Source organism: Zootoca vivipara, chromosome 7 (genome assembly GCF_965207765.1).
Source record: "Zootoca vivipara chromosome 7, rZooViv2.hap1.1, whole genome shotgun sequence".
Lineage (NCBI taxonomy): Eukaryota > Metazoa > Chordata > Lepidosauria > Squamata > Lacertidae > Zootoca > Zootoca vivipara.
In genome coordinates this window covers 19,677,391-19,821,569 of record NC_142590.1, presented here as the reverse complement: position 1 = coordinate 19,821,569, position 144,179 = coordinate 19,677,391, and the positions used below count along the sequence as shown (strand labels likewise).

At 43.3% G+C, this 144,179-nt stretch overlaps 4 protein-coding genes across 7 annotated transcripts; all 4 read right to left on the bottom strand.

The window, feature by feature from the left end:
- Positions 1-6,549: 6,549 nt before the first annotated feature.
- Positions 6,550-16,710, bottom strand: VCAM1 (vascular cell adhesion molecule 1). Its single transcript, XM_035123012.3, has 7 exons — positions 16,353-16,710; positions 14,493-14,768; positions 12,791-13,111; positions 11,874-12,140; positions 10,397-10,663; positions 9,737-10,102; positions 6,550-8,564 (listed from the first exon to the last, which is right to left on the bottom strand). The coding sequence occupies exons 1-7, from the start codon at positions 16,648-16,650 to the stop codon at positions 8,413-8,415; spliced, it is 1,947 nt and encodes a 648-aa protein (XP_034978903.3). The 5' UTR covers positions 16,651-16,710; the 3' UTR covers positions 6,550-8,412.
- A 35,267-nt stretch (positions 16,711-51,977) lies between these two features.
- On the bottom strand, positions 51,978-55,943 carry GPR88 (G protein-coupled receptor 88). The gene has a single exon (XM_088673552.1). It carries the CDS (start codon positions 55,197-55,199, stop codon positions 54,081-54,083), a length of 1,119 nt encoding a protein of 372 aa, XP_088529678.1. The 5' UTR covers positions 55,200-55,943; the 3' UTR covers positions 51,978-54,080.
- Positions 55,944-63,622: 7,679 nt separating this feature from the next.
- On the bottom strand, positions 63,623-119,794 carry CDC14A (cell division cycle 14A). 4 transcript variants are annotated; one of them, XM_035121739.3, is made up of 16 exons: positions 119,229-119,794; positions 118,578-118,668; positions 108,322-108,397; positions 104,206-104,298; positions 99,138-99,217; positions 88,359-88,425; positions 86,676-86,738; positions 84,695-84,782; positions 82,296-82,526; positions 80,549-80,687; positions 75,783-75,945; positions 74,219-74,334; positions 73,346-73,393; positions 71,554-71,685; positions 70,618-70,942; positions 63,623-65,857 (listed from the first exon to the last, which is right to left on the bottom strand). In XM_035121739.3, the coding sequence occupies exons 1-16, from the start codon at positions 119,341-119,343 to the stop codon at positions 65,828-65,830; spliced, it is 1,857 nt and encodes a 618-aa protein (XP_034977630.3). In that variant the 5' UTR covers positions 119,344-119,794; the 3' UTR covers positions 63,623-65,827. The 4 variants fall into 4 exon arrangements, with proteins under 4 accessions (XP_034977630.3, XP_034977631.3, XP_034977632.3 ...); XM_035121740.3 differs by having other exon boundaries at positions 118,859-119,494; XM_035121741.3 differs by lacking the exon at positions 70,618-70,942.
- A 10,317-nt stretch (positions 119,795-130,111) lies between these two features.
- On the bottom strand, positions 130,112-143,815 carry EXTL2 (exostosin like glycosyltransferase 2). Its single transcript, XM_035123621.3, has 5 exons — positions 143,516-143,815; positions 140,574-140,647; positions 138,112-138,539; positions 135,685-135,755; positions 130,112-134,196 (listed from the first exon to the last, which is right to left on the bottom strand). The coding sequence occupies exons 2-5, from the start codon at positions 140,576-140,578 to the stop codon at positions 133,705-133,707; spliced, it is 996 nt and encodes a 331-aa protein (XP_034979512.1). The 5' UTR covers positions 140,579-140,647; positions 143,516-143,815; the 3' UTR covers positions 130,112-133,704.
- Between the last annotated feature and the right edge of the window lie 364 nt (positions 143,816-144,179).

Here is a 144,179-nt window from a genome sequence, read left to right as displayed (position 1 = left end):
ATTTTATATTTAAAAAGACCACCCCACCTTGAAAGAATGACTGGATCAAGAGCTTAGTAGGTTGAAGAGAAAAAGCATAGGGCTGTATCCAAAGCAGCCCTAAGCCACGGTCCCCTCAGTGCAAGGATTTCCACTTGCTCAATGAAACTCGCCCCTTCCTCTGCACCCCCTAAATCTATTCTAGGGGTTCCCCCAACTCTCCAGAGCAGATCTGAGGAGGCACACAAAGAGGAAGGAGGAAGGGGAAATCCTTGTGCCAACAGGATGTATTAGTTAGATATCACTCACTGTTTATAGGTAGCATCTTGTTTCTAATTAAAATGGTGGCCCAAATCTCTTGTACTTCAAATGACCTCGGATTGCAGCCAAGCTCCTTCTCTATCCCCATAATTTCTTTGCAGTGATGCAACTGCATCGTATTTGTGCATTATGATCAATAGACATCACCCCTACACACCGACAGCTCTGCTCTCTGTCACTTGGAAACAAAACCTATCAGCTCCAAACCACATGGTCATCATTCCGGCATGTTGTGATATGATACTGAGAGAGGCTTGTCCTTCTTTTCTGTCAGCCTTCTCACCGACACTCTCTTGAGCATAGACGTCTTGGAAAGACAGCCTTTAAGTGGCTCTCCAAAGTAAGCATCCACGCACCCTCGATTTGTGTAGGAGAAAACGAAGGAGGGCATAGAGTAACCATATGGTAAGTCAAATTACTAATATCACATTCCGTTGCTTCCAGACATGTTGTAGGGGCCCAATAAAAACACCAGGAAGAAGATCAGAAAAGAAGTAAAAGTTAGTCTGATGGAAATCAAAATTTTAAGATGCAAATTATGGCCAAACAAATGAACACACACAAAAAACAGATTACAATCTATGTAATCTTAAGAATGTACTTATTTTTCTCCTATAGAAATCCATAGTGATTCTCTTTGGCTGGACTCTGGCTCATAGTTTTAACAAGCTGCAGTCTATGTTCATTTAATTTTTGACTTCGTGCCACTATAAATTATTATCTGGATTCCAGTGACATCATGCTTGCCCTGAAAGTATGGTGCTATCCTGTTCCTGAGCATTAACAGAATGAACAGATAGGTTGATGCTGGAAGGCCCTGTGAAACAGACCATCTATGCAAAGAATAAACTAATTCTTGCCTTTATTAAAAAACGCATGTCTTGTTGGTTTTAATGGGAAATTTCAGCATCTCTGCAACCATTTCCCGTTTAAACTGGTGGAACTTAAAAGTAAACAATAGGAATGTGATTGGCCAATTTGATATTCCTCTCTCAACAACACAATTTCATTTTCAGGTAAGATGACCTTTTGACATGGACAAAAGCAATTCATATTTATAGTCTATGATTCTGTGTCCCCATAGAAGCATTGTCGCATGAATGACTCAGCTGCCAGTTGGATGAGGCGCCCGGAAAAAGTGTAAATTAAAGTCAGTATCATCCAGTTTTGTCACACTGCAAATTTCCTATAGGAAAACTGGGAACAATCAACATCTTTCAAACGATCTTTGATTCAGGATGAAGATTTATACTGACCTAGATTCTTCCTGTAATTTGGTCCCCTCGAGTGCTGTCAATAAGTTAAAATGTACTGTGATTAGTATCTTTTTGTTGAGGACTTCCTCATCTTTGAACGGTTTGCTACACAATCCAACTTCCAAAACATGTTGAAATAAAATTAAAATGTTTGTCTGACTACTGACGATAAAAGATTTTCCATTCCTTTTATCACCTGCAAGCAAATCCATTTCATTTAGATAACATGCACATACAGTAGGTGCCATTTTGAGATGCTGAAGGAAATTTACTGCTGTCTAAACAAGAGTGAACAATTGTTTTGTGAAGAAGAAAAAGCCAGTTTTTGTATGTTCCTCTTCGGTTTCCTTCACATGTACACCGGAACCAAAATACCATAAAACAAACAAAAGTGTGCCCTTAATTTTATTTCACCGATTTAAACTGGCCATTGCCCAGTACTAGTTAATCAACTGAGGACTAGTCAATCAACCCATTCATACCTTACAAGAGGGGTTTCCCATTGCAGGTAATGTAGCAGTGTTCCTTAGAACTCCTTGTATCCAGGAAGGGGAAGAGGAGAAAGAGTTCAACCTATGGGAATCTTCTGGCATGAATGGAACTCACACATACAAGAAGATATGATGATCAACCAATTACAGTAATTGGCCTTATAAGAATGGGAAAAAGGATACCTAAAGAAAGCTTCGTAGGTTGAATATGAAGTGATCATAACTAATCTTGCCCTGTATTTCCAAGTGTGCTGGCGTCCATCTATTTCAGGAGACAATGGAGGAGTGTGCCTTTGGGTGTGAAGTCACACCATGGGAAGGTTGCAGCGCCTTCTGTGGCTGTAGAGACTGATAAGGGAGAGACATGTTTTGTTGCAGCTGAGGCAGGTGAAGGCTTCCGGGCTGTAATTTCAGGTTAAAAGGTAATGGTAAAGGTACCCCTGACCATTAGGTCCAGTCGCGGATGACTCTGGGGTTGAGGCGCTCATTTCGCTCTATAGGCCGAGGGAGCTGGCGTTTGTCCGCAGACAGCTTCCAGGTTATGTGGCCAGCATAACTAAGCTGCTTCTGGCGAACCAGAACAGTGCACGGAAATGCCGTTTACTTTCCCGCCAAAGCGGTACCTATTTATCTACTTGCACTTTGACGTGCTTTCAAACTGCTAGGATGGCAGGAGCAGGGACCAAGCAACAGCAGCCTTCACCTGGGGATAAAAATACTGTGGAGGGGGTTATTGTTTTTGTTTGTTGCTACGGTATGTATTTTTGTGTTTTCGTATTGTAAACCACCCTTCATCTCTTGGGGGACCTTAAATCCTGGTGGGTCACTGCCAGTTGTTGTAGAGATGTCAACGCTGCTCTAGATCATGGGTAGGCAAACTAAGGTCCGGGGGCCGGATCCGGCCCAATCGCCTTCTAAATCCAGCCCACAGATGGTCTGTGAATCAGCATGCTTTTACATGAGTAGAATGTGTCCTTTTATTTAAAATGCACCTCTGGGTTATTTGTGGGGCATAGGAATTCATTCACTCCCCCGCTGACCCCCTGCTGAAAAAGTTTGCTGACCCCTGCTCTAGATGGACCAATGGATTGACTTCTTATTGATGGACCAATTAGGCAGCTTCTTATGTCTCATGGAACTGGGATTTGCTCAGAGCCAAGACTTTGCGGTGGACCCTATCCTTTCATGGGAAAACACAGAAGTAGAGCCTTCCTAGATCTCTGACAGTTATAATGTAAAGAAAACATTGCTGTTGTGTTTCCTGACAATTCATGGTGCTGCAGTTGTTCGGAACGGCTGGTGTTTTCCATGCAAATATTATAAAATGCCAGACCCTCCAAGTGTCCTTATTTTCCAGGGACAGTCCTGGATTTACAGAAGCTGTCCCGGTTTCTGATTTGATCCCGGAATCTCCCGCTTTTCCTTATTTTGATCAGAGAAATGTTGGAGGGTATGGAGTTATGTAACCCCAAACCAAGGAGATAAGTAACTATACAACCTTTAGAAGACATCTGAAGGCAGTCTTCTATAGGGAAGTTTGTTAACATAATTATTTTTTATATGTTGGAAACCGCTCAGAGTAGCTGGGGTAACCCAGTCAGATGGGCAGGGTATAAATAATAAAATTATGAGTAGTAGTATGGAATAGAACATCCCTATTTTCATCAGAGAAATGTTGGAGGGTATTAATGGTTGGCAATGGCTTAAATAGCATTCTAAATTACAATTATGAAAACCATCATGAATTTCCAGTGCACGGTACCCCTGGGCAATTTCTCTTCATATATTTTAAACATTCAGTGGAGACCTTCACTTGATAGAGAACTGCCAGTTTTTGCCCCCTTGGCTTCTCTTCCTACTGACAGCGTGCAGAGATGCAGAATAGATTTCCTTCTGAAGAAGTGTGCATGCACACGAAAGCTCATACCAAAATATAAACTTAGTTGGTCTTTAAGGTGCTACTGAAGGAATTTTTTTATTTTGCTTCGACTCAGACCAACACGGCTACCTACCTGCATTCTCTCTGTTCGACATGCTATCTAGAAAATCTAGCCCTTCATCCCTGTGTTGAAATGTTGCGCAAATTTCCGTCTTCTGGTTTCCTTCACTTAAGGGAACTTCAGGAAGGCAAAGCAACTTTGCAGGAGGGCAAAGGCAGATCATAAAATAGTGGTAAGATGTCCAACTTTTCAGAGGACCATCATATTTTTGAAGGGCTGTCCAGGTTAAAACAAAGAGTGATGTATGCATGGTCCGTATGGTTGGTTCGCTATAAATCCATCGCTAGTGACACATTGCAGAATACACACAGCCACCGCACACACCATAAGTCTGAAACAAAAGGTAGGTAAAGAGGTAAAGGACCCTTGGACAGTTAAGTCCAGTCAAAGGCAACTATGGGGTTGAGGCACTCATCTTGCTTTCAGGCCAAGGGAGCTGGCGTTTGTCCACAGACAAACGGGTCATGTGGGCAGCATGACTTAGCCGCTTCTGGCACAACGGAACACCCTTACAGAAGCCAGAGAACACAGAAACGCCGTTTACCTTCCCGCTGCAGCGGTACCTATTTATCTACTGTACTTGTACTGGCATGCTTTCCAAACTGCTAGGCTGGCAGGAGCTGGGACAGAACAACGGGAGCTCACCCCGCCGCGGAGATTCAAACCACCAACCTTCTGATTGGCAAGCCCAAGAGGCTCTGTGGTTTAGACCACAGCGCCACCCGCACCCTTAGTCTGAAACAGTGTGTAATGGAAAGGTCAGTCTTATTCGTCCTACCATGTGGTTTTAGGGTAGCCTTTGGACAAAAGCTGTGATACGGTAAACTCCATGTTCCTTTCTTCCCTGCCAAATTCCTTAAGACATTTGTGAGGACCGTTGCATTGATTGAAATAATAAGGGCAATTGAACAACAATCTAACTTCAAATTGAATGTACAAAATTAGACCCACCTGGAGGAGCCCTTGCCGGCTCTTCCTGTGTACGTGACATGGCATCAGTAGAGAAGAAACAGCAAAACGTTTTCAAAAAGTGGTTGCATTCCTCTCTTTCTAAACAAACTATCAAATGTTTGCATGAAGGGATATGTCAAAAGCTGCTGAGAATGAACGCTGGAATCTTGGCAGAAGAGAAGCTTTCCTAGAAGAGGTTATGTGCTTCCTGGGGAAGAGGGAAGTTGGATCAAGGATTCCTCATCTGCAGAATGGTTGCTGTTGACCTGGCTAATGTACTTAGACTAGCAGTCATAAGCCCAAGAATCACACAATTGCTGTAAGACATTACAACCCTGTAGTCACCGGCCAAAAAATGATAAGAGCTAAAGGCATATATGGAAATGCTGTTCTTTTTCCAAAGCAGAAAGTGGTCTTCTTATTTGGGTCTGATTTAATATTTATTAAATATTGTAAACATTATTATTTAATTTGTTAATGTTAAAAAACAATGTCCTGCCAATGCCGTTATTTCATAGGAGAATATTCAGAAGCACTCCCCAATGGCATAATATCATCCCAGGCCGAGAGCGAGTGAGCGAGAGCTCTCATCATTGTAAAAATCAAGGTTAGTTATTCCCTTGGGAAGAAAAAGTGGGATATAAGGAGGAATGGGGGCTGTATCGAGAGAGTGTGGGTTATGACCGCTTTGCAAAGTAGCCCAATATTGTTACACCCATTTTTACTGGGGGTGTGATGGGATGCAGAGTTTATGACCACTTAGCAGCGTAGCAATCCCATCTCCTGTTGCTCTTGCTATTTGGGGAAATGCAAGTTGAAGTTGATTGCATCAGCGGTGCAATTAATTGAGGGCCAGAGCAGGTTGATGGGAGCCAGAAGTGAGATTAAGAGTTTCATTGGCAAGATACAATCACACAAATCAGGTCTACTCATTGTGAAACAACAGAGGAGTAGAGAGGGTAGAGAAGTTTCTCAGAGGCCAGGTCTACCTAGCTTGGTATTTACCAGAAATGGTAGTCTTGTTAGTTTTGTAGTTTTGTATGTACGGTATGTATTTTGCCCTCAACCTGGAAAAAGTCCTGCAGGCGCCCTGGTGACTATTGGTTACATGTTGGGCATCTGAAAGGCCTGCTGTGAAATTTCTCATCCACCACCCTCCGATGTTCTTTTCAGACAGTCCATCCTTCACACCCTGGGCTCATACTAGCAATGGCATTAGTACAACTGCCACTGCTAAAGTAGACAGACATCGACATCCATTGGTTCCTAGTCCTACTAGCTAATTTCCACTGATTGAGAGAGCTGCAGTGCTGAAGACAGGTGTAGTTAAGCAAACCAAGGTTTACAGCAGAGCTAGGGGAACCTTTGGCTCCACAGATGTTACTGAACTACAACTTCCATCCTCCCTGGGCATTGGCCATGCTTGCTGGGGCTGATGGGAACTGGAGTCCAACAACACCTGGTAGGCTACAGGTTCCCTGTCCCCGGTTTACAGGAAACAACTAAACAATTCTACGAAATCTGGCAAGGGCCAAAAGAAAACAGCAACCCTTACAAAGCAAGGAAAAGGACATTTATTTACAAAGGTAATATAACACATCAACTACCTACAGCACTTCGGCTACTCTGCTGTTTAGCGGAAAACATTTTACAAATGGGAGCAGAGGTAATGTAAACACGAATACTCTATTCACGGGATAAAAAAAAACTTTACTACAAACAGATTTAAATAATACTGTGCAAGACGTAAAAGTACCAAGAACATGAAATTGCAGGTAAGGGTGTCAAAAAACTTTTCAGAAGGACATATCCACTCCATTGGAAATGAATTTCATGTGCGCTATTGTACAAGCTAATTTTTGTAAAATTACAGTTGAGAGCATCCTTCAAAGTAGACATTAAAAGTCAGTTCAGTTGTTTTGTAGTTAAAATTTAGGGAGACAACACATGTTTTAAACTCACTCTTATTAGCTCCACTTAATATGAGTGGAGAATGTTCTGCCATGATGAGCATATTTATTCAGATAAATATGCCCTCCTAAGCATGCATAGGATCGCAGCCTTAGTTTTATTCAGTCATAGAGAATGACATCACAGAACATTGTCTACACACTACCATGTTGTGACAGTTTTAAACAAGCAGCTCTCTCTCCCCCCCCCCCCAAGATTCCTGGGAACTGTAGTCTGGCATGGGTACTGATGAACATGTTAAGAGTTCCACCTAGTCTTTCTCCTAGAACTTCACTTTACACTGGTGTGTAGGTTCGTGAAACTACCAGATTGTATTGCTGAAAATGAGGGAAAGGTTCGGGTATTTATACAGACACAATGTCAGGTTAGTTCAAATGTGTGATGTGGATCTGTCCAGCTGTAAGAAGTACAGTTGATTTCAATGGAAAGATTAAGTGTGTCTTTTAAAATACCCTCCCCTGAAATCAGTGGGTCTTTAAAATCCCTAACTTCAGTTGGATTAGAGGGGGGCGGGATCCCCACACTCTGTAATAATACAAACTCACCAATGATGCTTTCTGAACCATCCGGCAATTATTCCGCTATATGTGGAAGGAAATGCTCAGGCACAGAACTAATAGGGCCATTGCAAGTTTTGGCATTTCCCCCTCAGATCTGTGACCTTATGGCCCATGGCCAGTTAAAATATACGCTATTTATAAGGATGGTCTAACGCTTCCAGGATTTCCTTCTATGGAGGCAGTTCAAAAGCAAGTGATTGACCTTTTATTAATAGGTAACGTCTGCCCCGCAGACAGAGGTGGATTTAGGGGAGCGCGAGTGGATCAGTTTCACTGGGTGCAGGGCCATACATACAACTATGATGTAGAATGAAAGGTCCTGAATTATGGTGTCGCTGCTGAAATTTGAAACCCCAAGGTCTGCCATTGCCCACGGATCCCTTAACTTAGCTACCAAAAGGTGTGAAGCTGTTTCTATCACATTTAAAAACCTCTAGTTAGGTAGCCGTGTTGGTCTGATGCAGTCAAAATATATTTAAAAAATATTTAAAAATTGTCCAGTGGCACCAACTAAGTTTGTTCTTGGTATAAACTTCCGTGTGCATGCACACTTCTCCAGATACCTTGTCCTTCCACTAAGAATCTCAGGACAGCACCCATAGCCCCATTGCCATTTTCTCACTACAACAACCCTGCGAGGTAGGTTAGCTTGAGAGAGTGACTGACCCCAGGGAGCCCAGCGAGATTTACGGCTGCGTAGGGACAAACCTGGGTCTCCCCAGTCCGAGCCCAACACATTTAACAACTACACCACAGTGATTCTCACAAAAGTGCGTATTTTTGGTTTGTCACATTAAGTTATGATGAGGAAGTTCATCAAAGCAATGCACAACATTATCCGCCTGTTAATCTTGCAGAAAACGTGTGGTTACTCTTGCTCCGTTTATACTTTTGGTTTCAGGGAGTTCACCAGGCTGTAGGATCCGTTTATCTTTGCCTTTCGAAAAATGTAGATCAATAGGGCTGCCATGGGCCCAGCCGCCGTTGCCAACGAAGAAACAGCAATGATCACAGGAGTCATGTAATCTAGTCTGTCTGCAAAAATCAGGGAGAAGAAAAAGAAGTTGAGTGAAGTTGAGCTACTATACCAACAGTGCTACCTTAAAGACAATACTCCTTCACACAGAGTAGCTAATGTACTGCCCTACAGATGATGTTGGACTACAACTCCCATCATCTCTGATCATTATTCAAGCTTGCTTTGGCTGATGGGAGTTGTAGTCCAACATCATGCGAAGTGTTCCATGTTGGTTAGCTCTGTCCTAGCAAAATAATTTCCTTCCCTTCTGAATTTAACATCACTCTTACTCCTTCCCCCAACTCAATTGCTTGCGTTCTTGTTAGGGATGGAGGAAAAATTCAATTTGGTACACCTTTATAAGTCAAATCCACCAAATTCGCACTTTCTGAAACAATATGTTCGATATGAATCCTTCAAAATACACACCTATCCGAATATTGTGATGTAAATAATATTTACAGAAATGGTTAGGCTAGGACAAAAGTGTGCATAGAAATGAAGGTATTATTAAAAATAACATACAAAAATGCAAATTGCTTGCAAAAATGTGCACGTTAAAAGTGCAAGCAAAAACGTGTTTGTTAGGAGAAATTAACGCTAAAATGGTGATGAATTTTCATGTGGATTTCTTTTAAAACACACACACAAACACTAATTGCTGCAAAATGTGGAAAACTGAATGTAAGGTTGAAAACTGGAGAAACGGAGAGAACCAAAGTCGACAGTTTCTTCCATTGCTACCGTAGATCCTCTTGAGTAAAAAGACATACAGTAATAAAACACCCAAACTGTTGCTGAAGACATGGTATTTCTGTTTTTCCTCCCTTTAATTATTTTCCATGGTTTAACTTCTTTGTCAATTTTGCTGTACTCTTTTTGGCTTGTCTTCAAAACATTTTTTGTTTAGACAAGCATATCCCGACACTTGGATGTTGTTCGGGTATCATGCTTCATTTTTATTTTTACCATTAGTTTTAATTACCAGTACAGTAACTTTAAATGTTTTAAATTGTTTTTTAATCTATTTTCATTGAGGATCCTAATATTTGTTGTAAACCACCTAGACCTTATACTGCAACTAAGTAGTTAGCTCTCTAGCTAACTCAGGTATTGATTGACTACAACTTCCATGATTGCCACATCTCTGGTGTATTCAATAGTTGGGGAGGGGCAGTGAATTACTTACCTATGACTATTTTGTCCTCTTCTGTACTGTTTCCCACATCATCAACTTTCACTGTGTATGTGATTGTATTGTTTCTGGATGCTGTATGCGTTGTAAAGATTCTTCCGTTTGTGGCGAGGGAAGTTTCATTTTCCGGATCGTCCCCTTTGCTGTCAGTCACTTGATGTTGAGTATTATAGGCTGTACCCTTAATGGTGAGATCTTCCACCTCAGTAACAGCTTCAGTTCGATCTGTTAATGCTGGAGTGGAGGGTGACAATTCTGGAGTGGAGGGTGACGATTCTGGAGCAGTTGGTGACAATTCTGGAGTAGAATGTGATGTTTCTGGAGTAGAGGGTGACAATTCTGGAGTAGAGGGTGACGAGACTGAAGAAAAAGGGGGATATATTTAGTGGCATTTAATCTGGATAAAAAGGTTGAGTTACACTGTGCAAATACTGTCAAATGTTGAAATCAAGAATCCCATACAAATATCAGGTTTTCAAATATTTGGCAAACATTTGAGCATTCAGAGCTGGAGAGTATTCCAGCATTAAAAACTGAAGAGAAGGATTTAGCAGGCAAGTTAATTTCATCTCTGCCTTTAACCAAAAGTGAAGAGCACACAGTCTGGCCCTAGAAATCAAAGCTGAACTTGTTTCGCTGTAAATCCTTATTTACCTTCAACAATTATTTCCACGCTCCTGCTTTCGTTTCCAGCCATGTTAACTGCTTCACACTCATAAAGCCCCATAGCTTCTGCCTGTACGGCTTTTATGGTTAAAGTAGCACCTTCCAAAATGTGCCGAGAACCTCCGCCCAAAAGCTGCTTTTTCCAGAAAACCTTTGGGGTGGGACTCCCATAGGTGGAACAACTCAGCGTTATGGTGTCTCCTTCCTTCACTGTGCTAGAAGGCATGGCGACAATCCTTGTATTCCTTGGTCCATCTAGAAAACAAAATGCAAAAGCGATGCACTTTATCCAACTCTTGACTAAAGATGCGAGATGTGTTCTGCAGATACACTGGGTGGTCTTCAGACAAACCTTAGCCCCACAGCTGGACTATGGAGGTTTGGTTTTTCCATTTATCTATTTCAGTTATTTATACCACACTTCAGAGCAAAAGCTTTCACGAAGCAGCTTATGCTAACATCAGCCCCTTCCAAAACATGAAAGTCTTCTGCTAAATCTGGTCCTCCCTCAAAGAGGTGAGACCTGGAAACCGACACACAGTGTTGTGGGTGGGTAAGATTGGTCAGCCACAACACCCGATTGGTAGGTCCCTCGATGTTGGGTTCAATCTGGCCAATGGGGCGCAGTCCAAATGGATCGAGGGACTTATATATGCCCATGCACGTGACCCAGAGCTGCCTCTTTCGGTGCGTGCATTCGGAACACCCACCCACCTCTCCCTACTTTTAGGGCTTGTTGTGCTTGACCTTGCTATGCCGTCGTGTGTCATCTGTTGTTGGGACAGGAGCATGGCAGGAATTTCCCCCACATGGCTGATTGGCTGGGGGCATTTGGGTTTCACCTGCCGCATAGCAAATCGTCACAACTTGTAAGGTTGCGGATCGGCACTGGTTCGGGTGATAGGGATGGGAGAACGCTCTTGGCATCCTTATGTGAAGGGTATTCCGTTAAAGGAATCCAGGGACTCAAATGGTTTGGTCAACCCCTGGGAGGGGGTTGTGCCCGTGCCTGAATCCAGGGGGACACTTGGGTGGCGGACATAGCCTGTTCCTGGCTGTTCACCCTTGGCTGACATATGCTGGTGCCCTGGGTCAGCGCTACCTGCAAGGGTGCAGGGAGCTAGTCGAACCAGAGCCTAAGCAACCACTCACTTTCTGTAAACAATAAAGTTGTGGCCTAAATTCTGCCAAAAACCAAACCAAAATTTGAGTCATGTGTGAATTTATTCGGGGGGGGGGGTTCTGGGTCTGACCACGCAAACACATCTGAAGGCAAGAAGAGGGGTGCTTGGTCAGTCTTGACCTGTGTCTTACATCTGCCAGAGAGTCGACTGGCGAATTGCAAAACTGGAGAGCTCTAAAACTCAGTTTGGGTGCCTCAGCAGAAAGGCAGCATATAAATCCATCGAGTCAATAACAAATAAATAAAATAGATGCTGAGTAGTGCTTATTTATTCAAACTTACATTCCACACTTAGTGTTTCTGCCCTTTTGACTTTCCCAAACTCATTCTCTGCTTCACACTCGTAACCTCCTGCATCATCAGGAGTCACTCTAGGGATGCAGACGACTCCATCCTTGCTATCAAGGACCACTTCTTCATTGGCTGATTTCCTCTTTAGGGTGACCTTGGCAGCAGGGCTGCTCTTTGCAAAGCACTGCAAAGTCACACTTTCTCCTTCCTTAACTAATGTGGCAGGAAGGATGGAGAAGTCTGGAAGTCTGGGGGCATCTACGAGAGGAGAAACAACGCGTGTTGCAAACCTGCCGTTAGTGTATGTTGCTAAATGTTTTCATTCAGTTCAGTAAGTTTATTGTGCTAGCCAAAAGCTCTGACTGTTACATTATAGTGTACAAAATACAAACATAGCAACGATACAAACAACACCAATAATATAAAGGAAATAAAAATCAGTTTAAACCTCTGCATCTCCAAAACAGTTCATAGCAATATCATCTAACTCTCCCTTTCCAGTTTTTCTTTTCTTTTTGCAGCCAGTGCCAAAAGATCTACTTCGTCTGTCACAAAGCATTAGTGCCTCTCAAAAGAAATCAATCCATATGTATTGCTGATTGCATATGGTTTATTTATCTTCTTTACTTATCAAAACCACTTACTTAATTGTAGTAAAAACCAGCAAGTGGTTTACATTAAACAACGGCCAAATCAAGAGCCAAAATGGGATGGATTTGTTATTATTATTAACCCAACAGTTCCCATGTGTCACTAAATTTGTCATACATTACAGAGTGTAAAAATGAAAACTAGGTCACATCTACACTGATGATAATGGGATAATTAATCAGTGCTGCACCCTATGTCTTGATTTTCTCCTGTACATATAATGTAGCCCTGAAGACCAGTTGTCTTAATTTACTTACAGTTAACATGCAATACTTGTGTTGTTTTCCTCTCCTTGGGCTCAAACTCCATCTCATCAATTGGCAGTTCAGCTCTGCATGTGATTTTTCTCCCATTATCTTCTTCACTGGGAGTAAACGTCATACTCGCACTTTTCGTCTCGACAGATTTGATAATGGGTTCTCGGGAAAACTCTGTCATCCGACGAACCTCCCCTTCTATCTCCAAGTAGATCTCCAGCCGGTCAGCGGGATACACTTTAGGAACACGGCAGGTGATAGTGGCTGGTTCCCCAAGAACAAGCGGGTGGCTGATCTCTATAACAGGATCACTGGGAAATGCTAGAAATAGGACGCAGAAGGAGAAAAAAGGTTACTTGAGAGAGGCTCAAAGACTCATGTCTGCATGTGTGCTCACACCCTAGATTCAGATTTCTGGTGTTTTGAATGTGAGCTGCTTCTCAAGTTAAGACGTATCATGGCTGAAGGAAAACCGAAGCAGCAGTGAGGGGGTTTTCACATGGCAATTCTTCCCTGACAGAAAGAACTTTCCAAATTCTGCATGATTGTTGAACAAGTACTCATTCAGCTGCATCAAAATATGAAGGACCCACTTGCTTCTGTATTTAGAAAGCAACATGGAAAATTTCTACTGTGTGTTTTAAATTATAATGGCTCCATCTGTACAGTGGGACTTTGGTTCTTGAACTTAATCCATTCCAGGAGTCTGTTCGACTCCTGAAACCATCTGAAAATCAAGGCATGGCTTCCGATTGGCTGCAGGACGTTCGGCTTCCGAAAAAAGTTCACAAACCAGAACACTTACTTCTTGGGCGTCCGGGAGCCGATATGTTCGGGAGCCAAGCCATTCGAGTACCAAGGTACCACTGTACTGGGAAGTCATCCCCCTCGCTGACAACATTCAATCGGAAACTCTTCAAGAGCTTGACTGTGCTCTGTTCACTTCAATGAGGCTTAAGCAGGTGGATTTCCATGGAGATTTTGTTCAGCACAACCCATTCAGTATGTTAATGCACGGTGCAGAGAAAGCGGGTAATGGGAAGTTTTGTCTTCCTCTTGCACAATACTAGAACTCAAGGACATCTAATGGGCAACCTCACATATAAATCATTGCAGTGTTGGAAGTGGGGGTTATTAGAGCAAGGATCATAGAACTGTAGAATTGGAAGGGATCCTGAGCACCATCTAGTCCAACCCCCTGCAATGCAGGAACAAGCAGCTGTCCCATATGGGATTTGAACCTGCAACCTTGCTGTTATCAGCACCACACTCTAACCAGCTGAGCTATAATGGTAGCAAGGCTCTTTGTGTCCAGATAGGGCTGCAGGTCGTAGATCAGCCCAAGCCAATAAAAGACACAACATGCCTCTAAGGGCGACTTCATATACAGTGGTGGGTCCAAAATTGCTTAACTGAACTTTTTTGAGGAGGGGGTGCAGGCCCCTCCCCCCTGGAGAATGCTACTCAATTTATTCACACTGTATAAACTGGTGTGCAACCTCTCTCTGTAATCTGGATTGTCTTGAGCAAAACAAACAAATCCATAAACCAGCCCAGATCAGATGAGGTACATGTGGAGCAATGAACATGTAAAATCCTGGATCTAGACCGTGGGAAAAGTAAAGTGCAACTAAAACAAAGAAAACAAACTAGTAGGTTGAAATGTGATTGTTTCAGAGGGTTGTGCAGGAATATTACTTACAGTAAATGTCAATTTGCACCTTCTTTTGTTTTCTGACCTCCCCGCATCTAGTGTTGCAGAGATATTCGTGCTCGTTTTCAAAGCCAACCTTCATCTTTAAGACTGAGCTGCTTCCCTGTTGGCTCACATTTGCACCTAACGGGAAGTCAAGCTGGGTCCTCCAGGAGAAAATGGGGCGATCACAGCCAGTTGTGCGGCACCGTAGCTCCAGGTCTTCACCGATCTGTGCGGCAACTTGGTGGCCTGGCACAATGTCCTCCACCTCAAATGCTTTGGCTGAAAGAAGAGGGAAAGAAACAGGCTCAATCTCTTCAATTCAGATAGGCTTTATATTTTCCTGTAATGGCATTTCCACCATATAGGCAACGTCTAAATCCATCAGATTGTCTATTCTCAACAAGTCGCCTCCAGTCCAGATCCCATTGAATTCAATGGCACAGTCTACCAAGCAAGCACACACAAGATCAAGCTACAGCTGTCTAAGCAAATGCTGACTTTCTCAAATCAGAACTGAGTTTCAGATGTTAAATCTACAGTTGTGACAGTTTATAAACCTATACAAGTTTATGCTTGCTGGCAGCCCAAGATCCATCTGTCACCAACTGCTTTGAACAGCCGACAACAGGTGAATTGTTGCCCCAAAGGCCTTGTTTAATCCATTTCACGTGACTTGTTTAATACACAAATTGATTTTGCATCCACCTGTAACAGCATTTCTAAAATTGCATGATCCTTGGGCAGGAATTCCAATGTAAAATTACCTGGCTGGGAATATGCCCCACTGAACTCTGCAAGATTTACGCTGCATTGCTAACCTCACTTTCCCAAATTAATTCAACAGGACTTACTTCTGGATAAACATTCTTAACAGACATGGCTACCTACTTCAAGTAAAAAAAAATTCCTTCCAGTAGCACCTTAGAGACCAACTAAGGTATCTGAAGAAGTGTGCATGCACACGAAAGCTCACACCAATGACAAACTTAGTTAGCCTCTAAGATGCTACTGGAAGGAATTTTTTATTTTGTTTCAGCTGTGGCAGACCAACACGGCCACCTACCGGTACCTGTTACTTCAAGTAAGTCTTACTGAATTTGGGGGAAAGAATTTATGCTATTTATGGATAAACACAGAGAGGGACTGTCAGTGCAATATTATGCATGAAGTCACTAATTCTCAGGGGTAGGGATGGAGGAGGAATTTGGTTCCATTCACATTTAAAGTTGAATCAAATTCATGCTTCCCAAAACAAAAATGTGTGAGGCTCTCCTTCAAAATAAACACTTACTTGAATTTTGCAATACAGTTCGCCAACCCCCCACCCCCAAAATGCACATTTTGTGGGAAAGTGTGCATAATAATTAATATATTGGTGAAAAGAACTTAATTGCTTGCAACAATGCATTTGTTAGTTAAAACAGAAATAATTCACACTAAAATGCAAAATGTGGATAACTGGAAAAATGATAAAAAGAGATAACCGAAATGGACGGATCCATCCGTACTCAGAAGTAAGTTCCACTGCAGGTTTAACTCTTAGATAAAGATTATGACTACCCCCTTATTAAGGGGCCTCTTCTGCACCTAAATAATTTAGATTTATCATTGAAATGTCTTCCTTGCACAAGTGATGCTATTTTCCTGAAACCGTTCATTTATAAGGTAACAGTTCAAGTGTCTCATGCTACTGGACTGAGCATGCAATTTATAAGAACACGCCTCACATTAAACAAACTACAACTGCATGTTTATTTTCTGAAGTGACAAAGCCAAAACTCAACAGATAGCCATGTTAGAATATATCTAAAAGCACAGAATTCCCGCCTCCTGAAAAATACCAAAGCAAAGCACACAACTCACAAGTTAGGACAGCCATAAGTAAAAGCACCGTCAACGCTGACCAAGTTCCTCTTGACATTTGGCTGCCTTTCGTCTTAAACTGATGTCGAGAGGGAAAAGGGAAACAGGTTTCAAAACCTGGATGCTGCTCCTTCAGAAGTGAAAGCCGAGGCTTTTGAAAGTATTTGCTCCGAGAGGGAAAGCAGTGTGAGGAAACCCCATCTCTTTCTTTTTTATATACAGTGAGGGAGGAGGTGGGCTGTGGGGAAGGGGTGAAGTAGGGAAGACAAGTTGGAATTTCCATGCCGGGAAACCCCATAAAGCAAGAGTGAAAAGTGAAACCCCCCTCAGTGAGGAGTGGACTTGGAGTCGCTCTCTGGACTTGGCTCCCTCTACTGCTTCCTGAGCTATATTTCGTTTCTCTCACACACACACACACACAAAAACCACCTGACAACAGCATGGAAGAAAAGCAAGAGGCTCTTCGTCAAGAAGGGAGTGGGGGGGGGGAGAGAGAGAGAGAGAAAGGAAGAGAAAATAAATTTAAGTGCAGGAGAAAAATGAAAATCTAACAGGAAGGAATTTTAGGGCTCGTTCTACCGGGGAGAAATAGTGAAGAAAAAGGGTTAAATGACCCGTCAACTTGAAAGTCTTCAAGTGACAACATATACAGGATTTTAAGTGAACTTCTTTCTTTCTCACTCTGCTCGGAATGAGAACACTGGCCAACTTTACAGGGCCGTTGTAACAATTCCTATATTAAGGTTCCCGTTTTTATTTGCTTTACTGGCTCACGGACCTTTGATCTGTCAGGCTGAGGGCCTGGTCTGTACTCATTAGCAAAGGGGCGGGCAATCTTTGTCAGGCTGAGGGCCACAGTCTTTTCTGAGCAACCTCCCAGGGGCCACATTTCAGAGCTGGGCAGGGCCAGAGGCAGAGCACCAAATTTTACTTTTCTTACATTTGCCTAGCTTCTGGGCAGACTTCTCTCATCCATCTGGTCATGCAAGACTTCAAGGGCACATTGGAGCCAGGCAAAAACACCAAAGGACAGTGCAAATTAAGAGCAGTGAGGTGTGTGGCCCGAGGAATCGAGGTGGGGCTTGAGAAATTTCCAGGGGCCACATAGAGGGGTCTGGAGGGTCACATTTGGCCCCTGGGCTGGAGGTTGCCCACCCTTGTGTTCCTCCCCTTGTCACTCCTTTATTTATTTACTTTTAGGACTTAGCCCTGTTAAGCACCGTACATGACAAAATATAAAAGACCATTTTTTAAAAACCAATTTTAAAACTGAAGCTTAAAAACAAAGGCCAGAAACATTTCATGAATGTGGCCATGAATAATTTCAATAAATATCCCCTTAAAAATATCCCACAATGTACAGGAGTCTTGCTGAGTCCTTGCTTGCACTTGCTTGTCCTCTTCTTTCCCCCCCAATTATATTTTATAAAGTTTCAACATTTTCAACATATACAATCCAATACACAATTATGTTTTTTCTCTTATTTTCATTGACTTCCCATCCCGTTTTCCATGGAGTTGTTGTTTCTCCCTTCTATCTATTAAATCATAACCCACAATGCTATAATCTAATTACTTCTGTTGCTCATAGCTCAAATCCTGCTCGCGAGTTCATCATACTATTATATTTCTTTAAGCAGTAAGAAAAAGGCACCTGTTCTTTCATAAAACGCTCATCATCAGATTATCTTAATTTTGCTGTTAATTTTGCCAGTTCTGCATAGTCCATTATCTTGCTTAGTTCCCCACCCTCATATGAGCAGGTGATAGCAGGGCCGGCCCCTCCATGAGGCAGACTGAGGCAATTGGCTCAGGTGGCAGAATCCAAGAGGCGCCTCTACAGGCAAACCACCCATCCTGTTGTCACTGGAGAAGTGAGGAGAAGTGGTTGTGGTGGCTTCCAGGTTCGAGCGAGATTTTGCAGGAGCCCTTGTGAGATCGTGCTGGAACCCAGAAGCTGCAGGCTCACCACCCTGGTAAGTGAGGGTTTGGCAGTGGCGAAGAGCACCTTCCTATTTTGCCTCAGGCGGTGAAACAGGATAGGCCACCCTGGGTGACAGTTTTCCTTATGTGGGAAAAAAAAGCTTTTTCTTTTTCTTTTTTGCAAACTCAGGCAGCATGAAAACAAGGCAGATCCTTTAGTTTTCTGGTTTGTTACAACTAGAGATGGCCACTGGTCCCATCACCTCCTGGCAAATAGAAGGGGAAGAAATGGAGGCAGTGAGAGATTTTACTTTCTTGGGCTCCTTGATCACTGCAGATGGTGACAGCAGTCACGAAATTAAAAGACGCCTGCTTCTTGGGAGAAAAGCAATGACAAACCTTGACAGCATCTTAAAAAGCAGAGACATCACCTTGCCGACAAAGGTCCGTATAGTTAAGGCTATGGTTTTCCCAGTGGTGATGTATGGAAGTGAGAGTTGGACCATAATCGCCGAAGAATTGATGCTTTTGAATTATGGTGCTGGAGGAGACTCTTGAGAGTCCCATGGACTGCAAGAAGATCAAACCTATCCATTCTGAAGGAAATCGACCCTGAGTGCTCACAGGAAGGACAGATCGTGAAGCTGAGGCTCCAATACTTTGGCCACCTCATGAGAAGAGAAGAATCCTTGGAAAAGACCTTGATGTTGGGAAAGATGGAGGGCACTAGGAGAAGGGGACGACAGAGAATGAGATGGTTGGACAGTGTTCTCGAAGCTATGAACATGAGTTTGACCAAACTGTGGGAGGCAGCGGAAGACAGGAGTGCCTGGCGTGCTATGGTCCATGGGGTCACGAAGAGTTGGACACGACTAAACGACTAAACAACAACAACAACTAGAGATGTGTGCGATGCACTTTGACCGTAACAGAAGCTCTGTATAATTGCTAAGCACTATCAACATGTCATGCATTTGGAAGGGAATTTGACAAGCTGTTTTGCTCCGAATTTTTGTTCACTATTGAAGCATTTGAGAAAGCCGTTTCACTCCGAAACTTCATTTACCATTGAAGCATTTGGGAAAGGAGCCAATGCGTTGCAAAGGCTAGCGGGCTGGATTAGACCAGGGTTCGAATCCCTATTTAGCCATGAAGCACACTGGCCTTGGGGGTGTTTTCTCTCTGCATCCTCTGAGCCTCTTAAGCAAGGACAGCAGTTTGAATCCACGTGACAGGGTGAGCTCCTGTCTCTTTGTCCCACCTCCTGCCAACCTAGCCATCTGAAAGCATACCAGCATGAATAGATAAAGTGGTACCACTGTGGCGGGAAGGTAAACGGTGTTTCTGTGCACTCTGGCACTTGTCACGGTGTCCCATTGCACCAGAAGCAATTTAGTCATGCTGGCCACATGACCCAGAAAGCTGTCTGTGGACAAATGCCGGCTCCCTTGGCCAGCAAAGCGACATGAGCACCACACCCCATAGTTGAAGTCCACTGGACTTAACCGTCCAGGGGTCCTTTACCTTTTTCTTTTACTTGTACAGACACCATCCCCATGTCATCCCTGTCCCAAACTTTTTGTCAGTGTGACGCTGGAACGGTTATAATCTGTTTTGTGCCAAAGGGACACCTCTCAAGCACTTCTTGAGCACATGTGTGCACAGAGCTCGGTTTCCCCCTCTTGGGGCAGATCTATTGACTTTGCATAGCTGTGGTCCTCTTCCTCACTATGTATATAACCTATGTATGAATAAAAATAGTCAAAATAGGAAGCTGTACAGTGACTAAGATGCCTTCGTATGCGGACATGCAACATGTCTTTTCTGTATATCAGTAGATCACTGTCCCGCCCCGGTTTCTTTCAAAGGACTAGGGAATTAAAATAAACAAATAAAAGCAGTAATAGGGAACACAGTTGCATACTAGTTTGTAAGTGCCCTGGCAATATTCTAGATGCTCCCGCTAACTCACCTGGGCTAAGCACTATCTCTCAGCCCACACAATGAGCCAAAAGAATTGTAACGGATAGATATAGAAAATGCCACACCAAAACTGTCATTCCTCAGTACCCCACCCCCCACCCCCAGTCCATAATACACCTAATACACAGTAGAAATTGGCCACAGGTTATATTTTAAAGAGATAGACTAGAGATATCATAAAGGGTAGAAACACAAGAGATCAACTTTAATTACCTTAGAAAAGCTGAGAACTAAAGCTCTTTCACTCTTTTACCAAAGTAATCTGTGATTTTATTTCTCTATCCTCTAGTAGCCTAGTAGGGGTTGCCATAGCCAAATAATTGAAAGGGATTTTTGTTATTGTTGTTGCTCCTAATTCCAGGAAGGGACTTTAAAAGAAAATTACTTTAATCTAGACTTGGGTGGCCCTCCCGGTGGAAACAATGGGGTGACTTCAAAAATTCAGAAATGGAATGGAACCAGGAAATGAAGCTGTCTGAAGGAAACCGAAACTAAATGAGCGTTTTCCACATTGGTAGACAGAGCAGAAATCTGAATCATAGAACTTTATTCTGCATTCTCTCTGTACCCTTATTTCCAATATTCATCCCTAGTTTGTAGGTGAGCTGACCAGGAAAGCAACACATTGCTCTGCTCATTAACCCAAGCTTGATTTACAAATCAGCAGGTGGAAAAAGTTTTGCAGTTTGGGAATAACCATGATCACCTGCTAATGTCTGAAGAGGAATCTGCTCTTAATGGCGAAGTTATAGAGACTTGGCCAAAAAGTTGGCCACCCTCTGAATTTTGCCCCATTTCATGGAACGGCTGAAGCGGAAACCTCCACCAGCCCTTCTGGTGGAATATGTGAAATTATCTCTTTCCCAACGCATTGAGCAACCATCTTCAAACTTCTACGGTAATAAATCCTCCTCACTCTCAGAAATAAAGGGAAATTCCTTTCTTCTATGTAGATTGGAATGGAATGTAAAGGAGGTGGAAACAAGAAGGCAAGAAAGTCAGAAAGACGGGTAGATTTACCAAAATACAGCTGACCTCTTCCCAGTGGATAATGGACCATTAGGGTGAACATGCCCACCAACCATCCCAATTTGACCGCAATATCCCAGAATTACAGAATTCTGATTGGTTGGATCCTGGAATGTACTGCTTTTTACTTGTGCAAGAGTGAGCGCGGGACCAATTGATGGGTTTTTTTTGGGTGCCACACTCTTGCCTCACACCTGCACACCCCTACCTCCTCCTCCATGTCACGTGGCCCGAGTAAAACTGGCTTCCGGAAGTATGTCACAAGCTCAGGCCTGGCTCCTCCTGAGTCCCCCCACCCCCAACTTGGAACTTCAGCTTGAAAGAAAACAAACTGTGGGGGTGGGAGTTGATGCATGTCAGGGAATGGTCTGAAGACGAGGACTGGGGAGTGCTTTCTATGGCAGACCAGCTTCTCTCCAATGGAGAGCTTAAGGGGGAAGAGCCACCCCCCTTGTCCACAGCATGTTCAGGAGCAGAGAGAAAGACAGGAGCTGAACAGCTTAGGAAGGAGTTACCCAGTTACGAGATAATGACAACAGAACCAGAAGGGAGGGGGCAGCTAGTTGAGACATCACTTGAGAGCGTGGGGGACGGGACGCCCTCAACACAGAGGTCCGAACGTATCAGAGAGCAAAGGAGTCAGAGGGAGGGAGGAACTTCCCATTGGCGCCCAAAATGCTACGGAAGTCGGAAGGAGGGTTTAGAGTAGCCAACTGCCCTCCTTGCAGAGAGCTGCGTATTTGGGCTTGCAACATGATGCAGTAATAAAAGGACTATAAATCTTTCAACCACTCATTAATTCTTATCTGTGAAGTTACCGAAGGGAGCGGAGGACTCTCCACACCTGACACTGTGCCCCTTGTGTGTGTGTGGGGGGGGTGAAGAGGCAAAGGGGTGGTGGGCAAAGGTGCCCATCAGCAAGGTGGTGGTGGTGGGGACAGCCTGAGTGAGAGGGGTCCTCCATCGAGGAGCCCATCCGTGTCCTGATTTTCACCTTTCCTTGAAACAGGGATTCTTCTTTGGATGAAACGAAACATTATCTATGAATCTAGTGAGCTGTAACAAGAAAAATGACAACCAGAAAAAAAGAAAAGAAAAGAAATGCCCTATTGTTGTTGTTGGCATCAAATGCACGTTGTGGAAATCCCAAATTTAAAATGTGAAAATGGGCATGAATCTAGTTAACAATGCTCTGTCTAAAACCAGACCTTCTGTCCACATCCTGTTTTCAAATAAACTTGGCTAGCAGAAATGTTGTTTCAAGCAAAAGACGTCTTTGAAAGGAAAACATTTAATTGGTTTAGATGCCTTCACCTCCATTTCTTCTGTTCCAGATCAGCCCTTTGACTTCCATAAATCTATCACTAAAGCACTATAATTGCATCAATGACATGTTGCAGGATACACTTGCAGAAATACACCAGCCTGGAGCAGCCTGAAGTTAACCACTAGCTTAGATGGGTATCTGATTTGTATAAAATAAAAACCCTCTTATGTCACTCAAAGTACAATTTGGCTGAAAACCAAGGTCTTAAGAGCACATTGATACATTGAGTAATTTTCATAGGTAAGGGATCTGAAACTCAACATCAAAAAAACCAAGATCATGGCCACTGGTCCCATCACCTCCTGGCAAATAGAAGGGGAAGAAATGGAGGCAGTGAGAGATTTTACTTTCTTGGGCTCCTTGATCACTGCAGATGGTGACAGCAGTCACGAAATTAAAAGACACCTGCTTCTTGGGAGAAAAGCAATGACAAACCTTGACAGCATCTTAAAAAGCAGAGACATCACCTTGCCGACAAAGGTCCGTATAGTTAAGGCTATGGTTTTCCCAGTGGTGATGTATGGAAGTGAGAGTTGGACCATAATCGCCGAAGAATTGATGCTTTTGAATTATGGTGCTGGAGGAGACTCTTGAGAGTCCCATGGACTGCAAGAAGATCAAACCTATCCATTCTTAAGGAAATCAGCCCTGAGTGCTCACTGGAAGGACAGGTCGTGAAGCTGAGGCTCCAATACTTTGGTCACCTCATGAGAAGAGAAGACTCCCTGGAAAAGACCCTGATGTTGGGAAAGATGGAGGGCACTAGGAGAAGGGGACAACTGAGGACGAGATGGTTGGACAGTGTTCTCGAAGCTACCAACATGAGTCTGACCAAACTGTGGGAGGCAGTGCAAGACAGGAGTGCCTGGCGTGCTATGGTTCATGGGATCATGAAGAGTTGGACACGACTAAACGACTAACCAACAACAACAAAGGGATCAAATGAGTCACTTCGCTCAATTGAAATATTCTTCAAAATCATTCAGCACCCAGCCAGAAAGCGCATGCCAGGATTTCACACGCACATCACATTATTTTTAAAAGAAAACTTGCTTCTTTATCTCCCAAGACCACTCACTCTGCGCTCTGATAGAGGGTGACACAGCCATGCAAAACATTTTTCTTCAAATATGTATATCTGAATACAAGGACTGCCGTCTTTGATGCCCAGCCAAACAAGCCTCTTGAAAGGGAAACTCAATCTCAGCAGCTCATGTCGCCATTCACTTGGCTTGTCTGCGTATATTCCTTATCAGGCTACGAGCTGCTCATACTTGAACACATTTCTGTCTCTTTTGCTATGCACACTAAAGGGAACCTGTCCTAAAAATACACTTTCCAGATAAAAAGTACCTGCAAGAAGAACTGTTGGACAGTGGGAGAGTCTACCAACAGAGATTACCGAGTTCCCAAGGCTGCAATTCTATGCAGAGGAAACTTGGGAAATTTGCTTTTATTAATTTATTACGGCATTTATTTCCCACCTTTTCTGCATTTTTATTCTCACAACGACCCTGTGAGGTGGGCTAGGCTGAGAGAGAGAGGGACTGGCCCAAGGTCACCCAGCCGAGTGGGGATTTGAACCCTGGTCTCCCAGGTACAGCACTCTAACCATTACACCACACTGTCCTTGTAGGGATAAACATTCACTTCCAATCGAACGTTGTCCATCTTGATCACTGAGTTCTTCTGATGGGACACTTTGGGTGGTCCCCCATGCCCCTGAGTTTTGGCTGGCCTTCGCCAGGGACCAGTTGTTGTTGCTGCTATGTATTGAATGTAGTGTATATCCTTTTCTTTCTTCCAAAGGAGCCCAAGGCACCAAGCACACCCATACTTTAAAACTCCCGAAAAGCCTTCTAAAATAGTTAAACATTCTAAAAACAGCTACAGTTTAACAACAACATGTGCCCTCTGGAACACCTTGCCAATGGGAGTCTGCTGGGAGATATCCCTGCTTTCTCTTAAAGGTAAAGGTAAAGGGGCCCCTGACCATCAGGTCCAGTCGTCTCCGACTCTGGGGTTGCGACGCTCATCTTGCTCTATAGGCCGAGGGAGCCGGCGTTTGTCCGCAGACAGCTTCCGGGTCATGTGGCCAGCATGGCAAAGCTGCTTCTGGCGAACCAGAGCAGCGCCGTTTACCTTCCTGCCAGAGCGGTCCCTATTTATCTACTTGCACTTTGATGTGCTTTTGAACTGCTAGGTGGGCATGAGCTGGGACCGAGCAACGGGAGCTCACCCCATTGCAGGGATTCGAACCGCCGACCTTCTGATCAGCAAGCCCTAGACTCTGTGGTTTAACCCACACAGGGCCGTCTCAAGCAGGTTGGGCGCCCTGGCGCCGTGGCGCGGAGATCGCTCCGGCGCGGGCGCAGCGTGCAGCATGGCTTCCGCGCGGCTTTGATGCGCAGTGCTCGCCTGCTGGCCACCGAGACTACCCCTAGAGCCGGGCCTGAACCCACAGCACCACCTGGGTCCCTTAGCTTTCTCTTAGGTGTCTTTTAAAAACTGTAGCTATGGCTTCAAATGACGACCTTTTCATCAACTGGTTGACTGGCACGCTACTGATGTTTTTCTTGATATTCTTGCAGCGTTGTGTGTTTTTATGCTGTACACCACCTAGTGATATTTTCTATGAAAGTGCCATTTATAAATATTTAAACAAACAGTCGAACAAAGAAATGTTCTTTAAAATCTCTGTGGCAGGTGTTTTCGATCGAACAGGCCCAACTGCGGGGGCACTGTGTTCCCGACAAAATGATTTCGATTAAAACCTCGTCTCTTTGGTCTAAAATTGTAAGATGCTTTTCTTTCTGGCTGCTTGCTCAAAAATCATAGCCTCCATTTCACAGAATTTAGCTGGACCATCAAATCATCATCATCATTATTATTACCACATTATTTACAAGTTTTTAGATATTTCTGCCAGGTAGGAACTGGGGCCCTTACTGTTTGCTGAGGCATAGAGGATTTTCAAAGGGCTAAATAAATTTCCCTTGCAAACGAAACATTCTTAGCATTAATGAGTTGGAACAGCAAAGTCCGCAGGCCTACGAAGATGGGGGGTGATTTGCAAACGTCAAAGCTGATGCTTGGATTATCCAGGGGATCAAATATTTCATATCATGTAAGTAAGACAAAATAGCATGTTATTACTAGCTAGCTGCCCGCCAAATGATGGGAATTTGTAAGGAAATGTAGCCATAGGCTTCCACCACATGGGAGGTGTGCTAATGCCAGCATAAACATCCTTTTCCTGTCCTCTGCTGTGTTTGGGCTGCCTTTCATTCCCCCATGAACGCCGCATTTGGGGCCGTTGAGTTTAGAGAAAATGCGAGCAAGAGGAGACACGATGGAAGCATGTAAAATTATGCATGGAGAAAGTGATGGTGGCTGAGTTATTAACCTACCATGGGCAGGGAGATGGGCAAAGAACAAAGCAGTTTGCCCTGGATAGCAGAGGGGTGTGAGCTCCTCTGTCCTCTAGTGAAGCAGGAGATAAAAGGCCGGGGTTTTTAGGATAGCAGTTGGTAGCGATGTGCTGGCAAAAACTGCAACAGGCTGCAAAAAGAAACCAGAGAGCATGGCTGATTTCTGTTTTGGATTATTATTGTTATTTATTATTTATACCCCGCCCATCTGGCTGGGTTTCCCCTACCACTCTGGGTGGCTTCCAACAAATACCAAAATACATTAAAATATCACAGATTAAAAACTTCCCTAAACAGGGCTGCCTTTAGGTGTTTTCTAAATGTCAGGTAGTTGTTTATCTCCTTGACCTCTGATGGGAGGGCGTTCCACAGGGCAGGTGCCACTACCGAGAAGGCCCTCTGCCTGGTTCCCTGTAGCTTTGCTTCTCGCAGTAAGGGAACCGCCAGAAGGCCCTCGGCGCTGGATCTCAGTGTCCGGGCTAAACGGTGGGGGTGGAGATGCTCCTTCAGGTATACAGGACCGAGGCCGTTTAGGGCTTTAAAGGTTAGCACCAACACTTGGAATTGTGCTCGGAAACATACTGGGATCCAATCGTGCTGTGCCTATAGGAGAAGCAAGAGGCCTTACTGGAGTGTATTGTCGCGAACCCCTCCACATCATAGGCTCAGGTTGCATATATGCATAAATAAACCATATATCCTAAAGACACCACAGTCTCCACTTTGCCTCATTCCCAAAGGGCAAGCGCCTGGATGCCTGGATCTCGTACTGCTGTGGAGACTGGGTGGTGTGCAACAATATTTAAGGATTCTTAGCCACGCTTTCTTACAGACCAGGCTTCCTCAAACTCGGCCCTCCAGATGTTTTTGGCCTACAACTCCCATGATCCCTAGCTAGCAGGACCAGTGGTCAGGGATGATGGGAACTATAGTCTCAAAACATATGGAGGGCCGAGTTTGAGGAAGCCTGTTGTAGATCAATCCTTAGGCATAGATTGGATGGGAAATTTCATTTCGTATTTCAACATCACCCACCATCACTTCTAAACATTTTGGGGGGGCATTTTGTTTGCCCAAATTCTGCATCATGTCATGCATTCTACTCACCGGAGTTGCTTTCAGAATCTAATTATCACACAGGGCACACATAGGCAGAGGCAGGATGTCCAAGCAAAACAGACAAGAAGACATGCTGCATCTATAAATTACCAACCAAATTACTGACATCCACAAGATTTCCATTGTTATTTTTCCTCTTACCATCAGATCACTGACCCTCCTTGTTTCATTTGACTTCTTTGTTTTGCATTTTCATATTGACCATTATTTTGACCCATGTGCTGCCATGGCAAAGGTAAATATCCCTCGAAGGAAGCCCTCATCCTCCTGCTGTCCCTGCAGATTTCCTCCGAGGGCAGTTGAAAAGAACATTGGTGCGCTGACTAGGCTAGAGTTGGCTGTCTGGATAAAAGTGTGCACTCATATTGGTGTTAGTGGGCTTTGGGGCAAGAGAAACACTAGCTCTTTTGCTGGAAGATATTTTCATTCGTCAGCAAAGACAACTTTATGATCCAGTATCCTGCCTATGACAATGCTGGACACCTGGTGCCATTTCAGGAGGAAAGCGATGGCCTTGAAGATTGGGTTTTCTGTGTTATTTTAAGCTACACATGTCTTTCTCTTCCATAAAGTCCAAGGTGGTTTTAGGGACTTTCTTTAAGCTAGCCACCTTCCAACTCTTGTGGGGCATTTTGGGGGTAGGAGAAGAAGGGTCATCCACACTCCTGGGACTTCCATAACCATCCTTTTCCCAGTCCAAGCAAACAACAATAGCCACATATGTCCTCTTAGTGTGTTTGTGTTGGCGTATTCATTACTTCAGGACTGCAACATCAACTGATCAATTGCCATGTGAAACAGGAAGTGCACTTTAAGCACCACCAACAGACTCTCTATGTATGTCACTTCCAATGAAGGCCCAATAATTTATGGCACATAGGTGTGCAAATTGCCTGTCAGAGGCTGAGCGTATTCTGGGGTAATGTTAATGTAATGGGACCCTGACCAGCGGTGGAGCTTCATGCTCCGCCACCGGGGGCGGAGAGCTAGCGCGCTGCCCCCAGTGACGTGGTGCACGTTCTGGGGCGGGGTGCGCCGCACGCAGGGGCAGGGGGCGTGTTTGGGGGCGGGGCGGGCAGCGGTGATGGTGCCCCTGGGATCGCGTCGCTCGGGGCACACCGCCCTCACCGCCCCTATCTTCCTACGCCCCTGACCCTGACTGTTAAGTCCATCACGGATGACTCTGGGGTTGCGGCACTCATCTCGCTTTACTGGCCGAGGGAGCCGGCATTTGTCCGCAGACAGTTTTTCTGGGTCACGTGGCCAGCATGACTATGCTGCTTCTGGCGAACCAGAGCAGTGCACGGAAACGCCGTTTACCTTCTCGCCGTTTACCTTCTCGCTATTTATCTACTTGCACTTTGATGTGCTTTCGATTCTCTGCTCCAGGAAAAGATGGGAGTGCAAAGTTGTGATCTCTTCTTAAAACTTGAAGATAGCTATAGATATTGGTATCCTATCCTTTCCTATACTATGACTCATACCCAGTGCTTCCTGGGAATTCTAGGAAACAAAAGAAATCAGTGCAGTTTTGAAAGGTTCAGTCCACCATTTTGATTCAAAATGTTGTCCAGTTGTACCCAAACATGGATGGAAACAATATTCTTGATTCTGGAACGATAATGCAGGTAGCAGCTTTATTGACTGTACCACAACAGATTATGCAGATTATGAGTGAGAAGAATGCTTCGCTGTGTTCACCAATAAACAAAAGCAAAGCTGGTTTTGGACTACAACTCCCATCTTCCCTATCTAGCAGCGCCAGTGGTCAGGGTTTATGGGAATTGTAGTACAAAAAAGCAGTTGAAGACCCAAGTTTGGGAAACTCTGATGTAAATGAAGTTCTCACGGGAAATGGATGCTATTAAAGAGAGAGAAACCTTTGCTCATTAGTCTGTTTGGATGATTTCATATTTTCTAAGATGCTGAGCCTGTGCTGGACAGCACAAGACATCGTATGGATATTTTTGGATGTAACTTTGATGCTTATGTTCTGTTTTTGAACAGTTCTGCAAGTAAAAGTTTGAATAGTATTTTTATGGGCCTGGACAACGATTTATTCCAAAAGGAGTCAGTTCTTACACTTCCAGTCGCTTCAAACTGCACAATATTAATATCTGCAACACAGAATGCTGTTGCTTCTTCCTCTGTGAGAGTGGGCAGGTCTCTTCCCAAATCAATCAAGAGATAATCCCGGAATGGTCATTTGTTAAGGATGCTGGGAAATAGAAGTGTCTAAACTACAAGTTGCCAGGATAAAGTTACCATGACTGTTAAAGGGACAGAAGCGTGCTTGGAATGGGTGGCCTGGGTGGGACTTGACGAAAGTTATTTCTGAACTATTAACCAGCAATCTGACAAAAGATAAAAGGTTTGGCTGCCCCCATAGCAAGAAAACTGAAATGACTCACAGCTGCATATTTCCCAATGGGAAGGCAATTAAACAGGTTAACAATGAAGATTTTAAAAAATGCACAGGGTGATTCACTGTAGCAATAAATATATTAGGAAAACAAGGAGACAAGAGCTGTCTTAGGCTGTGTACACACGCCTGTTTACTTTGGCTCCAATGTGCTCCCACCTCTGAAGTTAGAAGCCAAATACCTATCTCCTTAGCCACAATCTATAAATATCTATCCTGGAGCGAAAAGGTTATAAACCTTTGGCCCTGTGTGACAGATGCAAATGAAGCTCCAAGCACCAGCAATTTTAATACAGTGGTACCTCCTCTTACGAATAACTCTACTTACGAATGTTTCTACTTACGAACGGAGCTCCATCTGCCATCTTGGATGCGGTTTAGATAGGATTTTTTCTACTTACAAATTTTTAGATAGAATTTTTTCTCCCAATGCATTCCTAGGGGATTCGACTTACAATTTTTTTTGACTTACGAATGTGCGTTCGGAACGCATTAAATTCGTAAGTAGAGGTACCACTGTATAGGTATGAAGCAGGGTATTACTGCAAGACAGGCTCTGGCAAATTGAGTGGACGAGACCCAAAATGATTCCAGCGGTCAAGAAGGTGGTTTCTGTACATGCTGTAGAGGGAAGAGAGGGCCAGATGGGGCTTGTCAACCTGGGAAGGTAGCCCATCGGAAAGAATGAAAGCACAGACCTTAAATCTCTGCTGCCTTGCTACACTGGTACCTTGGTTCTCAAACAGCTTTGTTGTCGAACAAATCGGCTTCCGAACGCCGCAAACCCGGAAGTAAGTGCTCTGGTTTGCAAACATTTTTTGGAAGCCAAACATCCAACCCAGCTTCCACTTGAGTGCAGTAAGCTCCTGCAGCCAATTGAAAGCCGCACCTTGGTTTTCGAACAGTTTCGGGAATCGAACGGACTCCCGGAATGGATTAAGTTCGAGAATCAAGGTACCGCTGTATACTCAGTTGTAAGAAAGACTTTGGGAGTAAACCCCGTGGAAAAACCTAAAGCCTTGCGGGAACATCTTTGGGAGGAGGAAAGGTGGAGGAGTAAATACAACACAAATCCGGAGCGGAGTCCCTAAGACAGTTGGATGGCGCCTTGAACACCTCTTTCTGGCAACTCCTGCAGTCAAGCTGGTGACAGATGTATTGCTCTGCTTTCATTTAGACCACATCAGCGAGGCCAAGAGGTGTGTGTGTGTTCACATGTCTTATTGTCTGGGCAGCCCAGGACAGTGGCAGACTTTGGGCTTCCAATTTTCAGTGGTGCCCTGTGCAAGGCCAAAATTAGGTGCCCCTCACCTCTTGGTGTCCATTCTAAGTCACCGTTGGGGTGTCCCTGCAGTGCTTTCTTGGCTCGATGCCTAGTGTGGCCATACAACTTGCGCTTCCCTAAATCTACCTCTATCCAGGACCTCCAAGCACACTGCCAGGCTTGCGCCCTGGATAATTATTTTTTTCTAACGGTGCGCTCTTCCATTGTCTCTTGAGACAGAGGGATGCCAACAAAAGGGGACAGGAGGAGCTCCATCATGTTAAGAATGTTACTTGCCCAAAAAATGGAAAGAAGAAGAAGTCCCGACAAAAGAAGAATGGATACAAAAACTTATGGAATACGCAGAAATGGTAAAACTTACCGGGAAAATAAGAAATCAAGATAACAAACTTTTTTAAATGAAAGAATGGACATGGTTTATTGAATATTTGCAAACAAATTATAAACAGAACATTGGCAGGATTATTGCCATAACCTGCAGTTTTATAAGCGTATATATTTACAGTAGATGAATAAATGAGTAAGTTAAGTTAATTTGGAATATGCAGAAAATATAAAAAATAAATTTAAGGGACCGCAGAAAGAGGGGGAAGGAAGTCGAGTTTTGAAATGTTAAAATGATTGTAAAATTATTGAAATGTATAAAATTGAAAATCATGATTTGATTTTTTTTTTTAAGGAACAGTCCCACCCTCCTCCAGTGCCCACCTTCCAGTGCCTCCTGCCAGTTCATGGCACCGCTATACTATATATTCTTTATGTCTTCTCGGAGCCCCTCCAGACTGGCGTTTATTTCATGGGTGTACCTATTCTGTAACACATCACTGACGCAATAATAGTGCATTAGAGGAGGATTTATACTGGACCTTTGGCATATCATCCTTACTGCATTACGGGATCATTTGTGGTATGAAAAGTTAAGGATCTCAGTGCAAAGTTTGGGGACGTGCACTGATAGGAAACAAAGCAGTATGTCTGCCCCAAGCTGCAAACAGTGTTGGAAAAGGTTGCATATCCACCTCGGATACCATCATGAGCACCAATAAATCACCACGAGCTCACTGTAAAAATGAAGTTCTGGGAAAATGGTTCACAGCAGCAAGTCTCATTAATAATTTGATGAGGCCTGACTCTCCGTTATTTAAAAGGAAGCCGATTCAATGCACTAGGTTTGTTTTCAGATTTAATTTAATGAAATCTAGTCTTCTTCTGCTTTCATACAGGTTCCCATCCCCACTAACTGCAACAGTTTGAGTCTCTCCTCTCTTCTGAACTGTCTCTCATCTTGTAATCTTTGGCAGCGTCCCATTATTCTTTTCAAGTTGGGTGGCACTCTTCATTCCAACCATCCTAAGGTGGGGAGAAAAAGATGTAATCATTGCCCTAGGCGCACACAATGAACATAAAATGTGACCAATGGCCAAAATAATGCTCTAACTGCGGGTGTCCTGCCTCCTCCCAACGTGCATGTCCTACTGTCAATAACCAGTGCCAGATTTATGTATAAGCTAAACAAACTATACCTTAGGGCCCCACTCTCTTGGGGGCCCCAAAAAAATTTAAAGAAAAAAAAACCTGGATGTTCATTTCCAAATTATAAGATATAAAACAAATAAAATAAAACCTACATACAGCAACAGTGTTTTGTGTTGTGTAGGCTCCTATGATGTTCATATTTTGTTATGTGCAAATGGCTTTCGATACCTATTAGGTCCATAGTTTACCATATAGCATACATTCAACCAGGGCAGTCTCGAGCAGGTCGGGCGCCCTGGCGCTGAGGGGCGGAGATCGCTCCGGCGCCCCCGCCCTCACAGGGCGCAGTATGGTTTCCGCACAGCTTTGCCACGTGGCGCCCTGCCTACCGGCCCGGCGCCCTGACACACCGCCCCACCGGGGGTCTACCTAGAGCCGGCCCTGCATTCAACACAAAATACAGTGACAATTTGTTGTTGATAAAGTACAGCTGGACATAAAAAGGGCCACATTACCTTTAGTAGCTTAAAAGGTAAAGGTAAAGGACCCCTGACAGTTAAGTCCAGTCGCAGACTACTCTGGGGTTGTGGCGCTCATCTCGCTTTACAGGCCGAGGGAGCCGGCGTTTGTCCGCAGACAGTTTTTCTGGGTCATGTGGCCAGCATGACTAAGCCGCTTCCGGCGAAACCAGAGCAGCGCACAGAAACGGCGTCTAACTTCCCGCTGGAGCAGTACCTATTTATCTACTTGCACTTTGACGTGCTTTCAAACTGCTAGGTTGGCAAGAGCAGGGACCGAACAACGGGAGCTCACCCCGTTGCAGGGATTCGAACCTCCAACCTTCTGATTGGCAAGCCCAAGGGGCTCAGTGGTTTAGACCACTTAGCTTAGGGCCTCATCAAACCTAAATCCGGCCCCATCAATAACATGCTGGGTTTGGAAGATGGGGGATACAACACAAAGGCGGATTCTCTTTTGACATTATATAAAAGCTATTTACAGAGAGGATGGGGGCAAATCTCTGAAATATGATATGAACCCCCCCAGTGGCAGATTTGCCATAAAGTACTTGCATTATTTCTGGGCATGTATATTAGACCAGAATAATACTTAGGTGCAATTCTATACCCACTTACCTGGGAGTAAGTCGTATTGAACTCAATGTGACTTACTTCTGAGTAGATTTGCACAGGATTGTGCTGTTACAGTGTTGCTGTTTTTCAATGATTCTCTCACACACAAGCTCAGTAAATCTTTGCAAACCCCTATTTTAAAAACCCTGTGTTATATATTTTTAATCCTGACTTGCAGGTGGGAGGCTGATGTTGGGAGCTAGCCGCTAAACACAGCTGAAGTGAAATCTGAAATAAGAGATTTCACCCCTCGCAGCTTATTCTCTTGGCGATAATGTTTCTGTCTTCCTTAACAATACCCAGGGTTTGGAGCAGTCATTTATTTATTTATTTATTTTATACTAAGAAATTATCAGTTTAAAATTTCCCAAAAGGAAGCTGTTGCAAGTGACTGTCATTTCTCGGCTGGGCTGCAACGTTTACTGATACTCCTCCGCGGCAGCTTTTCATCTTACAGGATGCATGGTTCTTTTTTTAAAGAATGTATTTCCAATACGGAGAGCCTGGCAACATTACAAAAAACAAATCTGTGTCACCTTTAATATTCTTGTGCTGACCTCTCAGATCTTGAACAATAGAGGACAGACTGCATTCACTTCTGATCATCAATGGCGGCTTCCTAATACGGGATGGGGGTGGGTGCGTGGGTCATATTTTCCTAAATGTTTATGGTACAATTATCAGAAGTACTGATTGCCTCCTTATTGATTGAAAGGGGCAAATTAGTTAAGATCTTCTCATTAAACTGCTGATTTGCCATTTATTAGCACCTGGGTTTTCTAGAACAGAAGACACCCATCACAGCAGGCAGGGCCACAGAGCTCCGGATAACCTGTTTTATTCAGCATTCGTGGGGATTTGCCTGCCCAAAATTTACGCTGTCATTAGACCTACGCCCCAGCTGTTATTGAGCATTTATTCTGATTTGTTTAGGGGGCAGTTATATGGCAACGAGCATTCGTCCGGATCTGCTTGCAGGGTGTTCACACCTCTTCCTGGTAACAATTTATTTATTATTGATTTGCAAAAATATTTATATACCGGTGCATCATAAAACATATATCACAGCAGTTTACAATAATATAAAATAAATAAATAAAAGCAAACAATAAAATCATGAAAAGCTAAAAGCAAGTTAAAAGTAAAAAGAAATCAAAAGCTCCATAGTATAATTATGCAAATCTATGAAGGACTTCATTTTCTCTCTCTCCTGGATCTTCTAACATTCAGCTTTATTGACTGGTCCTGGGTTCTAATTTTATGAGAATAATAGAGAATCACAGAATCGGAATGGACCCTGAGAATCAACCAGGGTTTCCCAAACTTCGGCCTCCAGCTGTTTTTGTACTACAGTTCCCATCATCCCTGATTACTGATCCTGCTAGCTGGGGATAATGGGAGTTGTAGTCCAAACACTGCTGGAGACCTAAGTTTGGGAAACTCCCTGCAATGCAGGAATATGCAGCTGTATCTTACAACCTTAGCGTGATCAACACCGTGTTCTAATCGAGCTATTCACGAGAGAGGGAAAATAACAGAATCTGGAATTTCTTTTTGTTAAGTTTTGTTTAAAGCTTATATAAATTCCATTCCATAACAGCATGAAACGATATCTACACAAAATGCAAACGTTAAATTACATCCAGTGGTACCTCAGGTTAAGAACTTAATTTGTTCTGGAGGTCCGTTCTCAACCTGAAACTGTTCTTAACCTGAAGTAGCACTTTAGCTAATGGGGCCTCCCGCTGCCGCTGTGCTATTGTCGTGCGATTTCTGTTCTCATCCTGAAGCAAAGTTCTTAACCCGAGGTACTATTTCTGGGTTATCGGAATCTGTAACCTGAAGTGTCTGTAACCTGAAGTGTCTGTAACCTGAAGCGTCTGTAACCCGAGGTACCACTGTAATTCGCTAATGACACATAACGTTCCTACCAACACTTTTTACATTATCTCAAGAGACGAAAATGATTCCTTTCTCTTTCACATAATCCTTTCTCTTTCATTTGTGGTTAGCAATCAGGCCAACTCCAACTTCCTCCACTTAATGGGAAATCATTCAAGGAGCCAGGCATAAGTTTAGAAATTGACTCATTTCAATGTACATGAGCCTCTGATCAGCAACATGAAGAGGTAGCCTTTGAAGAATGGGGCTGAGTCATGCATTATATTAGTCACAAAGGCTGAGATGGGGAAGGGATCTATGTTAGCTGAAAACAAGGATTGGGGTGATTTTTTTTTTTTTTTTAAAAGCACCTTTGAAAGAGGAGACGTTGATAGCATATCACATTATCACAGTTTGAATTTGAAAGAAAAAGTAGGCTTAGTAACTTTGACTATTATTATATACTCTGTGTTCTCTCTCTCTCTCTCTCTAATGACTTAGATTTGATGATGGCTTTATTATTATTTATAAAATTCAGCTGTCGATATCAGGGTGGTTCACAACATAAAATTACAATAGAAGAAACACAAAATACATAATAAAAATAAGGACAAAGCAAACTACAGTAATAATCCTGCCCCCCAACACATTCAAAAGGATTTTGGATGTTAATCGGCCAAAGATCTGGTTGAAGAGGAACATTTTTGCCTGGCGCCTAAAGTTGTGGCGCCTAAAGCTGAACATTCCTGGGAAGAGCATCCCATAAACAGGGAGCCACCACAGAAAAGGCCTGTTCTTGTGTTGCCACCCTCCAGATCTTGCACGGAGGAGGCAACACAAAGAAGGACTTCAAATGATGAGTGCAGAATGTGGGTCGGTTCATGTCCTTGTCCTTGAGGTATTGCAGTCCTAAGCCATTTATCTGATTCATTTCCTTTTGCCTGTCAGCTACACTGAGAGCATCTATCTATCTATCTATCTATCTATCTATCTATCTATCTATCTATCATCTATCTATATCTATCTATCATATTGTGTACCAGCCTTCATTGCAAAGTAATAACTTTTGCTTTTGGGCAGCATAGACAGCTTGTAAATAAATGCTGGAAATAATGTCCTAAAATTTATTTTGCTTTTATTTTACCATGTCAAATGATGCTGTTAGCCACCTAGGATGTTATTTGTAGAAATGGAGGGTATGAATTTAATAAACACACAAAAGAGAGAGAGAGAATCTCTCCGATAACTAATTATGAAACACAAGTATTAATCTGGCGGTAATCCTAAACACACTAATAAATATAGCTAGCCTATTGAGTTTGATGAAACTTCTGAGTAAACATGCTTAGATCTGCACTTGTTATATATTGGTACTACATAGAATCCAAACTGGCTCTGTAAATTTAGACCTAACAGCGAGGAATAATGGTCAAGAAAACATAGGAGCTCTGGTCTAAGAAGAAAGGCATGGTTATGAATTTAAAAATAAAATATAGTGCATCTGACTCAGTTTCCTGTGTCCTTTTGCTGGACCAGGATTAAGATGATCCAGTCTCAACCCTTCAGTCAGTTACTATGTTCTTTGGCTGACTTTTAGCAATTCACTGACTCTCTTTCTAACCCAGCTCTTGTAAAGATAAAATTGGGGAATGGTCTATATGTGTACTTTCCTCTCATCCTTTAGTGGAAGGGCTTAATAAAAATGTGATGATTAACTTTTTAAAATGTGTTTGTAATATGGTTAGTGGGGGAAACATTGTCTTTTAACAGTAGGAGAATAATTTATTTTCTGGTACAGCTGTCTTCAAGGAAGGAAATCCTAGGACCATTAGGCTTTCCTTGTACATAGCACACTTTCCTGAACATATGGCATAAACTGAAAAGAGCTGAAAATAAACCTGCCAAAAGCCCTATGGCTCAGTGCGTTGACATTCTTTATTTCACCGTTAGTAGAAAACATTTGCCAAACTGTTCAGAAAACAACGTGCCATGTTTGTATTATGATGGAACGCTTTGTTTTCAGTATGGACACGATCCAAGCTAAGCACCTTTAACGTTCCAATGATTTCAATGGGAAATATATTAAAACATGCACTTAATTCTTCCATTGAGGGCAATGGTGCTTAACAGTGATAAACATGAGGATGGAGGAACCAATAGCTTCTTGCAGGAAGAATGGGATATAGATGCGATTTTAATGTGAGGTGTGCCTATGAAAATATTCAGGCACTCCTAGTGAACATACTTTCACCTCCATATAGTAGCTTATTTCTTTTACATTGTCTAAACGGCTTATTTTTTTGGATGTCATGCTATCCAGAGCTGGGCAGTGCTCCCAAAATCAACAAGACACAGGAACAGTGGAATTTCCCAGCCTTTTGTGCTGGTAGCCACACCATCTTAATACAAAATATTTTTAAGCTCCTGGTTGCTTACTGATATTTTTTGAATGCTCTATGAAGCCGTGGAAATACCCTAGCCTAGCAAAAAAGAGGAAACGCTAAGGCGTAAACCTGATCTTTAAAAGTGGGAAAGAAAATTTCAACTCCCTTGCAGAACCGTTTATTTGAATCCACTGAATGTTTATTGAAGCCTTTCTGCGACCAGCTTTTATTTTGATCCCATCTCTCTGCTGCTAGCAATACTCCCTTTCTCCAAAGGCCCCCACTGTGGAGCTATGGCTTGGACTTTTGCCTCAGTTAGGTTTTGTTGTTTTTAGATACACAATACGAAAGGGAAAAGAAAAGGGATTCCCCCCCCCTTTTTCTTTTCAGCCTGCTGAGTAAACATTCATCAGCATGAATTCTGCAGGAAACACTGGAGCTCTGGGGTTTTGCAGGGTCATCTGGCTCTGAACATCTAGCACCTCTGAACATAGATCATAAACCACAGAATTGTAGGGTTGGAAGGGACCACAAGAGCCATCTAATCCAACCCTTCTGTGATGCAGAAATATTTTGCCCGATGTGGGGCTCGAACCCACGTGCTCACGCTCTACCAACTGAGCTATCTGGGTGGGCAATCTCATGCTGGTGTGCTGCTGCTCATATCAACTCAGCCGTTTGGTGTCTTGGCAAATGCTGATAAACCAACCCTGGAGCTGAATGAATTGCCAGATCGCTGACTCATAGAAAGAAGAAGGAAATACCCCAAAGGAGCCATAAAATGGGAGGTTTACAGAGAGGTCCTCAAGGGTGTCTCTCTGAAGATATGCATCCCAGAGACGGGCAGCAGAGGGTGCTTCTAGATGCTGAGCGCATGATCCAGGAGAAGCCAAGCGCTTTGATTTCGATAGAAGAGTTAAGCCAAGCATCACCTCTCTCCCACAATCCTATGTGCACTTTCCGAGAAGTAAGGCTCACTGAACTCAGTTCAGTTCCATTTGGACAGCTGCTCCAGAAGGTTAGGTTGAGATGGTGACTGGCCCAAGGTCACCCAGGGAGCTTCATTTCATGGCTAAGTGGGGATTCGAACCCTGCTCTCCCAGGTCCCAGGCCAACACTTGAACCATTATGCCACACCGGCTCATGTTACGCAGCAGTGACTCATCCAACTAAGCAACACAGCCCAACCATGGCCTCAGCTACTAATCCAACTCCCATCATCCCTGACAACTGACCATGCTGACTGGGGCAGATGGTAGTTGTAGTCCAACAACATTGGAAGGGCACAGGGTTGGCTAACCCTGACATGCGGGAACAATTGCTGGTGCCAGGCTGGTTCTGCTGCATGGCATGATCGCCCTGCAATCATTCCACTCTCCCTCCACAAACCCACACCAGGTTAGGGGAAACTGCTGCAGTTGCTAATTTTAAAGGCTGGGAAGCAGGGAAGGATAGGAGAAGGGGCTCAGATCTGAAGATAGAGGCTGGGGAAAAAAAAGCTTTTTTTTACGTTTTAAAATATATATGGAATTTGCCATTAGTTCATCAGCGCCATCTAGTGCCACATTTGTATAATGCACTTAAAACATTATATTTGCAGCTGCATAGCTGAGTCCACGACACGACTAAACAACAACAAGCTGAGTCCACAATTCGGAATCCAAAGTCAGCACTACTGCATGTGGCACAAGCACTTCCTAAATAAACAAACCCAAAGTTAACGCACCTGGGAAAATGGCCAGTAAGCCATATTTTATTATAGGTCGGAGCAGTTAAGGAAGATGCAAACGGAATTTGTTTTTATGAGTGGCAGCAACTGTGGAAGAAGTGAAGAGGACAGAGTGTGCACCGATGTTATTTCCTGGAAATAGGTATCAGATTTAACAAGGAAAGCTTGGCATCCCTCAACACTAAATGCTGGCAGCGTCTCTTGTTTGTCCAAGGCTCAAGGAATTGTGTGCCCCCAGCCTCCATACTAGATTCAACTTGAGCCATATAGCATAAGAATGCATAGTTTATAAATATCATGTTTGTTTGTTTTTTAAATATTAACTCTTCCTCAAACTTCTGCACAGCAGGATCTTGGAAAGGATCCAAGGTGCTTGAGTGAGAACAGCGGGCGAGCCTAGCCTGATATGAATTCTGCACATATTTTTTAAGTGCTTAGTTGACAACAATTTAAATAGAAGCTTGCTCTTTGGGTCAAATAAGAACTTGGCATACAGCAAGACCAGATATTCTGCACTGAGAAGGAACTAAAGAAAGGAATCACAGAACACCAGGAAGTCTGGATTTCTCCACAGTCAGGGCTGACACCAGACATCGGGGGACTAACAGAAGAAGAAGAAGAAGAAGAAGAAGAAGAAGAAGAAGAAGAAGAAGAAGAAGAAGAAGAAGAAGAAGAAGAAGAAGAAGAAGTTGTATTCTGTCCATCTGACTGGTTCTACAGAAGTTGCATAACTGGTTATTTGTTTGATATCTGATGGGAGGTCATTCCACAGGGAGGGCGCCACTGCTGAGCAGGCCCTCTGCCTGGTTCCCTGCAACTTCGCTTCTCACAATGAGGGAACCGCCAGAAGGTTCACCCTCAGAGATGCTCCTTCAGGTATACAGAGCCAAAGCCGTTTAGGGTTATAAAGGTCAGAGCAGTGCTCCCAATTAGACACCACCCCAACCCACCCCCCTCCACCAGCGGTGGCCCATTTTGTTTCACCACCTGAGGCAAAATGAGAATGGCTCCGCTGCCCCACCACTGCATCCCTCCCCACTCCCACTGTTCACTCCACCACAACTAGAATGGGTCCCTCTCTTGTAAACTTGAGAAGGGGGCATCAAGAGAAGGGGCTTTCCACAAGGCCTTCCACTCGTCTTGCCTGCCCCTGGAATGGGGGAGATGAGTGGCAACACCACATGCCAGAACAGCCCCCTCTCACAGAAACTCAGTAAGAATTTCAGACGTTGTTCCGGTAATCCGATGTTTCGTCACTAAAGAGCTTAGTCATTGACCTCCTTCAGGTTTAACAAACTGAAGGACATCCTCCTCTTCCTATGCCCCCCCAATGGAAACATGCAGATGGGAACAGATATACCCCTGCTTAAAGTCCTTTACATACTGTCTTCTCTTGTATATTATTTACTACAAAGCCCGATGACTAAGATCTCTAGCGACGAAACGTCGGATTACCGGAATGACATTCGAGCACTGAACCACTGGTATATCACAAGTAGATTCTTTATTACTGCATTTGCAATTATTCAAGATAAAATCTGTTTCTGAAAGAGAAGAAATGAGCCACTGAACCACTGATGTATTACAAGCAAATTCTGTATTTACTGTGTTTGCTATTGTTTAAGATAAAACCAATTTGGGAAAGAAACTACTTTTGCTATTTTTATGGACATTTACCATTTGTTTACAGATAGTTGCCTTGGTGATATTACCTTGTGCTGACTGCAGTAGTCATCATATCCCCACCTTGTTCATTGTTTTATTGTTAATAGCCAGCAAGGGTCAGAAATGATGGTGGGCTCCCAGAATGCGATTTGCTGAACTGCACACCTGCCATATATATCGCAAACTGGAAGGAAGCTGCAACTTCCCTGTACAGGAAAGTTTATTGTGTTTTAAATATTTTGTGGGGAACCCAACAAAATCATCTTAACCGTCAACAATAAATTTTATTAAAATAATAATTTTTGTATGAAAATATAAAATATATAATTAGAAAACTAATTATAATAGAATTATAAAATTGCATCTGTTTCTGCCCTAAATTCATCTGGGTGCAAAATAAGTCCTGATTGTATTGTTGGAGGTACTGCCTACTCAAATGCCAGGAGATCCAGGGGCAGATGGGGGAGACTAGGATGAACTTGATGATGCTGAGAGCTGTTTGACAGTGGAATGGTCGCCCTTGGGATGTGGTGGACTGTCCTTCATTGGAGGTTTTTAAGCAGAGGTTGGATGGACATCTGTCATGGATGCTTTAGTTGAGACTCCTGCATTGCAAGCGGGTTGGACTAGGGTTCCCATACGTCCAGAATTTCCCAGACATAGCCAGGATTCTGCCATCGTTAGCAGAGTCTGGGCGGGAATCACCGAAGTGTCTGGACGTATGGCAACCCATGTCAGCAGTGTAGATCTTGGAGATTTCCCATAAAAATAGTATTTATTTTTTTCAATTTTTTTGTTTATATTTTTTTTGGGGGGGGGGGAAGCTCAACAACTAAGAGAAGCTCAACAACTTTTCTCCCCCAGCACAAAAGAGCTCAGCAACTTTGCCCCACCCAATAAAGCTCAACAACTTTTGTGTCCGGATTTTCACTTTTTGAAATATGGCAACCCTAGGCAGGACCAATTGACTCAACTCTACGATTCTATGATAGGATGCCTGGATTCGAAGCCGGAGGATGCAGCTATCCCTTTACATCTTTTGTCACTTCTTTGCCTTTGCGGGCCAAAGGAGATAAAGCAGTTGCAGTATATATGCCCTTCTCTCTCTCTGGCCCATTGCACAAGGGCTGGGCTCCAGGCATGTCGCACAGCAAGCGAGCGAGTTGGCCAACAGGACTTGGCAAGGAGTGAGCAAGACAAGGTGTGGCTGCTTTATTTCCTCCCGCATTAGGAGATTCAGTTACATAGGGACAGTTTTCAGCCTACGCTGAAAGCAAAGGGGGAAAATAAGCAGGATGTTCAGGAGTCAGGAAGTCAGGGCTTCAGCGTTCTGCGTGTTGCTTAACATCCCTCACAAAAATACACACACACACACGGAAATATCCTTAGTTCAAAAGGTTAATCTGTCTTGCCAAAGTAGGGCTTCTTTGGCACAGGGTTTTGTAAAGAGATTTCATTCTCTTTAAGCTCAGAGCATACATGGTTTGTGGCCATTTCCTGGAACCGATAGCTTCCAATGAAGGCAGGGGTCTGCAGCCTCTGCGGACCCAGGGACCTATTTATTGAAGGGAAAAAACCTAAGAAACTGTTGTGCGCACCACAAAATACCCATTTCACCAAGAGGGAGAAAATGGCAATGTTCAGAATGTTTCCCCCGCCACCCAAACCCGGGCAGAACGCTGATAACTCCAAAATAAAATACACAGGGTTGGTGGGTGGGATCAGACAACATCCCACCAAAAACAAGCAACAAACAACTCCACACCCAAAGCCATTTAAAAAGGAGGGGGGGTGCAAGACAGAAGGATGGCCATCTGTCATGGATGCCTTGGCCCAGATTCCTGCATTGCAGGGGGTTGGACTAGATAACCCTTGGGACCCCTTCCAACCCTACAGTTCTATGATTCTATAGGGCCTCAACAGATGCCATGGTCTGAGCGTGCCATGGTGCCCAGGGGCATATTTGGGACCCCAGATGTAGGAGTTGATGATCTCAGTTTGAAAAATCCCCCACAGGATAACATTGCTGGCATTATTTCCAATTTCTGGGACCATGGGAGCTCATTAAACTTCAATCCCAGGGACCTGCAAGCTAATCTCTCCCACTTTGAGTGGGAAAATCCCTGCTGATTTCCATCTCTTCTACTTTAAATCCTGTTCTTTTAAGTGCAGCCATTGTTCTGGTTACTTTAATCCTTGCAGGGATTTCCAGTGCAATGTTATATTACCAAATAAGGTAGGAATCCGCTTGTTTTGGCATCTCAAAACTACAGGAGATGTTGGAGATGACTGACTGAATCTCCAGTCTAAATCTTTGTAAAAAATTAAGGGCAGGAAGGCCTGATGAGGACTGAGACTACAATGCTGGGAGAATTTTGTGGGGACCACTTTCCTGAAGAAAACCTCTGGAGCTGCTATTTGCCCTATTAAGGGGCAGCGTACAATACAAACATGAGAGTTTTCCTCCATTGCCATAGATGTGATCCTAACCTTCCCATAGATATTTTCCCCAGACTTTTAAAGGCAAAAGAGATACACATCCATAGCATTTCTTTTAGTTTGGCTTTCAGCTCAGCTCTCTGCCAGTTAATAAATGTGAAGCCTGAGCTTAGATTTAGGGCCTCACAAGTAGTATTGGCTAGCAATGGCTATAAAAAAAAAACTACAGAAGAAAATAATATAGATTGGCCAGCACAACTTGTGAGTCCACCAGGCCCAAAGCAGCCAACCATCCACATAACACGGCCTTCCAGATGGATGGGACAGCATCCCTGGTTTTTAATTTGTTTGTTTTTCAATTCCCAACAGGCAGCAAAACAAGGTGACTTCTAGAGCCCTTGGTGTGGGCCACCATCCATGGCCGGTCCGGTGTGCTTGACTTGGCGAGGAGGAGTTGTATAACTTGTGTCAGAAATTGTTGAAGAAAACTAGACAGGCAGGCTCATACCCTGCAAGTGTCCCAGAAAAACTGGGACATCCCGTTTCCCAACCCCCACCCCACAAGAGTACAGTGGCCATTTGGGGCACCATGATTTCACCCCAAAACAGTGCTACTTTCAGGGCTCCGATCTCACTCCATGCCCCAAAATGTGTGTTTTGGGGTGCTGTGAGAGCAACCTCCCCCCCCCCAAAGCATGTCTTTTTGCCTCTGTGATCTTTTGTGGGTCATGTGACTCGCATGTGTCTCTTATAAGGAGTTGCAGAACTGCATTTTCTGGAAGAAAAAAGACATAGTGCAACCTGGCAGTAAATAAGCTCGCTCATGCCTAAGCATAAAGGTAAAGGTAAAGGGACCCCTGACCATTAGGTCCAGTCGTGGACGACTCTGGGGTTGTGGTGCTCCTCTCGCTTTATTGTCCAAGGGAGCCAGCGTACAGCTTCCGGGTCATGTGGCCAGCATGACTAAGCCGCTTCTGGCAAACCGGAGCAGCGCACAGAAACATTGTTTACCTTCCCACCGGTGTGGTACCTATTTATCTACTTGCACTTTGACGTGCTTTCGAACTGTTAGGTTGGCAGGAGCAGGGACCGAGCAACGGGAACCCACCCCATCGCAGGGATTCGAACCGCCGACCTTCTGATCGGCAAGCCCTAGGCTCTGTGGTTTAACCCACAGCACCACCCGTGTCCCATGCCTAAGCATAACTCATAGTAAATAAGATCTTGTGGTACTTTAAAGACAAAGGGTTGAAGCCAGACCAAGTTAACTGAATCCACAGTGTGAATATCAATACGGTAGGGCAAGTTAGTCGTGGCTTAATTTAAGTCCACTGATATAAATTAACTTGATCTAAGATATTTACTGTGGTAGCCTAAACTTTCATAGAGTAAAGCCAGTGCGGTAAATCTGTGGTCTTCCACCAGCAACCATCGGTCCCAGCCAGCATGGCCAATGGTCATGGATGTATTGAGTGTGTGGCTTTGTGCATTAAGATGTGCCTGTTGGTCTGTTCTAAAAAACAAAGAAACAAACCTAGAGAAAGCAACCTCTAGAAAAATGCCAGAAACACACAACAACTCAGCTTCAATGTAGCCAACCTGCTACGCAGAATCTGCCTGAAGAACAGCACCATCTAGCTTCACTCCTTATGGATGTCGAGAAAAAGCCTCCATTGGCTCAAAGACATTCCGATCGCTTAGAATTGGTTCCTGTATACAGGGAAGGAGTTATTTTACTTTTTCCATGGCCCAAGATCATCTAGAGAGCACAAAGAGCTGATGGAAGGGACAAGGGCACAATTGTGAGAGAACTCAGAAAAATGGGCAAGGAGGACCCCCCCATGACAGCAAGGAGTGCTTAACTGCATTTTAAAGGAAGCAAATAATACACACATTAGCGTAACTGGGTTTTTAGCAGAGGAGTGTTCAAGCAAAGGCAGGAATTCAATGCCTTTCTATGTCACGCCTTGTTTTGTGTGAAAATTAAAATGAATTTGCAGACTAGTTTTGCTTTCGGGAAGGGGTAAAATGAAAAACCCCACATCAGGGGAAAGCCAGGCAACTTGGGTCTCTCTAGCCCAACTCTATGGTGTAGAGCAGACACACTGTCTTGTCGCACTGCCCCATAACGGAAAGGATTGGATTCTGCCATCCATTGCTGCCACTACACGAATGCCATTCATTTCTCTCTAGGCCTGTCAATAAATGGCAGGAGTATTGGCAACCAGTTGGGTTTGGGCAGCCTAGAATTGTATTAAGGGATTATCTTCCATAAAATGAAGTATAAGCCTTCTGTGTATTAACAAAACCGGCTATGATTCACATGCTACCCGAGGTCTCTCCTGTACAATGAATGTGTCACCAAAGGTTCCTTCTTTGCCTCTGTTCCATCTGTTTAACCTTACTTTTCTTTCTCATCATGCTCCTGCTGGTACTAAGTGAGCCCCGAAACCTAGTAAACTCTTATTTCTGTTCACCTTCTGATGTCACGGCGGGTCTTTGTTACCCATGCGAATGAGTCAGAAGCCCACATGCCATACTGCCTTCCTTTCATGTCATAAAAGTTCCTAGCAAGCCTCAGGCTACAGAATTTAGCTACATGGAGAAAATGGGAAAAACCAGATTCTATTTTGCGTTTCCGAGGTCAATGGGCAACTTTGGGCAAGAGGACTGTAACAATTTTTGACATGCACTTTTGATCATGCAGGGTGCTTGAACGGTTCGCTGTACTGAAGCAAAAATGAGAGGAGGAGGAGATAAACGACCCCTTGCTTAATTTGCCACCTCAGAAATGATGTTGTGCTGCAGAAATGGTGCCTATTCTAAGACTGGGTGAATCTGTTAATTTCAGTTTCTCCCCGTTTCTAATTTTTCCAATCTGAAATTCAGTTCACCACATTTTCACACCAGTCTGATTTTTTTAAAATGCAATTTAGCAGCATTTTAGTTCAAAAAATTACGGGTGGACATGATGAGTGAAGCCTGCTTCCCTCAGGTCTGCTCCCCAAAACCATGTCCCCCCAGGCCGCCATGGATTGGCTAGGTTGAATATCAGGTTTGGCGAAGGCCGTTAAGGGGCCATTTTGTACACATTACTTGCTTGGAGAACCGCAAAATCTGGAGAAGTGCAAATTTCAAAGAATGGCTCTCAGTTCACCTATTTTGTGAGCTGCCCTGAGATCTTATGATGAAGGGCAGTATATAAATCTGATAAAATGGATTAATAAGTATAATATTGTTCCAAAAGGGCAAATTAAGTAGATCTTCAAAGGCAAACTGAATAGAATTTATCCCCATCCCGTCATGTGTTCATATCACCATATACAACACATGACATATCAACACTGCATGACTATGCAAACTGGCTAAATGGAAAAGCATTGCGGTTGAGTGAACATTATGGTCTCGGTTGCACGTCATGATAAGCAGCAAATTGTGCTGAACCATGGTTATGAATGTGCTTCTCCCTGCTATGTGGGTCCCTGCGCAACTCAGACAAGCTATACCATGGCTTGCCATGTCATCTGAACCCAAACCATAGATCGTTTGTTTCAAACAAGTGATTGCCCACAAGCCATAATACAGATGTAAACCTTTCTGGCTTGCCATTTGTGACTTGTTCGAAATAAACAAACATGTCTCCGTCTAGGTTCAGATGAGCTGAGAAGTCATAATTTGAGTCATATGCTCATCACACATCTGAGACAGGGAGTAAAGCTTATTCAGCACTCATCTTGCTTTCAGGCCGAAGGAGCTGGTGTTTGTCCTCAGACAGCTTTCCAGGCTATGTGGCCAGCATGACTAAACCACTTCTGGTGCATTGAAACACCGTGACGGAAACCAGAGTGCATGGAAACGGCATTTACCTTCCCGCCGCAGCAGTACCTATTTATCTACATGCACTGGTGTGCTTTCGAACTGCTAGGCTGGCAGGAGCTGGGACAGCAATGGGAACTCACCCTGTCGCGGGGATTTGAACCGCCAACCATCTGATCGGCAAGTTCAAGAAGCTCAGTGGTTTAGACCACAGCGCCAACCACATTGACAGGGGAGCAGTATGTTCACAATTAAACCATGCTTTAAGACAAACTGGAGCTTATAGTGACCTGGGAACCAAGCCGTTGGGTTCATGCAGACAAGTTATCACTTAAAGCTACCATCAACACGGGACAACTGAGCCTCAGTATCAGAAAAAATGGCTTCCCACTCTGGTTCCCGTCATGGCTAGGGCCACCCCAAAATTCAACACACATCAGTTTCAATAGTTCCTGGAATGTCTGTGGGTATTAGATAAAACTGGAAATGCATGGTGTATAACTAGTTAACAGAGGACGAGAGCTGTCACGACTCCACTAAATATCGAGTTCTGAGCAGATGCTTGGTTGTTTACTCCCAACTTTGAAGTACAGCTACAACTTGACATTGAAAATGGGTGAGATTTTCCTCATGTTTCCATTTGTTTGTTTCTTTTAAAGTGTACATACTTAAGAAGCAGCCTCTGAGAAAAAGGATGGCATTGCATAGAAATAATTTTTAAAGGATCTATCTATCTATCTATCTATCTATCTATCTATCTATCTATCTATCTATCTATCTCTATCTAATCTATACACTTTGCTTCCCAAATCCTTTTAGATGCTGCGCTGTAAAGAACAGGGACAGGAAGGGAAAATCTTTAGATGTACTGTACATTTCCCAAGGCAAGGTGTCTGCATCTGGAGTTGCCTCCAGACTGTCAATGTTTTGCAGGATTCAGTTGCATGCTGGAAATTTAGGATTTGCGCAATTGAAATGCCCTGTTGCAACAAATCAACTTCAAAAGAAGCCACACATTTCTTTTGCGGTTAGGAAAATGACAGGGAAATATAGACTAAAAAGATGTGGGCTAACCAACCAATTACAGTCGTACCTCGGAAGTCGAACAGAATTCATTCCAGAAGTCTGTTCGACTTCCAAAACATTCAGAAACCAAGGCACGGCTTCCGATTGGCTGCAGGAAGCTCCTGCAGCCAATCGGAAGCCGTGGAACCCACATCAGACGTTCGGGTTCCAAAGAACGTTTGCAAAACCGGAACACTCACTTCCAGGTTTGCGGTGTTCAGGAGTCAAAACGTTTGACTTGCAAAGCGTTTGGGATCCAAGGTACGACTGTAATGGGAAAGTACAAAACTACCATGTAAGCGAATCAAGATGAATAGCCATGGTCATGTAAATACCACCCCAAAACAAATCGGAATGATTGCTCAATATAGACCTCACACTATCTAACCTCTGTGCAAGCTTTGTGCAAGAAAATCTGGATGAAAGCTCAAGAAAAAGTCACCTGGAGAAACTAGGAAGCACCTCTTTCTGGTTTATGTCAAAGTAGCAAACTATTAAAAGGCAACTAATAATGGATATCAACACCTTCAATATAGGTGTCCCCCCCCACTCATATGGGGGTTATGTTCCAGCCCCCCGCACACATAAGTGAAATTGTGTAAAGTGGGGAGCACCCTCTGAACGCCCATTTTTTCCTGCTCACTCTTTGGGCTTATATACAGTTCCTCTTGTCCCGCTGCTTCCCTTAGGGGAAAACCGCTCTTTAGTGCTTCATTGGAGCAAACGGAAATTCGGGTTTCCCATGGATGGCTGTTTGTTCCAATTTATCACTAAATAGTGCGTTTTCCCTGGGAAAGGAGCAGGACAAGGGGAAAACCACTCACCCCCGTGCCAAGAAAGTGTGGGTCAAGCAGAAGTGTGGACGAGCCCTTTCTGAATATTTGCCCGTGGTACCCTCCATGCAGCCTTAAAAAGCACCTAGAGATTCCGAGTCTCCAAATACTTTATTTGAATGTCATGGTTTTAATTTTGAAATTGCTCTGAGATTAAGTTGGCAATTAGGTTGGAACAGCAATGCAATGGAATGAAACGTATTGACTGCAAAATTAAGTGTTATTACTGCAATATTGCAACACAATACAAGACAGGGTTCTCCCAAGCCTTGAAGAATCTCTGCTTCTCTGCGAAAAAAAGCTATAGGGAATTTTTACAACGGGGCAACGTATCTCTGTGCCCACACTATGGCCAAAAGACTGATACTGCTGTGTTGGGAAAATAAACGTACAGCTCCATTTATTCAAAGGCCTGACGGCAGTTGCCGTCTAGAGCCGGATTGCTTGTAGATAGAGACATTTCATGACTGAGTATTATGAAATTTGGAACTCATTTATACAACAACAACAATCTTTATTACGGTCCATAGACCCATCAATTCGTTACCAAGCAATACACAGCGATACATATGCTTTAAGATGGCGTCGTTAGTGGTAGCACTGTTTTGATCTCTGTGTAAGTAATGCGGTTTTAATCTTTTAAACTAATTCCCATTAATACAAAATGCAGTAGGTTGGTGGGAAGGGGGGAAATGATAGTTAGTGCATTTGAAATAATATATCTATTTGGATAATATCAATATTAAAGGTAAAGGTAAAGGGGGCCCTGACCATCAGGTCCAGTTGTGTCCGACCCTGGGGTTGCGGCGCTCATCTCGCTCTATAGGTCGAGGGAGCCGGCATTTGTCCGCAGACAGCTTCCGGGTCATGTGGCCAGCATGACAAAGCTGCTTCTGGCGAACCAGAGCAGTTCACGGAAACGCCGTTTACCTTCCCGCCGGAGCGGTCCCTATTTATCTACTTGAACTTTTTTGATGTGCTTTCGAACTGCTAGGTTGGCAGGAGCTGGGACCGAGCAACGGAAGCTCACCCCGTTGCAGGGATTCGAACCGCCAACCTTCTGATCAGCAAGCCCTTGACTCTGTGGTTTAACCCACAGTGCCACCTGGGTCCCTAATATCAATATTAGGTAAGTATATATGGAATTCTAACTGTTATGGTGATATATTGTGCCTTAAAAAATAAATAATGAAACAATATATTTAAAAGCATCTTGACGGCTGCAGTATATCCTATAATGGCTTTGCCTAATCGCAAAGCTGGACCCTCCCAAATCCTCCCCCCTCTAAAGAACCACAGAAAGCATGGGACCACAGCCTTGTACCCAGCGCATTAATTCTACCTTTTAGATCTGCTGCAGCAGCACAAACAATGACTTGTGTTCAGTACTAGCTCACGTTGTGCCCCCTTGGAGGCTTAACTTAGCAGCCTACCCACTGTCAGCTGTCATCAGCCTCTGCATTCTGGGGAGAGAGAGAGCAACGTTCAAGCGGGCTGGAAAATTCCATATTAGGAAAGATGAAACCTGCTTTTGTTCATAGGTTGAGCTGGTAAATCTGTACCTGTATAAATAGTTCTCCCGCGTTATTCAAGGAGATTGTTCACTGAGTCATAGGATGGAAGGGGCCAGATGGCCATCCTGCCTTGGATCAGTGCCATGAAAAAAGTTCTGTAGAAACCTGCACCAACGTATTCTATTAGGAGTAGGTAAAGGGATGCGGGTGGCGCTGTGGTGTAAACCACTGAGCCTCTTGGGCTTGCCGATCAGAAGGTCGACGGTTTGAATCCCTGCGACGGGGTGAGCTCTCATTGCTCTGTCCCAGCTCCTGCCAACCTAGCAGTTCGAAAGCACGCCAGTGCAAGTAGATGAATAGGTACTGCGGCGGTGGGAAGGTAAACGGCGTTTCCGTGCGCTCTGGTTTCCGTCACAGTGTCCCATTGCGCCAGAAGCGGTTGAGACTGTAACATTACAGGAGCCCTCCCCAACATGGTGGTTTCTCAATGGTTCAGCCTTCACCAGCATGGTCAGGAATAGTGAGTGCTGAAGTTTGGCAATGGTTTTGGTCAACAGCATCAGGATATGGCAGTGCTTTAGCTTTCCTGCCCATTAAAAAACGGCTGCCGTTTCATCAAATGGCTGGAAGTAAATAACTGCTTTCAGGGACATCAGAGATGAGGAAAGAGTCCATTTTTATTTTTCTGTTTCTCATTTTTTTTCAATCTTGAGCTCAGACATCCACATTTCTTTTCTTTTTAGTCTTTCAAAAATATTATTTTTATTGGATTTTGTATGATTTTCACGAAGCTAAATAGGAACACATTAGTTTGTGATTTGATTTATTTTATTTTTAAAAAAAGTCATCATGAAAATTGGCCCACGTTCTTCGAGGAATTTCTCCTAACACTCGCAAGTTCCATATGCAATTTTATTTAATATATATACCTTTTACGGCAAGCCGTTTCCCTCTAATGTAATGATTTTGGAAGGAGATATGCCATTGTCATCAATATATGCATCTTTATGTACATTTCTCCATAATATATGCATTTTAGTACACATTATTTGCCAGGAAAAAACCACTGCAGAATTCAGAGAAGTGCTTTGGTCCACTTACTGTATTGGGAAGTGCGAACAAGGGGAGGTTTGCCTTTAAATGCAAATTAGACTGAACACCCACCCACCCACCCAATTCCTAGGGTTGAGCCACCGCTCATGAGACTGGGCACCTTTACTTCCACTGATGGGATCTTAGGAGAGGGCTTCCTATCCTATCCTAACCTATGAACAGAACCTCTCTGTTCACTGTTACCATTTCCTCATGCCCTAAGGGCACCTGTCACACACACACACAAACCCTTTCATGAGGTAGTAGGTTAAGCTTGTAAGGGTGTGTTCAATGCTAGCCATCCTCAAAGTCGACCCACTGAAATTAATGGACATGATTCACTTCAGTTTGTTGATTCCAGCTGGGTCTATCCTAAGTAGAGTCAGATACAACCCATAATGGCTACTTGTCCACAGGTTGCCCAGTGAGCTGTTTGGCTGGAGAATTTAGGACCTCACTCACAACAGCTGCCTTAACTCCCCACTCTGTGCTCTCTGCCGTCATTTCTCATCATGATGGGGAGTTCTCAACCCTAAAAAAGGGAGATATTTGCCCTAGCTCACTTGCTTTGGATAATTACAAACTGAGGGGTAGATTACTTCTGCCTTGGGTGTGCCAAAAAGAACTCGACCATTCGTAAACCAAGCAGAAAGACAGCACCAGCATACATTTAAAAAACATCCCCCAAAAATCATGGGAACTGTAGTTTGCCTCTCACAGAGCTGCACAGCCCAGCATCCTTAAGAAACCGCAGTTCCTAGGAGTCTTTGGGGTGGGGTGGGGGTGTACTTTAAGTACTCTGCAGCATTGATGCCCAAGATTCTCTACTGTCCAAGCCCCACCATTTGTGTTTTGGTAATAGAAAAGGAGTGAAGCCTTGTCCGCCTCTGGTGATACGTTTTCAAAGGATCAGGCGGAGATTCTTTCCCTCTGTTTTCCGAAATCTTCCAGATAAATCTTTTGCACCTTATCCGTGCTAAGGCACCGGCTAAGACAATCTCTCCTTTACAAGCCAGTCTCCTCCGTTGGTAGTTTGTAAAAGCCAAGAAGGAATGCAAAATTTTCAGGTGAAACAGTGAACACATGGAGAGGCCAAAAATTGAGGTATATAATCAGACCCTTTCATCTGCTTGACTGCACCGAGCTACTGAAAAACTCCACAAAGTGTGAAAGAGATTTGATACAAATACATACATTTTAAAGCTGACAAGTGTCTGTGCATTTCAGTGTTATTATTATTTTTTAAAGCCTCTCCGTAGGGAGTGGAGTACCGTGCAGTTCAGTGAGTCATTTGGTGGGTGCTTCCAGATGGCTGCTTATTATGGGATTGCCGCTCTTTGTGCATGCAGCCTCAGTCGTATCCCCCTCCCCCCGCCATGCCCTGTTTAATCCAGACTTCCCATTTCTGGGGGGGGGGGGGAGAAATCTAATAAGGGCACTTCCAGACTGTTGCTATTTTCAGATGGGATTTCCTTCTGTCCAGGCAAATTCAGGTTGTACCATTAAAAATGGATATTGAGCAACTAATCCACTTGCTCTCCCAAAAGGAACTTTTTTTTTGCCATGAGGAAAGTGGCAAGGGAAAGTGGTACCAGGAAGTTTGGCATGACACTTGCCCAGCATGAGATCACCTGACCTCACTGTAAACCAATCAGAACGGACGCTCAATAAATAGCTAGCATCATCTAACCTCCCTGTGGACCTTGTGTAAACGAATCAATGTAAATGATGGCTAAGCAGGGTATCTGGAAGCAACCTCTGTAAAGGACAACATCCCCACCTGCTGACAATAGCCTACATGCGATACCTGAGTCCAGGGGTAGACAACCTAAGGCCCATGAGTCACAAGCGGTCCATGGGGGTTGTTTAATCAGCTCCCATGCGCTGCGCTAAACCGGCGAGGAGCAGAGCGGGGACCGCCTTCCGCGACGCTGGCCGGCTTCCCATTAGCTGCAGGAAGCCAATGGGAAGCTGCGCACACCTCCTCCACGCCGGAAGGAGTGTTGGAAATAGCGTTTGAGCGTGCATGCACATACACACTCCGGCCCACTGCTGCATCTGCAGGACCGTGAACCGGCCCAAGCCACAAAAACTTTGCCGACCCCTGCCTGAGTCCGAGGCTCATGTCTCCCAACACCTTTTCACTTAAGAGCGTGCAAATTTAGGGGTGTGTGTGTGTGTGTCAGTGAAGCACTAAGCTGCCTAGACTTTCCACCTTGGTCCCCAGCTGCGAAGGCTCCTGTGAAGGAAGAGACACTGTGGGGAGGGTGGTAGTGGCCGCTGCCGCAGCTACTGCCGCCACCGGGTTCTCCCCTCCGGGTAGCACTAAGCGGGCACAGCGGCGGAACTCCTCGTTCTTCCACGTATAGAGCAGTGGGTTGAAGGCAGAGAGAGAGCAGAAGAGCAGCCAGCTGGCAATCTGCAGCCCCCGGGGCATGGACCAGAAGAAAAAGCCCAGCAGGCTGACCCACACCAGAGGCTGCGTGGCCAGGAGGAACGCGAGGCAGAGGAGCAAGACGGAGATGCTGCTCAGGCGCCGGGCCCGGCGGGGAGCCATCGGGGCTGCTGGGAAAGGGAGCTGCTGGAGCAGGTGGAAGTTGAGGACGCTGACGCGCTTGACACTGCCCCTCACCCTCCTGACAATCCCCAAGTAACAGTGGAGCAGGAGGATTGTCTGGCAGAGGACAGCCAGGGCTACCAGAAGGCCCATATAGTTCGAGCTCTTGGTACTGGTGCCGTTTCTATACTCCTGCCGGCCGGGCTGCCACATCTGCAGTCCCAGGGGGACTGAGGCGAGGAGGAGGGCCAGTCCCCAGGACAAGCCGATCATCCAGGCCGTGTGCTTCCTCTGGTAAACAGCCTGGTACGTGACGGGTGGCTTGGTGATGAGGACATAGCGGTTGAGGGCCACAAGCAGGTGGGAGAGCAGTGAGACGATGAGCCCAAGGCCCACCAGCCCAGCACGGAGCAAGCGGTACCCTTCTGAGCGCGCCGTCGGGGAGCCGGAAGGGAGCAGCCCCTGCACCGCTTCTTGCGGCATCCAAAGGCCACAGACACTCAGGTCCGCAAGGCAACCATTGACAATGAAAGCGTTGCTGGTGGTGCGCAGCTTCCTGAAGGTGAAGACCAGGTAGATGACCATGATGTTGGATATGGTCCCGTAGATGGCTAGCAGCAAGTGGAAGAGAGACAAAGAGATCCTCGTCCCCAGGGAGTCTTCCTCACAAAGCAGCTGTTGCAAGGATCTAGCGCTCCAGGAGGAGGAGGAGGAAGAAGAGGAGAAGAAGGAGATATTGGGCATTGTGCGGCACACAAACGAGGCACTCCAGACCAACCTCAGCACTGCTCAGTTCTGGAGAAGGCTAAGCCGAGCCAGGAAGAAATCCAGGGAAATCTCCTAGACCATGCAGAACACAGCAGGAGCCAAAGCAGATCGTCAGAAAAGTACCAAACATACATGACGTCCCAGAACGTAGACGTTGATCTCCAAAACAGGCAGAGAGCAAGACTGGATCCCATGGAAAAACACCAACTTCTCAGATCGTGCCAGGTCTCCAAAGTCAGTTGTTGGCAGAGGTGAAAGAAGGGATGTGTGGGTCTTCTTCACCGTATTTCTACACAGAGGAGGCTGCTGCAAGTATGCCAGATCACAAAAGAGGAAGCTTGCCGATGGATCCAAGGCTGGTGTTTGCAAGCCAGGCAAGCAGGAGGAGGGCGAAATCCAGAGCTTGCATCCAAATCTCCATGACTGCAGTGAAGTTAGATTCTCCTGGTCGAGTGCAGACAGCAATGAGTGCCCAAAGACAGGCAGGCGAGCGAGGAAGCAAGCAAGCAGGCAGGCAGGCAGGCAAGGCAGGAAAAAAGGAAGCCTCCGCTGTGGAAATACCAGGAGTCCCAGCACCCTCTGGGCAATGGCCTCAAGAGCATCAGCAGCTCATCTGAAGACCTGGAGCATCTTCTCTCGCTTTACAGCATGCACACTGTATTATCAGCCTGGGGAAATTCGGCGCTTCTCATCTTTATGAATTATTCAGCAGGTTTCAGGCTTGTGAGAGCAGGAGAGAGGGAGAGGGAGAGGGAGGGGAGAGGGGAAAGATAAAGAAAGAACCCAGCTTGCACTGAAAAAACCCTGCAATTACAGAGACAGATCTCTCTCTCCCCCTGCTTCCATCGCCACCCACTGGCGTCCTCAAATCACACCCCTCCGGTCTCTTCCCGGACCTTTCCCGTATCACTGATTTCCAGGATGGACAGAAATTCCTCTGCTGACATTTACTTCCATTTCCTCCGACTCCCCTCCGTGTCTTTTATGAGGATGTGGTTGGTTCCCCCCCCTCCTTTTTCCTTTTTTAAAAAATAATAATCTAATTTTAGACCAAATCTTTAGTTGAAATATGGGGTTGGAGGGGGGGGGGGAGGAGAGAACCACGCTCTTGCTTAAAACATGCTGCTCCTTGGCAACAGAGTCTTCATCATATTACTGTGCCGATTCTCTAGTGTATTTTTGCTAAAGGATTCCCCCACCTCCGGAAACTGTCCTTGTGAACGCAAAGCATCGTGGCGGCTGAGTTGAGAAAGGTACAAAATAGGAGGGATACAGTACATGGCTTTTCCTAAGGGAAAGAGAGGGGAGGGGCAGGTGCTGTCCTTATATTGAAAGCTGTCGATTTAACACGCATGAAGTGATCTCTGGGCCTGAAAACGCCCAAGGTGGGTGCACCAAAATGCCCCAATCCAACAAGGTGGAAGTTGCTCATGGGCTTGGTCAGGGTGAGGTGGGGCACCTGCTCCCCCTAAATCAAGTAAATATATAAATAAAATACTTAACCAAAAGTAGGAATGATCATAATATTTGAAATCGAAGCGCTCACGGAGGTCACTTGGATGATGTCGTGATGCGTTCGAGAGACACAACCGATAGATTGCTCTGCGAACCGAGCAATCGCATCACAGGTGGCTCGGCTTCCGGAAGCTTCTCATAGTTCCTGGCCTTCTCTCCTGAGAATGCGCTCCTGCGAGGCCTATCTAGAAACGACTGGAAGTTCCCCAACAGGCTATTTATACTGCAGAAAGCCCTCAGGCCTCAGTCAACAATGTTATTTTTATTTAATTCCCTAGTTTTGAAATCACTGAAGATCTTGACAGATTCCACACACACACACACACCCGAGGGCTTGAGGTCAACAGAAAGTAATTTAAAACAACTGTTGGGGAGACGTTTTGTTCCGAATCTGCTAGACGGAGCCAGATGGAGGATGATGACAACCGCGTGTCCTGCCCCCCCCAACATAAATCCTGCTACGCCCATGAAGTTGTCTACTAGGCGTGTAGCCGATGCGAATTCCAGACACCTTATACTTTCTGGGTGTGTGTTTCAATGCACATGGGGAGGTACATACCTATTCAGACACTGTACGGATGATGATGATGATGATAATAATAATAATAATAATAATAATAATATCTATACCCCGCCCATCTGGCTGGGTTTCCCCAGCCACTCTGGGCGGCTTCCAACAGAAAAATAAAACACAATGATCTATTAAACATTAAAAGCCTCCCTCAACAGGGCTGCCTTCAGATGTCTTCTAAAAGTCTGGTAGGTGTTTTTCTCTTTGACATCTGATGGGAGGGTGTTCCACAGGGCGGGTGCCACTACCGAGAAGACCCTCGCAGTGAGGGAACCGCCAGAAGGCCCTCGGTGCTGGACCTCAGGGTCCGGGCAGAACGATGGAGGTGGAGACGCTCCTTCAGGTATACTGGGCCGAGGCCGTTTAGGGCTTTAAAGGTCAGCACCAACACTTTGAATTGTGCTCAGAAACATACTGGGAGCCAATGAAGATCTTTCAAGACCGGTGTTATGTGGTCTCAGCGGCCGCTCCCAGTCACCAGTCTAGCTGCCGCATTCTGGATTAGTTGTAGTTTTCGGGTCACCTTCAAAGGTAGCCCCACGTAGAGCGCATTGCAGTAGTCCAAGCGGGAGACAACTAGAGCATGCACCACTCTGGCGAGACTGTCTGCAGGCAGGTAGGGTCTCAGCCTGCGTACCAGATGGAGCTGATAGACAGCTGCCCTGGACACAGAATTGACCTGCGCCTCCATGGACAGCTGTGAGTCCAAATTTACACACCTGGTCCTTCAGGGGCACAGTTACCCCATTCAGGACCAGGGAGTCCTCCACACCTGCCCGCCTACTGTCCCCCACAAACAGTACTCGGGTCAAATTTCAAAGCCAAATCTACCCAATCCACAATTTCTGAAATGCAGGTATCCCCCACTTACACGCAGCCGACTCGCACACAACCACACATGCATGCATCGCCAGGAAATAAATAAATAAATAGAACCATACCAGGAAGTGGAAGGAGAGCGCTGAAGATCTCCTCAGAGCCTGGAGAAGTGAGGGCGGAGGAAGCCCCAAAGAGACCTGAGGCGCACTGGGGGCTTTGTTTAGTCTGCTCAGCTCCCCACCTAGCAGCTGACACTCGGGGTAGCGCAGCAGTAGCTGCACAGAGGCTTTTCCGCGCATCGTCCAGCCTCCAGCCGGCCCCAGAGCTTCAACTCTAGTTGGAGAGGGAGTTGTGTGGTGAGAGAGCTGGACAGCAGGAAGAAACGGGTGTTTTGAGGCTTTTAAGAGGTTTTTTTTTAGAGGGTGTGCCCCACTTTATGCGATTTCACTTATGCGTATGGGCTCCTGGAATGTAACCTCCCACATAAATGGGGGGAGGACACCTGTAATACGAAAACTGAAGCACAGCCATCCGCATTCATCAAAAAATAAAATAAAATAAAGAATGATGCAGTTTTCCAACCCAGTAAGGTTTACAAAAATGCATATGTGTAAGGTAAAAAAATATGCATACATAGGAATATATTGGAGAAAATAACATTCAAAAATGCGTTCTTTTAGGAGGAATTGCTTGCAGAAATCTGGACTCTATAAGTCAAAGCTGCATACAAAAATGTGCTTACAGTGGTACCTCAGGTTACAGACGCTTCAGGTTACAGACTCCACTAACCCAGAAATAGTACATTGGGTTAAGAACTTTGCTTCAGGATGAGAACAGAAATAGCACGGTGGGATTAGCTAAAGTGGAACCTTAGGTTAAGAACAGTTTCAGGTTAAGAATGCACCTCTGGAACGAATTAAGTTCTTCACCAGAGGCACCACTGTATTAGGAAAAATTGACAATAACATGCTGAAGGATTTAAAAATAAATTGCAGATTGCTGCAGAAATGCGGAGCGCTGGATTTAAGATTTGGGAAGAATCAGGAACCGGGAGGGCTGAAATCAACAAATTGTCCTGTCCCTAATTCAGAGTTACCAATTCAGATTTTCAACTACAGCTGGATCAAAACCAAATCCTCTCTTATTTGGCACAAATCATAATGCTGGTTCTCCATTGCGATGCTCCCATTATGGAAGGCCCTTGCAAGGCTCATCTACAGCCACCCGGCGCTCTTTTGCTCCCAGGCAAAGAAGATGTATCTATTTGGCCAGACAGAACATGAACTCACCATCAAGGTTTAGTCAATTTGGATTATTTATTTATTTATTTTAATGCTGGCTGATCTGTTTTGTGCGTATTTTACTGATATTTTCTATTCCTGGTTTTTTTTTTTTGCTATTTCCTTGTATGCCACTGTCATAAATAAACAATTTTTTAAATTAAACTTTTAGGTCTAGACCCTTGCTCCAGACAGAGCCACAAGATGGCTTGCAGATTAAACTTAAAGTGACTGTACAGCAAACACAAACATGCATCAATGGAAGGACAGCATTTTGAAAGTAAATTATTCCATAAATTAATAAAATAGTGGATAAGAATGAAATATCCCAAGCAGCAGCATTCTAAAACCAAGGCATTTTCATTCATTCATTCTTCTCTTTATCTACTTATGGGCATATTTTGTGACACTTATGTATATTTTTGAGGACCGGCTCACACATGCAAAAATAATGATGATGATGATAAATTTATACCCCGCCCATCTGTACACACCATACATTTAAAACTCATTCAAAGCACCCGCCCACTCCAGCATATACAAAAACATAATTAAACATTAAAAAATTTCCCATACATGGCTGCCTTCAGATCCCTGTATGCTCCTCTGTGTTAAACAAGCAAACAAAATCCAAAATTGCAAATTTAAAAACCTCTAGTACAACAGCAAGGCAGGTTAATCTCGCAGCCTTATCTCTACCAGAAAGCAGGTTGTTTTTGTTACAATCTTTTTTAAAAAATGTGATCCATCTCCATGCCCTGTAGAGTCCATAGAAACAATCCTGTATTTGGGGTGGGGTGGGGCATCTAGCTCTAGATATTCCTTGGAGGAGAGAGAAAAACACTCTGCACATGCTTAAAGAAGCGCTTGCTCTGTATTACCTCACCTGTTTCAGGACAGGGATGGGGAATTTGTGGCCTTCCACCTGTTGTTACGACTTCAGCTCCCATCATCCCTGACCTTTAAGCAATGGCAGCAGGAGTTGATGGGAGTCGGAGTCCAACAACGTCTGGAGGAGCCAGAGATTTGGTGCGCAAATTAATAGTGACAATTAAGGCTTCAGGCTCTACCACTGGCTGTGACTGATGGTTGATATCATCAGACACCTCTGCCCATACGCAATAGAAGTCAAGACTTGGATATGAGCTGCAAATAATAGTAGTGTTGTCTGTCGAGCTAAATGCTGTAAAAGTGGAGATGTTTTTCTTTGCTGTAAAAACAGCTGAAACACGTCAAAGGGGCCATGTAGTCTGTGAACATCTGCCACACCTCCTTGCATTTTTACAATTCATGGTGTATAAAAAAAAACACCTATTTTTTTAAATTCTGTGCACCAAGAAGCCCTACGGTGCATGTTTGCTTCCAGATGGACAGATCCATCGAACATCTTAGCTCATGGGTAGGCAAACTAAGGCCTGAGGGCCAGATCCGGCCCAATCGCCTTCTAAATCCAGCCCACAGATGGTCCGGGAATCAGCGTGTTTTTACATAAGTAGAATGTGTGCTTTTATTTAAAATGCATCTCTGGGTTATTTGCGGGTCATAGGAATTCGTTTATTTCCCCCCCTCCAAAATATAGTCCGGCCCCCCACAAGGTCTGAGGGACAGTGGACTGGCCCCCTGCTGGAAAAGTTTGCTGACCCCTGCAGCTTAGCCTTTATCCAACTGCAAAGACTGTCATGATTACAGCCTCCCCACGCTGTATCCACTTGCCGTGCAAAAAGTGGGAATCGGCTCTGGGCAGGCAAAACCATTTCAAAGAAACAAAAGCTACTCAAATCATGGGAACGGCAATTTCTTGTCGTCGCCCCCCCCCCCATGGCTTTTGGAGTTGAAAGCCGCCCCCACTCTGCACTGGAACAAGGAGCATGGTTCGAACCCGCCTCTCTAAGCCAGCTCTCTTTTTCAGGCTCGAGTCTGCTACTTCAAAAAGGCGGGCGTAACAGCTTGATTCATTGGGACATTTTTCCCCCCTGCTGGGCCGCCTTGGAAAGATAAAAGAACTGCAATGAGTGCAAAAGCACAGCCACCATTTAAACTGTGAAGTGCTAGCCTGACCAAAGCAGTCTGGCATGCTGCTCCCGCCACCTCCTCTCCTTCCGTAACTTCCCCTTCCCAAAATGCCAGCCTGCACTTAGAACGAAAGACAAAACCCCACAGAGCAATTCCTGTTCTTTGCATGTTAAAAAAAAAAAGTGTTCCCTTTCTTAAGAGAGCACTTTCAGAAAGGGGAAGAAATGCAGTTAGTAGTCATTGGAAGGGCTGTGGCACCTGCTTTTCGTGCAGAAGGTCCCAGCATCAATACCCAGCGTTTCCGTGCAGGGCTGGGAATGTCCCGTCTTAAATCCAGATGAGCTGCTGTCAGTCAGTATGGACAATGCTGAGATATATGTATCAGTGGTCTGTCTGCAGCTGCCTGTGCATTCTGGAAGTGTGCATTAGGCGATTGTTTTTTATTGAGGGGGTGGTGGAAATGGCATTATTATGATATTAAATTTACATACTGCCCTTCCTCTGAGGATCGCAGGGCAGTATACAGCATAAAAACAGTGTCATGCCACTCCAGCACATACTGCAGTTGTATGTACAGCCTCACATGCCTTAGCAGATTGAAGCGGAAATCACACCACAAACAAGGGAGCAACCCAGCGCCAGACCACAAACCATAGTTTCTCCAGCTTCTTGCTGCATTATGTCACAAGGAACTTGTGATCTGTGTGCCATTTATGGCATCTATGCTGCCAGCTGACCACCTAGGGGAAAACATCTTAAACCCAAAGTTTGAAACTCCTAAATCTAGATCAGGCATCCCCAAACTTCGGCCCTCCAGATGTTTTGGACTACAGTTCCCATCTTCCCCGACCACTACCCCGGTAGTCCTGTTAGCTAGGGACCATGGGAGTTGTAGGCCAAAACATCTGGAGGGCCACAGTTTGGGGATGCCTGATCTAGATGGTCCAACATGCAGCCCCCCCAGGCCTTTTTGGGCAGCTCTCTGCAGCATTTGACACTGCCCCCAGCCCTCACGCTACCTTCCTCCTGGGAAGGAGGTATGAAGGCTTGGACAGGGTCTGAGAGTCTTCTGGCCTCCTTCCCAAAGCCTGGATGAATTTGCTCTGAAAAGGTAATTCGAGAAGAACTTGGCCTGACTGTTCATGAAATGGCTTGTAATAAAACATCTAGGGAAGGATTGACATTACAGCGACCTCTTTCCAGAAAAGTGGCATCCTTTTATTAGAAACAGGAATAGCGCTAAACGGCAGAAAAAGGTCAGACGAGAAATCATTTTAGTGGTATAAAATGTTTTACAGGGGAGGAAAAAAATGGGACTTTAATTTTCACTAGAAAATTTTAGGAGAATATCTACACCCACACAACTCAGTATGTTGAGAAAGCAAAAAGGACCGAGCAGAAGCAGCAGAGGCTTCAAGCCGCTTTCTGGGTACCCATACCGTTGTGGTAAGCCATAATATGGCTTGCCATATACTGTCATGCGAACTGGGCTGCTATGAGCAGACTGAAATGGGAGAGCATTGTTTGGGAATTCCATATAAACGTGCATATACAGATCTACACTACAAAAAAGTTGCTTTTGTCCTGATTGATGTCTGCTCTGATTCAGCAGTAAAAAGTGGAAGTGGAAATGTGTATTCTTAACATTTCTTGATTAATTTCAGGCCAAATAGCTACTCCCCAGGCTCTGCTTATACAGGGTTTTCCTATTCTCTATGAAGAAACACGCTCTACTTGCTCCTGGTTAGGCTCCTGGTAGGTCTGTCGAACACCTTCCAGCTAACAGAGCAAGGGGACACCTTTGTATGTGATGCTGACATGTTTTTTTTTTTAGCACAGCAAAATTGAGAGGATGGTTTAAAACAAATGCTAATGCCTTAGGAGAGATGTTGGCCGTGGTTGGGAAGAAATAAGGCTGGCCTCAATTGCAAGACCAGGAACAGGAAGACTGAAAGGGGTCCTTGATGAAGCTCTCTCTAAGACAAGGTTGGCACCAGAACAAGAAAGGCTAGCATTCAAGAACAGAGAAGCGAGAGGAGTGGGTAGCTGCAAGAGCAAAAGAATCCACATTAACAGCCAATGTGAAGGAAGGCTTGAATTTGAGAGGAGGTGGTTTTGGATTCTAGGGGGGTCCTCAAAATACATTTTACAAAACTGAAGTATTGGGTGTACCAGCACCTGATTAAAACAAAGAAATTAAGTTGTGCATAGTTTTTACTTTTATTATCTATTAGCGTTTATTATTTCTACATTGCAAAAATAGTACATCTTTCTAGTAACTAAGCTAGTAACAAAATACATGTCAAACTTTATAGAGGTAGAATTACCTTAGAATCTGCCTATCGCTTACTCATATACAGTACATTTTATGTACATATGATAAAAATATTGAATTCAGTGATTAAACCAGCTTCAGTCAAGCAGAATTTATCCATCATAATTAGGACTATTTCCCTTCAAAATAATGATTTATTTTTTAAAAACTCATCAGTAATTATCTTTCCTTGATATGACAAAAAATACATTCCTGGGGCAGTGGCCTGGTTTAGAAAACCATATCTTGGATTAAATAAGAGAACTGGAAAACTATAGTTACCAGCTTTGCAACAAGTCGGGAAATTAAATCAACTTCAAACCTCGATTTAATACAGTATCCCAATTTCTTCTGAAACTATTGCTCATAAGTTTTCTGGTTTGGCTGAAAAAAGAAATTATGCTTAGAGGTTTCTGGGTTTGATTGTTTGCACTGTGAGAGATGAGCAATGGGGCTGCATATGAATGCAAAAGTTTTGTTCTTATCTTGGCCAACTAAGCTGAGATGTGATTGTTCGAACATGACCAAGGAGTGCAGAGGTTTCCTCTTCACATAATATGAATTGTAAGTGAAATGAACGTTACCATTTCACTTTCACAATTATTGCACTCTGAGCGACACTGACAATACTGCAGACGGGAAATATCGGAAGTGCAGTTATTCCAGAACTATTTTTGAAGGGTGATGGTGAAGCCCTACAATAGCATTGTTTGAAATGGTTCCGTGATTAAATTGAACTTGGAAAGAGACATCGGCAAAAAGCAACATCATTTACCGGTATAATAAGTAGGACAGCATGGCTGAACATGGAAGGAGAAAAACACAAAGAGGGGCATAGTTTTAACAGTGCATCTGCAATCCATAGTGGAAATGTGCAACTCCTGCCTCCATGTCTAAATATGCAGCAACAAAATCTTTGCAACTATTACAAATTCAGACAGTACGTGTCTTCCATGCTATGCACAAACTCTTTGCTCACTATACACAGATGGATATTTCATCCTGGCTTCGCATTCTGATACAGTACAGTTTCTAGAACTGAATTATACAGAAAAGGAATATACAGAAAGGCAAGGCTCTAAAGAACAGAACATCTTTGCAGAACAAATTATTGGGCTGAAAATGTTAACAAGGTAACATACTATTTATTTATTTATTTAAAAATTACTTTCCCTTTCCATGGAAAAGACACTTAATTAAGGATGCTAGAACAGGCCTGCTTCATAGGCATTCTATATCCCTTTGAAAAATGTCCATTTCAAACATTAGCATTTTCAAAGCCAAAGCAATGAGGCTGATATTAACTTTCTTCCCACTAGTAAAAATTATTTATAATACTGTAGCCACAGTGCATGAAAATAAAATCAGCAAGCAGCTCTGTTCTTAACGGCCAGGTTCAAGAGATATGAACAGGAGGCTTCCAAATAGGCACATAGATTTTTTAGTTCCCCTCTTCTGACACCTTGTTACATACTGCAGAAGTTGAAGGGCCCTCTGAGATGCAGCAACCCACAAGGTTGAGGTGGGGCTGCCATTTATCAGCAAACCCATTCCCCTCCAGGTGCGCACAACAGTGGTTTTCACCCATTGCTTCCTCTGGGTGCTGGCTAATGTTTGAAATGCAAAACAAGACATTTAAAAATACACACAGTTTTGGAGGGATTAAAAAAGTGAAGCTTAAATCAAAATATAGCCTATGTTTACACAATTTATAGATATTTATATACACACACAAAATATTTTACTCAATATATATATATTTATATATATACTTATATACACACATTATAATAACACTGTTATCGAGAACCATAATTACAAATATATTGCTAAAATCCATTAGAAATATTCTCAATTTTAAAATCTTGCATCTATACACAAAAATGTACTAGTCGTAAGTTTTAACTTCAGTGCATTCGTAGTAGTCACTAACTGAAGTCTCTAGGCAATTCAGAGATTTTGGTGTCTTTAGCGCTAATCATGTGTGAAGAGGTCTTGTCCCCTTGGGCTGGTTGTTTTCCCCTCAACATTGTTCCTCTTGAAGAGAACCGAATTTTAAGAATTGTCCAGCTTTCACCGAAGCAACAAGGCTTTAGTACTGAACATATTCAGACTGAAGGGACTGTGCAGGTGAGAAACAAAAACTAGTGTTAAGATTCATTTAGGAGACACAGTGAGGTTCAATTAACAATCAACTTTTCCATATCAAACAAGCTTGTCATTATGATTATTATTATTATTTTTTTAAAAAACTGACTAGAGAGATCCAGGATATGGCCAGGAAGCAAAGTTAATACACTCGCACTATGAGAAATCCAGTACAATGGAGGAGTAAAAGCGAAGTGGTAAAATCAGGTTTCCCAAATGTGTGCTACTGAGGCACACCCCCATTTAAAATGGGAGGCACGCTCGGGCCTTTACAACCAGGCAAGTTTACATTTAGAGCAGTGTTTCCCAAACTTGGGTCTCCACCTGTTTTTGGACTACAAATCAGATCATCCCTAGTTAGTGGGACCAGTGGTCAGAGATGATGGGAACTGTAGTTCAGTAACAGCTGGGTATCCAAGTTTGGGAAACACTGAGTGTTTGGAGTATGAAAGAGGAAGAATTACCCACCCTCAGAGGAATCTACTTCCTGGTGTTTCTGCAAGAGTCTCTGATCTGGCCTTTCCTCCTTTCTATCAGGAAGGAGGCGACCCCAGAAGAGAGACTCACGCAGACACACAAGGGACATTCTTCCTTGAGGACTGCTAATTTTGATGTGGTTTTGTATCGGCTGCAGCCATGCAGAGACAGCAGAAATTAACAGTAAGATTGGGCTGGGAAAGCACTTCAGCTAATAGGGTCTTTTAAATAAGGACTCTTTTTCGTGTAATGTATAGTGTGTCCCACAAAAACCAATGGAACTACTATAACAAACTTCTTTTGTGTTATGGTAATTAAAGATGAATGTTAAATTATGAAGAATAGAAATGTGTTGTTTTTCTTTTCTTTCATTCTTTTTGGCCGCTGACGTTTCTTCAGAAACCAACTCCACGTTTTCATTGTTGCTACCAATTAAGAATTCTCACTGCCTTTTGCATTAAGTGCTTTAAAACAAAAGATGCAGTCTTAATCACCTCTAAAAATGTATCTTCGTAAAGAAAGTGGAAAGATGAAATTACAGTCATTGTAGTTTAATTGCATTCACTTTAGCTTCAACAATGAAAAAACGCCCTTCAGGTTTTAACTTTGTTCAGGAACTGACTGTAGCATGGCTAACTTGTGTGAAATAGCAGCACACTTTAAAGCACAATGCAACATTTTAGACATACGTCTTTGAGAAGGGGAAGGAGCAGGAGGAAGTACAAATGGGTATCAATAGTACTGCAAGCAGCAAAGATGGATGGGGGAGAAAGTTAGCAGAGTTAAGAGCAAGCCATAAAACTGCATTCCGTAGTTAGTGTATATTGCATGCCGGTATTTGTATTAACAAAGCCCTGTGAACTCTGAGAAGAGAAAGTGGATTTCAAAGGACAACTTTTGAAACCCTGTTCATTCTTGCAGCTGGCACAAGTATTATCCACGACACTGCTCATTGTTCTTCCCAAACCTAAGCTCACTTACCTGGCAGTAAGCTCCAGTGAAGTCAATGGGACTTACCTCCAGGTAAATAATATGTTAGAAGAAACCCTTCCAGCCACATGCCAGCTAAGACAGATAACACCAAAAAGACCTCGTTCAATTGCAGGAGTAACTACTAAGACATCTAAGCAGGGAGAAAGCTGTATGCAAGCCTCCACAGGTTTATAATGGTCCAAAGGTCCCCATTGTTCAGTAGTACCGTAATCAAAGCCACTGGTGGAAAGAAAGCCGTATCTGTGTTCACGGAAATGGGTGCTGGCAGGCTGTGTGCTGTACCCATGTAAATAACCATGTGAAGAAAATGTGCAGACACTGAATGTTTGAACCAGCCCTGACTTGTGCTGCGTATTCTCAGCGCTGGAGCCAGTCTCTGCCCATTTGACAGAAGAAAAAGCGAACATAGCAATACACCCAAGGTGTAAATTTCTGAATACGGCACAAGTAGTGAAAAATTAAAATGTCAAAGTTTTGCTTTGTAGCCTCCGTATTGGGGAAGATTTTCCTATTTTGGAACTCAAAGCACCCATCTTGCCTTCCTTATCTTCTTTGTAGCTATAACAAAACAAAACAAAACTTTCTACAGTGGAGCCTCGGGTTACGTTGCCTCTGGCTTATGTCACCCTTGGCTTGAGACAAGCGCAAACCCGGAAGTACCGGAACGGGTTACTTCTGGGTTCGGACCGTTTGCGCATGCGCAGACATGGCGCTTTGGGTTGTGTTGCTTTTTGGGTTGCGGCGGGGCCTCCGGAACAGATCCCCGCCATAACCCGAGGTTCTACTGTATATGCTTTTGAGATTTTTCAGAGGCTTTCATAAGGAAGAGCTAAGCCAGCTTTTACTCAGATGAAGGGAGCAAAAAAGTATACAGACCTCAGGAGGACTCAATTGTTGGCAGTGCATTTGTTGCATCTACACTTTCCCCCCAAACAACCTTGCTATTTCCAAGTCTAAGTGACGTTGATTAGAAGTATAGCAAGGCACTTATGATTAAGAGCAACGTTTTGACACAATACATTTGTTTTTTACTTTCTTGCCAAAAGGTGCAGGCCCTAAAGTGTGTGGCTTTCATGCTATCAAGTAGGCTGCTATGTAGAGTCAGAACTAATCTAAGCAGATCCCCCAATATGAAATGTAATCTACCTATTATAGCCTCCTGTGCAACTAAAGGGAAGGGCTATTAAGAGACATTCCCAACTATATAATCAATTTGCATTAAACAAAAGATGTTTCTGAGCAAGATATATAAAAGCCAAGAGCTGTCATGAAGTATTTCAAATGCAGTATGTATGGCCTATAGCCCAATTTAATATCAAATGCATTCAGTATGGCCTGCAGCCCAATTCAGACCTATCTCTTCCCCCTCCCCATCCAATTCTTAACTTTCTTTTGTCTCGATCTGGACTTAGTGGCAGACAGAGAGTGGAGGATGAATGTACCTAACAGGGCTACTATGATTTTGAGTAGCCACAACTGTATTGTTTTTCATTAACATGGCAGGTATAGAGGCCCCACTAGATCTCCTTGCGCACCATTACTCATGGGAATCATACTGTAAGTGAACTGTGACAAACTAGTTGTCTGATCCATTCTTGTTTGTTAAAGCTCACTGACATTTATATATCAGCTCTCATCCTTTGCACAAAAGGATGATATTTCCCCTTCCACCTTTCTACCAAACTCAAACATTCAGGAGATTTACCGCAAGCCTCTGCTACAGAATAATATTCCAAAATGTAATTTAGAACACCTGCAACTTAAGGTAGTATATACCAGGAAAAAGCGCTGAGAAATGGTCTGCTTCAGCCATGGTGCCTTCCTTCTTAAAACTGCTGCTATTTTATGGTGTTTTATACAACGTTTTGATACAAGAAACTCGATGTAAAAACAAATGCACCTTTTATATATATATAAAAAATGGCAACTGCCACAGACACTTCTTGCAATAAACTTCTGGGATTACAATATTATCCCCAAGTGAAGCAAGATGCTAGATGCTCTCAAGAGCATGATCACAAATTTTCAGGAACAAATTAATATGAAGAAACCCAATTCCCAGTTTTGGGAAGCAGGCTTCCATACTAACCTCAAATGACCTTTATGACAGATAACTCATGCCAATCAAAGTAGCTGCAGGGATGCTGGTTTTGGCTTCAGTGACTGCAGTATTCACTAATAGTTGCAATAATTATACAGTCTGATCCTGAGCACTGCTGTGCTGGATCATTCAACAGTATTGAAAGAGGCCAAGGGGGTTAAATAATGGGTTGGTTTTTTTTAATGCAGCATGTACAAATTGAGGAAGATTAGGGAATGTAAAAAAACATATACTATACATCAGGGATGTCCAACAGGTCGATCGGGATCCAGTGGTTGATCCCCGGGAGGCTGCAGTCAATCGCAGGCTCCTTTTCCTTTGCTTTTGTCTAAGAACACCCGCCCCCGTCCCCTCTCCCCTCCCTGCATTTTATCCTGTTCTGTGGAACGAAGAGCGGAGTTTCTGCAGCGATATTTTGGTGAGTGAGTAATCCCCTTGCCCCTGAAGTTCTTACCCTGTACCCCTCTCTGAAAAAGCTCAACAACTTTGACCTGAACCCCATTAAAACGGGGGTAGATCGCCTCCAGTTTATAACTCTGCGAGTAGATCGCAGTCTCCTGGAAGTTGGCCACCCCTGCTATACATTAATAGTATGCACTTAAGTTATCTGCGCATTTCATTCACACGTAGGAAAAGGCACCATAAAGAAGAAAAGTTGTAGAAGATACAAAAGCATGGAAGCTTGCTTTTAGGGCAAGTAAAAGACTTCCATTGTTTTGGTCCATTACATTGTTTTACAAATTGGACTGATTCTTTTATAATGCTGAGAATGCTATGCCCTATTTAACTATGTTTATGCTACCTTTAAATACGTCTAATGACTCAGGAAGACCTCACACTGTCAGGTGAGGTTCAGGTTTTCAGCGTTTTACTATGAATGATTTGAAATGGATAGATTAATGCAAGAATGATATGCTCGTGGAAGATGTTAGAGAGTTAAAAGAATCTGCTTTTTAGAGCAAACGCTGAAAAAGCAGAAGAGCAGCTTATCGGTTTGGTTTAGAGGAAATGGCAAAGCTGAAAAGATCTGCAAGTCTTAGGTAGGAAAAAAGACCAGAAACGGAGATCTAGAATGGTTAGAAACCCTTTTGAGAGAGAGAGAGCTCAGGGTTAAGGGAGATTCTGTCAGGTTCCTGGGAGGGCTGCTTTGGCTGTGAACTTACAGGAATTGAGCGACTCAGGTATCTTGCTGGAGAAGCAGCGAGCCCCATAAAGGATCTGTAGGTGCTGTACTCGTCTGTCAGGACGCTGGGAGAATTGGCATAGCTGTTGAGGTTGGTAGCGCTACTGCCGCTCCTGTTGTACATGTTGTTGTTCTGCTCATGGTAATTTCTGGCAGGCAGGTGTGCGCTGCCATTCAAGTGACTGCAGATTTGGTTTACAGAATAACCTGTCCTAGAGGACGATGATGTCAGTTTGCTCTCGGCATCATCTGAAGCGGCATACAGGTTCCCTAGAGAACTGGCTAGCCTGGAGTTTATGGAAGTGCTGAACGGAAAACACATGCGGGGTAAAAACACACGCACACACATACACAAAATGTACATAATGTGATGGTTAATGCGAGGCACATTTACAAAAGGTACTAAGGGGGAGGAAACAACAAAAGAACCATTGTCACAAAATTAAGTGATGGCGATGCACAGCTTCATTCTCTCCCGTAAGGCAAACGATGAAGCAACCATCAAAAAGCCTGGAATTGTAAGTGAAGACCACCCCCAAAGCCATGCGTAAGAGATGACCATGGATATTTGGAATCTCCAGGCTCCTAGCTGACTCATTTGCCATTTATCTATTTCTTGGTTCTATAAACAGCTGAAAAGTGCTTCTGGGGGGAAACTCTGCAGAAACCCCTGCATGTGGATATTTTAATACAGGGCCCTCTCAGTATCACAGTATCACATTTGCATTAGTACTCAAGGCCACTTACCCAGACTATCAAACTAATTTACCACGATCAGGAGTCCAATCACAAAGACCAAGATGCGAATCTATGAAACTGAGATCCATTCCCCATCCCACCCCCCAAAACTTGATATTGCCCTTCCTTTATATCTCCCCACTCCCCAAAGGAAAAGATAGAATAGAGTAAGGCATACCTTTTAAAACTTGGGCTTGAGGAGGACAGAGAACTTCTGCTTATTCTCTTCGCTGAAGGTGATGTAGCAACCGCCACTTTGGAGGACTTCAAAGGAGATACAGATCCCTGAGATATAGGTGCAGTATTCAATCTGAAAGAAGAAAAAGAAGAACAACAACAAAAGTATGTTTTCATCGTTCAGACAGAAGCATCTCGCTTAAACTAACATTTTGAGAAATGCAAGCTTAATACTTAGGCTACCTATTGGTAGGATTGAAACCACTGGGGAAGTCATCTGGGGATCTGGGATATAGCGACACCGGTATATTGATAAGATGCAGATTATCTTCTCCCAGAGTTCCATCAAATCCCAGGGAGGCAGTGGAAACACCACTCTAGTTGTCTGAGGTTAGCGATGCTCAGCAAACAAACAAACTAGCCTAGTGAGATGGAAACACTGAAGACTGTTATATGGACCAATCCATGCAAAATGCTGTGCCCTGAAGACTCAGGTCCCCAGTCTGGATGTACTCTTAGATGCTGTGCTTTTTTGGATGTCCGGGTGGCAACAGTGACCAGAAATGAATTTTACCAGCTTTGTGTGACCAGCAAGTCATGACATCAAAATGATAAGAGTGGTAATGAGCTCTCCATGAGGCTGCCTTTAAGATGGCTTGGCAACAACAGAGGAGTTTCACAGAATGAAGCTGCCAAGATGTTAACTTAGGCAGATTGCTGGTTCTTACCTACTATCTTCCTAGAGAAGTCTGGCTTGCTCTTGTGCTCTTTTCAGAGCCAGAAAAAAGGAGGTACTTGCTGTTATTCACTTGAGTTTCCGCTGTGCTTTCACATTTTTTAAAAAAAAGCTGTATTGTTTCAATTTTTTATGCAAAATTGTAATTTCCCCCAGTGCTTTTGTTGAATTGAAAAGGGGGGGGGGTGAGTATAAAATATTTCTATAAAGAAATAAACCAAAAATAATTTTTTTTTGATGAAGAGGCACACAGAGAATTCATGTAGCATGCATCCATGGAAATTCAACCCCATCCCTAATTTTCAGGATGTTGGTTTTTTTTGTTATCCAACTACTCACAGAGATAACCTGACTCATGAAGAGCCACTCAAGTGAATATGTTACAATGCATGGAGTAGGCTTCAGAGCTGGGGTGGGAAACCTCTGGCACTCCAGATGTTGCTGCATTCCCAACTCCCAGCCACCAGCCCCAGCCAGCATGGCCAGGGATCAGGGATAATGGGAATTGTATTCCAATAATAAGTGGAGGGCCACAGATTAGCGAACCCTGCTTTACAGATTTGGTTTCAATTACCACATCACTGCAAAGACTCACATTCAGAAGTCCACACTTATCTGTGTGTGGAGGAATGCATTTAAAGCCATTAAGCAGATGAGTCAGGGCAACTTTCTGAATACGCATTTTGCTTGCTGGAATGATGCTCAAAGTCACTTTCAGTGTAGAGAATGAAAGGTTTATATACATATTTACTTGTGAATCAGACACAAGAATGGCTAAGCGACATTCCCGACATTTAACATACCCACGGCAGGCTCACAGGGAGAAGTAGGTATAAAATATGTCCCACTGCAAAGGGCTAGTAATGGGAGCGAATTCCAACAACAGTTCTCTGAACAAGATTTGTGATATGAGAAGCGGCTCTAACACACACAACTTACAGGGACAATCGGTATTAAGTGAGAGGGTGAAAGGGAAACAGGACGTTTCAAGATCTGCCAAAAAGTCAGTGAAAATATAATCCAAATTGCTTCTCTGTAAACTATGGAAATAAGTTACCTGAAAGGCTGGGATCTGGATCTGGCATGCAGTTTCGTATCTTCAAGCCTAGAAAAATCAATGGCATTTTAAATCAAAAGTATTCCCACTATACAGCCACACCTAAAATCCTTAAAATATATACAGTATAACAATCTAATTAAAGAACCAACAAGAATACTACATATTGATGAAATAGGAGTTTAATAATATACAAAGTACCAGGCTGTTCACCACATTTCTCTCCCAATCTGGAAACTGATTCCCAAAAAGGAAAGGAAAGGAAAAACAAACATTATACCCATGCTCAGGAAGATTGGGATCTTGCCTAATGTCCCTGAGGAAAGAGCTCAACAGGGCGTGTGTGCGTGCTAAGAAAGCCCTCAATCTCATGCCCACATGCTGTGCCCCTCAGATAGTGACCAGCCAAAGCAGGGCCTCCTTCAACAGTCTTAAGGCACAGAAAGCCACATTCAGAAGGAAGACACAGCCTTTCGTGGGCAAGGTCTGAGGTTCAGTCCCTGGCATCTCAAGTAAAAACAAAAGGATCAGGTAGCAGGTGATTAGACGCCTCTTCCTGAATCCTAGAGAGATGCTGCAGAGTAAGAATGTGGGTGGGCCACATTCATCATGAAACTAACTCAGAATCTGACTTCTATGAAATCTTTTAAGCCTCTTTTCCCATTAAAACTAACATCTTTAGACAAAGAGCTGCCCCCAGCCTCTTGCCCCACGTCCCTGGAACGTTGTTGTCAAACCCTAGATAGGCATTATTGTCCAAAGTAACAAATCTTTTAATGCTGGACCCGTGAAATTAGGTGTTTTAAAGTATCGGTGGAATACCACCTGCTAATCTACATAGCTCCCCAAACACGAGAACTGTGAATGGGTCACCTAAGAGTTCCCGTTGTAGCTGAACGTGGCTGCCTCCGAAGTTTTAAGGCACGAAGTTGGTCCCCCTGCGTCATGCCATTCTTGATTTCCTGCTCTGAAGTGTCTTCTGATTCATTCTGGAAAATAGGCCCAATTCAACAAAATTAAGGAGATTCAAAACAGGATCGTGGGTTTTTGGTTTGTTTTGCTTTACCTGGGGCCCAGCCCTTTGAAGGCAATATACCTTTCCTTCTTGTGCCATATTGTTTTGGGCCCATCATCAACTGCACAGATAAGCCACAGGCTCAAGTTGCCAATTCCCACAAACCCCCTCCCAGGGTGCGCTTTCCACAACAGAGATATTTCACACACACTAATAATAAGGAGCTGAGTGCGTCCTATCTAGCAGGTTGGAATTTAAAAGTTGATGACCAGTGGTTCAAGAGGAGATACTCTAGCTCAGGCATAGGCAAACTCAGCTCTCCAGCTGTTTTGGGACTACAATTCCCATCACCCCTGACCACTAGTCCTGTTAGCTAGGGATCATGGGAGTTGTAGTCCCAAAATATCTGGAGGGCCGAGTTTGCCTATGCCTGCTCTAGCTCAAATTATAAAAGCAAAGCTACACCTGCCCTTGGGTAACTTTGGATTTATCCTGTTCCAGGTTCAAGATGGACAAAGGCCAAAAGCACAATGTAGTGCCATCACATCAGTTAACACAACCAAGGTTGGAGGAAAAAAACCAATTAGCTTACAATTAACCTGCATGCCAATCAATGTGCTTGTGCTAACACTGAAACACATTTGGACAATCGTTCCTGACTTCATAAATTGTAGTTCCCAAGCTGGGGCCAAGCACTCTTCCACGCTGGCTTCACATTGAACATCTTGGCTTGTATTCCAGTTATGACTGAGCGTGGAAACCTGAACTTACTGTCAGTGAGCAAACCAGGAAAACAGACCAGAATATAATGTGAGGGCACTGAAGGTGGTATCTAATGTTTGTCATAGAGGAGACCTGTTGAAATAGCTTGGGTCTGTTAATACCAATGAGCCTCCTCTGAGTAGAACTTTGTTGGCTGTAATCCTTAGCATATATATCATGGGGTAACATAATAGCTAGGGGCCTGCTCCAGGAAATAGTTTAGGGGGGAAGACTGCTTGGACCCATGACGCTTGTGCTGATAGGGTCCCCAGGAAACTGTGTTGTCTCCTAAACTATTTAATTTCAATATAAAGGCACTGGAGAGGTCAATTAGGGATTGGGGGTTAATTGTCAGCAGTACACTGATGAGGTTCATCTATTCTAAAAACTTACTAGGTAGTCTTAGGCATGCTCTCTCTCAGTCTTCTTGCACACGCACACGCACACCCACCCCGGTGTACTATAGCAATAATAATATTGAACACTTTTTACAGGAGTAAAATATATGAAGTTACTTGAGAACCTAGGAAGTGCTTTGAACACACAAGAGTGAGATAGATGGATAAAAGACGTACATCGAGCATTATTATATTTCAAAAACTACTCCATTGCAGCTTTTCTACTTGGGATATTAAGGAGATAATTCCAGTGAAATTTTACCTCTACATATTTATCCAAATTACTTTCTATTTTATTCAAAGTCCCACTGATGGAAATGTCATCCAAGCCGGACAGAATTCTGCTCATGGTGTCTTCTTCTACTAATCTTGGTTTCTGTTTGGATCGGAAGAGGTCACCTTGGAGCCACAACATTGACTGCTTTCTATTTAACAGTGGGAAAAGGGCAAAATTAGTACCAGCAAAATGCACGTCAAAGTCACAGTATAAACAACTATTTATTTTAAAATATATGTTAAGACTTCTTTGCACAGCAACCCCAGGGTGGAGTACAGTAAAATAAACTAAAAACACAAATAACAACCACAGTATCATAAAACAGTGGCAGGTAAGAACATCATCAGAGCCAATTTGGTTATAGGCAATGACAATATCCTACAAAGTCTTCAGTTGGCATGACCAACTCCTAAGAGGCAGTGCCAGCCATATTTCAGAAGGCACAGCAATCCATAGTCAAGGAGCCACCACAGAGAAGGCCCTTTCCCAGATTGCCCCACAGCAGCAGTGAGTGGGTTGCAGCAGGTCAGTATCAAAGGACACACTCCTTTTAAATATTTAGGTCCCAAGTTGTATATGGGGCTCAGTAGCAAACTGGCAGCCAATGCAAAATCTTTCAAGATTGGTGTAATACGATCCCTGCAGGCTGAATCTACTCCCAGAAACCTACTCTCTGTATTTTGCACTAGCTGAAGCTCCTGGAGCATCTCTAAGGGGAGCCCCACAAAAGTGCACTAAAAGCTTACCAACACTAAAAGGTGACCCCTGCCCAGGAAATAGGACTTTCAACTTGGTTACACATACTGTAGCATTGGAAATCATTCATTATAGTATACACAACTGTATTTTAAATAATTTTATCTGGAAGTCTCTTTTGGATGTTCTTGCTTCTTCAGGCATTTGATTGGGAAAGTTTATCATAACGAGAAAAAAATTAACTGTAATATACAGTGGTACCTCTGGTTGCGAACGGGATCCGTTCCAGAGGCCCGTTCGCAACATGAAAAGGCCACATCCTAGAGTGTCACGTCAGTACACGCGCATGATGCAATTTGGCGCTTCTGCGCATGAGCAAAGCGCGATTTAGCGCTTCGACGCATCCGTAACCTGAAAAGATGCATCCTGAAGCAGACGTAACATGAGGTATGACTGTACTGCATTACAAAATTGTAAAAAATAAAATAAAATTTGTTGTGTCATTAAAAGTTTGTTTAAAAAAACCTTTTAAATGTTTTCATGAAATGAACTGATGAAAATATAAATATGGTAAACTGATGCACATATAAACAAGATGCATCTAAAAAAAAGTAGATACTTTGTGTGATCATTGCCTTTCCCTTCATTTATGAAAAATAATGTAGCTGTGTGTTGCTGTTGTCCCCCCCCCCAACTTTGCTATGCTAAATTTTACTGATTTCCTCCACAAGAAATTTTTTCCTCTGCAGTTTTGCTTAGTAGAACGTAGTGTGACAACTCTGGAAGTGAGCCAAAAGAAATAGCATTATCCACAAACTTTGACTCAGAGAAAAGCTCCCACAGGGAGGTTACATAACTGGTGAATAGGTCAGGATTAGAAAGATGGGGCGGGGGGAGTATTTCTGCTTAGAGTGAGGAAGTTGATATCCAGTATAATTAAGTGTGATCTGAGATTATACTGCTGATGATGAAAGCCATTAACTCTTGAAATAACATGCTGGGAATCTGTGTCACATATAAATAAAGATGAAGAGTTGAAATATATGTTATATTGAGGAATATATTGAAGAACCTTTTGTTTCTCCTTTAGATTATCTTATTCATACATTGCAAAGTGCACTTGAACAACTGTTTACAATGATTTCCCAGCATTTATTTGTTAGGAGGCTAACTGCCCAGAAGGAACGCTTGGAGTATTTTGGGTAGGGCAACTGAAAAACACAATCTAAAAGAATAAAGACTGCACTGTTCAAGTTCCTTTGCATCATTCACTGTTGTTTTATGATGTTTGTTCTAGATAGTTATTTGCGTTAAAGCATTAAAAAACTGAACTTTCTTTTATAAAAGAAAAGCTCCCTGAAAACAGCCCAAATTCCAACCATGAATCATCTCTCTGTGGGAAAGCAACTTTTGTTCATCTCTGGCATTTAAACTTGCGACCTTTAGCAAAGAGGATAAACTCTGAAACCTCCTTCTCAGCCGATTTGCCAATGCTCATGTGGTCATTTTCAGATGTTAAAACGCCTACGATTTGTCTTGCTAATATCAATATGCCCTCAGCTTTCCTAGCTCTGCACCTTTCAGTAACCAGGCATAAATCGGAGGTGGGATTAATCCTGTAAGATAACTGGATACCACATAACAATATCTAGCACGTTCTGCTTAATTAGTTTTGGACTGTAAATAGTGACTTATTCCCAGGGGAAATGGCCATAAAAATGCTGGTGGTGAACTTTTCTCAGCTAAAGGGCTGCTTCATCCCCTCATGGGCAAACTTCTGGGGCCACATACCAGTGATATGCGGGGCCAGACATAAAGGTGGGCAAGCAATGGATGTGACTCTTTCCTTTGTACAGTAAGTTACTTTCCAGCCATGCGAAAGTTGGAGGTTGGACTACTGAAGTCTCCTTCCTCCTTTCTGGGCAAGCAAGGGAAATTATCACAGTTCAAGGACACATTCCAGCCAGGCAAATGTACCGGGTGCAAGAGAAGAGACCAGAGGGCCAAACAGAGAGGGTCAAGGAAGGGCCACACTTGGCCTGGGGTCCCCCACCATCACATTAAGCTTCATATTGCAAATGAGTGCCTAGCTAATGTAGGGGGCCTATATATGCATGAGTCAAGTGAAGCAGATTCAAGACAAGGCTAAGATAATTGTCAAAGGTTCCATGAATTGGGGGAGGGAATGAAAAGTCCTCTTGTGGCTAATCAGTCGTTGTAACAAGGTTACACAGACTAGGAATGGGAGGCAATGCCATTACATCTTCCAATTGTGCTGTCTGTGCAAGCCAGATGGAATGATACCCCCCTTCTCCTCCCTCCACGTGCTGTTCTGTCCGAACCCCACAGATCCAATTTCAGGGGGTATATGGGGAGGGGAGGGAGGGAGCCCCATGGAGCAAGCAGAAGTTGTTCTGCAGCGCTTAAGCTGATGAAGCTAGTTAGGTGAGTCCCACCCCAGGTGTACGGGGCAACAGGGCAAGAGACTCGTCATAGAGGACAAGTTCAGATTGTTTCTCAACTTTAAGCTAGAGCGAGTGAGAGAGGGGCTTCGGGTGACTGAGCCACCCCCAGAAATGCAACCTCATTGCCACTGATACCACAGAGGAGAAGAAGAAGAAGAAGAAGAAGAAGAAGAAGAAGAAGAAGAAGAAGAAGAAGAAGAAGAAGAAGAAGAAGAAGAAGAAGAAGAAGAAGAGTTTGGATTTGATATCCCGCTTTATCACTACCCTAAGGAGTCTCAAAGCAGCTAACATTCTCCATCCTCCCGCACAACAAACACTCTGTGAGGTAATACTTTTTTTTTAAAGAAAAGATAGCTTCGTGTTAACATTTATCCTTGGGTGATGCATTGCAGTGTGTGTGTGTGTGTGTGTGTGTGTGTGTGTTTTAGCATTTGTGGGTTTCATGAGTAATGTGACATGTACAGTGGTGCCTCGACTTACAAATTTAATCCGTTCCGAAGGCACCTTCGTAAGTCGAAAAATTCGTGAGTCGAAAAACGCCATTGGAAATGCGATTTCCCATAGGAATGCATTGAAAACGGAAAAAATCGTAAGTCGAAGCAACCCTATCTAAAAATTCGTAAGTCAAAAAATCCCTATCTAAAACCGCCGCGGTTTTACCCTGGATGTCAAGACATTCGTAAGCATTACCCCCATTCGTAAGTCGAAAAATTCGGTTGTTGAAAAATTCGTAAGTCAAGGTACCACTGTATGTGTGAGCGATAAATACAATGATGGAGAATGTGTGGCATGGAATCAGAAGCTTGCCTTTTGCTGACACATTTCCCTGACCAGCTACAATATTTAGCGCCATTACCAAATGCATCACTATCACAACTACAAATCCCATAAGACAACTCAGATGGCCAATCTATCATCTTAAGTGGGCAGCCCTACTACTTCTTGTGCTTGTTTTTCTATGGGTACTACGGCTTGAATGAATCCAGAAAATATATTGTAGATCTTTCCTCCCTCTTCAAGAACAGGTAGGAGAAAAGAGCCAGTATTCGTCTTTGAAAGAAGTTACGTACATTCACGACAGAATTGTAAGTACATCCTGATACTTTAATTCATATGAATTGTAGAGTTGGAAGGGACCATGAGGATCATCTAGTCCAACCCCCTGCAATGCATGAATCTTTTGCCCAATGTGGGACTCGAACCCATGACCCTGAGATTAAGAGTCTCATGTTCTACCGACTGAGCTGTCTGCAGTTATCAACAAAGATATCACATTACAAATGCACACAAAATACTGACTCACCATGCTCAGCCAAAAAGTCACGCAGGAGGATTAAGCTACTTTACAACTTCTTAACCCATGCCCTGAAGCTACAATAGCCATCATACTCTGCATAACACAATAAATTGGAGCTGTAATAAATTAGAGTACAGACTAGGAATCATCCTCGCAATTTCAGCCGAGAGAATTCTAAGAAAGTCACTGAATAATCTGGCATTCATGCAGCAGACTTGCTAAGCTCTACAGAGAGGGTAAAGTGTCTGGTGTGGAACAGCAAATTATATGATTAACAGAGGTGTCATACTTACTCTTCAAGGAAGTGCTGCTGGGGTCCAATAATAGAACCTGGCCTGCACATTCGTATCCAGGCAATGGCTTCAGAATGTGTGAATCTATAGTGCTTCATTATATAACAGGCTATCAGTGTTCCTGTTCTTCCTAGCCCAGCTACAGTAAGAACATGGAGGGGAGGGGAAGAGACATAAAATTGATATTAGGTACAGAACTACACGTGTTTAAGAATACTGGCGAATTCCTCTAAACGTGTGATATTTCAAAAAAACTTGTTTCCTTGTACCATGTGCTAATATTTTACAAAAGAACCTTACTGATGTCTATTTTAAACATCATGAATCCAATCGTAGTATAAACATCCTGCTAGATCCCACAGAGCCCTGCTAATTCCTGTCTTAACCTCCACTGCCCTTTCTATTCCTGCTCTGGGTAAATCTACTGAACAAAGGTATACTGCTTTGCTGCGCAAGTCAAACTGAAGGTGTATGCAAAAAGTGAAACTATATGTGAAGTTTGCCACAGAGGCGTCACACGAAAAGGTCAAGCTCTCCCTTCCCTTTTAATGTGAAAGATCATTTACATGGTGTGAAGATTTCAGGACATAGGAGTATTTCTGTCGTACATCATTAGCTGCCACTGCTGCGGCTGCTCATAGCTCAAGGATGCCACAATACAGGGTGACACTGAATCTGCATTTATTCTGCTACCTTTCTGATTCATTCTCAGTGTAGCTCCATCTGAAGCATTATTTTTTTTTAAAAAAAATACATGGTTTATTAGAGTTGCTCTTTTCCCCACCCCACCCCACCCCAAACATGTTTAGTGCAAGATTTACTAGGATTTCAGCACCTAATGAAAAAGCCACCAACACAGTTGATCCTCATCTCCCCAGCTAGCAGTTCATGATTTCCTGGGGGAACATTTTTATCCAGAATGTGTTTTTTAGGGTTGTGAATTCAGGATCATGAGAGTCGCATAGGCACAAGCTGCAATGAAGAAGCCAAGGTAAACTTCACCCAACAGAGCACTGCAACAATTGGTGTCCAATGCTGTTACCTCTCCGGGTTCTTTCATTAGCATAGTACATGGCTCCTATGAAATGTCTTTTATTAGTTTTAACCCTGGTCAGCCTGAGAGGCCGAGACTGAAATAGTTTTGTTCTGGAACTGTCTGTTCTAGTTCAAAAGAAGCACTGATATTTTTCTTTCAGAAGACAGTAGGGAGAAAATGAATCTCTAGGATGGTTGTGGACCCAAGAACAGAAGCTGATTGACTTTTTAAAAGAAAATGAACAAAAGCCAAAAGCCAAAAAAGCACCTTGCCCTCTGCTTTCAGAGGAAAGGGCAACACTATACTTTTAACATTCCTGCTTTCCAAATAAAAATTGTTTCAGTCGAGCAGAGCACAGCACACCATAGACAAATGGCGGAATTCATCACTGCTATCCCAACAGCATAAGAACAGTAATTTCTATGTCTACAAGATAATTTTTAAAAAATACTGAAGAGACACACTTCACTAAAAAGAGAGGCAACAGCAACACTCAGTGGAATAAAATAGGGTCTGCATTAAAAACAGCAGGAGCCATTATGAAATTTCTGCTCAAAATCAGTCGAAGCTTTTCGTAATCTAGACTATTTTACCCAATGCAGCATTTTTTCAATTAAGATGTGAGGATGCTAGTTTCAAACCTGATGATTTATTCCTCTTCATGCCAGAATACAGTACCACTGAACTGCTTTTCTTTTTTGAAGAACTCACCTTTACAATGCACAGCTATGGCACCTTCTGCTTCCTCAGAGATGGTCAAGAACTGTTGCAATATACTGTCACTCGGCGTGCTTCCGTCTATGAAGAACAGGTCGTAGTGGTCAAACCCACCATCTGTGAAACGCTTTGCCTCATAAATCTTCTTGTTGAGTCTTATAACAGTTGTTATGTTGTGTTTCCTGAAATATGGGAAATAGGCTTCCGGTGCATGGAGAGGGTAGCCTGTAACAGGAAGAGCGGGAATGCCTGGCTGTTTGTATACGACCTTCAAAAACTTCCTAGTGGTACAGACAACAACTACAACACCAGACTTTAAACACTTATTGTTTAAAAAGGAACGTTACTAATGTAATCAACATACTGTAAAAAGAAAGCAAACGTTACTAAGAAAATCTGTGCAAGTATAGAAAGTTGAGTGGCCTAAAATTGTAGTCAATAAACTTTCAGTCACAGAACCTTAGTTTGCACAACGCATTAAGCCAAATATAGCTTAGTGAGACTGTGCAAATGTTCACTGCTTTGGTCTTTCCTTGGAGATAGATATACATAAATAGATATAGATATATAGATATAATCTGCTGTGTTGCCATAGTCAAGGTTGCCCTAGCATGTTGGTGTTTATGCAGTCTCTCCTTACTATGAGGTGTAGCCATGACCAAATCTTGGTTTATAGCTCATGGTTGGTGTGGAGACAGCCACAAGTCTTTGCTCAGATGTCATGCAAAGCCAAACTTTGGCTTATCTTCATGAAGCAGAAAATGCCAAGGAGGAGCAAAGCATCATATATTCCTGGGAGCCTGCACAGTATTGCTAAGCCTGTAACAGTGACATGTGAACAAGTAACAAACTAATGATATTAGCTAACGTTGCAAGAAGCTGAGCGACCAACAAGGTAGAAGAAGCATGAGTGGAAAAACCCCTTCTTCATTTAGATGTAGACCAGAATGCAGCATTCTTGCATCTTCCTCATCACCATGAAAATGACTTGATTAAAACAAGCATTAACACAAAACTCTCCAGGTGTCTGTATATTAGAGTGGAACATTTACAGCTGTTCTACTCTAATATATAATTCCCTCAGCTAACTACCGGTATGTACAGCAAGTCAGCAACACATTGAAATATGCATGCTCTTCCTTTCTATGCTGCCCCCCACAGTTTTCTTTTTATATAGCTTTTGAAGATATGTTTAATAGTTCAGTAGCTACCAAACTGATAAGAGCTATGGCTCGTTTAAAGAAGGTAGAAAAAGTTAAGGCTAGATACAAGAGTCTGAGATACAAGAAGATCCTAGGGCAATTCTTAATAGCAAGATGTTCCCTGTGCTTAAATCGGGCATCAAAAGGAAAATGATTTACAAAAAAAAGTGCCCAACCACTGGAATTTGGATTTGATTTTTTTATTTTTATTTTTGCTTTTAGGAATAAAACATTCATTTTGAATAGAATAGAAAATTAGCATATTGGTCTAAAAGAAATAAGTATTATTTTAGCCAGTACAGGATCTAAAACAGGGAATAATGCCACCTTATGGGTTTTACTCTAGATTAGAATCATAGGGTATGTATTCAGTCCTCAGTCTGCAACACTGTGTGCCTGGACTCCAACTGGCAGAGACCTCATAGGAAGGCAGATCATTCTACCGCAGAATCTGCCTCATTGGCAATACAGAATTCATATTTTATGTAGCATGTTCAAACATAACCTTATGAATCCTTACAACTATCTAAGACCATTATCTAGGTATTATAGGTGCTGGGCTAGTCCGAGCTTCATTTTCAACTCTTATGTTTAATAGTCCTCATAGGCAGTGCCTGTCTTCTCCCCAGATGTTAGCTTTGTAGGTCATTTTAATTAAACTTATAGTTCATGCAAATTGCCAGTTTTAAGAATGAAAGAAGGAAGGTTCATCGTCTTCCCCTCTTATAAGCTATTTTCATCTAAAGATAATTATAATTTTTAAAAAAAATGCAGAAATGAAACAATGTTCATTTGACCTTTATGGGTACTTCCAGACAACAACTCAAATGAGTCTCTGGCAACAGGTTGACTTTTTAAAAAACGCATTTGATCTTTCACAGAAAAGGTTAAACAAGGAGGGTCAATACTGATGCTAATGGCACCATGTAGATGCTGTAAAAAGCTTGTGACCATGAGCTTACATTAATCACCCCTTTGGAAGCATGCTTGAAGCTTTGTAACACAGCCACACAACTATTGTTTCCACAAATACCGGTAGCATGGTCTTATCCAAAGGGGTGCATACAACGTTCCAGTGGATACAGCAAGGTCTCAAAGTCTACTTTTCACACATGTGGATGGATCTCGGTCAATTTACTAGTCATGCAAAATACACACAATTCTACAAAAAAGACAGGGAAAAACAGATACCATTTTCAATCTTGGTCTTTGGATGTGGTCCACTAAATGCCAAAAATTTTCCCGGGACGATCCAGTTGAAGTCACCATTTTCAACTCGCTAGTGAAAACAAAAGCAGAGACTTAGAAAAATATATATCTTCACAATAGTTTTCGAACAACACCCTCTTCTGCAAAGCTTTTGCAAAGACATTCGTTGTCTGCTCATAAGAGAGAGCTGTACATGTTGACATTGTACAATTTACCTGCTTGCAAAATCTACTTAGAAAGATTTGTCAGTTTGCTCAAATTCTGCCCAAAGCACTTCTTCTAGGACCAAAGAAGTGTCTCAATCTGTTTTCCTCCAGTGACTAATCGCCAGTTAAGAGCGGCAATGGAAGTCTGTGACATGATTAAGACTTTCAAAACTAATCTTTAAGGGAAGACAAATTAAGGCCAATTAGCTTTGTTGTTTTTTAAAATGTGGTAAATACAAGCTTCTTGCCAACTATCACTTTCATGCTTCATCCTCTTATTATGCCATGTTCCTTTTTAAAGTGCACACTTAATAAAACCTTAACGCACTATGCAGGTATACTTGTAACAGAGCCAGGGTTGGCTGTGATAGTTCACTGCTGTGTATTTTGTAAAACACTCCTCTATTTTACATACACACAAACAGAATTCCAAGGTCATCAATAGGCCTAGGCATAGTTAATTGGGTGCAGACGGCAGATTTAATGGCAGGGAATAGCAGGGTCCAGGATCCAAGGAACTGCATGCGGAACTAGGTTCATGAGCCCACTGTGGCTTTAAGGCTTGCTTTCTAGCAGCTGCAAGCACCTATGCAGCATAGCAAGCTATTTTTGAAAGAGAGGGTGTCATAGGGCATGAGAGATAAAAAGAATTCCAGAATTCAACTAGGTGTGTCCAAGCCCCCTCTTGTAAGACCTTAAGCAGTTCTTTTGTTTTTTGTTTTATTATGTATTTTTGTATTCTCATTTTTTTGTTTTCCTGTTGTTAACCGCCCTGGGATCTTCGGCTGAAGAAAGGCATACACGTTTTATAATTATAATTATTATTAATTCTTTGGATCCTGGCCAGTGTGTTTGCTTAGATACAGTGTGAAGTTAAATGTCTGTAAGCATTAAAAATAAGTGACACTGTCATTCTTAGCAATTTGTATAAGTTGAGATGAAAAGAAGGCAGCAAATTTTAAATGAAAAAGATTATATAGAAAAGACCCAAAATTAATTTTTTTGAAGGACAAGAGGTGCTACTTCTGGAAGCATCAGGTTTTAAAAACAACTTAACCCCAAAGTTAATATTTAACGATTAGTGCAAGCATTTCACAGTGCATCCATTGGTTAATCCACCTACCTACTCTTCCTGTTGGAAAAACTTGACCAGACATGTTCTAAATACACATTGTCAAGTACTCTCTTCAAACAACAATGTTTCAGACTTAGAACACATAAAATACTGTGCAAGGCAAATAGAAGTGACATTACTTGCCCAGTAAAATGACGCAGCAGTAAACTTGAGGCATGCAATAGCCATTACTCAGACTCCACAAGCTAAAAACCAGGTAGACATAAGTAGCACTTAACACTGGTCAACTACCCTAAGAATACATTTCTCTCTTTGGACTAAGTGAACAAGAGAAATTGAGAGGAGAAGGAGCTCCACCTCCCTCACTTCTCTTATATTGAGAACTCATTTTTTTAAAGGATGGCATTTGCACAGTAACATGCAATACAGATCCCCTAATCACATTATAGGTGGATCATGCCATGGCGCCCAGCAGCCTTTCACTCCTTTGTATTTGCTCTTTTACCAAAAAGAAATGCATCAATAACTGGAAGGTAGCTGGGAAAGAAAGCAGCAATGCACCAATTATGTGGCACCTACAATTTAGGAAATGCTCAAGTTTCGCTGCAAAGCAGAACTAGGTGTGCTTAATAAGTGTATGTTGAAACTCAGGCGAACTATTCAGTTCAGAAGACGCACAAACCTCATAATGCTCGTACTCATCTGCATCAAATGTCTTGAAGTCGATAAATCCATGCTGTAAGGCCTAGAAAGCAAAAAATGTCAAGTTCACAGGCTACCATCCAAAGGACATTTTGAACCATTTAAATCTGAATGAGCACCAAGCTGGTCAAATATATGGGACAAAAGGAATGCAGTTTTCATAGGAATTTTTCTTGGTTTTTTTAGGAGTCTTCCTTATCCCCTCTATAACTTGCCTTAGCTACTGAACCTTTAAACTATAGCAATTAGGTAAAACAGATTTATCTCTGGGGTTCAAATAGTAAAGCAAGAAATGAAAATATGTGTCTATGCATTTGATGCATCTCTAAGGACACTAATCGGAATAATCAATTGTACCCATATTCCCAATTTTGTTGAGCTGCAATATACTTTCTGGTTGTAAGACATACCATACTATCCAAACGATCTGGAATTAATCTACATGAACTGTAGATAGCATTGTTGAAAACTTTCTGTTCCTGATACTAATACAGTGGTACCTCAGTTTAAGAACAGTCTTGTTAACAAACTATTCGGTTTACGAACTCCGCAAAACTGGAAGGAGTGTCCCGGTTTGCGAACTTTACCTCAGTCTAAGAATGGTGGAAGGGCACTGGCTGCGGGAAGCCTCATTAGGGAAAGCGTTCCTCGGTTTGAGAACTGTTTCGGTTTAAGAACGGACTTCCGGAACGGATTAAGTTCGTAAACCACGGTACCACTGTACATAAATTAAATATCTAGCAATTTATTTTCAAAAGAACAAATACAAATTAAATAGTTCAGTCAAAAATCAAAATCATTGGGGCCCTATCCTTGGAGAGACAGCTGAAAGTATGCTGAATGTGTGGTATATATTAAAAGCTTAAATGCAGGGAGCAATCCTAACTCAAGTCAAGAGAGCACTGGGGCTGAAGGAAGTTGTGGAGCCACCACTGTATATAAAGCCCTGCCACTCATGCCATCCCAAGCAGTGGTGGTTGTGATGCGGCAGTTATTTTATCTAAAAAAGGATAACAGTTCTGATGTAAACGCCCCCCGCCCCCGAAACTGACTTCCTGGGGAGTTGCTGGGAGGGAAGGGAGGAAGGAAGCAAAAACCTGAGACACATGTCCTGCTACACAGTCATGTGTATGAATGCCACATTTAATGTCAGGGTGGGTTAATATAGCAGCTGATAATATAGCAGGGCTAGCTGACATAGCAGCTTTGTCGCTTTGTCCAATGAGGGCATCCACTATAGGGCACTACAAAAAAAATCTGCTAAAACTGAATAGTACACCCGTCAGCAGTTCAGAGCTCTGGTGAAGGACCCAAGTCTTACTCTAGGGCCCAGCTTCTGCCAACCTAGCAGTTTGAAAGCACACCAGTGCAAGAAGATAAAGAGATACCACTGCGGTGGGAAGGTAAACGGTGTTTCCGTGCACTCTGGTTTCTGTCACGGTGCTCCACTGCACCAGAAGCTGCTTAGTTATGCTGGCCACATGACCCGGAAAGCTGTCTGCGGACAAATGCCAGCTCCCTCGGCCTGAAGCAAGATGAGCGCCACACCCCATAGTCGCCTTTGACTGGACTTAACCATCCAGGGGGTCCTTTACCTTTTACCTTTTTACCTGCATGTGCCTAAGGATATGATTTCTCTTTCAAATGCATTTTGTGACGTTACCTTTTTTATTCCTTGTAGACAATCCAGAATAGTTAGATTATATGTACTGTTCCCAAATGAGGCATCCCTACGAAAAGAGAAATATTAGCATATTCCAGATAAATACAAAAACATCTACCTATCATACCCAATTTTAGTAGATGGCAAAATTTTAAATTTCTGAAATTTGAACCTCAGCATGAAGGTTACACATGATAACACTTCTACACACAATTCTCCTCAATTTATTGATGGTAAGTTCATCTAAAATGTTAATAGGATGAACTCAAATGGAAAGTAATTGTTTTTTATTATTGATTATTAGCTACATGTATACTTTGTATACCATGTATACAAGGAAGCATACATGTTTCTTCTGCCTCGCATTCAACTTTACCGTAACAACAACCCTATGAGGTAGGCCAGCCTGAGAGATAGAGACTGGCCAAAGGTCATCCAGTGAGCTTCATGGTAGAGTGGGGATATGAACCTTGGTCCCCTGGCCTCAGTCCAGCACTTTAGTCATTGCACTTCTGGCTACTTAAAATATAATTCACGCTTCTGGAATTAGTCCTACAGCTGCCTTTCAAGTGTATTTTGCTGCTCGTATTTTAAATCACAGTTCCCTCCAGAGACTCAATGGAACATGGCACAAAAGAAAGCTTAAGGCAGAAAGAAGAGAAGGCAAATGATGCTCCACCAAACCAGCTTTTCAGACTATGAAGCCTTACACATATATGAGATTACTCAAAATCGGGACTATACATAGCACACAGGACTAGTATTTTAAATTACAATTAATTAAGATGATAGTTCTCTGCTTCTCTATGTATACTTCACCACTCCTCAGCATTTAAAATACTTATGCAAAAAAAAAGTCGGGGGGGGGGGAGTATAACACCAAAGACAAAAGTGGAGCATAAAAATAATTTCAAACAATATCTTCCTAAATGTTTGGCAATTCTACTTGAAATGGATACTCCACAGACTTTGCTTGGATTATTTTCCCCTCATTTAAATGGATATTAATAAATCTAGGGTGGTCATTGCAACTGGGAAATTAGAACTACAATGTAGATAGCAGTTTTGGCTGTGCTTCACCGGATCAGTACAAATAGCTGGGAGAAAAATTCACTTTCAGCTCTAATTTCAATACTCTGCAGTTTTCCATTATAAGTATTCTTTGATTTGTCTGAATGTGCACCCACACCCCTGACCTCCCAGAGGGCTATTTGAATCTTCTCCCTGACGCACACACATTACTAACTGCTACAAAAGAAGCAGCGATAGGAACCAAGTTAAAGAGAAACTTTGCCCGTGCACTGCAAAATGATCTTTCATCCACTGACAATACTATTTAATGAGTTTTTGTAATGCTGTATTTAGAATATGTATGGCATTTATCAGGAAAGCCTATTCACAGAAGCAGCAGAAGCAAGACTTTTGCTAATGCACCATATGTTGGCTACTTAAACTTAGTCCGTACATAATGCTTGCCTGAAACGTTTGCGTGGGAAAAGTCAAACTGACGACATGACCTCCTGAGCTTTGAGAATCCAAATCTAAATATAGATTCCTGTTTAATCATTCATCATTCAGCAACGCTTTACTGTGTTTTGGACAGTCTAGCCAGGGCTAGTTAAAGAAGAAGAAAAGGCTAGATATTTGCTAAGAAACCAGTATTAGTCTGAAAGCCTATTACTACTACTACTACTACTACTACTACTACTGGTACTAACGTACAAAGAACCTAACATTTTCTAAGACAGGGATGGTCTGTAAAAGATTATCTAACAGATACAATAACAAATGGAAAAAAGGATGGTGGGGGAAAGGAAGGCAAGTATTGGAGCAACTGCTTATTCACTCCAATTAAATTAACAGGCCTTAAGTTATACATGGACATTGATTTCAATAGGCCTACTCTCAGGGCCGGATTTAGGTTTGAGGAGGCCCTGAGCTACTGAAGGTAATGGGGCCCTTTATATGCCCAGCTGTCCTTTGTCAACAACAAATTGTCACTGTTTTTTGTGTTGAATATATGCTATATATGGTAATTTATGGACCTAATAGGTATCTAAAACCATTTGCATATAACAAAATAGGAGCCAACACAACACAAAACACCGTTGCTGTATGTAGGTTTTATGTAGAGTGAGGCCCTAAGCTATAGCTTGTTTAGCTTATACGTAAATCTGGCACTGCCTACTCTGAGTAAATGTTAGTTGATTGCAACTCGGGGGCAGTCTTCCAGAGTGGCTGTTGGTGCCTTGGCTGGTGGCAGAAGCCAAAGTATGCCTCCCTTTGGTTTAGCAGTCCTAGGGCAAGTGGCAGCTAAAGGAGTGTGTTTGTTCTTTGTGGATTGGCGAATAAGGAAATTCCCTGGAACACATTCTCTGGCTGATGGCCCTTTAGTTGCCATAATACGGCTAAGGCAAGCAATGCTAAAAGAATTAAGTATTTTAACCACATTAGCTATTGGAGGATGTTGCAAAGGTAGCTTCAAGGGAACCTGCCTTTGCAGTAGGCAATAACTGGATGTTTAATGCAAAATCTGAATGCCAGATGTGCAAGGAATCCCAGATGTGTAAAGGCAGCTGTAATTACTCTCAAGAAGGAAAAGCATAACATGCACATTCTCTGCAAGGCCGACGTAAAAGCGTTACTTGATTAATCACCAGTTTTAATCAGATCTGCTTATGAATAATACAACTCTCTCGGGGGAGGGTTTGGCTGTGTTCAGACAATCATGTATCAGCTTCTTAAGCTGCTATATAAAGGATTCTAACAACCATCAAGTCAGCTGTCTTGGCAGGAAATGCCCTGTCCTGGACATGGTCAATTGATCTGCTCCTGAATCTGATGGGATTTGGAGGCAAAGGGTGCTTCCAGGAATGGTCTGCTCTTTATCAAGGGCAAGACTGCCAGAACCACCAGGAACATCAGCAGGAAGTTGCTGCTATTATAGACAACCAGATTAATTTATAATTATTATTATTTACACTCAGGCCTTTATACAATAAAGCCACAAAGCAACTTGATAATCATTTGTCAATTGTCCCAAAACCATTTCTTGAAAGTATGCCATCCTATTAATCAATTGATTTTTTTAAAAGATACAATTGATTTTCCCCCTTTTTCTTTTTTTACTAAACATGGCAGTTCTAGGGCCAAAGCTGAGCCTTCTCGGGTACCAGTTTCCAGATCTGCAACAACGTTGACCTTGAAATAAAACCCTGGATAGGTAATTTGTGTTTTAACCTGTTTTTCTAGTTTATTGCTGGTTTTAATATTTTGATTTGTTTAATATTCTTGCTGTTGTTAGTAAATTTATCTTTTTATAAACCGCTACATTTAAGAGGTGTATAAAGTTTATGAAACAACCCAAACAATAGTTATTCAACGTGAACCGTCAACTTGAATACCCCTCACATCACATTCAGCACAAGTGTGTGCGAAAGAGAATACCTTCGCCGCTGCTGTTTGCTCACTACAGTGGTACCTCGGTTTATGAACACAATTGGTTCCGGAAGTCTGTTCATAAACTGAAGCGTTCATAAACTGAAACGAACTTTCTCATTGAACGCAATGGAAAGTGGATGGATCTGTTCTAGACAGTCTGCGGAGTACTTAAACTGAAGCATTCATAAACTGAAGCGAACTTTCCCATTGAAAGTAATGGAAAGTGGAATAGATTAATCCGTTCCAGACAGGTCCGCGTACTGAAGCGTACTTAACCCGAAGCATGGGTGTAATTGGTTCCGGAAGTCTGTTTATAAACTGAAGCATTCATAAACTGAAGCGAACTTTCCTATTGAAAGTAATGGAAAGTGAATTAATCCGTTCCAGATGGATCTGCGGCGTTCATAAACCGAAAATTCGTAAACCGAGGTGTTCATAAACCGAGGTTTCACTGTATCATGTTTTTGCTCTTCCGCTTACTGTAATTGCATGGTCCACTCAGTTCAGCATCCTGAGGACCTGCCAGCTTTCACTGAAAAAGCAAGTTTCTGGGGCTTATAATTGCCAAGACAGGCAATGGCTGGAGAAATATCACACACCAACGGATAGGGTAAGAACAGTCTCCTGTTTTCTATTAGTAGGGGTGGGAAACAGACCCATGTGCATTTTCAAGGTTTAAAACCCAGCAGAATCCAGCTTCTCTTGGCATACGATGTATCATCCTTGGTGCCGAATTTCAGCTTTAGAGAACAGTATATACAGAGGCCCTAGCCCCAGGAAGACTGGTATATTATGGCAACCGTGCTCCCGTAAGCACAAGCTTTGACTCTACTAAGATTGCTGCAGATTCTGTGCACAGGGGCAGAAAAGCAAAGTGGGAAAAGGCAATTTTCTTCCTGAAAGCTGTTTTTCTAGAAACCTGGTACCATCTTTACACTTTCTTTCAGCCGTTCCATTCCCACTTGCATGTAAATACTGACTTTATCACTCTGTGTACAATAGCTCTTTATTCACGATGTCTGATAACAAGGCACCTAATACTGCTGCCCAGATACCATATCCATGTTTTATATTGTAGTGAGAGATCTTATCCTTTGTGGGTAAATTCTTATTCCCACTGACAACTTATTCTCCTGAAGAAAGACTGAACATATATTCAAGATTTCAGAAACTATAAACCTGTAAGCCAGTGGGTGGAGAACCTCAGGCCTGGAGTGGGGGGAGCAAGTATGGCAGGGGTCCCCTAACTAAGGCCCGGGGGCCAGATGCGGCCCAATCGCTTTCTAAATCTGGCCCACAGACGGTCCAGGAATCAGCATGTTTTTACATGAGTAGAATGTGTCCTTTTATTTAAAATGCATCTCTGGGTTATTTGTGGGGCCTGCCTGGTGTTTTTACATGAATAGAATGTGTCCTTTCATTTAAAATGCATCTCTGGGTTATTTGTGGGGCATAGGAATTCGTTCATTCCCCCCCCCCAAAAATAGTCTGCCCCCCCACAAGGTCTGAGGGACAGTGGACCGGCCCCCTGCTGAAAAAGTTTGCTGACCCCAGAAGTATGGCCTGTGGGGCTCTCTCTCTGGCCCCCAGGACTTTCTATAGGCCACACCCGGTTTATTCTTCTTCCTTCTTTCTTTTTGCCTGGCTAGAATGTGTCCTTGAACCCCGAAAATAACTTCTGCTTGCCTCGATGAATACAGTGAGATGTGTGTGTGTAAAAACTAGTCTACTGAATATTAAAAAGGTAGTATTTACATGTACTGCTCCACCCATTTTTGTCTTTGCTCCATCCACCACTGGCATGCAGCCTTGGAAGGGCACGTGGTCCTGTGCTTGAAAAAAGGTTCCCCAGCACTGCTATAAGCTATCATTCACTTGGTATGTACAGTATTTATTTTTCCAGCAACTGGTATTCGGAAGCATACTGTCTCCAAGCGAGGAGCCAAAGCGTGGCCATTGTGGTTAGCAGCTACTGATAGTCTTCTCCTCCCTCAATTTGTCTCGCCCTCTTTTAAACCCATCCCAGTTGGTAGCCAAAACTGCCTCTTGTGGGAGCAAATCCTATAGTTGATGGGCTGTGTGAAAAAAGTGCTTTCTTTTGTCTGTCCCAAATCTTCCAACACTCAGCTTCGTTGGATGTCCCCAAGTTCTAGTGTTAAGAGAAAAGGGGGGAAACTTTTCTCTATCCCGTGTATAATTTTACACCCTTCTGTTGTGTCACCTACTACTTGCCTTTTCTCAAAAGTAAGTACAGTGGTACCTCGGGTTACAGACGCTTCAGGTTACAAATGCTTCAGGTTACAGACTCCGCTAACCCAGAAATTGAACCTTGGGTTAAGAACTTTGCTTCAGGATGAGAACAGAAATCGTGCTCTGGCGGCAGCAGGAGGCCCCATTAGCTAAAGTGGTACCTCAGGTTAAGAACAGTTTCAGGTTAAGAACGGACCTCCAGAACGAATTAAGTTCTTAACCCGAGGTACCACTGCAATGAACATCTAGGGGAAAAATAAATAAAACTTATGCAGGGAAGGTCCTGTTTGGGTGGAATTATCTTTATAGCAGTCTGTGCCCCCCTGCATATTGGGAGGGGGTGTGTGACACTATGGGAGGAGTTTTAGCAACTCTACCAAGAAGCTGGATGGCTCTGACTTTTAAACACTGAAAGAGCCACATAACAGCATAAAAAAACAAAACGAAGATTTTGGAATTACAGTACAGAGGTTGCCTTGTTGTTTCTAGAAGCTTTTCTATAAAACATTTACTGCAAATACTAATGCAATGGTTTTTTTTCAAAAGGAAGCTTTCAGAAAGACTTGTCTTGTCTTTATTTTCCTTTGCATAGGAATCCAGCAAGTTCAGGCAAGCCCAGAAAGTCTTTGCCATACACTATGAACAAAGCTGTGGCAACACCATATATCCCTTCCACAGCAACAACTGTCACTATAGACTACCCTTGCAAACAAATGCTTTCACGTGTCAAACATTCTCTAATGCTGTACACCATTTGTGTATAGTGATCTTTTAAAGTATGTGCTTTACTAAACTCTTGCAATGGAGTCAGTCTTAAATATTCCCTGTCCTACTTTTGAAACCATTAAGTGGGTTCACTAAGACCCCAAATAGTGGTGGTGGGTTTGGAATAAAATTAAAATAAAAGTTATGGCATTTCGCCAAATATTTAAGAAAATAATAGGGTGGTATTTGACTAAGTTTTACTCAGAGAAATTAATGAACATTACTAAATTAGATCCATCAATTTCAATGGGTCTCCTCTGGGTAAAGCTTAGTTCAATACTACCCATAATTTCACTCAAGTTTTAATCACCAAACCCCACCCCCAACTCATTGATTTACGTGTGCATAACTGCTTTAAGTTGGTGCTGAGACAAGCTATACCATAAACAAAACCACCTCAGGCAGCAGGTGCTAGGGGCAACCAACCTGTTCTGTACCCACTAGGTTAGCATACTGCCCTCAAGTGAAGTGGAGGATGCTATGCAATGACCAGTGTTGAAGAACGATTAAACTGCCAGTCCATCCAGCTTCTCTATGTGGAATTGGGAGTGGGGACCACCTTTGTCCTTCACTATAGGCAGCAAACTGCACTGGGTGAGCCATAGATAGCACCGACGTAACATTCCCGATATACTTTAACATCATGAAGCAATGCTCCCTTGCCTGCTGTTAAAGTTGAGCAGACTGGTGGGTACGAGGGACTTCCCAGTGGTGGTCCCACACCTGTGCAATTGCTGGGAACTCTGTGGGCCCCCTCCTGTGGCCTTTAAGAAGATTCAAAGATTTCTGCAGTCCACCAGTCTTTTTATTGACAATTATATCCGTCGCTCTTTCTAGTATGCCCCTCGCTGTATTGTTACGATACTCCATTGTTGTATTGTTTTTGACATTTTAATTGTAAACTACCTTGTGAGAGTTTGCCTTAAAGAGGCAGAGCGAAATAAACTAAAATCAAGAGTTTTCTGAATGAGTGGAAGTGACTGCCTTTGGAAGACATCCATGGTTTCCAATTGGGACAGGAAGGACAGCTGCGTGTACACCTATTTCCCTATACAGCTTGGTCCTTTTCTGCTGTCAATGTTTACTCAGCTGTTGTAGCCTGGGCTGGCCACAGGTGATTGTATCTGGCACCACTGGAATGCAAAGAGGCAGAGGCAAGGGAGCACTGGGGAGATTTGACTGAACCTCCCCTTACTGTAGTCCACTGGCAGCCTCAGTCACTTGCATAGAAAGCAATTCACTTGTGGCAGACTCTCCTCAGTGGTTTGCATTGCCTAATGAAGGGGCAAAGGCTAAGCAGAAAAACTGGAGGTATGCACTTCCATATATGAAAACTCTATAAAACAAACTATTGAGCATTATAAAATGGGTACTGCTGCCTATTGTGATAGAATGCAGTCGTATTTCACTGCAACAGTTCCTTTTGGAAGCTAGAAGGTCTGGCATTGATAAAGCGATTTGACTAAAAACCTAACGTTAAGTGCCCTCAATGCAATATTAATCCCTTCAGCCAGCATTAACTTCTCCCCTGTTTTTCCACCATGCACAGAGGTTGGAACCTGGCTGCGTGGTATATATGATCTAGCTGAATACTGATATTTCAGCAGTCTTTTGCCCCTACAGTCCTAAAGTGAAATGATGTCTGAATTTCTAAGCAGATTAAGATTTTCCAGGTCATTGAGCTAAATGAAACCAAATCTATTTGAATGAAAACTAACACTACATATTTCAAGAGACTCGTTCGTGCAATGATTGTGTCCTGGCGCCTAGGAGGTGCAGAAAACAGACCTGAGAGTAGGTCTTCTCAGTAGCAGCATCTGGACTGTAGAATTCGTTATCCCAAGATACCCAGCAATCTGATCCACTTTAGATAATCAGGCATTGGGTCTAGATAGCCTCCTAGAATTGGTTCTGGTTTTTTATTATTGATTCTAGGCCCAGGAGTACTTTATGATTGTTTGGTTATTTCAGTATTGGCCTTTTTTTTTAGTTATGTGATTTGTAAGCTGCTCTTAATGCTCCTTAAAGCACAAGAGGCAGGTATGTTGCCTTATAAACAATATTACAAGAACCCTCCCCATTAAATAGATATCACAATGTAAAAATCTCCTAAAAGTGACTTACAATGGCATTCCGTAACTACCGTAGTCCTTCTTGGATCACTAGACTGAGAAATCCTAGTATCCACAGTCATTTAAACTGAGAATCTTTACAAATGAAGAAGAGTATTTTTGTTGTTCAAGAACAAATAACAAACTGATTTGGATCATGGAAATATGTATCTTTTTTCTGTTCTTCCATTCTACCCAGCAATTACATTCAGACATGCATTTCTCTTGAACTTGTACCCAGGTAGAGACTTCATTGTGTTTCCTTGCAGGAATACCAAGTTTTGATATTTTCTTTTCCACAATTTAGTGGAAAAGAAAATATCAAAACTGGGTATTCTTGCAGTGGAACACATGGAAGAGACCGTGCATGTTTGTGCCGCGCTTCCAGTCCCTTCCCAGGTAGATTTCAGAGGGAAAAGCAAGCAGTTTGTGCCAAACGCTTTACAATTGGCACTGGGAGGTCTATAATGAATAAGCAGGCTCCAGGAGAAAAGTACCGTAACCAAGCAGCACAAGTCAAAATGCCAATTCTGCTAAAAAAACAAGTAAATAACTAAACAGTGTATGTGTTAGAACTACGATGTTCCATGCACTGACCCCAAGAAGTGAGCATACACAGTAGCTATGTAGGCTTCAAAATAGCATTGCTATCATTGATAAGTTGCCCTTGCTTTAAATATTTGATACCTACAGCTCAGAATACATTCCTGGCAGCTATCTAAACTCCAGGTATTACAAATAGCTCTGTGCTGAGATGCTTGGCACCCAGCCAGCTTCTTTAAGCAGCTAAATCAGCAGCAATTTTGCCCTAATGAAAGTGACTGTCAGGAAATGCCAGACTTATGTACCTATCCTTGCACTCTTTCCTACATTTTCAGGCAGAAGGTAGAAAGTCATTCTGATAATGACAATGGAACGGTTTCCGTCACCATCTACCTAACAGTCAAACTTAATTCATTGGCATCTGTGATTCACATCTGTCTCAACAAGTCTCCAAGGCTGTGGCAGACACGTCAAGCCCATGCTGGACCTACATTTTCTATTTAACTAGTTTTGCCAAACACTAACTCTCTAGATTTTGCGGTGAAATGCAAATAAGTTTCTCAGAAGTTACAAGCTCATAATACAAGCCTGAAGACGTGGCCTCTTAAATCTGGTTGAAAGAAGATACAGTATGTGTATCTAATGTGCAGAAATGTACCAAATGACACAGTAAAGAACACAAAAGCGAAAGTTTAGCTAATTTTTTTTATCAATGAAGCCAAAACCATTCAAGTAATATTAATCATTGAATTTATTTGTCATTTTCTACCAGAAAAGTCTCAAAGTGAGCTACAACAATAGCATTCATGCAACTGCAGATATGTATGATGTGTAAAATCAACAATACACTAAAACCAACGATCCACAGTCAACAAAACCAAGCAAAAATGCCCTTCCCTCACACAATACAAGGATTCCAACTGAGATAGCCACAAGAACCCCAACAATATTAGGATCCAAATGCCTGGGAGAATTAAAAAACAAACAAACATTTTAACCCAGTGCCCAATATCTGTCAATGTTGGTGCCAGCAGAGCTTCCCCGTGGAGAACATTCCACAAATATACAGCTGTCACCCCAAAGGTCTGTGCTGGCAATCTTCCAGAGCCTTGTTATTGGGAGGTGGCAAGGTGGTGTGTGGGAGAAATGCTGTAGGGAGCCAGAAAAAAAATGTAGAGCATGTACAGCTCTTTGGACCTTTGATGGGTAGCAAGAAAAAGGAACAAGAAGCAGTCAGAAAAACAGGTTCAAAAATGAAGCAAGAGAAATGTAGACTAATGGGAGTATCATGGTGCCCGAAAGAAGCTACACATCATCATCATGTTAATTGAAATGCTAGGCAGCTACTGCAACACAATATGCCAGCCTCAAACACCTATTTAGAAGCTTTAAAGCTAATCTGTTTAACTTGTAACTACAGCTGGCATAATGTAATGGCTAAAAGGCTGAGCAATGAATCAGGAAGTGCCTGGGTTGACTCCCACCTCTGCCACAAACTGACTAGGAGGCTACAGGCAAACCACTGTCTCTTAGGCTCCCCCTGCAATGTGGGGGACAAAAAATACAGACTTATCTTATAGCCTTGTTGTTAATGATTGGAACTAGATAATGCATTACACATGGAAGTGCTAGGCAAATGTTTTAGGTATTATTACTGCGGAAGCCATACCTAAATGGAAGATATGGTGGATTAGATCCAGATAAAAGTATTCGGTAAGCTTCTTCCGGTGTTTTCTTTAAGGAGATTACCTGCAAAAGAAAACCAACGTGAGCAACACACTGTCTTAGAAAAGCTAAAATGGTATTTGCAGTGGTGCAATATATTTTCTCAAAAAAAAGACCTTAATATGAATTGGATGAAACCTGCCATTCTTTAGCATCTGCTACACAGCTTTAAAGAGTATTTTCATGCTTCAAAGAAATGCCAATAGGCTGTACACAATGCTGTTGCTCAGCAGACAGTGAGGAACAGTGAGGGAAGCAGTTTGCAGAGATGTCCCCTTCCCCCTACAGCCCCCACCCCCAGATTTGCTGCAGAAGATTTGGAAAGGGCTGCAAGGGGGAAGAGAATTGCCCAAAATATATTCCCTCACCTTTCTACCAACATAATTCTTACCATCACCTAAGCAACATGGTTGGATACCATCCATTATTCTTAATGTAGATATGCCCATGTCATGTTTGATAGACGCACCACAGCTTGCAATTCGCTTTCCAATAAATCATGTTTTAGGGCATGTTTTTGCATTATGAGCACCATTTCAGGAAACTCCACCCAGTTTGCTGCAACATCCTGAGTTCAGTTTTATCCACTGTTATACTGATGAGAACACATCCACTGAAGCCACTGAAGCTATTAGTTCCTCTGACTTCAGTGGTTATGTTCGAGTCAGTATTCTTCTCCCGACTCTCTCATAATAAAGCACTCCTATTCTCATTCAGTATGCTTCTTGGAAATCAAATTACTTCCTTCTCTTTTGTACTAGTGAAGATGTAGGTCAGGACTGCTTACAGAAGTAAGCAATAGCAAAAAAAAAAGTGCTAATAAACTTATGAATGAAATCTGTCTTTATAAAAGATCGCCTTACCTCACATTTGCCCACTCAACTGCATCAATTGTCAGAATTGGCACTACTACAGGTGCTATTCTGCATTTGTAAGAACTCTTTCATTCAGTGTGGCAGTGCCTACACTTTGTAATTCCCTGCCTATTGAGAGCAAGCAGGCACCTTCACTCTATTTCCTTTGGCACCTGTTAAAACTCATATGCTTAGAAACTTGAAGTCATTTTAATCTGTTTTAGTATTTTAACTTCTGTATGTTTTAAAGTATGGCTGCGCTCTTTTTCTTGATTTTACTGTTTTATCTTTTGTAAGCTGCTTTGAGGTTGTTGTTGTTTTTTTACCATCAAGCAGCATATAAATTTTATGAATGAATAAATTACTAACAAATATAGTGAACTGTGTCCTTTATCAAAACTTGTGTTATGTTTTCATTGCTAACAGTAGTTGATAATAGTGTGATTCAAAGAAACCTTTCTAGGATTGTTTTGCAAACCACGTTTTCATTCTCTCAGCTTCCTGAAAAGCTGTTTCTAAGGAATGAACTGTTCCATGATTAGGACCCTGCATAGGCACATTTCAAGGGAATTTTAAACTACCGTACATTCTGCAAATTCTGAGCTGGTAGAGTAAATGTTCAGTAGCACATTCAAAATCATTTCAGGCTTTCTGTTATTTCACACACCAGTGGCTGCTAAACAGTTCCTTGCTGAAGCTGATGGCGTTATACCAGGAGCTCTACTGAAACTAACAAAAGTATCCTGGGAGAATTATAGAGCTGCATTTAAGGCAGTCTGGGGGGGTGGGAAACAAAAACTCTACACAGTATGATTACTTTCTACTGTAAATAGTATGATTCCCAGATTCAACCAGATGTGCTCTATGCATAGCTGCCAAGTTATCCCTTTTTTAAAGGGATTTTCCATTATGCTGAATAGGCTTCCTCGCGAGAAAAGGGAAAACTTGGCAGCTATGGCTCTATGCCACCAGCACATGATACGGGTTTAATGAGTGATTTGTTTCACACAATGGTAGAGTCATGTGTTAACTAGACCTCACTAGGTAGCACTAGGAGCAGAGTTTGCTAACAGTGTGGAGGAAATGCGGGGAAAGAATGGGGCTCCCACCTTGCATTTTGAACAATACTCAAGACAGCATTATAAATAAAGCAAGATGAGAGGGAAAGATGTGTTCCTGGGAACTGGGTTCAAAGGAAAATACGTAAGTCTAATTGTGTGGCTGTTTATAGTACACAGCTACCAGTGGAAGTTCTATTCTAGAATTTAATCTAGTGTTTGCCTATTCTCATTTTACACATTAATATTTTAGCATTACAGCAGTAAAAAGCAAACCTCTAAACTAACAATGTTCAGAATGTCATGTATCTGAAGAAGTGTGCATGCACACGAAAGTTCATACCAATGACAAACTTAGTTGGTCTCTAAGGTGCTACTGGAAGGAATTTTTTTAGAATGTTATGTATTAGACTACACAAACATCAGGAAACATTGTTTTTCAAAACAACAGCATTATGCATAATAAACCTAGCACATGAAGGGAGAGATAAATGAATGGAAAATTTTGGCTGCATGCAAGCTTAGGACTAGTAATTCAACTGAAGGTTATTTTGGCAAGAGAGGAGAGACTCTCATTCTATTTTCCTTCAAAGAGCAGTCTACTATCCTAAGAAGCATGCTGTGCAAAGCAGGACTGCCCCCCTTCTGGCACTACCTGTCTCACCTTTAAGCTTGATTTGCACCCACACCTGGGAAACAGCAATTAGATGAGGCTATGATGTGCCTAGTATCAATCCCCTGCAGAATCCTTACCCCAACAACTGGAGATACAGATTGCGTCTCCATCCCTAATCCTTGTTAAAACGTCATGAACAACACACACCTGACTTCTCTACAGGAAAGTATACCAAACCATTAGAGTTGGTTTATGCTAAAAAGGGCTGTTAACAGTGGCACTCTTAACTCAACCATTAATATTGTTAATTTAGCCAGTCATACATAAGCCAGGCAGACGTGTCTGTTCAATCTGAATAATTGCTCTTCTGCTCCACTTTGTGTGTGTGTGCAGTTCTACATCAACCTGGCTGTTTGTTTCTGTTATCTATGGCACAGGAAGTGCTGTGGGAGGGCAGAGCCAAAGGGAAGCATGCTCTGAGCTCTGCCAAGGCTTCTCAGGATGAACATAATTGCAAGGGACAGACAAGCCTAGCCCCATCTATCAATCAGAGAAGCAGAAGCTACAGAAACTTGTTTCCGTCTTCCTTGCCATAAAGAACTCTGCGTCAATGCTTGTTTTCCTCTTCATTCCTTATTCCTTCTGCACTGTGTCTCTTAGATAATTCCTATCTGTAGTCAAACAATCTAAGTGCTTACAAAGATTGGACATTTTTACATGCTTTATAAGTTACTACCGTATTAAAAGGAATATTTCTACCACAATTCAGTTTGCAGTACTTTTGCTGCACTATCTTCTCAACACTAATGATTCTGCATGATCACGCCTGTTGCAATAGCAACCAGGTTTATTTATTTATTTAAACACAGAAGGCTTCCATTGTCAGATCCAGGATGAGGTTGTCAGCAAGAAGTATAATCTCAACCGTGCAGAATATAATGCCATTACAGCCTTAGAAACAATTCCAACATTATAGCCGGAAAGGATGACAAATGGGGCACCAAGTTCATCATGGCATTGTTGAATTACAAAACAGGAAACACAAATCCCCCAGATCACATTCTACAGACCATCATCCTTGGATCCCCCTTGAGTCATACCATACGGAACTATTTGGGACTGCTAAAGAACTTCCATATAGAAGCACAGAACAAATGTATAGACATCCAAGAAGGTTGGGTTCAAGTTCTACTCCCCAATGAGGGCAGCTGATCGGCATAAGAATGTCATTTAAAGCTAACTCCCTTTCATTGGCTACGAGTTGAAACACAGTAGCTGCGGCAATTGCTCCTTGCCTTCTTGTGAAGTACTGGTCCATTGATTTCATTTCCATGTCAATACCATCCCCATATGACTGTTGCATAGCTGCCAAGTTATCCCTTTTTTTAAGGGATTTTCCCTTATGCTGAATAGGCTTCCTCGTGAGAAAAGGGAAAACTTGGCAGCTATGGACTGTTGTTTGGTGTTTCCCAGCACACTTATGAAGTTAAAGCAAATGTTATGGTCCTCTAGAAAAAGCTCAACTAGTTCATTTGTTTGTCTCTTGCTCAGTTGCTCCACAAAGGGCCCATTTGTTTCCATTACTTCAGACAGGAAGATTAAGACATATGACGTACTTATACAAGTTCATATTCCCAAAGTAATGTTGATCAGTAGAGATAATATTTCTTTTTTCTTTTTGGCACAGATATTTACACACCGTTTCCCTACACCCATTTCTAAACAGCATAAATCCAAAACGTAACTTACTGTCCTTTAGCCAAAAGAGCATTATTTTAAGACGTACTGCTACAAAACTTCAAACATTTACCTTGTTTACCTACACAGATAAATAACCTTCAACATTTTATATGCATGTTTCAAATCAAATCATCATCATCATCATCAAGCTTCCCAAATCAAACCAACACAAACTTTCCCGTCTTGCCTCACCAGCACAGCCGTAGATCTTTTAACAAGCATAATTTACAAAGTGCCCTTTAACAAAGGAAAGGTCAAAACTGTGCGCACAGCTCAACATGAAAGCAGTAGGGCAATCTCTCCTGCTGGTTCCCTTGGATCCAAGAAGAATGAATAAGGGAAAAAGTCCCTGCAGCAGACTGAACCCCCAGGTTCCAATCGTAGAGTCTGGATTCCTAGTCCAAGGAAGATATTGAAAGGAAATTGGACACAAGAACGAACAATGCTGTGTTGTGTTAACACAGTGTACCACTAAATGTAACTACTGTATCTTTTTTAACTCCTTTCCCTGCTTAAGACCAGAAGCAGGAAAGGGGGCAACAGAAGAGACAAAGGTTCAGCAGAATGGGGAAATCTCTCCCACCTTTCAAATACTGGACTAGATTGTAGAAGAATTATAACAAAGGACAGTGATACCAGCATTTACTGTATAGTATTTGTACTTAGCCAGAAACATATAGGTCAGCAAGTCCCTGCAAGAGAGTGAGCAAGACAGACAGACTTTACTTATCAAGTGATACTTACTGCATATGCACCTATCAAAAATGCGGCATTTGCTCGTTTCCGCTGGTCAAAGCTGGTATAATACACTATTTTCTTTCTTGAAAGACTGAATGACTGTTTAAAAAGGGGGGAAAGTACAAAGGGATGGTTAGCACAGAACCACAAATTTAAGCAAATGAAATACTGGCATCTAAGTAATACCAGTTTAGCTTTGTGTGTCTTGGCAGTTCTTTCAAATCACCTCACTCCCTGGTCAAGTGCTCCTTAACTAGGGATGGGAGAATAAATTTATTTGGTCCACATGACAACTTAATTTTGCATTTTCCAAACTACAGTAGTACCTCGAGTTACAAACGCCTCAGGTTACAAATGCTTCAGGTTACAAACTCTGCTAACCTAGAAGAATTACCTCAAGTTGAGAACTTTGCCTCAGGATGAGAACAGAAATCGTGTGCCAGAGGCGCAGCGGCAGCAACAGGCCCCATTAGCGAAAGCACGCCTCTAGTTAAGAACACTTTCAGGTTAAGAATGGACCTCCGGAATGAATTGAGTTCGTAACTAGAGGTACCACTGTAATATGTGAACTTTGTCAAGGAAACAGTGAGTGACAGGGATGTCGAACTGCTCCATCCAGTCAGGAGGGAAAAAACTGAAGAGAAACAGTCTACCTCCCCACAATTCTTTGCTCCTGCCTGAGTCTCGTGCAAGAGGAACAACCCAATCTGAATACTTCATTTTCCACCATAATAAATCTTAATTTTGCATTTTCTGAACTAATATGTGAACTAAAACACATTTAATCTTTTGAAATCTGTACCTCTCTGAATTTTGTTATGTAGAACCCCAAAATGTACACACAAAATGCAAATATTAGGAGAAATGTGCACAAAAATCCTCACAAGATTTTATGCAGACTAAAAATAAATAAAACTCACAAACTGCTGCAGAAATGGGACAAATTTAGGACTAGGAAAGGAAAAAACAGGGGGAAACAAAACTGACAGATTCATCTATCCCTAGACAATCACAATACACAATACACCTGCAAATTGGCCAGTTGTCTTTCTTACTTTTCTCCTGCAGCCTCTTTCTGAGATGGTCTGGATATTACATCAGCCACAGGTGATGGCATTCCCATCACCTGTGCTCATCTTCTAATAAAACCTACTGAATGACTGCCCTGCCTAAATTCTAGTAGACAATACGCCTGAAGAACTGGGACACTAAAATCACCTCTTTAAGACATCTGGAACAAACAGTCTCCTCATGTATTCACTCAGCAACAACAATAAAGACAGAGGGAATGCTTACAAGACTGTCACACCTTTGAATGAAAAGTCCAGAACATGTAAATCAATCACCAGACTCCATTCTTAGCCTGTTGCTTACTGCCCAGAAACACCAGTAATATCAAATGTTAAATCTCTCAAATGAATAGGGGTTATAGAACAATGAACCAGTGACTTGTTTTCTACTCTTGTGCCCAGAATAGGGATGAAGCATCTTAAAGAAGAGTGATCTATTATGACATAGGCTATGTGGATCACGGTTCAAGACAGCTTATGCATTAAGATTTTTTTTAACTTATCGCGTTGAGATAACGGCCTATTTCACACCCAACAGAGAAACAAAACAGAATCCTAGTGCACACTGCTCAAATCGCACCCATCCCTTTCTTGTTTGGCAACCCCTGTGTTACCTTCAAACTAGCAACTCATAGTTTGTTTCTCTTCAAACACACAGATAGAACAAAGCCAGGAACAAACCATGGTATATTCTTTGCTTGCTCTTGTGGTTTGGAGGGAGGAAAACAAACCACAAGCACTGATTTGCATGTAATTGTGAGTCGACATTCTGGCTGGTTTCCTCTTAATGCAGCAATGGAAAAGAGATAGCTGCAATTTAAACAGCATGCACCAGCAGCATACATGCTTGTTCCCTGTAAGCTATGGTTTGTCTCACCCTGGCTTACCTTTATATGTGAATCAAGCTACTGCATGAATTTATATGAAAAATTAACATTTTCAAACTATTTTTCATCCAAGAAAGTTGCAGATCATCTTGTGAGTAAACTGGAAGAATACCGTTAATATATGTGGTGTATATTTTACCGTGTTTCCCCTTTTTTAAGACGTAGTCATAAAGTAAGCCATGGCAGGATTTTTAAGCTTTTGCAAAACATAAGACATACCCCGAAAATAAGACATACACCCATGACATGTGGAGCGAGACCGCCGAGCGCCCCAGCCAGCCAGCGGGACCTAGCACGCCAGCTGTGGCAGCAGCAGGAGGGTGAGGCCTGCATGCTGTCCCGCCGCCCGGAACTGGCTGCTGGAGCGCGGAGCGCCCAGCAACTCAGAGCGCCGGGCGGAGTGCCGGAGCCAGCGGCCTCACCTCCACCCGGCCAAGGAGGCCTGCCATCCCACGGCGCTGAACCAGCTGCTGGAGTGCACAGAGCGCCCAGCAGCTTGGAGGATCCAGCAGTGCCGAGCGGAGCGCCGGAGCCAGCGGACTCGCCTCCACCCGGCCGAGGAAGCCTGCCATCCCGCCACCCTGAACCGGCTGCTGGAGCGCGCGGAGCGCCCAGCAGCTCGGAGAACCCAGCAGCGCCGGGCGGAGCGCCGGAGCCAACGGCCCCGCCTCCGCCCAGCCGAGGACGCCCGCCATCCCGCCGCCCTGAACCGGCTGCTGGAGCGCGCGGAGCGCCCAGCAGCTCGGAGAACCCAGCAGCGCCGGGCGGAGTGCCGGAGCCAACGGCCTCGCCTCCGCCCAGCCGAGGACGCCCGCCATCCCGCCGCCCTGAACCGGCTGCTGGAGTGCGCAGAGCGCCCAGCAGCTCGGAGAACCCAGCAGCGCCGGGCGGAGCGCCGGAGCCAACGGCCCCGCCTCCGCCCAGCCAAGGACGCCCGCCATCCCGCCGCCCTGAACCGGCTGCTGGAGCGCGCGGAGCGCCCAGCAGCTCGGAGAACCCAGCAGCGCCGGGCGGAGCGCCGGAGCCAACGGCCTCGCCTCCACCCAGCCGAGGACGCCTGCCATCCCGCCGCCCAGAGCAAAACAAGCGCATGCTTTCCCTTGGCTTGTAAGGCTCTTGCTGCAGACAAGTGTGCTTCACGGCACTCCAGCCTCTGTTGTTTTCCCCAGCAGAAAGTGCCATGGGGGCACTCATCCATACCACAGCAGAGTGTGTCTGCTTCAAAGGATGAGTTTGCCCCTGACGAGGGCCAAGTGTGGCTTGCTAGCCCAGTATTTCTGTGGTCCCTGCTCAGGCATTCCTGTATTGAGATACCCAGTTCTGGTGACAACTGGGGTGTCTTTTAAAACCTCCAATTTACAGAGCTACCTGACCTTCTGTAGGCAGCTGCATTCTGATCTGGTAGATTCTAAACTTGCTCTTTTTCAGTCAGTGGGATACTTCCAGACTGCTTCTGCTCTATCTGCCCTGGCTCTGTCTTCCAGCCCTGTCTCGAGGGCTATTGTTTTTCAAAACAAAAGTCTGCAATCCCATACAGTATCCCGTAAGTGAACATATCTAACAATTGCTCATAAAATTATGCTGATGCCCTTCTCCTTCCTCAGAACAGGTCTCTAGCCAAATCATTCTGAAGTTGAAATTTAAGACACAAGCTAGCCTAATGGCTGGATTTCCAAAAGATAAAAACACAATTCTGACAACCCTTTGAATAAGCAGCATTTGCCATTTGGGCCAGGGCATGGGAATCTGGTATCTGTGGACAATGGTGAGTGGAACTGGCGGCTGCTGCAGCGCCGAGCACTCAGAGAGCCCAGCAGTGACCCGAGCCAGCGGCCCGGCCGAGGAGACCGTAAAGTAAAAACCATAATAAAAAATAAGACATCCCACTGAAAATAAGCCACCCTGTGTTTTTTTGAGAGAAAAAAGTTATAAGACGGTGTCTTAAAAAAGGGGAAACACGGTAGATTTCATGGAACTGCATAATAAAATCCAGTTTAATTTTCATATGGAGCATAAATTGTCATTTTCTTTATTCAGAGAGAGAAAAACAAAATCTTAATATAAATTCAATAATTCTGTTAATTATCATAAATGGCTGTTAATAATAACAGTTTGTTAAATTTTAGCAAAACAACAATATTTAGAAGAAAATACAATGTTCTCACCTTTAATTTCTTGTTTAGTTTACAGCAGAATCGATGTACCAGAGCCACATTTAAAGGTCCAAAATCTGCATAAAAACTAGAAGAAATATATACCAATGGTCAAAAAACTTGTACTTTAGTCCTTTTGCTGTTGTCAAATATTTCACTATTTGAAGGCTCTCCTTTCCTAGCAACATCTCCACAGTATGTAGCAGCAGAGCACAATTAACACTCGGTTCTACTGTGTAAGGACAGGTGAGACAATGAGATTACAGTAAAAGGTGATGTCTGCTCCACACAGATAAGATGAAAGACCACCTTTGATTATATTCAATGGCCATGTCTGATCAGCAGACAGACAGTTTACAATTTTCCAGGAGTGCCATATTTTTTTTTCTGGCTGATTTAAGTGCAAGCTGTTCAGAAACCAGAAACATCACCATCTTGATTTGTCAGGAGATAAGGAAAATATGTATACTCTGCTCCTTCAGATATATTTTTTTGACAGCAATATATACTTTATATTAGTGTGTAATCCTGCATTTGCTAATTTTATAGCTTCCGCATTTACACAAATAAATTGATAGAATCTCACACTTGTCCCATTATTATTATTATTACTACTACTACTACTACTGAAAACTCAGTTTAAACCCAAATGACCAAATGGGGCAGAACAACACTTTTAGGTTAAAAAAAAAACTCCAAATGGAGTGAAATACAGTAATTAAAATATAATAGACAATAAGCTGCTGCTGCTAATATATTATAAAGAGTGAACTTGAGTACAGGAGGCTGTGATCACCTTCCAGGAATTAAAATGAGGCATTGCTGTTGTAAAAGAGGGATAGGACCTGAGCTGATTCATAAACCAAGTGTCATGCTTCCAAGAGTCCTTAGTAACTGTTACCAGCCCATAACACACACGTACAGTTATACCTCCATTTAAGTACGCCTCGGCTTGAGTATTTTCAATTTAAGTACACCGTGGACCCGTCTGGAACGGATTAATCCACTTTCCATTACTTTCAATGGGAAAGTTCGCTTCAGGTTAAGTACGCTTCAGGTTAAGTACAGACTTCTGGAACCAATTGTGTTTGTAAACCAAGGTACCACTGTATAGGATAGTCCCATTCAGGTTAAATAATGCAAAAGCAGCACTTTATAGTACGGTATGCACTCAAGCAGTTTGAGTATTCCATTAATTAACATTTGCTTAGTAGTCCTGTTTTCAGAATCCAATTACTTTTTGTCACAAGATACCTATGACACCATCAGGTATTTGACGAAACAAAGCTAATGTCAGATATAGTCCCACAACTCTGTGATGTTGGAAGGTGGCAGCTAAGTTTTCATTTTCCAGAGACAGACACATTAAGCTAAAACATGCCACTTTGGTGTTGATGGGACTTGCTAGCTTCAAAGAGGTACTTGGTTCTGTATGACATTTTGATAAATGAATTCAGTCTCTCACAGATAAGTTGTATGATGTAGCTCGCTGTCATGTACAGTAACTTCTGCAACTTTTTATAGTCTCTCTGCTGATTGGACACCTAAAAGAGTGTGTTTTGAGATGGATGTTATGATTTCAGAAGGAGCAAAGCAGTTTAGTTGCAAGGCACAAGGAGTTAAGGTTCTTATGAGCTTCCTCAATTTGAAACAGATACAGACCAGCTAGAGAATGTGCTACCCATGTAAGCCTATTGTGCATTAACCAGTCAAGTGTGATATGCCAGGCCTAGATCTGCTTGCAAAGAACAGAACAAGAGCTAGCATTCTTCTTGAAGAATAAGCCAATGACAAGTTCCCAACTCATTAATTAGTTACCAGTCTGACTAAATCAGCCCTGTGGCTGCAGATCATTCCCCTCTACTTTACTTTGCACCATATTTATTACAAGATAAGCAGTAAAAAATAGGGCAAAGACATTTATTTAAGACATATATGTCAACTTAACATGAATAATCACTTTCAATACGCAGGGCTTAAGGGAAAAGAATAGCTGGCCTATTCAGCTTTTTATTTTCATTAGACAGTATAAAAGCACATTCATTTTCCTCGGCATGACATGTTTTGATGTTTAATCATAAAATATTTAATTGGACTTGGCAGAGCTGGAGTGTTAATAGTTGGCATTTGAGACATGGCAGTTACAGTACAAACTTGAACTCAAAAGTCATCAAAGCAATGTGGCTACAAAGAAAGGCAGCTGCTGCGGATTGCTACATTTATAGGAAGCAGGAAGTTGCCTAAATCTATGTAGATCTCGTAAGGCTTAGTTGTTAACGTTAGGTCTTTCTTTCATGTGAAAAAAACTGAAGAGGATTCAGGGGAGCCAATTCAATTCCTGAAAACAGGTGGCCGGATGGGGAGGAAGCTATACCTATTTAAAACTAGAAGTACTACTGTTCATATACATTTTACAATGGTTACAGGTAGGTAGCCGTGTTGGTCTGACTTAGTCGAAACAAAAAATAGAAAAAAATTGCTTCCAATAGCACCTTAGAGACCAACTAAGTTTGTCATAGGTATGAGCTTTCATGTGCATGCACACTTCTTCAGATACTTCTTCTGTTTCAGTGTATCTGAAGAAGTGTGCATGCACACGAAAGCTCATACCTATGACAAACTTAGTTGGTCTCTAAGGTGCTACTGGAAGCAATTTTTTTTTAATTTCACAATGGTATTCAATAATTTTAAGACAGTGGTATTAGATGCAATGAAACATCAGTAAACAGTTTTTTTTTTTAAAAAAAAAGCAGACTTGCACAGAAAACAGTAACCCGGTGATTTCTGGAAGAGAAGGTTTTAGGTCCAAATTCTATGCATATGAATCCTATGCATGTGAACAAATGCCTTAACCTGCCTTCAGAAAGAGGAGCAGGGAACAACAGGCTGTACCCAGGATGTTTCGGGCACTGAAACATCCTGGGTACAGCCAACAAGAAATATGCGGTATTGAGAATGCAGATATCTCACAATAGGGGATTAACAATGTAAATCCATACTTGTCAACAAATGGGAAACTGCATTTTGCAAACATCTTCAAGACCTGCCCCAATATGGAACACTTTCTGCAATTCAAAATAAGGTTGATTGGTACCTTGACCCAACAGATAGGAATAAGCCAAGATGACGATGACAAATGTACTACATTAATAGCACTACAGAAGAACCTTCATGATGGGCAAGGCCACCTTCTAATACCATCACACATTAAAAATTCCTTATGTTGCATGACTGAATGGGCCTTAATGGTGGTTCAAATACTCATAAGGATGTTGCATAGGCATGGCATTAGGGAACTTTGAACCAAAAATAGTGACATATACTTTTTCACCATCCTTCTGCATCTAGAACAGAAGCTCAGCATGATTCTGAGATATTATTTTTTTTAAAAAACCCACACACACATCGGGAAGACAGCCGAAAAAAAAGTGGCTTAAATTTTCTTCACGCTGATTAGTTATTTCCTTACTGTATTGCTTCCCACATAATTCTCTCAGGAATAAAGGTAAAGGAACCCCTGACCATTAGGTCCAGTCGTGACCAACTCTGGGGTTACGGCGCTCATCTCGCTTTACTGGCCAAGGGAGCTGGCGTTTGTCCGCAGACAGCTTCTGGGTCATGTGGCCAGCATGAGTAAGCCGCTTCTGTCAAACCAGGGCAGTGCATGGAAACGCCGTTTACTTTCCCGCCAGAGCGGTACCTATTTATCTACTTGCACTTTGAGGTGCTTTCAAACTGCTAGGTTGGCAGGAGCTGGGACCGAGCAACAGGAGTAGCTTTTTCTCAAATTAATTCTCCAGAGAGTTTCCTTTTTGAATAATGGGGAGAAAATCTGTTATTTGTTGATGGGATGGGGAGAAATGCACTACATAGGAAGTTTCTATCTGTGTTGGCAGATTAGGAAATTCCATTGTAGAACATGGCATACCATGTGCCAGGGGCCACTTATGTTAAAATGTACTGTATTTCTAAACTGGTTGTATCATTGTATTTTTGTGATGAAAATGGTTTCTAACAAATAAACGCAACAAACTGACTACTTGATTAGTTGACATAAACTGGATTAGAAGAGTTTCTGGATTCCTAGATCCCCGGTGAGGTGGGGATCCCCATGGAAGACAGCACCTGCATGGGGTGCCTGGTTGCATTCCCTCAGAATTTTGCGCCCAGGGTGATGCCCTCCCTACCCCCCGGCCCTCACTATACCACTGCCTGCACATATATACTCTCGATGTCAGAGAAGCCTTCCAGGCAGAGACTGAAGTACTGTATGCTAAGACTACTCTCCACTCAAATCCTGCTGTGAACCAAACAGCAGGTGTACTCTAAATTATGTTTTGATCAGCACTGCTGAGAAAAGGCAAGTTATGCCCAGTAAATGGTCAAGTGGGAAACAGTCACAGCACTATCATTAGCAAAACACTGCCATGGCTCTCAAGCAAAGTAATTCAGTTTTAAAATAATAACATCCATTAAAGTGAAAGAAGTAATTAAAACGTGGTAAGTGTCATTAAAGTCAAATTCTTTAAAGAAATGGAGCAATTTATAAAAACAACTATGAAGTTCCAATGAAAGTTATACCACTATTTATTTATTTATTTTTAAGGCTAGACAGGCCAAGAGATGTTGTTTGATAGCAATGACAGAATCAAGAAGACTAAAGGGCAAGGCAGTTCCATTAAAGAGTGGGAAATTTGCTCAAATGAAAAAAGGCCATATATTCTAGCAAGCCAAATATAAATTGTTTAGGCAAGACAAGAAGTACCAGTTCTTTCAGAGAGAGTGTGAGACTCCATCAATAACAGGCAAATCTCCCACAATGCCTTCATCTTCTCAGGGTTCATACTCAATTTATTGGCCTTCATCCAGTCGAGTCTACCTAGATAATGGTACAGATCATGTACAGCCTCTCCAAACTTAAAATGTTACGAGACTTTGTCCCAAAGCTCCTAAGGACCACCCCCAACAGCTTCATATAGATGTCGGAGGCAAATCATGCCCTGCAACACACCAAAGTGCAAGGATCATGGGACAAAAAACAAAGTCTTCCAAAGCTATTCTCTGGATACGTCCCGGTAGGTAGGAGTGCAAACACATTAAAACAGTGCCAACTTGGAATAGTGTGTGTGGTTTGGGAACACAGACAAAAAAAAGAGAAAAGAATAACTCTCACATAGCTGAACAATGGAATTCACTCCATATGAAATAGTGATAGGCTTGGATGGCTTTAAAAGAGAATTAGACAAATTTACAGAGGATAAGGTTATTAGTGGTTACTAGCTATGATGGCTCTGTTCACTGTTGGAGGCAGTATGGCTCTTAAAACCGGTTGTAGGGAATCGTGCGATGGTGGTAGGAAGAATGGTACTACACCCAGGACCTACTTGTGGGCTTCTCAGAAGCATTTGAATGGCTTCAATGAGAACAAGATGTTGGACTAGATGGGCCTTTGGCCTGGATCATCAGGACTGTTCTTATTCCTGGAAAGAGGTTTTTTTTTTAAAAAAAAACATATGCTAAAACACTGAAGGAGTAGGACTTTTTTTTTAGGTTTTTGGTGTTGTTATTTTTTAAGATGGCTAAAGGCCATTTGAGAAGGAATTTGACAATTTTACTCATAGTACCAGAACTTGGAGGTCATCAATTGTATTTGCATTGGCAGTCAACTGAGGAGACGAGAAGAGAAAATAGTTCTTTAAACAAAGCACAATTAATGTAGTGAAAGTCCTTAGCACAAGTTGGGGCAATGGCCCCTAACTTAAATAGTTCTAATAAAGCACTGGACAAATTCACTGAGAAGTAGGTCTATTAACTTTGACAGCTGAGCAGAAGCTTTATGAATGCCAACAGCATACCCCTTATTACAAAGTTCTGGAGGCATCAATATGGGGTGACTGTTGCTCTCATTTACTTGGAAACTTCCCAGAAGCTGCTGGTTGGCCGCTGGTCAGCGTTCTTAGCTAGACTTTTGGTATGATCCAGCAGTAAAGCTCTTGTAGCATGCAATAATTCTGATTAGGCAGCTGACAATGGTAACCATGCAGTGGAACATTTTTCAGAAGAAAGTCAGAAAGGGGTGGCTGTTGTTTTTTTGGTGGAGATGCTTCAGTTACGCATGTTTTAGTGTGCAAAGTATTTTGAACAGCTGTCGGCACCTATCAATTATACCAAGACTGGTAGACCACCCAGTATAAAACAAAACCAGCTGACCTCTCAATAATTGGAGAGTGAATCTAAAGCACAAGGAACCCCCTGTGACTAGGGAAGATTCCAAACCCTTGAATTGTGGAGAGCCAGCGGGTAAAGCAAGTAGGACTGCAGAGCAAGACACAAACTTCTGGTTGCAAAACATAAAATGAGATTTATTAAAGAAACCAGTATTTATAGGCTTAAAAGCATTTTTAAAGATGGAAAAAATACACTGTTACCTTAAGCGCTATCTAGTCTCCTGATGCTCTTGAATCAGGTAGCATCAGCATGAGTTAAAAATCCTAGTTCAGCTTTAGGGAGGAAATGGAGTATAGCGCACCTTGCAAACAAAATGAGACAAAGAGCAAGGCCTTTCCTCTCCCATAGTACCTAAAACTTTCCTAGAGCAGTGTCAATATTAGTCTTCAAAAGATCATTATTTTGAAGGTTTGGAAAGCATACTTTGCCTCACTGGAAATATCTTCTGAATGGCCCTAATTGTTCATCAGTTGTAACATTATTATGCTGCAAAAAGCATTGTGGAAGATTGTGGGTAAATATATTCCACAGGTCACACCGAGGAGGAAGCTCGTCTCTGACAATGGTAATCCAGACATCAATTCCAAGGACTTTATTGATCCTTTTAGGGGAAAGCCAGTGACATCATACCCTATGGGTTATATCCAATGGTGGTTTCGTGCAGGGAGCACTTCCATTTTCATCAATCCCTCCTAACACTTGCAGCTTTTATGCACATTCTATGATTCTGTGATCCCATACTGTCCCATAGAATCCCTGAATTCTAAGAAGTAGTTAAGGGTGTGGATGGCATTGGGGGGATAGATAACCAGTCAGTGCCCTGCCTTTCACAATAAGTGCATATGCTAATGCAAAGCCATCATAGGATATAATCTATTAAAAATATTTTGCTGGTTCATAAGGTAGGTGAAGAGGAAATGTTGCAAAAATCAAGTTCAGAAATGAGTTTTGTAAATCTGTAGGGTACTACTGATTCTACTGATTCCCAACACAGTTTGTGGCAATGTCTGGGCAAGTGAGTGTGTTGTCGATTATGAAAATAGATAAAAGATAAAAGAATTTTGACCTTCTATGGTCACCTTTCTCACATGAAATGAACAGAGCAAGTCCAATACTAAGCACCTGTAGACATGGCAAGTAACTAATCTATTAACAGCATTTGACAGGAACACTTTGACCCTCTCACGTGTGATAGGGGTGGTGGTGTATTCATTCATTCATGGAGTTGAATTGACTCCAAAAGCCTTAAGCGTAAATATATCAATTTTTCACTTAATGATGGGCTTGGAGTGTATCAGATGGAAGCATTAAGACTGCAGTCCTATCTGCACTAACATGTAAGTAAACTTCACAATGAGAATTCTGAATAAATATGTATAGGATTGTGCTGTAAACAGGGTGGTCTATTTCAGTGGGTCTACTCCAATTATGACAGTCAGATATCACCCTATCGGTTGTATTCAACATAGCGCAAAGGAGATAGTCCTGTTGGGCAACCAGAAATGCTTGTGCTGATAGAAATATCTCCCCTCTCTTCTCACTGTGTGTTGTTCTGGGGGTTCTCCAGAGCAAATGTTGGGGGGGGGGTGCAAGTCGCAGGGGAAGGGGGATTTAAAGGTCCTGTAGCACAAGGGGGAATTCCTTGTGCTGACTTCCACTACCATAATTATTTAGTTGTAAACAGCCTATGTTACCTATATTATACCAAATTATTCAGGGTAGTTAAAAGAAAAAATGATGTGCTCCTCAAAATACTTACTTATTTTATGAGGCAACACTTTTTTTTAGAAAATGAAACTTTCTGCAATGTTTCCTATCCCACATCACTGAATATCTACATGCATTTTGCTTCAAGTCTGCAACGCATTCCTGTCAGTCACTACACATTAGCCCTTTCCGTTATTCACAGTGGCATCGCAATGGGGGGGGAGATGGGGGTGGTGCGCTCCCGGTGGAACGTCTCTGGGGGTGACAAGGCGGCGCCCCGCCATGGCAGCACGAGCATCCATTGCGCCGCCGCGGCCACATGTAGAGGATCCTCCGTCCGCGGCTGCAGCCGCAAGCAGAGGATCCGGCCCCTCCCAGCCTCCCTCCCTCACTGTAAGCGGCTCCCGCTTTGCCGCTTTACAGCGAGCCGGGGAGGGAGGGGGACGGACGGGAGCCATGGCTCCCAAGAGGACACAGCTTTGCCAGTGCCCCGGCAAAACGGCGTGGGGTGTGTGTGTGTGTGACAAAAAAAAATCCGCACCAGGTACCACCTGGGCTTGCTACGCCTCTGGTTATTCAAAGGATTAATCCTACTTATTTGGACACCTTGGACAGCAACAAAGGTTACGGCCTACTCCAGAAATCTGTACGACCTTCCCCTTCCTAAACATGTGTTTCCACCTTTCCCTGCATACTCTGCTTCAGGAGCTATGCTGCCATCCATTTTTTTATCAGGTTTTTTTTAAACACTCTTCTTATCCTAAGTCTGTTCAGCAAATGATGTCAATCTGGTTACCCACAGCAGTTTTTTAAAGTCTCAGAGAGTAGTGTGCAATTCGTCAAATATTTCCAGAACACGTCAGGGCTTATCTGTGACTGACCCAACAAGGATTTGAAGCTCCTAAGAAAATGAGAGTGACATAGGTTGTATCAGCATCCCAACCATGAACTTAAAACAAACTTGCCAGCCAATTTAAGCAGGTTAATAAGCCACTTTAGGAAATGAAGAGTGGTAAGAATGACAACCAAAGCATTCAGGGATTGTTAGCACAACTGCTATGTATATCTACAGCTTGACTGCACTGCTAAATATAGGGCCTTCCAATGTTAAGTCTAATCTGTCTTTCACTAATCAACATTTGTGTAAGGATGCCTAGGACACAATCCATCAGAAGGTAGTCATAACAGTACAATCCTGTGTCTTCTCAGAGGCAAGTCCTACTGAATTCAAGGGGGCTAACTTCCAGGTATGTTGTGTCAGGATTGCAGCCTAAATCTCACTGAAAGCAAAGCAGTATCACTTCTTACAGACTGTACTCTGAAGAGTGCAAAAGTACTTAGGCAATGAATACCACTTTAAACAATCACAAAGGTTTTGAGCCTTCCCTTATTTATTTCATTTCCATTTTACTATGGTGCTCCTGACTACTGAAGTAGACTCAAGCTACTATTATAGTAGAATTATTAAGCAACATCTTTAATACAAATCCCTCCCTTTCATCTGAAAATTTTCAGTGCCCAAACTCCATGCCCAAATTACGTTAGAGACAGAAATTGCTAGGAGGGGGAAGGCAGTGCTGCAACCAAAGTTGGCAGTGTAAAAAGAAAGATACTATCTTAAAAGTTCTTCTTGTTGTTCTCTGAACTCTTGAAGTGTTTGTTTCATCCCAGAAAGTATCAATCAGCAGGCAGAATTAATCACAGTGTACAAAAACAGTCACAAGAGCAGCTTGATGAAATAATGGTTTTAACAACCATGCTCCAAAGTTCAGTGAACTGAGGTTCACTTACCATAAAACTGAATGACCCATCTTACAGCAAACGTAATGCAGCGAACTCAATATATATTCATTGCTAACCACTATCATGCGCTTAACAGATCTGTAGATTAGTAGTGCATCTACAATGTTTTGCTTTTTCATCAAATTGTAGAGAAAATACTACTAACCCAACGTTTGCGGACAGGTACAACCAGCTTCTTTAAGATGTGAATTCAATTTGAGAATAATAATACTTTACACAGAGACCTATGGCCACAGTAGAATCCATTTTATAAAAAAGCAGGAAACCGGAGGGGGGAGGGGGCGCCCATTTTCTGTTTAAAATTCAACTAAAATGCAATTAAGTCTGGTTTGATAAAAACAACCAATTGGCCACATATACCGCTAACTTATACGGAAGTATTTCACTTGTTTGTTCTCCCTCTTCCCCCAACCCTTGGCGACAAGCGGGGGGGGGGGGGAGAGAGATGGACCAACAACGCTGAAAACGAAAGTGAGCAGAAAGGCGAAGGAGGATTTCTTTAAACAACAGCGAAAGAGATACGCACTTACTTTTCATAAACAAGCTCCTCATCCGTACAGAAATAGTGCGTGTTTACTGTGCTTCTGGGTCGGTTTCGTAAAGTAGCAAAATATAGTCTGTCTGCAAAAACAGAGAAGAAAAGAAAGGGAGACCATGAAGTAAGATCTTCCAAGTTATACGTCCCGTGGCTTAGCTGGAACTTGGGTGTTAGTTCAAAGCGGGCAGGAAGAGTCGCTTGTCCCCCCGCAAAAAAAAGAAGAAGAAAAAACCCTACGCATTTGGTCGGGTTTCACTCCGGAGCAAGCATTACCTGCCACCAAGATTTCGGAGCTGGGCGGCGACGTCTCCGCTTCCTCCATAACTCTCCTTCCCCTCCCGCCGACGGGGGGATCCTTGCCGCCCGACTCGCGATTTGGGGGATTGCAAGGGCTCCCCCCGAAGTAGCTTCTCCCGCAGCGACAGAGGGGAGTTCCGCGTTCGCTCCGGGGCGCGCGCCGAACTTCGCCCCGGGGAAGGCAGCGGTTCTCACCCCCCCCCCCGGGCCAGGCGCTCCCGGGACGGCGGGGGGGAGGGCAGTTGTTGCGTCGCGCCCCCTTCCTTTATATGACGGGAGAGCGACCCCTACTCGCGGAGGGGAGACTCCTCCTCCTCCGCTGCTGCAGCCGCCGCCGCCGCCTCACCTTTGAGGAACTCCGAGGCTCCCAGCAGCTGCTCCGACGAGGCGGGCGGAGCCGGCTCCATGCGAAAGAGGGCGCGGAGCTGCGTGGCTGCGCGGGAAGACGCCTCCGAGCTCATGAGTGCCTCCCGGAACGACGGCGGCTTCTCCGTCGTCGTCGTCGTGGGCGGCAGCAGCGGCGGCGGCTGGACAGCCGCTCGGCCGGACTCAGAGGCGCCAGCAGCAGCGACGCGGCATGCTGAGGGAACGGGCAGCCTCCGCAGCCGCCGCCGCCGCCTGGCTGGCTCTGGACTTGTGCCGCCGCCGCCGCCCGCATGGGATGGGAGGTGCGCGCGCGCGCCTCAAGGAGGCAACCGGCCGGCGAGGCGCTGCTCCAGCGGCGACCACCCCCAGCAGCAAGCCGCGAGTCAGTGGCGGCGGAAAGGAGCACGGAGCCGGCCTGAGGGGAAGGGAGGAGGGTACGGGGTGGCGAGGAAGGGGTTCCTTCGCCGCCGTCCCGCCCTCCGGCGGCTTAAAGGGGCAGCGCGCCGTTACCAAGCAGCCGGCGCTGGCGGTAGCAACCGCGTTACCAGGGCTTTGTTACACGCGCGCGCGCTTTTACCTCAGGGCTCTTCCCGCCCGGCCGCTTCCGAGCCTCGGGCCTTGTTTGGGGGGGGGGGTCCGGGAGGCCGCTTCTTACTTCCACTTTAAACCGAAAACCCCTCCAAAAGCCGGCGAGCCGAGGCACCGGGCCTACGCGAGTTTAGTCAGAGGCCGCCTCGTTCAGTGTGTTTTTGTTGTTGTTGTTGTTGTGAGGATCGGGTGCAACTTTCCCTCCGGAGTCGGTCCCCGCAGTTCAGTGCAACTGATGCCGTCCCCCCTCAACCTTCCCAATCGAGCCTGAAGCTCAGTTGTATCACCAACCGGGTGAGGTTGGCTTCCAGGAAGCAGAGATCCATCCCTGGGTCGAAGCAACGCTTCTTCAATATTGAATAGGGGGGGGGGGTTGCTGCCCATCTCCCCAAGGGGCTGAGTCCCCCAAGTCCAGGATCGGTCAGAGATGAATGGATGGAGGGCAGGAGGCAGCGAAAGCAAGGCAGATCTTCATTTTTCTGTTGCAAGGAAGCAAGAGAGACCCACAGCAGAGCCGGGAAGAAACATCTCATTTAAGGGTTTGCATTTTTGCTTGGAGAAGGAGAACATCCCCTCTACAAACAGCCAGAAATTGCACCATGCATAAGGTGGGGTTACTGTAGCTCAGGCAGGCCAAGGGGTGATATTCCTGAGGATTTAGCAAGTTTTACAGGGTTCCAGGGGACCCAGGTGGTGCTGTAGGTTAAATCACTGAGCTAGGGCTTGCTGATCAGAAGGTCTGCGGTTCGAATCCCTGTGACAGGGTGAGCTCCCATTGCTCTGTCCCAGCTCCTGCCAACCTAGCAGTTCGAAAGCACGTCAAAGTGCAGTAGATGAATAGGTACCGCTCCAAGCGGGAAGGTAAATGGCGTTTCCGTGTGCTGCTCTGGTTCGCCAGAAGTGGCTTTGTCATGCTGGCCACATGACCCAGCTCCCTCGACCAATAACGCGAGATGAGCGCCGCAACCCCAGAGTCGGTCATGACTGGACCTAATGGTCAGGGGTCCCTTTACCTTTACCTTACATGGTTCCAGACACAGTTTACACAAAACATTAGTGTTTCATAAGACAACCAGGATGCCTGTCAGATATCCCTCAGTGTGTAGAGTATCTGGGCAAACCATGACAGTTAATACAAAGGAGGTTCATAGAAATAGCAGAGGAATCCTTTCAGGAACCTCCCCTGATTGCTACCTGCCTAGTGTTCTCAGGCAAAGGAGATTAAGGAGGCAGAGAGAGCCAGTATGGCTTTTGGATTGCTCTCCTGTACTATTGCAGACATGTGGCTTATATACTTACTTACTTACTTATGTATGTTTACATTGTGCAATTGTCAACATTTATTCTACATTTGAGACCTTGGAATTCCTATAACAACATCAACTTTGTTGGACTGGTCATGTTGTGTGAATGCCTGATTACCGTCTTCCAAAGCAACTACTCTATTCCAAACTTAAAAATGGAAAACATAATGCCGATGGGTGACAAAAGAGGTTTAAATACTCTTGCAAGGCAAACATAAAATAATGTAGTATAATCAGAACAGCCTTTATCAAAGGCATCGTGGACTTTGAAGGCACTCAAACTCAGGACGAAAGGGAGAAAGTGCTAAGAGGAAGGCATGTTTGGCAAACCCTCACTGTGATCAAATCCCGCCTGGAAACCTATGTCCCCACTGTGGAAGGACGTGTGGAAGGAATAATTGGCCTCCACAGTCACTTGCAGACTACTGTTAAGACCGTGTTCATGAAAGACAATCTTACTCGGCTACGAGAGATTGTCAAAGAAGAAGAAGAAGAAGCTTCCAGGGAAACACGCACAGGCTTGTGGCTGTAAAGGGTAAAGGAAATGGGGTCATGAGCTTGCGAATGTTCACTTAGAAGCAAGTCACATTCAAAGCACAAAATAAATACATAAAACAATTGCCCTAGATTAATGGTGGGAAGACTAAAGACTTCCGGTCTGCCGCGCTGGAAAATGGAGGCGCAGAAACCTCGCGCTGCGAGGTTTCTGGCATCGCGGAGGGGGGGGAAATCCGCGGGGGCACGCGGATCCCCGTAAATACCCCTGGTTGAGCGTCCAGGGGGCAAATTTTGCCTGGCGGAGCTCCAGAAGCGACTCCTCAGCTGCCCAGGAAGCCCGCAAGAGCCCCTGAGAGCCAGCCGAGTGGCAGTCGCGGGAGCCATTTTAGGCATACCATCGTTACCTCCAAGAAGCGAAGCTCCGAGCCTCCAACCTGCAGGCGGTGGATTCTTCCTGAAAAAGTTACGATCTGGACGAAGTAAGTTGAAACCAATCAATTTGAAACAAGAATTTGGCAGTGGGAGGCGGAGATCAAAAAGGGAAGTCATCTCCCCCCGATTGAGTAACTAAAGATCGCAGCAAGCTAGAAAACCCAGAAATGCTGTAAAAAGAGCTTTTTCCTGAGGCAGAGTAAAGGAAAAAGCAAGCGGTGTATTTATCTCTGCAAAAGACTGAGATCCAGCATGAGAAAAGCCCCCTGCGAGCCTGGAGTCGGGTCAAAGGAAAGATCAGTCAGTTTGCTGATTAACGTCACAATACAAAGGAATGTGTTTGGCTGAATGTGAGAGACTGAGAGCTGTAAACAGTGAAAGAGGATTTGTTTTGCCTTGAGGCTGCTCAGTATTGACTCTGAGGAAAAGAAGGAGTAAAGAGAGAGATTCTGACCAAGTGGGACTGGATTCTTGGCTTTTTGCCTATTTGTTCACTTTTCATATATATTGGACTAAAATTTCAACTCCACGGCCGGTCTGTACAAAGATGGAGGAGGTTTTAGACAAAGGAATAGGAGAGAAGGTTCCAGAGAGCGGACAGGAAGTCACACAGTGGGACTTAATATTGGCAACAATTTTGGATCTTACTAAGCAAGTGAGCATCTCCAAGCTTGATGTAAACTTTCTGAGAGAAGAGACTGTCGAGACATTTGTTTTTGACTGTAAAACACAGGATCCAACAGATATAGAAGATCAGGAGAAGGGAGAAGAAAAAAGATTGGAAGACCAGGACTGTGCTGAAGTGACGTATGTATAAAACATAGAAGAGGAGAAAGATAATACTGAAGGACAATATGCCGAACCAATGGATTTATTTCCTGAAAAGAACACTGTTCTACTGGTGGGAGGGGTGGAACAGGGAGGGAAAGTAGGAGAAAACACTGTTTCACTGGTGAGAGAAGGGAAACAGGAGAGGGTAAAAGCAAAAAAGCACCCCAAAAAAGAGGTTGGGAAAATCAGCGCCCCGGTGAGAGAGGGGAGGATACAAACAGTTGGGGGGCAGAAAGAGGATGAAAAGGTGCAAAGATACAAAGTGATGGGATTACAGAAGAGGGGGGCAAGAGTTCGGCAAAAGTTGGTATGGGACAGACTAGGGGTGGGTTGAGAGGTCTTGGATTATTTGGTATTGTCTGAAATAATATGGTCTGATCTCGGAATGTATTAAGGATTGTATGAAGAACCTGGCTGATTCATCTGGAGACTTCGATTCCAGGGAAGGGGGGGTGGGAACTTTGTTGTGTAGGTGGAAGTAAATGGGTAATAAATTAGGATGTTAATCTTATATATTTTTGGGTAAGGGAAAGAGATTAGGGATTAGATAATAATAATTTTGGAGAGAGGATGTTAAGAGAAAAGAGGTTAAAGTACAAGGAGAATGGATAATAGCAATGAAAAAGATGAAAAAGTTGAAATTTAGAAAAAAGAATGTGAAGTTAGAATGGGAAAATGCGAGAACTATTTTTAACAATAAGAACTCAAGAAGGGGAAATGAGGAAGTCTGAATCTGTTTTTGTTTTTTGTTTTTTTTGCCGTTTTTTTGCCGTTTTTTTATGTATTTTTCTTTTTTGTGCCTTTTTCTTTTTTCTGGTATTTCTTGTTAAAATCTAATAAAAATTATATTTAAAAAAAAAAAAGGAAATGGGGTCATGAGCTTGCGAATATTCACTTAGAAGCAAGTCACATTCAAAGCACAAAATAAATACATAAAACAATTGCCCTAGATTAATGGTGGGAAGACTAAAGACTGGGTTTCTCAACCCCTGTCAAGGCATGTTTGGCATTTATATAGCACATTTCAGGCAATCCAGAGCTCCTACTGTAATACCTTACGAAGTAGACCATTGAGATAGACAAATAGGGACTGGTTTAAGGGGATTGGGTGAGTTTGTGGCCATGGTGACATTTTTAACCGGGACTTTCCAACTCAGTTACAGCACAACCATATTCTAAGCATGATTTACATAGACACAAGTTTCACTTTGATCAGTGGGCTTTTTGCCAATGTAGGCAAATAGCCATGGCCATTTCTTTAATGTGTGAATTTGGGACTGTACATGGCAATTCTGCATGTTTCCTCAGAAGTCGATTCCTGGATTCCGTGTGCCTTACTCCCACGTAATTCTGTTTAGGATTACAGCCTTGGCCTCATAAGAATCTTGTTAATCAGATTTAACCCATACTGAAGTAACAGTAGCTTCCTCTACATGAGCTTCATTGCCAACACATACCCTCAGGTTCACAAAAAATAAACCAGCTACTGTATTTCTGTTTCCACATTCAGAACAAAAGAGCAAGGAAAGCTACTCAGCCAACATAACGTACAACAAAAAAGCAATTCCCTGTTGACTCTACCTGTAGGCTGTAACAGACTGTGATGATAACAGACTGTGCCATTGCAATTTCGTGTGACACCTTTTACAATCCCATTAAAGCTGCAGAACACTACCCAATATATGTAAAGCAGAGCAGGAAATGTTAATACGCAAGAAGCTACTGACAACAACAAGTGCAGTGTGAAAGGATCAACTCCTATAAAATGTGTTTACGCAAAGAGAAGCTCAAACCATTTCAGATGGTCTGGACTTTGCACATAACTCAGAAATTGCTGAAGGCATATCTTCAGTAATGAGCGGGTGGCACTCTTCCAGCTAGTGTGTCCTTAAATGGTGGGAACAAAACTGGGATTGTCCACCACCTTGATACTATAGAACTTGTTGCTTCACATCACAATGGTAGTTATAAAGAGACGAGCAAATGTGAAAGGGCTTCCTCCGCTCCCCTTTCCCTGCCACTGGCTAGAAAATAATGAAACGGAGAGCCCAAGGCAGGCATTTGGAGTGGGCTCTCTGCTGCTGCTCAAGAATGCCAGCCTTGCTGATGCGTCTGTTTTCTCATTAGAAGACGAGTTGTAGTAGCTTTGATAGAAGATAGAAGAAAGACATAGCAAGTGCAAAGAGAATGTCTGATAGAGTCCTATAACTCTTATGAACATGAAAACAAGTGCCACAGAGCAGCTAACACATGTTAATAACATTGGTACTGGTGTTCTTTAGTCTCAAGTATGTGAAGATGTGCTTTGGGTTCTGGCCATTGGCCATTTTTGCACATAAAGAATTAGACCATCTTGCACAGACATGTCCACAAACACTGGAGTTTGTATATGCAAATCCTCCATATAAACACCTCTCTCCCTCTCCCTCTCCCTCTCCCTCTCCCTCTCCCTCTCTCTCTCTCTCTCTCTCTCTCTCTCTCTCTCTCTCTCTATATATATATATATATATATATATATATTTGGCACTACCGGTTTTCAATTGTTAGTTACAACATACAGTCATAACCTTGGCCTCATCTGCTCCATACATTAATTCACTTTTTGGTATATAGTTGCAGTGGTTAAAGTGTTAAAAATAGAGGATTTCTAACTGACCCGAAAAGCCCGTCCTGTCTCAGCACTCAGCAGCTTGATGTGCAAATAAATGTCAATAAGGGACATTTTCCATAGTGTGGGGATAAGTGACATCTGCAGGTGAAGTTATCCAAAGCAGTGCTATGGTGGGAGGTTGCAAATGTGACTAACCTATTAAAATCTGGATAAGGAAGTAGTTCTAAAGTTACTGAGAAATTAAAACCTAGGATATGCTAGCTATCCTGGATATATAATAATAAATGATGCAATCTTTTTCATCCTGCATAGCCTTCCCAGACACATTAATATTTTCCTGAAAATAAATAACAGCCAGAAGTGTTATTGATACAATGCCAAAGCTAGGAAAGATCTCCAACCAGTGCTGTAGGAAGGCACTGAGACCTTGAGTGTTGCGACCAGGTGAGAGTTCGTGCAAACATAAAAAATAGGGGATTGCTGATATAAAATGACCAGGACCTCACCTTACTCTTTGGGCTCCCGGACTCTTGGGACCACAATGACAGTTAGAAACTAGAAGGAACCAACCTGTTCTTTATAACACCACCCCCAAGTTAAGGACAGCCTATCGTTCACAAGTACCAGGATTCCATTGGGTCTGATTGGCCTGTGAATCTGGCTCAGGTGAAATAACCCTCCCACCATATCAAGTCTACTCCAGGCAGAAGTAAATAACTCCCGACACTTCAGGCTACGCCAGTGAAAATCCAGCTCAGGGTGTCCCAAACTTGGGTTGCCAGCTGATTTTGGACTACAATTCCCATCATCCCTGGCCACTGGTCCTGCTAGGAATGATAGGAGTTGTAGTCCAAAAACAGCGAGAGACCCAAGTTTGGGTAACCCTGGTCCAGCTAGTTGTGGATTACTATTAGGAAAGTATTTGCATAGTTTGTTTATCTGTTTTTTTGCAGTCTTTCAATACTGTTTTCCCACTCATCTCTACTAGACGTTGCCTCTTTCTCAAGCATGGTTCCCCTCAAATTTCGTTTATGTGGGAATTTATTATACTTGTTGTTTATTCAGTACTTGGTCAAAGCAGCAGCAAATGAAGATGCTCGTTTCTGATTGATCTGCTGTTTATATGAACTGACAACAATATTCCATTTGTAAACTATCTGTTATATAAAAGTCAAAAAGGAAACAGTCTACTGTGAAATACATAGGTTAAAATAGTGTTTGGAACTATATAGTCTCTTGATTATGCTAGACTTTGGATAATGATCCTTTATGTTTCCTATATTTCTGTCTGCCTATCTATCTATCTATCATCTATCTATCTATCTATCATCTATCTATCTATCTATCTATCTATCTATCTATCTATCTATCTATCTATCTATCTATCATTTCTTCTTCTTTGGCAATCACTTGTAGCCAAGTAAGATTGTCTACCATGAGCACGAGTCTACCATGTCTACCATGAGTCCGTAAGTGACTGTGGAGGCCAATTCTGGATCCACACATCCTTCTACAGTGGGGACATAGGTTTCCGGGCAGGAGTTGATAACAGTGACGGCTTGCCAAACATGCCTTCCTCTTAGCACATTTCTCCCATTTGTCCTGAGCTTGAGCGGCTTCAAAGTCTACGACGTCTTTGGTAAAAGGCTGTTCCCCAGTTGGAACGTTCACAGGCCAATGTTTCCCAGTTGTAGGTGTTTATACTATATTTTTTTAGATTTGCCTTGAGAGAGTCTTTAAACATCTTTTGTTGACCACCAGCATTGTGCTTTCCATTTTTAAGTTAGGAAGAGAGTAGTTGCTTTGGCAGACAATAATCAGGCATCCAAACAACATGACCAGTCCAACGACTGGTATCTGAAGAAGTGTGCATGCACACGAAAGCTCATACCAATGACAAACTTAGTTGGTTTTATTATTATTTTATTTCTTCAGTCCAATGAAGTTGATGTTGAAGATTCATTGCTTTGACACTGGTGATCTCTGCTTCTTCTAGTACACTGGTATGAGTTCACCTGTCTTCCCAAGTGACGTGTAAAAATTTTCAGAGACACTGTTGATGAAATCTTTCGAGGAGTTGGAGATGGCATTCATAAGTGGTCCATGTTTCACAAGCATACAGTAAGGTTGGTAGTACAATAGCCTTATAAACAAGCATTTTGGTTTCCCTGCGAATGTCCTGGCCCTCAAACACTCTGCACTTCAATCGGAATAAAGCTGCACTTGCCGAGTGGCATCGATGTCAGCCCTTGTGGAATACGCCTGTGTGTGAATTTGTTTTATGTGTGATCAGTGCACGCTGACCAACGCATAGCATTTGCAGCAGCATCCTACAGCTATGCATATATCTTCTCACACTTCTTCAGCTAAGCCCTCCATAGTGTTTTTTTAAAATATTTATTTAAAAATTTCCAATCAAACCAAATTATAAATACCAAATTATACAAATGTTCCGATAATCAAACAATCCCAAAGTTATGCCTAATTATAAATTATTATTATTATTATTAAATTTACTTCCCATGCTTTGAGATCGGAGTGAATCCTAATAATCTCATGATTCTACTGCATTTGAAAATATTACAATAATTCCCTTAATACATTCTTTTGTTAATCCTTCATTATTTTCAACAGCCTCTGCGTTCATTCTGCAAGTGAGTTTAAGTCCAAATAAAATGTTTCTGTGTGGATTTTATGTCTTTCTTCTTATTCTTTATAGTCCAGATCTGTAGTCCAAGATTCCCCTCTGTAAATTCACATCCTCTCTTCACAAACTGGTGTTCCTGTCAAATCAGTCCAGGAGCCTTCCACTGCAGGTAGCTGCCATATTGACACACAGTCCAGATAAAATCAAATCATGGCGTCTGCCCAAAGTAAACCTCTAACATTTTACTTTTCGATACTTGTACTTCCAGTTTACTTGGTAACCCCCCCCCCCCCGAAACCTAATGTTTGAATAGCAGCTAGTTAAGGAAGCCCTCTGTAGTGTTGGTGACATTTAGTATAAAAACTCCTAAGCGCAGCACCTGCTGGTCAAATGGAGAAAATTCAGTAGTCATAATACCGGATGAAGACCCAGGAACTTATTTTCTGGCGGGTCAAAAATAGTGACAGCTGTTTAAGTAGTGGGCTACAGGAAATCATTCTACCTCCATTATTTTCATACCTAAATATGGGTCAACGGGATTACACAGGAAAACATTTCCCTGGACTTATGAAAGAGGCTATGCCACATTCTCCTGTCCCTGCCTTTGGGATTACGCCAAACTCATTCACTGAGCTCAAGAAATGCTCAGTCTCAACAACTTAATCCGCTGTGTGTGTCATTTAATTGGTGTAAAAGATTGCTGCTGAGGATCAAGCATCCAAGTTCCATCCTTATAAGTAAGGCAAACAAGCTCTGCTCTTTAATTAAAGGTAAAAGGGACTCCTTGTGACCCCCATTTACAGTATGCATATAAAGCAGAAACATACCACAAGAGCTGCTAACAACAGTACTAATGCAGGCATATTGTGGAAGGTTCCAGAAAACTCTGGCAAGAGCTGAAAGGGTGAACTCTACCTGATGCACAGGAGCTCACTATCCTGTTTTGGAAGGCTATCCAATGAATCAGGCTGCATTGTCTCCTGGGAATGAAAGAGTTTTTTAACGATTTCTGGAAAAATACAAGCAGTGAATGTCCAATTGTCCTTGTCAGGAAATATCTTAGCCAATTCATCAATGCATCTCATCTCACAGGTTTGGAGCTAAGCCTTGATTGAACATAATCATATCTGCCAGCTAAGATGAGATCAATCCACGTGTTTATGTAGCTGTGCATGGCGATGGACCAATTATTTTTATTTATGAAGAATAATCTATCTTGCCTTCCCATATGTTTGAGGTGATTGGGGGGGGGTATTAGCATTCCAATGATGGGAATGTTGGAATAAGCTTGGGGGTGTACAATGCTATACAGTGGAACCTCGGTTTATGAACACCTCGGTTTATGAATTTTCAGTTTATGAACGCCGCGGACCCATCTGGAACGGATTAATTCAATTTCCATTACTTTTAATGGGAAAGTTCGCTTCAGTTTATAAACGCTTCAGTTTATGAACAGACTTCCGGAACCAATTACACCCATGTTTCAGTTTATGAACGCTTCAGTTTAAGTACTTCATGGACCCGTCTGGAACGGATTAATCCACTTTCCATTACTTTCAATGGAAAAGTTCGCTTCAGTTTATGAACGGTTACTCCGCGGACCGTCTGGAACGGATTAATCCACTTTCCATTACTTTCAATGGGAAAGTTCGCTTCAATTTATGAACGCTTCAGTTTATGAACAGACTTCCAGAACCAATTGTGTTCATAAACCGAGGTACCACTGTACTTACTTGAGAACAATTGCACTTTACTTTCAAGTTTTCTTGCAGAATCTTCATTTCAAAACTAGGGTCCACTTATTTCCGATCAGGTTGCACAGCTGCAACCCTATGCACATTTACTTGCGAGTAAGCCCCCTTTAAGTCAGTAGGCTTCTTGGGTAAACAAGTGCAGAAGAGTCAGTCTGCTTTCTGTCCAAGTTTCTTTTGCCCAATAACCACACGATACTATCATCATTACACATCTTTATTTACTTTTTGGGGTTAGAAAATAAAGAGAACAAACAAAACAAAACAAAAAACACACAACCCAACAGCATGTGAATATAAAAGAGCAAAACACAGAAAACCTGAGGGATGGGGAAGAGAAAGAGTTTTCATCAAATACAATCCAACTAGACAGCCACATCTGTAACTAGCTGCCACTGTATTCGCTAATAGAAATATTTTCAACACTGCAGTACATTAATGGCTCATTTTTTGAACTGAGTACAGAAACAGAAACGCAACACTCTGACCTAAAAGTAAGCTTGTTTGAAGGAATGGAACTAGAAAATATGGCACCTTAATATACAGGGCAGCATAGCTCTCATTCCAGAGCCAGGCAGCAACATTTTTAATTGTTTTAATTCCTGTTGGAAGCAATATGCTAATTTCAGACATCTGCATGGCACTGAATACACACTTGTGGCACTGTACAAAGAAATGCAATTGATCTACAGGTTGGGTGTAACCTATCAGATGCTCAGTGCAAATTGCTGTTTTTGCAGCGGGTCTTGCGGTGTATGTAGGCAAGGTTTAGATTGGTGCAAGTTGCAGGAGGGCCACCATTGTAGCGGATATACACTATGGATGTGGGCTGCAATTCAACATGCTTATGCATGCTTGGCCCCGCTGATCAAGTCGAGAGAACTTCATGTGTACAACTGGATGTTTCTACCCCCCTTTTTAAAAGTGCAGCACGTTTGTTCTGAACAGTTAATGTGTGTTTAAACATCGTGGAGGTTAAAAATGTAGCTCGTATGTTTGCAGAGTGTTGATGCTGTTAACAAAGAAAATAAACCACCACCCATGGCTGTGCACATAGGGATACTCTGGCTTCCAAGCCTCGGCACCAGTGGCATGTATGTAACTGAACACAAAGTGACAGACGAGAATAAGACAGTGACCCAGAAATACTTTCCCTCCTGCTTTCGTTATGCCTCTCTGTTGTGCTGACTTCTCCCCATCTTGCTTTCCGATTTCCCTGCAAAGATTCCCACCTGAGGCTCCAATACTTTGGCCACCTCATGAGAAGAGAAGACTCCCTGGAAAAGACCCTGATGTTGGGAAAGATTGAGGGCACGAGAAGGGGACGACAGAGGACGAGATGGTTGGACAGTGTTCTCGAAGCCACCAACGTGAGTCTGACCAAACTGCGGGAGGCAGTGGAAGACAGGAGTGCTTGGCGTGCTCTGGTCCATGGGGTCACGAAGAGTCGGACGACTAAACGACCAAACAACAAAGCTGGCCTTCACAGGATATTTGGAAGAGACCCAAGCTGCAAACTGCATTTTGGTCCTCATCTCTCACTTGCGTTGGGAGACACGGGAACATTTCAAACTCAAGTACAGCAAGCAAAGCACAAGTTGTACGATCCCGGAGATGTTCTATAGTTATGCCAGAATCTGAAAACTCAGCAAACAATTCACTGCAGCCCTTAGCTTGAGAAGTACAGCAAAGCGATCTCAAATTGCAAACAAGTGTCGCTAAAGCAAATACATTCAAGGGAGCAGAGGAAAAAGATCTCACATGCTCACAAGTGAAGAAATGTGCAGATTGGCTTTGAATAATTGGACCTACTTTTTATTTCTTTTATTTTGGAGGAGAAATGTATTTTAGTTTAGAAAAGCGAGTTTGCGTGTGGAGAAAGTAAAGAGGGATAAGCCCCCCCCCCTTTTCCTCTCGTATACTAGAACTTCAGGGCCATCCAGTGAAGAGGAATGTTGGAAGATACAGGACCAGAAGTGTAGTGGTTTGGGGTCCAATAGGGTGTCTTGTCTCCAGTATCCTAGAGGTGCCCAATCAGCACGAAAGGGCTGCTTTTTAGCCACTGAGAAGAAGTCTTCTCATCCTTTGATTGGCTCCAATCAGCAGAGTGTGAAAGGAGGAGAGTCATCCACTGAGGATTGGCTACTAGGGTCTCTCTTGACTAGGGCTGGGTGATATCTAGTTTTCAACATCGTGATATATCACAGGCTAAACATCATGATCTACTGATTTATCTTAATGTCTGAAATCAGGATGGAGCTATGCAGAGGCATGGCTGGCTTAACGGTTTTCCCTTCATTTTGCATAGCGTGCAGACACGCAGACACACACACACACGATTTGTGATTTAATGCAGGTCAAAAATTATGAAACCGATACCATGATATGGACCTCAAGCTGGTTTTGGACAATATATCAATATATGCCTAGCCCTACTCTTGAGAAGGTGTGCGAGAACACTGAATTGTTCTGTATGCTCCAAAGCTAAGCATTTAGGAACACTGAAAACAAAAGGTGCTTCAGTTTAAAGGTTATGGTGTGCACGTTCCAATATGTACAATGGAACTTCAAGAAAAACACAACCCAAGTCCCTCCAAAATAAGATATTGCAGCACAGCAAATCATTTGCCCATATATGTGCACAGAACCTAGCAGACCTAGCTGAAAGGCAACCCAGAGAGATCTGCACAGATTGTTGTACTGTATCCCTAATCGTTATTTATTGTATCATAATAAGATGACAGTATAATTATAGAACCTTGTTCATGATTGGCTGCGACTGTCATGAAAGGACTTCTGGATTTGCTGCTACACTACTGTTCAGGACAGGCAAATGGAAGGACTTCCTCGCACAGCAGGTGGTTAAAAATATGGAAATCAATTCCACAAGATGTAGTTATAGCTACCAATTTGAAAGGGTTCAAAAGGGGGATTAGCCCAATCTTGAATTTGGGCTATCATTGACCAGTAGTCGTAATGGCTATGTTCTGACTCCAGCATCAGAATGGTATGTCTATGGATACCAGTTGCTTGGGAACATAAGGGTGATGTTGTGCTCATGTCCTGTTTGTGGATTTCCCATAGGCATCTGGTGAGACACTGTGAGAACAGGGTGCTGAACTAGATGGGCCTCTCGCCTGATGCAAGAGGGCACTTCTTATACTCTTACAAGCAACACTGGAATATTGTCTGCAAATGAAGCGTCACACAGAGACTTGCAAATAGCGATTGGCCTGCTTGTCCCTGATGAATAAGAACTGTTGGGGAAACTTCATGAAAATTGGTCCTTTCTTTCAGGTCACAAATGCTGACACATATCTATGTGGCGAGGTTGGCAAGGAATACGTTTTTCTGCAGACTTTCAACTTCTGCTAGAGATGTGTTAGCGACACTGATCACGCAAACGCACCTGTATTTCTGGCATACTCTATCTTCATGTGGGTAGTTTGGCGACCGGTTACTGAGCGAGGGATAAATGACAAAGCCAAGAAGATATATATATATACCTGTAACTCAGGACGGCACTTGATACGACAGATGAGGTGGACAGTGGTCCACAAAAGCTGAGGCCGCAATAAATTTGTGAGTTGTTAAGGAGCCACAAGACTATTTGCTGTTTCTATTCCAACTGAAGGTTTTTGCATGCTGAGCAGAAAGAAGGGATGTTCTACCAGACCTCACATCCTCAAAGAGCTTTTGCAGATACAAGCTCTGAATAAGGTACACCCTTCTTCTGTTTAGCTTACCGTTTGAATGGCTGGGAAGCATGTCAAGCATTTCCTTGCATCGTGTCCTTACATTTTGTTCTTGTGATTAGCATAGTTTGGAAAGCCAAACTGAGAAATCATGATGTTGGAGTATTTCAAGGGCATGTTGCCATAGATGCTAACCAATTTGTTGAGGCAGTAGGACCTCTGGAGCAAGTGCTCTGCCCGATGCCACATTCCAGAATAGCCGCTATTACTCTCTTTCTCCAAATTCCTGATGTCGACTGGCTTCACAAACATGCCTGGGGGCTTCCCAGTATATTTGGCCACTAAGAAATTCATGGCAATATCATCACAGTTCTGAGTCTCGTCTATCATGGCGTGCACAGCTTCAGGCTGTTTTTGAAAGAGTTCGAGGTATTCACTGCTGAAGAAGGCTGCTCCTACGAGAATCATGGAATACTGGTCTCCATTGCCATTGCCAGGACTCTGCAGTTCGAAGCTTCCGTAACTGTATATCCCCGAAGAGCTGGGCAAGTGCTTTCGAGGAACAAAACCCACTATCTGATCTGGGAATTGCTGAAAAGAAAAAGAAAATGTTATTATACGATGGTTCATTCGGAGCCTCATTCCGAATGATCACAGAGGATTCTATAATCAATTGGGAAGAAACTAAGCGGAAGAATTGACAATAAACTGCATGCTTTCATGCACTGAATCAAATGACATGTTAACGCAACGCCATCTGATTGAACTTCCTAGTGGGTACAATTCATAAGCCCATAAAATGGGCAGATACTGAAGAAAATTTAGGGCTCCTCATGGCTAGTGTTCTTGACACAATAGTAGTGCTATAGTGGTGGAATTTTTCTGGTTCAGTTTGTTCCAAGATGTTTTCCCATTGTCCAGAGGGGATATAGAGCAACAAAAGCAGGCAAAATTCAGAGCTGTAGCCAAGGGGGGGAGGGCTAGCCGGGTTTTTTGCCCCAGGTGAAACCAGAAGGACGCCATTGAAGCTCCCAGTCTCTCTCTCTCTCTCTCTCTCTCTCTCTCTCTCTCTCTCTCTCTCTCTCTCTCTCTCTCTCTCTGTGTGTGTGTGTGTGTGTGTGTGTGTGTGATACACAAATATGCATGGGGAGGTGCCAAACTGAGTCTTTGACCCGGGTGAAATGAAGCCTAGTGTCACCCCTGCAAAAATACACTTGAGCAAATAAAACTATATCAAGTGTCAGGAATCTCAGAAGCAAGTTACTGGATGTGCACTGACTGGAAATGAAGTCTGTGTGACCATCCTGAAACTCCAGTTGTAGGTGCAAACAGTGAAAGCAGGATCATGTGTGACCTCTCCGATAGCATCATGGAGACAAAGCATGATAAAGTGCTCAACGAAATGGATGCCCTCAGGTGCCCTATATCATTTTTATCACTACAGTAATGGCTTGCATTTGTTGTAATAGAGGCCTTCCTGGAAGTGGTCAGTTGGTAAGCCCATCTCTCTCTCTCTCTCTCCAGCCCCCATTTGACAGACTTGCAATCCGTTCACTTAAAGTAATATTTTAGCCTCTTGCTAATTGTGCTGTTTTTAATGTGCATATTTGACTTCATTTATTAACGTTTTCTTTTGAAGATTTTTTTTTGTTAACTTTGCTGCGTTAAATGTGCATTCTGTACTTGATCTTCTATTTCGAAATCTCTAAAGATAGTACTTTAGTTTCCTGCTAATTATTCCTGCTTTGAATGTATACTTTATAGTTGACTTTCTCCTGTAATGTTTTATTCCAAGATTGTTTTATTCGATGTTTTAATGGAAATTGTAAACTACTTTTTGAGATTTTTTTCTTAGAAATATAAAGCGGTACACAAATGAAATTAACAATCTCTGGGGGATCACCGCTTTTAGGGAGATGTGAAAACACAAATCTTTTTCATTCTGAACTATGTCTTTTCTACATTCCTTGGTGCTTACTCTTAGGTAAGAGTGCGTAACTCTTAGAGGAATACGAGAAAACATTATAATAATTCAGTACAATTAAAAACAAGGCATGCAAAGCAAAATGCAGACATTACCTGCCAAATGGAGAAAGCGAAAACTAGGTCATGGGCGCTAACTAGGGTATCATCATCCATCATCAAAATAGCTGAACAGAGGGAAAATGCATTTTGATGAGAACACACATTTAAGAAGGCATTACTAAGCAAAAGGCGTATGACAAATTAGAACAATATTCATTGTGATTACGCTTGCTGAGGGGAAAACAGAAGACTTTGCTTTTTGGGGTGAGAGATGAACCACAATCTAGGGCAGTGTTTCTCAACCTTTTTGGGGCCACTTGTTCCGTGGAAAAAATCACGAGGCACACCACCAATAAAAAAGTTAAAAAATTTAACTCTGCCGCCCTATATTATAATTATGACTGTAAGAAACACTTGCCAAATATTGCTTTCTGGCGGGTTAGTGTTGTGTATTGGCGGCCGCCAGGCTCGTTTGCACTGAGCTTTGGGAAAGAGGAGGAGAAATATTGCTTTCTGGTGGGTTAGTGATGATTATTGGCGGCCGCCAGGCACGTGACAATGCAAATCACCCTTCTCGTCGCCGCACGTCGCGGCACACCAGCCAGCGTCTCGCGGCACACTAGTGTGCCACGGAACAGTGGTTGAGAAACGCTGATCTAGGGAACGTTTTTAAGGCTCAGGATCTTGCAGCCTTGGTTTGAGTGACGTGAACAAAAAAGGTGGAAAATTCCAGGGTGCCCAAAATGAGTTGTGGAGTTTGCTGGTGCTTCCCGAAGGTGGGCAGGAGATGGTGAAACAGCCCCTTGCATGCTATTATACAATAGGGGGGGCAGTTCTATATGCACACATCCTTGGGACTACAACTCCCATCATCCCTAGCTAGCAGGACCAGTGCTCAGGGATGATGGGAATTGTAGTCCAAGAACAGCTGGAGACCCAAGTTTGGGAAATGCTGTGTTAGAAGAAGCGTGTTGGCAACCGCTGTTCAGGAGTGAGTGAAAAGCAGAAGACGAGCTGGGGAGAGGCAGTCAGGATAGGTCAGTGCAGGAACTGTGAGGGTGCCGTGGAGGAGGAAGAATTGACAGTGTCTCTCTGTCACATAAAACAACAACAATGTAAGAGCTCTTAGGCTTAGGAATGTTGACCTTCCAGGGCTGGTTCACAAGTACAGCGCTTGAGTTCTCATCCGTTGCTGAGCAACAACGGAATGTGCAAGCTGCTCTGTTGAAAAAAAGAACAGCACCTGCATTTTAGGCAAAGGTGGATAAACACTCTACGGCTTGAACTGGAATTTGGCTCAGCAAAAATTCCAGGAAATAGGGTTGCTTGCTTTTTTTTCTTTCAGAGGCAGATTCCAAAATCTAGAACATGTTGCCTTATTTCTCCACCGAGGACATCAGAGGATTGAACGCTTCTTCCAACATTAGCAATAAGGGGGCAATCTCACTGGAGTCTTCTTCAAGAGGCCTTCATTCCTACGTGGTACCTGGAACGCTACAGCTGCAGGGTCCTAGCACTAGGGAAATGCTCTAGAAACTAGGAGTTGGATTCCACTAAGTTGTCCCCCTGCAATTAGCACAATGGGGTTTACCTCCCCACTTTTCCCATGCCCCCCCTTCAAAAAAAACTCTGGGGGATAGGGAGAATCTCCAGAACAGAACATGGGGGAAAAAAGGGATGTTGTTCCACTCATGCTGATAGCAGCATTTGTTTTAGTGCAACGCTGAACTCCTCCCTACATGCATAGCTGCCAAGTTTTCCCTTTTCTCGCGAGGAAGCCTATTCAGCATAATGGAAAATCCCTTAAAAAAAGGGATAACTTGGCAGCTATGTACATGCCACAGAGGTTCTGGCACCTAGCACTGTGTCAACAAGGAGGATTCGAACTGCCAACCTTACAGTTGGCAAACCCAAGAGGCTTGAAGGTTTTGACCAACCGTGTCCCAGCTGGTTTCATAATGACAAGCTGGACAAGTTAATACAGTTAGATGAGGAATTTTGTAGATCTGCAACATCCGTAGTTTTAGGTGATGTATGGAAATTCTGTTTGCAGAATCTGATCCGTGATTGTGCATTCACCCACAGAAGTTATCGCTTGATGCTGTAGCCATCAAGTGATGAAGATACAGTGGTGCCTCGCTAGACGAATTTAATTCGTTCCACGGGTCTTTTCTTATAACGAAAAATTCGTCTAGCAAATCCCATAGGAATGCATTGAATTTTTTTTGAATTTTTTTTTGCCCATAGGAACGCATTAATTGAATTTCAATGAATTCGTCTAGCGAGGCAACCTCCGCTTGAAAAATCCTTTCGTTAAGCGGAAATTTCGTTAAGCAGGGCATTCGTTAAGCAAGGCACCACTGTATATGGTAAGAAAAAGCAGTTAGCTGTAAACCACCACCACCACCCCAAGTGAGAATGTTGGTGTAAAGCCGTAATAGTCCCTGGGGTGGGAGAGAAGAGAAACACACCAATAATTACCTTTTGTTTCCAGCTCAGGAAAAACCTGAAGCCTGTTCCTCATGCGATTTACTGTTTGTGTCTTGAAGATAACTGGGACAGGGTGTGGTCCCAGCGAGTTCCAAATTTCCTCAGGGGCTTTCTCTCCAATGTTATTCCATACAACAATCACTTTGTGCAAATGAGGGATAGCTTGATAATGATTCAAAAGCTTCAGCAGAAGGTCGGTTCGATTGTACGTCTGCATAATGAGAGTAAAGGAATCCGAGGCGATCTGGCTCTGAGATTTTCTTTCCCTCCGCAAATTGAGCATTTTGTCTTCCTTAATATTTGGCAGCAAAGCAGTTAACGCGCCTGCCACAAGGAGCAACAACAGGATCACGACGGAAGAGAAGTGAAGTAGCCGGATCCCCATAATTCTTCCAGGTAGTTTACAGGTGTGATTAAACCTTTATTTTAAAAAAAAGTGAGGAAGGAGGGGAGTCAGTCAGTCATGGTCAAACCTCGCAAAATACAAAATTAAAATTGAAGGGTTAGTAAAGTCAGGTGGATTTTGACAAGTTAGTGGAGAATTTGCTATGGGTCTTAAATTGCATATCAATGTCTCTGAATGTTTGACAATGTCCCCCCCCCCCAGCTCAGACATAAGCAGGCACTCAATACAAGAGGTTTTGTGATGTGACAAACAGTAAGGTTGGAGAGCCACAAAACTCCGTGTAAAATGGATTCCTTCTCCATTCCTATATACATGAACCCTTTGTGCCACCAGGGCATCATAGATCTGTGCTTTTAGGCAAACGTAACAGTTCCAATCCAATAAAAATAGAACAATCCAATTCAGATGCGGGAATTGAAACTTTAAAGGCTCATCGATGAAGACATAAGGCAATTCAAAAAGAAGCAATAGGCATATGGAAACAGATACCACTTAGACAGGGGGGGGGGAACCAATAGGAAAATGCCTTGTGAACAAATGTCACCTGGGAAAAGAGTAGCGGAATGAGCCAACTGTTTCATTTGTATTGTCAGAGCAGTAATTGGCCACGTCAAGGGTATATGCTAAGCAATACTCTGTTAAGCCTAGCCCTGAGCTGATCCTAGACACGAAATCCTCAGAAGATGAACTATACACTTTGTGGAGCAGAGAGGGTCTCCTGGAACAAGTGTGGAGGTCCCCTTTGAGGGAGCTACTGGGTACCACTATTAACCACAATCCTTCATGTCTCAGCGAGAACACAAGCAACTTTTGGGTTCTGTGAATGTTAGATGGAAGGCTCTGCTCCCAGAGCTAATATGAAGCAAAGACATGCTGTGGAAGCCTGATGAACAACAGCCCAATAAAGATGGGACTTCACTGTATGTGATGCTCCCATCACACTGACTTATTAACTCCCATAATTGTTTAAGGTTTGGGACTGAACTGAGTTGCATGTTGGACTTAAACTTCTCAAAGCCATTGCTTCTTCATTCAGAATCCTAGGAATTTCAGAAACCTGAAATCTGTAGCACCTGGGGGGGGGGGCTATTTCAACCTGCAACCTCCATCTCGGCATTCAGCTGACCTTACGGATACCACATCAGTCTAATTTATTTTTTTAAATGTCCTCATTTTCCCTGTTCCCTGGTCACCTGCTGCTTTGTGTGACATCTTGCCAGATAGTTCTGGTACATTCTTGTGATAGTGTGCTTAGTCCTAGTAAAGGTATCGCCCAACTGTGGATTTTGGAGTTATTAGTGATAGTGTCCATTAAGATTTAACCAATCTCTGCTCCTATCCCTATACAGTGGTATCTCAGTTTGCGACCGCAATCCGTTCCACAGAGCCGGTCGCTCTCTGAATTGGTCGCTCGCTGAAGGCACGCTTCTGCGCGTGCACGAAGCGCCGATAGAGCGCTTCTGCGCACGCTGCACAGATCACTTCTGCGCATCCGAGCACCGCAGAACCCAGATGTAAACACTTCCGGGTCCGCGGTGGTCGGAAACCGAAGCGGTCGCAAACGGAGGCAGTCGCAAACCGAGGTTTGACTGTACACCCCAGCAACAAGCAACTAATTCACAGTACATACCACCAGTGTGCTCACAATGGGGTTTTGGTGTGGGTTTTTGTTGTTGTAATTTTAGCTATTTAGCGGTTTATAGGATCAGGCAGCTGTGACAACATCTCATACACAAAATGAAACCATGGTTTGCAAGGCAGCTGTGTTTTTAGGAACACAGATTCCCTTTCTTTGCATAAAATAAAATCACATATGAGTACAGATATGATATTGAGGCACATAAGAAGGGTTCCGGGAGGCAAACTACAATTCAGTCACACAGCAAACCGAATTGCAGCAACATTTCCTATAATCACTTCTTAACGTTTATAGCAGCATTTTTCTCCTTTTCTTCTAGGAGTTAGAAACACAGGCAATAATTTAATTTCAAAAAAGCACTTACGTAAAGTATTTCAAAAGAGGAATAAATTTGTTGCGAGAACTCACCTCATTCCTGCACTGGCAGCTTTACAGTTATTAGTTGGTGTGCCAGGGAACGGTGTTTTGGAAAGCCTTTAGCTCTGTTGGAAAATGAAATAATTCACAATAATACATTCTTGCAGGTGGGCCTCCGTGAAATGATCCAGCAGGCAAACATGTGGGCGACAAATTTGCTAATGTGTGTACTGTGTGGTTAGCTGTCCTATTTCCCTTTGATTGCAGAGAGAAAATGACTTGTATCATCAAGCTATAAAAACCTCTTATTATTTCCACCTAATGTATGCAGCTCTGCTATCATTTATATGTAAGTCCCACACACTGTGCAGCTAAGGCTGCAATTTTACACATTTACCAGGAGTCAGTCCCACTGATCTCAGTGGGAGTTATTTCTAAGTAGGTATTATAAGGCTGCACTGTAAATATACAGTTACAGCCAATTATGTTGAGGATCACACTTCCGGCTATAATGCAATCCCAAGTGAAATATAATTGGCAATGTTCACATGTCATGTTAAACCAGGGTTGCTGCCTTACTGTGGATTATTCTTCACATGCAATGGGCTGGTGCGTGCTAACCAGTGTTAGAAACTCAGATATATAAACTAGGTGCCAAATGGCTTATTAAACCAGGGTTACAGTTGCCAAAAAGGAATGTCCAGGTGTTATTTTGGGGCCAGACGGCTCGAAAGTCATATTTTTCAATACGACTTTTTGGTTCCTGTTCTGATTGCGCAGGTAAAACATGACATAGATTTCTACAGGATGTGTTGCTAGTGTGTGAAAACAGGCAAGATCCAAGGATCCCCAGGCCTGCACCTCCAGATGGTGGAGAGATCTAGTGCCATCCTGGCACCTGGGCATCTTCACTTGGTTGCAAGTGGCAAAATGCGCCTGGCGAATTTCAAACGTCGACACTAACTAACCTCTCCTAGTAGCTCTTCCGCCAACATGAATGGGGGAAAACAGTTAACCTTGGCTTCCTGTCACATCTGAACCTGGGTCTGCGGTTTGCTGCTCCGCAATAAGCCAAGATTCATCAGCCGACAGCAAGCAATATTTTAAGGCTAGTCATCTATGCTGCCTTGGTAAGGACCATCAAACCACAGTCCCAGGTTCAGACATAAACAAGTTGCCAGGCTTAACAGCAGCTTTCTGGGCTGTTCCTCCTACTTGCGGTAGGAAAGCATCAAAGTGAGAACTATCAGGTAGTTTGCACTAGCACTTTGCTCATGCACAAAAACATGGCAATTCTAGCTTGTGATGTAATTACAGCCCCCCCCCCATTTCTGTCTTCCCATCTCAACTGCTTGCTTTTTGGATGGTTTTATGCTGAAGCACACTCAGTGCTCCCCCCCCCAAAGGTGCTGGCACTCACCAAGAAGTTGCTACAGTAAGTGCCACACTTTTTAACAACCCCCACAAAAAAGATGTGCCAGTACAGTACTGCAGACCCTTGAACACTCCCTGAAAAAAAAGCACTGAGTACACTATACCTTGAGATAACCGTAGTCTCATTTTCAGGGGGGGTAAATATGAGTGGTAATCGCACACAGGTATGTACCACTGCTAGAGCAGTGTAGAACTCAGAGTGATCCCTTGTTTTGGCAACCCTTTTGGTATGATCTAAAAGGGACCCAGATGGTGCTGTGGGTTAAACCACAGAGTCTAGGGCTTGCTGATCAGAAGGTCGGCGGTTCGAATCCCTGCAACAGGGTGAGCTCCCGTTGCTTGGTCCCAGCTCCTGCCCACCTAGCAGTTCGAAAGCACACCAAAGTGCAAGTAGATAAATAGGGACCGCTCCGGCGGGAAGGTAAACGGCGTTTCCGTGCGCTGCTCTGGTTCGCCAGAAGCAGCTTTGTCATGCTGGCCACATGACCAGGAAGCTGTCTGCGGACAAACACCGGCTCCCTCGGCCTATAGAGCGAGATGAGCGCCGCAACCCCAGAGTCGGACACGACTGGACCTGATGGTCAGGGGGCCCCTTTACCTTGGTATGATCTTAGGCAAGCTCCACTGAGAAGCTTGTTCCCCGACCTGTGCGGAGCTCATTTCCATAGAAGTGTGCTTGCAATCATTTATTTTTATTTATTGAATTTATGTACCACCCTATACCCGGAGGTCCACCCTATACCCGGAGGTCCACCCTATACCCGGAGGTCCACCGGAGGCGCTATTTCCAACTTGCAGCCTGGAACCGTGCACAGTTTGGGAACAAGGCCCTACTGATCCGAACGGGGCTTGTTCCCAAATGTGCACAGATGGGTTCAGGCTAGCCAAATATGATTGTGGCTCAAGCCCAAGCGCACGCAGCGGGACATAGCACTGAGCAATCCCCTGGTACAATATTTGGGCTCCAAACAGAGATCCCGCGGGGCTACTGCAGATGCAAAATTGCAAACGGGTTTTGTTGGGCTGCAGGCAAAACAGCATTCAAAGCAGGGGGGGCATGCACACTTTGGGGTGGGGTGGGGTGGGGGAAGCACCAACCCCATTTCTACTGTTACAAAACCTTAAGCAAAACAATACCGGTAGTTGCAGGGGCGGGTAATGAAAGAGCATGGATGCTGCAGGCGATGGTGGTGCGGCTGGGCTCCCTGCCAATACTGGGACCCGCTGGCTGATCCTAGAAGCTGTGCAAAGCCGCACCATCAGCCCATTTCCTAGCCTTCTAAATATATATATATATATTAAAAATCGTCTCCAGATCTACCCGCCCGCTTAGCCAATAAAACAAACACCGCCAAGCGCGCACAAACACAAAATAAGCCCCTAGGAAGAGGCCTTTCATTTGATGCAGAAGATCTTTCGGTCTCTTCTTCCACGGGCTGAACATGAAACGCTACTTCTCCCCCACATCATTCCCACCTCCCGACCCCGGTTCGGATATTGTGCCGCCTCCGGCGACGGCCTCGTTCGCGTGTTCGCGGCTTCACAGACGGTCGCCTAACCTGCAATCGACAGGAGCCAAGCCGGGATTTCACATCGTCGGGACAACGGAGATTGTGCACGCGCAGCCCCGCGAATCTCGAGCCGTTCTCCCGGTGAATCAGCTGCGATCGCAAACATCCATCGCAGCGCGAGAGGAAGGCGAAGGGGGCTGGACCAAGACCCGATCTCTTCCCTTTTGGGTGCGTTGTGCTTCCTGTTGGAAGAAGATCCCGCCTCTTGGAGAGCGGGATCTTCAGAACTGCAATTTTCGCCTCCCGGTTACTTGTTGCGATTTTCCATTTCAGCTGCCTCCGATTCCTGATGTTATTAAGGGCAGCGCGCTTTTAGAATCGCTAATGGCTATGGGGGTTGAAAAGAGTGGCTTTAGATTTTATTTTATTTTTTTTAAAAACCACTCGATTTTGAAGTTGGGTGGCCATCTGTCATGTATGATCTATTTGAGATTGCAGCCTAGCAAATCACTAAGAGCGTCTTAGTGCATTGCCGGGGGTTGGGCTAGAACTAGATGACCCCGGGGGTTCCCTTCCAACTTCTACAAGAAGAGGTCAAAAGAAACTCTTAGTGATTTGCTAGGCTACGATCCTGCCGGATTTGCACTGTGACCCTTTAAGGTGCCAAAATACTGGCTCCCAGTTTAGGATTCCATGTATGCGAGTTGGGGCA

Coding starts and splice junctions, on each gene's coding strand:
- VCAM1 (XM_035123012.3), bottom strand. CDS start 16,650: ATGGGGTTTCCCGGCATGGAAATTCCAACTTGTCTTCCCTACTTCACC. Junction 13,112..14,492: donor GGTGCAAATTGACATTTACT/GTAAGTAATATT, acceptor TCCTATTTCTAG/CATTTCCCAGTGATCCTGTT. Junction 12,141..12,790: donor ACAAGTATTGCATGTTAACT/GTAAGTAAATTA, acceptor CTCCTCTCGTAG/ATGCCCCCAGACTTCCAGAC.
- GPR88 (XM_088673552.1), bottom strand. CDS start 55,199: ATGCCCAATATCTCCTTCTTCTCCTCTTCTTCCTCCTCCTCCTCCTGG.
- CDC14A (XM_088673785.1), bottom strand. CDS start 119,343: ATGAGCTCGGAGGCGTCTTCCCGCGCAGCCACGCAGCTCCGCGCCCTC. Junction 86,739..88,358: donor GTCTACAAGGAATAAAAAAG/GTAACGTCACAA, acceptor TTTGCTTTCTAG/GCCTTACAGCATGGATTTAT. Junction 80,688..82,295: donor CATAGCTGTGCATTGTAAAG/GTGAGTTCTTCA, acceptor TTCTTACTGTAG/CTGGGCTAGGAAGAACAGGA.
- EXTL2 (XM_035123621.3), bottom strand. Junction 135,756..138,111: donor TCCTGAGCTGGAAACAAAAG/GTAATTATTGGT, acceptor CCCTCTGTTCAG/CTATTTTGATGATGGATGAT. Junction 134,197..135,684: donor TCGCTTTCTCCATTTGGCAG/GTAATGTCTGCA, acceptor TTTTCTTTTCAG/CAATTCCCAGATCAGATAGT.